The following is a 121,301-nucleotide window of genomic DNA, read 5'->3' on the forward strand; positions in this document are numbered from 1 at the left end:
GCGGTCCACCTGCCACGCGGGCTAGGGTTGCGGGGTCCCGGGCCCCCCTCCTCCCCCGCCCCTCCGCGTCTCTCCGGCAACCGGCTCCGGCCCCGCCCCTTCCCCATGACGTAAACAGGAAGTGGGCCTGCGCGCGGCGGCCGCTTCCGGCGCGGGGAGGGGCGGGAGCAATTGTGAACGGCGGAGGGGCGGAGCCAATCACGGAAAAGGACCGGGGACAAGCCAATACCGAGAGGCGGTGGGCGCGGGCGGGGGCGGATCCAGGGGCGTGGCCTGCTGGGCGGATCCAATCGCGGCGGCCCGCGGGGCGGGGCAGACGGCCGGGCGGCGGCGGAGACGGCGGACGCGTCAGAGTTGGCGGTGGGGCCGGGGCCGGGGCCGGGGCCGGGCGCGGCGATGCTGCAGCTGCGGGACTCGGTGGACTCGGCGGGCACCAGCCCCACGGCGCTGCTGGCGGCCGGGGAGGAGGTGGGGGCGGCCGGCGGCGCGAGCGGGGGCCGGCCGGGGGCGAACACGCCGCTGCGCCAGACGCTGTGGCCGCTCAGCGTCCACGACCCCACGCGCCGCGCCCGCGTCAAGGAGTACTTCGTGTTCCGGGTGAGACGGGGGCGCGGGAGGAGCTCGGGGTGGGGACCGGGGTGCGAGGGGGCTCCCGGGGCAGGGACCGGGGTGCAGGGCAGGGCCGGGGTAGCGGTTGCGGGTTCCGTAGGACGGATGGGGGAGGAGGGGCAGGGGCGGCCCCCGCGTAGAGTGACTCCTGCCCTTGCCCGCGCCCAGCCCGGCACCATCGAGCAGGCGGTGGAGGAGATACGCGTGGTGGTCCGGCCGGTGGAGGACGGCGATATCCAGGGGGTGTGGCTACTGACCGAGTAAGCCGGGGCTGCCCGCTGGTCCTCGGGTGGGGACCCGTCCCCGTGCTCTGCAGGCCAGGCCGAGCCGCGGTGGGACACCTTGCCAGGGGACTTGGGGAAGGCCTCTGCTGGCCTGTGGGAAAGCCCGAGTGCTCTACCTCGTGAGCGTCCTGGGGCTGCCACGGCCTGTTCTGGGGCTGGCCTGGGCCAGGAAGTCCGGGCCGGGGGCCGATAGCCCGAGACAGCCCAAGTCCGTCGGTGACTCCTCTTTGCTTCCAGGGTGGACCACTGGAACAATGAGAAGGAGCGGCTGGTGCTGATCACCGACATGTCGCTGCTCATCTGTAAATACGACTTCATCAGTCTTCAGTGCCAGCAGGTGGTCAGGATAGCGCTCAGCGCAGTAGACACCATCTCCTACGGAGAATTCCAGTTTCCCCCAAAGTCACTCAACAAGTAAGTCTTTTCAGAGAACCTAGTACCACTGGACTTTAGGGCCAGAGAGGACCTCATAATTCAACCCTTTTAAAAATCAGCCCCCAAGTGGTGGTCTTGTGTCTGCCCTTATGTAGAAACAAAGGCTTCAGCTTCAAAAAATCAATAGAAAGTTCCTTAAAATGGAAGCAAGTTACTTCTGAGCAGTTGAGTGCATTAAAAGGAATGTGGAGCATAAGATAGCTATTAGGCGCAGAGTGAAAATGGTTTACACAAGTTCTAGATATATTGGAGTGGAACCCAGCATGTCGCAAGTGAGCTTGGACATTCTTCAGATAAGGGCCAAAGTCTGCATTTTATCTCCAGCCAGGAAAGCACTACGTGATCATGTCAAGTCTTGCTGTGGTTAATTTTTAAAAGAAAAAAAGTAGGGTACCACTTTAATCTATAGATATAAACTTGGAAATATTTAATGGCCAACTTTCAAGACTTGATCTTGCTTTCAAGAGAATTTTTTGAAATAGGAGAAACCTAGACATTAGTGGAGGTCATTTTGGCCAGCATTTAATAAGACATTAAGGAAAAGGGAAAGTTACGAAGATGTTCATTGAGCGAGCCTGTTAATGTACTCCTGTTAACCGTTAACAATCACATAAAGTTAAGTTTAGCGTGACCTAAACAATATATTTAATTTGTCATACCAAAAGTATTTAAAGCAACTGTTAGTGGAGGCTGCAGTTCCTATTAAAGAACCACAAGTCATTTTCTGTTGTAAAGTGTCATAGGTCTTTTTTTTTAGACATGGATCTGCCTTTTAGTCTTAGACTTCTGTGAGAGTGCTGTGGCCTGCTGTGTTCAGCTTGTTTTTTCTGATCTGTCAGACGAGAAGGTTTTGGGGTTCGGATTCAGTGGGACAAGCAAAGTCGCCCTTCCTTCATGAGCAGATGGAATCCCTGGTCCAGGAACGTGCCCTACGCCACCTTCATAGAGCACCCGATGGCCGGTGCAGATGAGAAGACAGCCTCTCTGTGCCAAGTAAGACACACGTGACAGCCACTTTCCCACAGTCATGGAAACGTTCCAGATTGGCACTGTCCAGCACGGTGGCCACGTAGAGCTACTGAGCACTTGAAATGTAGCTAGGAATGATGAGAAAATAAACTTGTGATTTTTAAAGATTGTAGTTAGTTTATATGTTTGAGCAGCCTCACGTGGGCAGTGGCTGCTGGTCAGTGTAGTTCCTTGGAAAAGGGCCTAGACAGGCTGCAGGAAAAGCAGCAGACCTCAGGCTGTGCTAGCAACCACTGATGGGCCTGGCCGCTCAGCAGTGTTAGAGCCCAGAGCTGGCAGGGGTCCCCAGCCGTGTGCCTTGGCCTGCTTGCTAAACCTGCTGGGTTGTGGTAGGATTAAGTAGGTTAGTGTGGCAAAACCACTTAGACCTGTGGACAGTAAGGGCTCTGCAAATACTGGTTGTCGTTCGTCACAGAAGAGCACAGTGGTAAGATTTCGACACACCCAGAGAGCTACATTAAGGAGGTGAGTTGAGGGACCCCCAGGATGTGGCAGAGAGCAACTCATTCAAATGAGGGGACTGAAAGACTCAGCAAGGAAATAGTGGAGTTTAGAGGGATTTAGGTGTCTCAAGTGTGAAGTTTTTTCTTGTAAGGGATTATTCTTATCTTGCCTGAATGTCAAAGCTCCATGTTTTCTCTCTTTTTAAAGTTGGAAAGCTTCAAGGCTCTGTTAATCCAAACTGTCAAAAAAGCCCAAAAGGAAAATGCTTTGTCAGGACAAGCCAATGGTGTGCTGGTCTTGGAGCGCCCCCTCCTCATTGAGACCTACGTGGGATTGCTGTCCTTCATCAACAACGAGGCAAAGCTGGGCTATTCCATGACCAGAGGCAAGATAGGCTTTTAGACAGCTGCATCCTGGGAGCTCATCCCCACAAGAACGCCAAGGTGACATGAGGACTGGGGAGAGCCTGTCAGGCCTCCCGCCAGCTCCACTGCCGGCTGGAGGGATTGGGGGGTCATTTGCTTTTAGGGATTTGATTGGAATAGTAAAGTGAATTAATATATATTTAGTTGGATATTGGACATCCGCTAATGTGAGCTGCATACAAAAGCAAACAGAACCTGGCTGTCACTGTACTGCTGGTATTCCACTTTCTGCACTCCAGTTTTTGTGTTGTCCCTCGAGTCTGGCTGGCTTCTCATGGTTCTTCGCCACCCCCCGGCCACTCTGGCGTGCTTAGATCGGCACACTCCCGCTCTCACTTCCGCTGTGGAGATGGTAGATACAGGGAGTACCTGATATCTCGAGTGCCTGCAGCTGCAAATGTTTACAATGGGGTCAAATTGTGTATTTTAAAGTTAATCCATTTTCTTAAAGCTAAATACAAAATAATCCAGTAGACTGGTTACCTAAGCAAGATGTGATCTGTGCCTTGTCAGCTCCTGAATGAACAGTTGATCTTTTGTAAATAGGTATTTGACCTGAAGTCACACTTTTTCTAAAATTAATCCAAGTTGTGTTCATACTTAGGGTATCTTTCCCAGGCCCAAAAATGTTTAGAGAAAATCGTTTTAAGACAGTTTATTAATTTGAGAAAGCCATCTTGATCTTTGCACGTAATTTTGACAATTACACATATTGAGCTTGTATTGCTATATTCATATTTAAAAGGGAACCGGGTAGTTTGCTCCTTAAAGAATGCACTTTAAAGAAAGAGCTATATTAGACCTGACGTTGCTAGTGCCCTCCTCAGCACCTGCAGCTCCAGGTAGATCTGAGGCTTTGTCAGCCCCACACTAAGCATGCCTGAGCTTTGGCGTGCCTATGGAGTTTCCTCCCCTGCAGCCACACGCAGCCCACTTGTGTGGCTGGAAGCATTTGTGCATAAATTTTAAGTGCTGGCCTGCCAGTTTCCTCCTGCTTGCTTACAGCTGTTGTGGCTTTGAGCTGATTGGCCACGGACGTGGTCATGGTGCAACAGCCTGTCCAGACCAGAAGGCGGCCACAGAAGCTCACCTGAGCCTTCAGCCTTCACTTTTGGTCTTTTAGTAGACATTGAGAACCAAATGGATGTTGTTCCTGTTTTGAAATTGTTGCTATTAAAATAGGTGCAGCAATCAAGAAAGTACACTTATGTGAGTTCATTTTAAAGCTTGCACTATCTTCTGTAATGCTTTGTGCATCTGTTGGCTTGCTCTGCACCTACGGTAACAGACTGGCACATAGCTGGTACAGTTCTCTTTAAAGAGAGAGACAGGTAACAGTACACAGATGACCGAGGTTTGCCATCCTAACTCACCCACCGGTGGTGCTCAGGCTTGGCTGCAGATGCCTGAGACTCTGATGGGATTGCTCTGGGGGTGGCCTGGGTGCTTCCCACATCCATCCAGGATGGAGACTCCTGGGCATTAGTTCTCAATCCCAAGTGGACACAAGACTCCCTGTGGAAGTGACTCTAGGTCAGGGACCTGCAGTTCTCTGTTCCCTTAGGGGGACGTACCTAGGGCAGCACTACCCTCAGCTGCTCAGGGCTCCCTTCTCCGCATTCCAAAGTAGACCCTACCACAGTGTGGCTAGGTGTGCCCCACAGAAACCCCCCGTTTTCCTAAAATATTCAGTGACTGAATTGGGGGACCCAGGGCAAAACCAGGTTGTCTGTCTAAAGGGGAGACTCGCTACGTGGGGCTTGGTTATTTTAGGGTTGTCCGTCCTCCCTAACACTGAACCAGAAACTTAAACCTAGAAAACCTTCCTGTGACCTAAATCTTTCAAGAAAATAAGCATCAGCAATTTTATGAATTAGCAAATATTTATTTTAAATAATAAAAGTTACACCTTTATATACCATACGTATTTACAAAAATGCCTTGCTATAGAAAAATAAAACCAGATCGCTGGATCTGGACCATCACTGTTAGAGAGCTTCCCAGGGAAGCCCTATTCCTCCCCCACGCTGGAAACACACATAGCGGCCTGCTTCTGTGTCCGCATAGGCACAGCTTTGCGCTGATCCTACGTGTGGCCATCCAGTTGTCTGAAGGCTGTGCCAACCCCTTCCTCGGTCTCCAGAAAACAGAGACAGAAGTGATCCTTACTGAGGAGGGCCAATGAGTCCCCACTTAAATGCCAGCACAGAGAAAGCACCGGAAAGTCACCTAGAGAGAGAAAACAGGTGGCCAGGGGATTACAGCGGGAGAGGCCAGGGTTAGAAAGGGCCTGGAGTGACCCAGATGGGTAGAGCCAGGCTAGAGCCCAGACATGGCCTCAGCTTGGGCTTAAGACAGCAGGTCCCTTCTGTGTCAAGTTTGCACATGGCACTGACTGTGAGGTGTACCAAAAACTGCTGGGAGCAAGTTTCACTTCATGCTGGAGACAGCAGTTGGGTTTATAGTTTAGCCGTCAGATGCCACACTACCCTGAGTGAGGATGTCCCGTCCATACCCGCTGGCACGTACATATTTACTGCGTTCCCCGGCACACTCACCTTCTCCAGGCACCTGCACCGACACACAGCCTGCCGGGGACCACAAGTAGACCTTGCTGCCTCCCGTGCAGACGGCCAGCCGTGGCTGCTGCGGGTCCCACTGAAACGAGCGTACTGGGGAGAGCTGCTCAAGCACCACAAACAGTCTCAGCTTCTGCACATCCCAGACCCAGACAGCATTGGGGACACTGTCTAGGGAAGGAAGAGATGACAGGCACTGGAGTCATCCCTGCTCGGCTCCCCCATGTTGGCCCCTACCTCTTGGCTCTGCTTTTTACACCTGACGATGGAAGATGCGACAGCAAGCCCGGGGGCATGGGGGAGCCACCCTGTCTCTGCCTCTGTGGCCATGTCTCCCAGGAGTGTTCCAGTGCTCCTGATCTGAGCCAGTGAGGAAACCTCAGGCTTTCCCGTCATGAGGCATGTTTTTGTTTGTTTTTATACAAAATCCATTCTTAAAAACAGGCCTGGGGGCTGTGGTGTGCCAGGGACCCTGCTCTGTACCAAGTAAAAAGGCCATGGCAGGAAGGCATGGGGCACAGGGCTGGCTCACTGGCCCGCTGCTGCCGGCCAAGGCCGGGACGACTCCTCCGAGAAGCTTCTGCACGCTGACGTTCACTATCTCAGCAGAAAGACAAGGAGGTGCTGTGTAAGGAAGCAGCCACCTAGCTCTCTTCTCTAGTTGTTTCTATACCTGGTAGCAAAGGACACAGCGAGTGGGCAAAACCCAGGACCCATGGCTGCAGCACTGACCGTTCTTCGTCGCCAGAAAGTAGTTGTCAGGACTAAAAGCCAACATTCCTACGCCAATTCTAGGGTTCGCTCTGTCAGTAACAGGTTTCAGAGTCTGCAAGGAAACTGGCATGGAAGCAACTTCATCTGGAATGGCAAAAGGCAGAACAGGGCGCTGTCATCTCTGAAGGCAGCAGCATGCGTCTGAGATGCTCCCGCCTGCGCCGGGCAGCTGCTACCCAGCAGCCGGAGGGGCCAGCCTCCAGTGCCTGTGCCGAGGGAGGGAAACACCAGCTGGAACTCAAAGCGCAGAGGCAAACTTGTACTGCAGCCAGGGCTTGACAGAGGCTGGCGGCTGCAGTAAGATGCCTGCCTGAGAGTTGCCCTCAGTGAGGCCCAACCAGGGACGGGGTCACTGCTGCCTCTCAAGCCCCAGTGGCACCTGGACCAGCCAGATAGGAGAACAGACATGCTCAGGGACCACCACACCCCAGCCACGGTCTCAGCAGCTCAAACATGTTGACATCTGTTTTTCTCTCTCCACTAGCATCTTAGTTTACAACGTGCTTCAGTCTCAACTTTGAATGGAAAACAAGTGTTATAAAGCCTAGAGCAAAAGTTGTGAAATAATGACAGCTAGTGTGAGTGACGCATCCCCTGTTCTGGGCAGCTCTCCTACCCTGAGCGTCCCTGAGCCCACCATGGGCTGGATGGCATCCTCAGGCCTAGCTCTTGTCCCGCGTTTCCTCTGTCTGAAAGCTCCTTTGATGTCCCCAGTGTCCCTGTGGGGTAGCAGCCCTCACTGCACCCATTTTAGAGACGAGGAAACCAAAGCACAACAGCCTCACCCAGCCTCGCCCGGCCAGGACACAGCCCAGAGCTGCAGTGAGCCACGCTGTCGTCGCCTGACACCCCATGCTTGCCGTGTTACAACACTGCACTCGGTGCACCAGCTGTCACATGTGGATCTCGAGGGCTTATATTCAGTGGACAAGAACAGTGCCTCGGTTCTACTGAGTAAAGCAAATTCCAAACAATCTCAAGATTGACAGGTTGAGAGATGCATGGCCTATGAGGTGGCACCGGACGGGAAGAATGTATTTTAAAAAAATAAAGAACATCTGAAATTCGCCTGGACAAAGAGGAATTGTTTTCATAAGACAAAAAAGCAACAAAAAAAGGAAAGCAAACACACATCCCTGCAAGGCCCCGCTGCTTACATTTGCTCTCCATGCTAGTGGTGGGGCCGGCCCCTGCTCTGGTCCGTGGGAGGGAGAAGCGGCCCAGCTCCAGCCTCGGGCTCTTCTCTGCTTCTTTATACACAACCTGAAAGACACAACGCGGCCACCACCACCGCTGAGGAGATGATGGCATGCGCCCACGAGGGCGCACCGTAAACACCAGGTGCTGCCGTGCTGGGCGAGGTGGTGGAAGTACTGCCTGCTCTCTCCCATGTCCTCCAGGCAGGCCTGCCCTTTAAGCAGTGGTGGCACATGTGTGCGGCTGTATGCTAGCAGACAAAAGGCCGTTTCATTCAGGCAGACAGTGTCAGCACCAGAGTAGGCGCGAGCACTGCAGCTATGACAAGAGACACAGAGAAAGCTCCCACCAGGACAGGAAAGGCAAGCGGGAGCCCAGGGAGCTGCCAACACTGACCTGGGGAGGGACGCATCTGTGGCTGAAGGCCTGGCAGCAAAGGCAGGCAGCCCTGTGCCCCCGAGCAATTCCTGGATGAGGGAGTCACCTGGGCTGACTGCACTTTTAAGACATGCTGGGTGGCGGGGCGGTGAAGGGTTTGGAGACATGCCGAGACCACAGGCAGGCCTGCCAGGCCCGTGTGGTCAGCCTGCTCTGGCCCCTCCACACTGCTCACACCCCAGCCTTGGCATCTCTTCCAGTCACTGCCCACCTCAGGTCCCCTGTGCCTTCTGCACAGTCTCTCCCTAGACACCACAAGGCTCCCGGGTTCTTCCCAACAGTCTGCACTTAGGCGTCACCTCTGGGGAGCAGCCTAGCCAGTGTACCTCACTGTGCACGGCAGCCCCCACCCCTCTGCTGTCCTCTCGTCACATCTAACCATCTTTTGATTGGGTCTCTCGTTTAGGGGTGGACTCCACAGGGCTGGTATTTTGTCTTTGCTCCCTGCTGTCCCCCAGTGCTCAGATGAGTGTCTGGCATGCAGCAGCCACTCATGACCACCCACTGAGTGAACAGACGCTGCTCCTCACCACTGGCCCTTTGCACTTCCTGCTCCCTTGGCCTGGGGTGCTCCCTCCCCAGACCTCTGAGCATCTCATGTCTGCGTCAGCAACAGGCAGGTCTGTCTGCTCTTCTCTGGCTGTGGCAGATGCTCAGTGTTTGGGGGCAGGAGACCCTGGACTACTCTGCAGACAGCAGGGATCTGGACAGACCAAGAGCCAGATGCCGGGGCTGGGCTGAGGCAGTGGAGGAAGAGGTGGGCAAGGGCCGTGAGACCCTCTGGGCAGCGTGGATGGGAGGGACAAAAGCCACTGGTAGGGTCTGCCATTTGAAATACTACAGTAACAAAAGTTTATGGAGATGTAAGTAGCCAGGTGAATGGCAGAGCACAGTAAACAACACAAAGTGAAAAAACAGCTTCCTGCCCGCCTCCCCAAGTATCGCTCAAGCAGGGACACGTGCTCCAGACTTACTGCCTTGGGGTTATTAATGGTCGCAGGATGCCCAAACTCTGTGATCATTTTCCAAGTCACATGATTAAGGATGCGCACCTGGGGGAGGAAACCACACGAAGGTCAAGACACGGCTCTGGGGGGCTTGCTTGGTTCCCCACGTACCCTGCTCCAGGTCCCTGCTCTAGGTCCCACCTTTCCATCATAGCTCCCGACTGCCAGGAACTGGCTGCTGGGGCTCCAGGCCACAGACTTGATACCCAGGGACCACTCGTACGCACAGTACGCTGACAACAATCGGCCGTCCAAGGAGTACAGCAGAATCTTGTACTGCAGATGAGACATTTCAGTTGTTATGTACAAATGCATCAAATTGACCTAGAACATGTCACAGACATGGCTGCTTCAGAGAGAGACTGTGCAGACAGTATGAGCCAGCAGAAGAGGTGCACAGGAGAAACTGTCCCACCGTTGAGATCCTCAGCTAGAACTGAGGTCACAGCTAAAGAAGTAGAGCGACAGCCTGTGAGAACAAGAGGAGTCAGGATGCAAATCTCATGACTTGCTGATAAAAGTTCAACTCATCATCGAAAATGAGATGCACCTGATTGTATGGCAGCATTCAGAAAGCATCAGATACATGCAGGAAACGGCTCTGAGAACGAATCGTGTCACCTGGCCATGTTCTGTACCTCCAAGCAGGTGTCCCACACCGCCAGCACACAGCCATTCGGGGCCCACTCAATCCCTGCGAGATCCTGGGTGTCCGTATCAAAGTGCTTCCAGAGGGAAGAGGGAGAAGCAGATTAAAATTGGAAGATACTTTCTTAAATAAGTAACTGCATTTAATATAATTAAATTATAAAAATAATTGATGTTGTATACACATTCAGCATTTAATTTTCTTATATAGAAATGGACCAAAATGTCTACACCTCTGTCCCTTTAAGTACATTCAAATCCCTGCTGAAGTGAAGAGGCTGCGCACAGCTCACGGCAGTGCTGGTGCTGGCGCTGGGCAGGCAGCCCAGAGAGAGGCGGTTTGGGCTTCACCTGCCGCCGCACACACGCTCCTGCCCTTCTCACCTTTCCTTGCCTGGCGAGTCTCACTCCTTTAAGACCCAGCTCAGACAAGATCCCTTCCAGGAACACTCCCCAGAGCCCGGGTACCTAGTGCTGGATGGTGCTGAGTTGTGTTTAGAGGGCGGGGCTCTCTGTGCCTCAGCACCTGGGACAGGTCTCGCCCAGAGACCCTCAGTCAATGTTAACTTCGATTCTACCCCTCCTGATATAGCTACACATGCATGCAAATGCCTTCGCACTCACAAGGAACGGAAAAGGGCTCAAATTTGACAGCACGGTGACTTTTAAAACACAGCAAGCATACACCGTTATCACCAAGTCTTGTAAACACTTAGCCAGCGTGTATTACTTGAAGTGATTGATGCACAGCACCCCTGCCCCTTGGAAATACGAGGTTGCGCTGTTCCATATTGTACCAGAGATCCTCTGGATCTTAAAGAATACCCATTTCACCCACTACCTCCCTGGTCAGCAGGACAACTTTATTCCCAGCTGGGAGAGGAAATGCCTCACCCTCAGGAGCTGCCAGTTGCTGCAGACAAAGATGCTCACGCAGTCTCTGCAGTCCCGCCGTTCTGCCAACGCCATGTAGCGGCCATCCCTGGTGAAGGTTATTCCTACCGGAAGGAGGAAAATGCACCAAAATCAAGAAGTAGCCAAATATGAGACATGACAGTAGTGATCTTCCAGGAAGAATGAGAGAGCGAGCAGAGGTCAGAAGGAGAAACCACCCAAATGCAGAACACCATGTTTCTTCACACAAATGAGAACATTCTGTCTACAAAGGAGACACAGTAAAGAGCTGTGGTCTCATCCCCTCGCGGCATGGTGAAGACAGGGGAAGTCACGCACACACACAGAGACTACTGAATTGCAAGGAATCTGTGAATAGTACCACGTGACCTGATCCCTGAGAATCACAAAATATTACTGAAAAAATGCAGTGTGTTACAAACTAGCAAGTGTTTAGGAAGAAAACTGCAGGAAATCTAGGGGTATTTTCAGCTGGTCAAATTCAGCTTGAGGCACTGGCCGGGTGAGCTCACTTGGGAGAGCATGGTACTGATAGCAAAGGTCAAGGGTTTGGATCCCTGCACCACCCAGCCACCAAAAAATAAATAAATAAAAGCGGTTACTACATATCTTATTTTACTTTTGAATTTAATTATTTGGAAGAAGTAAATTTAGGATCAAAATTTGGAAAAACCTTGGTTCAAAAGGTTCAACTATATGTTTCAGTTCTGTGCCAGCTTAAAAAGCCCTCGGCCAAATTTCATGCTTTTTGAGTGAAAAGAACCCCTCAAATAACACATTATTTCTACCCAAGGAATGTGTGTCTCATCTGAGAGACACTAACACTCCCGCTATAAAAGTAAAACATAAGTGCACAGCTGCATTTCATTCAAATGCCACTCCAAACCATTACGGGCAACACAGAAATGCGGAAACCTCCTCCGACTGTGCAAGGCCTCACTCTGAGCACGGTGTGTGAGGTGTCACCATGGCAGCTCATGGTCATGTCCGCCCGTGCTGTGCTGCCCACGGGAGCTTCTGCAGCCACCACACACGCACCTGCTTTTCTTCCAGACGGCTCAGAGCCTCCGTCGGGAGGGGATGCTTGTCACTTATCCCTCCCCGGGGATGCCCAGATGTGGCAGGTCTCTGTCTCCCCTTCACAAAGCGTCAGCAGGAGACTCAGAGGCGTGAAGTTCTGACCTGGACTCCTGGGGCACCAGCTGGATGAGACCTAAGTACCCAGTGCTATAGCAGGGTAAAGGGGTCCCTGTACACCCATTCTTCTCTGATGTCTCCAACAACACACTCTTTAGTTATTGTGATTATGTTGTAGAAGGGGAGTCGTCTTTTAGAGATAAACATGGAACTATTTACAGGTGATGTATTAAGAGACCTAGGATACACTTTACTCCAAGAGTCAGTGAGATGGGTACAGAGAGACACAGATCGGCTCTGAGAAAATGTGTTGCTGAAGCTGTTTTTGCCTGTGTTTGAAACTTTCTTTGATAAAAAGGTCCCCAATCCAAAACAGCTACAGAGAAATGGCTTTCAAGTAGCTTTGATAGACTTACCCTGCTGACAAGCTTTAGGATATTTGATGTAAGACACAGACTTTGTGCACAAGGACCAGACGGTTATCCGCAGCTGTTGGGGAAAGGGAAAAGAGAAGACACGTGTTTAGCATCTTTTGAAAACCCACCAAATCATGAAACAGATCATTACCACCCAAGTACAAGATTTACTGAAGTGAAACTATCAGTGCCTTCCGGGTGTTCTCCCTCTTAACAGCTGTATCCAAATGCATGTTTTACTGTTATTGAGATAATTCAGTGTTCCTGGTGTTTTGTTTCCATTTTATAGCAATATTATTTGAGCGACACAAAGTTACACTTAAGTGCAGTTTAGTTAGCTATTTCAAAGTGATCACAGTTTCCGTACTATTATAAGCCTAAAAAATGTAGTCAGAAAAACATCTCTATACAGGAAAACCACAACGTTCGGTCTGCTCTGTGAGGCGGACAAGGAACTTGATGTGGTCCCTCCAGGGCTTCCAGCCATGAGCCTGTGCCACAGGCGGGGCAGGAGGGCAGCAGCTGGGCACAGAGAGGGCATGTAGCCCACTCCCCGCCTGGTGGTCTTGGTGGGCCCAGCTGATTCTGCAGAAGGGTGTTTGGAACAACCACTGTTGGCATATTTTCCAGCTTTCCTCTCCTTCCTTTACTCAGGTAGCTGAGCACTCACGAGGCTGGTACAATGAGAAGGACGATGTCACAGCATGGGCTGATGAGCCTGTGCCTGTGCAGAGACGGGCACCTGCACGGGGTGGGGGTGGGGGGCCGAAGCAAATGCTCAGGCGCAGATGCACCAACACCGGCATCTCATGCTGAAGTTCTGTGACCCCGGCCCGTGCAGCCTGCAGTGAGCAGTCTTGCTTCTGAAAACGTTCTCCATGGCCTTCCCCAGGGGGCATGGCCCTTCGCCCCAAGCCATGCACGAGGGAGTGGTGGACATTGGCTGATCTGCTGGTCCTCTGTGCGAGAGAAGATGAACCCACGAGCCACTTCTGGTCAGATAAATGTTGCGTTAGGATTCAGAGTGCTGCATTTCTGCACCAGCATGATTCCTAAAAATGCTGCCATTTCTTCAGTTTAGGAGGTTAAAAAAATGAATTAACTTTATATTCTCCACACCATCTCTTCTTATAAAAGAAAAGAGCCTGAAGTCCATAACCACACCTCTGAACACTGCCCGTGACGTCTAGGGGACAGGCTGCGGACAGGTGCTGGACATGGGAAATTGGGCTGCGGAGTTCACGGTGAGTGGGCGGGGCTGCTACATTGACCCCGGGTCCAAACCTGCCCGCATGGCCAGCCAGTCAGCTCAGCTGCTCAGAGCACAGCCTGTAACACCAAGGTCTCGGTTCGGATCCCCTAACCAGCCAGCCACCAAACAAGAAAAATAGTAATAACAAAGGCTGATGCTTTAAAAAAAACGAAACAAAAACAAAACCTGCCTGCTGTGCCGGGGGAGGCGGCACCAGCACTAAGACATGCCAGGAGGCACCTCCGGGAGCTCCGTCTGAGCAGAGTGCTACGTCCTCCAAAACCTGTCATGGAGGCCGAGGAGGGCATCAGGGTGTCAGCAAGGGAAGGGCACAGTTCCAACCCAGCAGGCGGGGACACGTCCACCCTGTGACACCGGTCAACAGCGGATCGGGTGCCCGAACCTCTAGGTATCAGAAGCCGTCCCATGAAGCAGCAGGTTTGCAGCGGCTGGACGCTGCGGCCCGCAGTGCTACCCAGCACACCAAGCCGCGAGGCCCACCCCTGAATCGCATTTTAGAAAATGACAGGAAATGCACACAGCTTAAAGGCCTGATTTTTATCCTTTATCCCTCACCAAAAAAATTTTAAAAGTCTTAAAAATGACAACTGTTTGTAACTTTAAAAAGTCCAACAAGGAAACAAAGGTAGTTAAATATATGCCTCCGTCACGACGTGGAGAACAAGCCCCCTGGCTGGACGCAGACCTCCTGCACAGATGCTCTCCAGGGACAACAGCTGATGGCTGCAGAAGGACCACACAGGACAGACTCAGTGACACGATCCATGCAACTCCATGGGTGGACTTCAAAAACAGCATGATGACAAGTAAAAGATGCCAGACCCCAAACTCTACACATCTTGTGGCTCCACTTACATGGAACGCTAAAAAAGTAATACTGTAGTGACGAGCAGTAGGTAGGCAGGCCAGTGTGCGCCTGGGGCCACCAGCGGGGAGAGGGACTGACCATGGGGGCATGAGGGGACCTTACAAGGGGTGAACATTCTCATTCACCGTGGTGGCAGTCACATGAGAAACACTTCACTGAGCTGTTATATCTAAAGCGAGTGGATTTTATTGCTTATATATTGTTTTAATTGGCTTTATTCCAATATACGAAAAAGTGCTCAGCCTGGATTTATTTTTTTAAGCTAACCATGGACTATTTACAACATACACACTAAAATTTAAGGATACAGAAAGGTTGAAAGTGAAAGGACAGAAAAAGATGTACCATGAAAACCTTAACCAAAAGAAAGACAGTAAAAGACAGTACTGCTACATCAATACCCAATAAAACAGACTTCCAAACAAAAAGAACTGTGAGACACGAAGAGGGATACTTTATCATAAAAGGTTCAAAAACCATGAAAATAGTGAAACCTGTTTCACTATGTAAACCATTTAGAGAGAGTTCTAAATTTCTGTGTACTAATCACACAGCCTTCTGGAGACTGGATTTTGACCCAGAGAATCATAAACACAAAGTCTTTGAGACAAGGCTACATGAAAAGCTCAGATTATCCTCTCTGAGAAACTCAGGCTACCTTTAAAATGTCCATGCATATAGTACAGAGAAACTAAGTAGCCCCTCATTTCCTGTCTTACCCTCTACCAGCCTATAACAACAAACATTAAAGTATGTTAAAAATCGAAACAAAGTACATGAAGCCACACAGCTGTCTGAAGCACTTAATTTAGCAATCCCTCCACAGCTGGACAGAAACTTGACTCCAGCTGGTGACAACTTGAAAAATGCTGAATGAATCCCCTAGGCCCACTCTGCATTCTCGTGTCCAGGAATAAGCACCCCCCACTCGTGTTGCTGGTGCAGAGTGCAGCCACACTTGCAGCCTGGTGCAGTCCAGACAGCCACGAACTCTCAGTGGATTCAGGCCCGAATGCTGGGTGACAGTGCCCCATCAGAAAGCGCATACTTCAAGGGATTCCTACATTTTTCCATATCTTAAAAATACACTGTGGATACCAAAGGCCTTCTACCTAAACACCTTATATATGCCTAATTTTGTAATTTGAGATATACACATACTGCCCAAATTATCTCTGATTTATTGTCAGATCTCAAACATTTGCCTTTGTACTGAGCACTACACAGTGCCTGGTGCACAGTGTCTGCAATGCCCATGGAACGAGTGTGGGTGTACTGACGTACCACCCACAGACCCACATCTTAAAGGGAAGATGTAAATTAGTTCACAATAAAGCTCATTTTCTATTGCCAAGTTAAGGGGACTGTTTATTTAAATCCTTAAAAATGTAGGGCCGAGCCCGTGGTGCACTCGGGAGAGTGCGGTGCTGGGAGCGCAGCAACGCTCCCACCATGGGTTCGGATCCTATATAGGAATGGCCGGGGCCGGTCACGAAAAGGACTAAAAAAAAAAAAAAATTGTAAATAAAGATTTTTTAATGTTTTATTTTTCTTTAAAACCAGACAAAAAGATTACATAACAATACTTATGGGCTTATAATGCTCTGACTTAAGATATACACACTACTCCAAAAATACCCTCTTCAGCACTCCCAAGCTATCTCAGGAGTAGGGGACAGGAGGGCTCACACTTACGTGGAATTCGGTTGTATTGAGAATGTGTCGCCCGTCCGGGCTCCAGCATGAGGCGACCAGCCCTGCTGAACCCTCATCTATTTTGCAGTGCCATTCTGGCTGCTCCAAAGACCAGACCTGGATCCATAAAAGAGAGAGACACACAACTGCAACCCAATCAGCACAGACAGCAAGTCCTCTCCAGGGGACAGAACACAGCTTGAAAACAGCTGAGGATCAACGGCACGGGTCAAAACACAGGGTACCTTTAAAATCTTTCATTATGAAGGACTGGCGCTTACTTCTATTCCACATGAAAGTAAGCCACACTTCTGGTGATTTTGTTTTGTTGTAATTTTAAAACGGTTTATTCACACTGCCATTCCCAAGACCTCATTCATCAGCTGTGGGGGTGTAACAAAACATCACCTCCTGATCTTGCTAAAACTCACAATGTCAGGGCCGGCCCGTGGCTCCCTTGGGAGAGCGCGGTGCTGATAACACCAAGGCCACGGGTTCAGATCCCTATATAGGGATGGCCGGTTGGCTCACTTGGGAGAGCCTGGTGCTGACAGCACCAAGTCAAGGGTTAAGATCCCCTTGCTGGTCATCTTTTAAAATAAATAAAGAAAGAAATAAAAATAAAACAATGTCCAGGCTCTAGACTGCTGTCTGTAAATACTTCCTGTTTCTGAATTATTTTTGCTTAGAGACTAAGAATATTTTAGTAGCTCTCGTTTTAAAAGTATGTAAACTATTGGAGAACATCATAATTTAAAAACAAACAAAAAACTGGCTTTGAGCTGCACTGCCTTTTATCCCCAAACTAGAAGGGTACAGAACAAAACCATTCCTTCCCAGTGACACTCTTGGGGAAGTTTCCTAGTGTCACCCATGCAGCAGCACGCACCTGCACAACCCCGCGCTTGTACATGGCACACAGGATAAAGAGAGAGTCTGCTGACCACTCCACGTGCTGGATCTGGTCCAGGCACGTGTACAGCTGAAGGACCTGAAGGGTGTTCACATCCCGGACCACTAACCGGTACTGGACACAGGAAGCCTAAAAAACATGAGAAAGAAAGCACTTATGTTCTCTGCTCTCTCAGAATGCCAGCCCTCCCCTGCATTCAGCGACCCTGTCGCCTCCTCTCCTGTCAGACATGTTTTATACCTAGACAGCTTCATGTTGGTCACCAATTACATAGCCCATTTCAAAAAATAAGTTAATAAAAAGATAAAGTTGAAATATACAAAGCAGGTTTCAAAATCGTTATACTCTAGTATAAAGCAAGGGTATTTTACAACTCTCTACTTAAAGCATTTTCTTTTTAATAAAAACGATCCCACAGCATTTCTTGTCATCTGGTAATAACACAAGCGTGATCAAAACGATAGTAACAAATGTTTTAGAACTACATTCCCAAAAAAGGACACATAAAAAAGCAAACTGTATTGCCTTCTCAACAATTTTCACTTCATTTCTCATTTCTAGTTGGACACTTTGTAGCAGAGTAATATTTTCTCCTTCTAACATGATCCAACCCAGTTGTTTTCTTGACTTTATTTTAGAATGAATCTCTTCTGCATCATCTAATACAAGGTTCATATACTCATCAAAACTAATGATACAGTCCTCCATCCGCACATTCACTTGCTCATAGAGACACACCTGAGTCAGGGATCCCTGCTGCAGGTATCTGAAGACGAAGACGAAGAGAGGCACAGGGTGGGGTGTGGGGAAGGGCGTGGAGCTTGCCTGCCCTCGCCATGTGGAAGCTCCCTACTTAAACCATTTTCTATTCCTCTCTTAACAATATGTTAAAAACTAAAGTAGGAAATGGCAATGGGAAACAGCTCTTCTGTGAACTAGTAACCAAATCCCCTCCTAGTTTTATCACTTTTAGAAAATTTCCTTAAATCTATAAAGGGTAAGAATCGAGGCCTCACAGTCGTTGGTGATAATGACCACAGGAACAGCAGACTTTTATCAGTGCCTCAGGCAGAGCCCAAAACCAGAAGGTCAATATACAGCATGTGCTTTAACTTCTGCAAATGCAAAGATGCTTCATAAATGCTCACTTATCTACATTAACTTATTTCTAACACTAAGTATGAAAAAGTTTAAATATTAACACCTTTTTCTTAAAGATAGTTTCTTCATGTCCATATTTGTTAATTATGTCCATATCTAAGCAAATAGTTTCTATGTCTGAGAACTCACCCACTGAATCTATGCTACATTACACTTTAAACATCAAGAACTTATTTTTAAATTGTTTTGACCTTTCCCTCCCCCCACTCCCCAGATAATTAGTATATTCAACATTGCACCATGTAATGATTTTGGGGGGCCCTTTACCATTTCTCACTAACACTCCCTCCCCCTCCCCCCTTCAAAGGTCAAACTAGATTACTAGTTTGTGTTTTACGAACTTTCACCAAAAAAGAAAGCCACATTAGTTTTTCATGGAAAAAAAGAGGGAGGGTGATTGAAGACTGAAACAAATATCTATGTCAAGACATATGTTTCTACATTGTAGCTTTGAAAATCGTGATCAGTTACAATGAATTCTTTATGAAATGGAATATTTTTACCATACTTGGTATAAAATATATACCAAGCGGTATAAAACCTATTGCAAGATACTGAAACTGGAAACGTGGGCCTGCTCTATCCAGTATTTAGGGCTGAGTTTTTAATAACAATGATTTCAGTAACAGATTATTAAGAAGCGTTTTCATAATATTTTGGCAAGTGTGTGCAAACCAAAAAAACACCAAAATTTGGACAAAGATAACAGGAATGTTAATAAAGGCTCAAACTGAAAAAGAACCATAAAGCATAGGTCAATTAAGAGGATGGTGAATAACTACAATGAAGTACATTTTTTTATAAAGTTTTTTTTTTTTTTCTTAATGGCTTTCCAGTGCCAATGATCTGTCCCCACCGCCAACCTCTCCGGAACTTCTGAGGATATACGCCGGTCATACTGGTATATTCCAAAACCTAAAACTATAACTCAGTGATTTAGGCACCATCCTGCCACCCACGGAAGAACAGCTCAAACCCCTGCCTTGGGGACAACGCTGCATCTCCCTGGGGATAGACTGTTCCTTACTTACACCATTTATGCAGCTTGTGTTGGAGAATGCGGACGGGAGCTAGAGAAGGCGACAAAGGAGCCGCACCACTTGCAAATTTACAGCCAACAAAATTTGCCTTTTGTGACAAAGTAACAACAAGGAGCCGACACCTCCTGCACCCTCAGATGTGGTAAGGCAGCACGGCGTCCTTCTTCGACAGGTGGAAACAGCAGCTCAGGGGAGGCTGCACCTGCCCAGGCCCCGCCCCCGCCGCGAGCACCTGCCCGGGTCCCGCCCCCTCCTGGGGCGTCTGCCCTGGCCCCGCCCCTCCGGACCCCGGAGCTGCCTCCACGCCTGGGCTTCGCCGGGCCCACCGCCCCGCCTCGCCCGACCCCGCGCCGCCGCCGCTCACCAGGTACTTTCCGTCCGGGGAGAACTTGCAGAGCAGGCTGGAGAGCTTGAACACCTCGGAGAAGTTCATGGCCCCGCCGGCCGCGGGCCCGGACCCTGCGCCTGAGAACCTGCCGGGAACCCCGGGCGCCGCCGCAGCCGCCAACCGCCGCCGCCGGAAGTCAGGGGAGGCGGAAGCGAGCCGCAGCCTATCAGGGACGCGGGAGACCGCGCGGCATTGTGGGGCTTGTAGTTCCCGTGACCCGCGCCGCCGCGCGTTAAAGGAGACGCCCTCATTTCTTCCGACCCGGGATTCCAGAACAGCACCCCAAGAGCTAAGAGGCGCGGGAGGCCCCTCCAGCTAGGGCTGCACACAAAAGGCAGGACGCACAGTTAAATTTGAACGAATCATCTTCTAGTATAAGTATGTTCCCAAACATTGCGCGGGACACACCGATACTAAAAAATCACTAGCTTACCTGAAATTCAATTTTAACTGGGTGTCCTGCGTGTGTGTGTATACACACGTACATTAATATTAATATGTAAGTGTATATTTACATGCAAACATACATTTATGCCTACGTTATTATACAGAGAATGGAAATTGGAAGTCAAACACCCCTTGTATTCCAAAATAGGGTCTCAGACATTTCGTATTTTTCATTTAAATTATTAGGAGGCTTGGAGCTATTACTTAATCTGTCTGCCAATACACTGTTTAACGTAGCACTGAATACATGATGCAAGTTGTCAATGGATGAGTGATCTGCCAGTAATTTTATTCTTCTTCAATAAAGTTGCATGAGCCATCAGTTAGCTGCCTGGGTTAATCAATATGCGAAACAATCTTTTGTAAATGCAAAGCTGTTTTTCGTATATACTGTTGGTATTTGCTCCATTACTTGGCGTCAAATGGTAAAGTTCAAAAGAGTGAATACTTTGCTGTGTTCAGGTAAAGTGCAGAGTCTGTGACAGGTGGACACATTGCTTGACCTGATTGATGCAGAACTGATCCGCTATTCAGATAGTGTGTCTTGAATATGGTGCACATGGTGCTTGCCATCCTGGAGTTCATAAATGGACTTGGGACCCAGCAGTTTTGAAACGTGTATGTGGAGTTTAAGAAATTTGTTTTCCACGTGTAGACCCCATCTGACTAAAATTTCTCTTCACTTTGTACACTTGACAACGGAAAAGACATAAGATGGGAGTAAACATGGGTCGACATTTACAAAGTAAAGTACTGTTTCGGTGTGGGGGTTGTCAGGAGGCTGTGTCGAAGTGACTTTATGCAGGATACTGAGCGTCTGTTGAAATGGATTTGTTCGGCCATTTACATTAATGAGCATTTAAATGCAACAGACGTCATTTCAGGTGACTTAACTGAAGGAATACAAATCAGTGCTGTTGGATGAGTCGTTGTTTGTCAAGTGCTATGTGCGCCACTCATTTCACTTCTGTAGTACCAAGGGCGTCACATTCCTCACCCTTCCTAATCATGACCCTGTAGTTTTACTTTTTTTCCCTACTTAGTTCGATTTGTTCATTGTTCTATTTCTTAAAGTCCTCTATTCAATGTCTAGCACTTCTGTAATTTCACCAATCTCACATTTTCACACCGCTTATGCTTACATGCGTCTCATTTCTTGTCTGCACACACATGCGGAAAGCTACAAATAGATGTTAATGCTTAATTTTTATAAACATTTTAATATGTCAAAAAAGAGAGTATGTTCCCAAACATTGCAGAGAACATACTAATGCTAAGGAATTACTCACTTATCCGTATTTCTAATTTCACTGGGCGACCTGTGCGTGTGTACACATAAATATATTTCTATTTATAAGTAAATACATATTTATACGTATATGTTTATACGCACATTTGTATATAAATACATCTACTATATAATGTCGTCCCTATTACATGTATTATGTACACACAAGTGTTTGTTTTGTTTGTTTGGGGGTCGTTTGTTTTTGCTAAGTCAGGCAACCCTACCTGCAGCGTGACCCTCGTCCCACACTCAGGTGCTCTCAGATGAAGGAGAGAACGAATCTGACGCTGACTCTGCAGAGAGAACCTGTGGACAGCCTGCGCCCGCCTGGCCCTCACACGCGCGCACCTGGGCTTGGCCCCCCGTAAGGAAGGTCCGCGGGGTCCCGCAGCCCGGTCCCAGCCGCCGTCCGCCCCGGGCACGGGTGGAAAGAGCATCGGCGCGGGCGCGGGGCTCTGGCGACCTCGCTTGCTCTCCGGGGCGTGCCTCGTCCTCTCGGCCGCTCGGGACCCCTGGTCCTCTTCCTCGGGCAGCGGCCTCCCGCACTCGCTCGCCGCCGCGGGCCGTCAGTCGTCCCCGCCAGGCCTCGCCTCTGCAGCCCGCCGCATCGCGCACACCCTGGCGCTCCGCCCGGCCTGCGTCCCGCTCGCACCTCCCGGCACCCAGACCCGGGCCTGCTCCCCGCGGACGCCTCCAACCCGCCCGAATGCACGGATGCGGGTGCGTGCACGCGTCCTGCTCGAGCAGTGCTGGCCTTTTCTGTCCCCAACCAGACCCAAACCTCTGCGTAGGATTCGTTTTTGTGTCCCCATCGCAGGCGTCTTGCAAACAGTAGGCGACCAATAAAGGCGTGTAGAAGTCAAGCAAGCGCGCCGGGTCAGGTGCAGACCCCGTGCGGCGAGAGAGCCCGATCTGCGCCCGCCCGGCTCGCTCGCGATGCCGCGAGCGACGCTGACGCGACCTTCCAAGGCTTGGGGGTCGCCACGGGCGGGGGGCATCAGTTCGGAGCTAGATGACGGGTCCCACAAGCATCAGAGGGCAGCGCCCGCGGTGCCGGTGTCCGAGATCCGCTCGGAACTCGCCCTGCGTGTCGGGTCGTCCAGCCCAGGCCCCGCGTATGGGGACGCGAGCCCTGGAAGTCCCCGCCTGCCCTGTGCGGGAGCGGGCGGGAGCGGGGTCCGTGCGCGCAGAGAGCAATTCCAGGTTCACGGACACACGTATCGTCGTGGACACCGGCGGGCACCTGCGCAAACACCGAACAGAATCCGGCGTCCGGGAACGTTCGCGTCCCCGAGTTACTCCCAGGGGACCGAGGGGCGCAACCTCCGGCTGGCGTCGGAAGAGTAGCACCGGGGGTCTCCGCGGGATCGCCTTTGCCAGGCGCGGCCACGACCTCCGCGCGGCTGGTGGCGTGGTCGGCGAGCCGTCGTCGGCTGGGAAGACCCGCCGGAGCCGACCAGACCCCAAGGGTCCCCTCCCGCACGGCCCCGGGGCCCCGTCTGCCACCCTGTCCCCCGCCGGCCGCAGCCCGTGCGGGACCCGGGGCGGCACTGCCCCGGTCCCTTGGATTGCACGCGCCCTGGTCGCGACCGGGGACACCGGGGTGTAGGGAAGACGGGGCGTCCGGGGGAGCGAGGCGTCGGGGCGCGGGGAGCGAGGCGTCGGGGCGCGGGGAGCGAGGCGTCGGGGCGCGCAGTCTGCACCTGTGCTTGGCTCCCCGCGTCCCCGCGGGCGCCCCAGGCCTGCCGGGGACCGCGCTGCCGCCTCGCCAGCTGGAGGGGCCCCCGCTTCCGCTCGGTGTCCGGCCCTGCGCAGGCGACCCCCCGGGGCTGCGCTGGGGCGACGCGCGCCAAACGGCGGCGGGAAGGCGGCGGGGCGGAGCGCGGCCGGGACCCGGACTCGGAGGCGGCCAGCTGCGGGGGCGGAGCGCCAGCGGAGACCTGGGCCCCGGCCCGGCCCCGCCGCCCGGCCGAGCCGCTCGGCGGCCTTCCCGCCCGCTTCGCCGAGAAAGGCGCTAACGCCGCGGCCGCCCCCGCCCCGGCGTCCCCTCCCCGCGCCGATATAACCCGCCGCGGCCCGCCCGCCCGCCTCTAGGCCGCGCCACCGTGCGCCCACGAAGGGGTGCGCGGCGAAGCCAGGGCCGGCGCCGGCCGGCAGGACGCGGATGCCCGGGGCTCCGACGGCTCCAGGTAGGCGGCGCTGGAACCGGCGCGCGGGGGCCGGGGCGCGGCGGGGCAGGCGCCCGAGCTCGCGGCTCTGAAGCCGGGAGCTGGGGGGTTGTGGGGAGCCCGGCACGAACTGGGACAGGGTGACACTGGGCCTCCCCCGGGACCTGGCGCCAGGGGCAGGCAGGCGGCTAGAGCCCGCGAGGAGGTGCGGGGTCCTGCCAGCAGCGCGGGCATCCTTTGGTGCCGAGAGCCGCCCGCCGGGGTTCCCCGAGGGCCTTCCTCCTGCTGACCCCGCTCCACCCCAGCTTCCGAGGCGCGGCTCGGAATGCCACGCGGGAGGAGCCTAGGTCTCGGGGTGCGGGTGTGGGTGGAAGTTGGGAGACCCGCGGGTGGCCCCCGTCTCCTCCCCGCCCTGTGCCCCCGCACGCCCTCCGCACCCACGAGGGCTGTACCAATCCCAATCCGGGGGCATTAGCTTCCCCGACACCCCGCAAGGCTGAAGGGGACCCAGGTCCTCTCCTGGATGTGGAGAACGAATGTGGCAGAGGCCTCGACCGCAAAGCCCCATGGGGTGGGTTACTAAGTAGGTCGCAAGTTTCCAGAAGGGCAAGTCCCTTCGGCTCTGAGTTTGCCGGGGGTGCCTGGCCTGACTCCCGAGTCTGTCCAGGCCCTGCATGGAGACGACGCCCCCAGCCTGTCCCTGGCCCTCCTGTCTGCAGTTACTTTCCCTTTAGCTGCTTGGACCTAGGGGAGCTATTATTACCTTCTTACTCAGATTGTATTTTTGTCTGGTCATTAAGGGATAAGCACACATAGTATGCACAAGTCTACATAAATAGATGGGTGACAGGTAGGCCATCTCCAACCAGCAAGGGTTAGGGGCAGAAAGTGTACCCCTAACTTCTGACTGGAGGTCATTTGGTTCCACATGTGTCATGGTCTGTTTATGAGTTAGGTGGACACCGGGGAACCGTTCAGGCCCCTGACACGGCGGTTTCGTTGCTGTTGTTTTGGTTTTTGTTGCCATCCTTGCCGCTTGTCTGTTTGGCCTTTATAATTAACTCGGAGGGAAAACGACTAAACAAAGTGCGCGGGCCTTCGACGTGTATGAAAGGCGAGCCTCCGTCTTTGGATTTATTCAGTCAAAGATAAGAAAAAGCCGCATTGAGAATAAAAGGAGAGAGTGCTTGGAATTTGGCAATAGGTAAATTTATGGACTATGTACGTCATTAAAAAAATAAGATCAAAAGTCAAACACCAGAAACTGCAAAGGTGCAGCTGCTCGTGGGTCAGCTGAGGGTGTGGGGGGTGGTGTCTGTCAGCGGCAGGCACTTGTGGAATGGCCAGGGGTGCCGAGCCCTGTCGTGGGTCCTTCTAGGGAAGGCTACGGGGAAGAGCAGCCCCACAAAAAGCCAGTCTGGCACAGTACGGAAGTCAGAATGCTGGGGTTCACATCTCTCTTCTCCACTTACTAGGCATGGATCCCCAGCAAGTCACTTAACCCCTCAGAGCCTCAGTTTACCCATCTGCAAAGTAGGGAAATAATAGTTCTTGCCTCAAAGGGTTGGAACAACAGTAAACAAGGTGCTGTATCTAAAGTGTTTGGAAGAGCGCCTGGCACCCACGTAGTGGCGCCGAACATAATGGCTGCTGGTCCTAGGTGGAAAGCCAGGAGCGGAGACCCAGGTCCCTGGTAGCCACTAGGTCTTCCCCGTGGGGGGAGCGATGGCAGGGCGGCAGGAATCTGCCCGTGGCCAGGGTGGAGGCTGATGGCATCTGTCAGGAGTGTGTGCTGTGGCGGGGATGCCTCAGTTTAGTACCTATTTATAGAGCGTGCCCCACCCAGGTCCAAGAATGGATTTACAACATTGGACACATGCAAAGGAGTGTTAACCCTGAGATTCCGAGCACCCAAAGGTGACATCACATACATGGTGACCCTTGGGTTTGCAAAAAATCAGAGACATTCTTCAAAACTTTACATATTTTCTTTTTCTAATGAGCTACCATTTCATGACATTCGTTTATTTTCCAGTTTGGTGAGGCTATGTCAATATTTCAAAATAATGTTATGATTCAACTTCCACTGCAAAAAACAAAAAAGAAACTGAGATGAGTAATTAAATGAATTTTAGTTGTCCTTTCACTATGACGGGGTCTTTCTTTTCCTGTCTTTTCTTTTCTTTCTTTTCTATTGGCAGCTGGCTGGTATAGAGGTCCAACCCTAGACCCTGGTGTCATCAGCACATGCTCTAACCAAATGAGCTTTCCACCAAGCCCCAAGAAACATGGTTTCTATCTGAATGTGGTGAAAGAGTTACTATCCAGCAGGCCCTGAGAAACAAGGTTTCTACCTGAATGTGAAGGACTTACAACTCTGGTCGATTTTATCCCTGGTACACCGAGTGATAACTTAACCCTACAAGTACTTTTATATGTTGCCCAGTTTTCTTTAACAAACATATAAACCACATCTGTAACCAGGGCATCCATTTGTGTGTAACCAAAGCACACAATGTCTTTTTTAAAAGTTTGCCTTCCTAAGTAGGTTACATAGAATGCCTGGAAAATCCATTCATTGAGGGTTGTGCAGGTGGTATTTTATTCTAAAAGCTCCCTCTGCTCATGGGGGTTCAAGTTAAAGATGGCTCATACTGCAGTGGGCTCAGAGAGACGTTTGCAAGTGTCCACAGACTGTCTGTTTGTCCTCCCTGCCTGTCCACTCCATGGCTGGTATTCCTTTGCAGACAAACCCTCTCTCATCAAAAGTGCTTTCTTTTCCTGGACATGCTGCCCTGCATTAGAGACCCCCAAAAGAAAAAATAATCAGCCAAACTATTGTTTATTGAACGTCTATAATTAGCATTTAGTCGGTGGTGGCTATGAGCTGGTACTTGGCTAAATAGTTTTCCTTTTTTTCCCCTGTAATCCTTACATCAGCCCATAGAGGTAGATACTATAATTATGCCCATTGACAGATGAGGAAACTAAGGCTTCATCAGGTTGCTCAACTTGCCCAAAATTACATAGCTGCAAAGTGCAGGAGCAGAGACCCCAGCTCTGACAACTAGACTGGAGGCTGGGGGCTGCTGAACATTAGCTCAGGCCCCTGGTAAACACAAGACACGGTCCCCAGACCCCTAGTACTATGGCACTGTTATGTCAGAAGGGCCCCATGGCACTGTCTAAGGGAGGGGTATAGAATTCAGGGGTGCCGTAAACTTGAATGGGGAAAAACGTCATCTTTACTCGTATTAACTTGAACGTAAGTGTCAGCATCTCCCCCAATTATGAACGTAGGTGACAGCTACCATAGCCTCCGTGGTGCCTGTGACTTTCTCACCCACTGGAGTCACTGGTGTTTTCATCATGCATGACCACTGCCAGACATCACCAAATTTTGTTTGTATTTGTCACTAAATTGAAATTATGACAGTTATTAGGCCTGCTACTAGACCTGCTCATTTAATGCATTAATGAAAAAGTAGTCTTTAATCACAAGTTTGCTTTTTAAACATTATAACTTTATCAGTTTTCTCTGGATGCTGTAACAAATGACCACAAACTGGGAGGCTGAAAACAACAGAAATTCGTTGTCTCGCAGTTCTGGAGGCCGGAAGTCTGACCTCAAGGTGGGGGCGGGGGGTGCTCTCTTGGAGGCTCTGAGGGAGAAGCGTTTCGTGCCTCTCTCCTGGATCCGGGTGGCTCTGGCAATCCCTGGTGTCCCTGGGCTTGTAAATGCATCGCTCCGATCTCTACCTCTATCTCCACACGGTCTTCCCCTCTGTCTCTCTGTGTGTCTCTCTTTTTCTGTCTCTTATAAGGACACTCGTCATTGGACTTTGGGGCCCTCCTGGATAACACAGGATGATCCCATTTTGAGACTCTTACCCTACTTACATCAGCAAAGACCCTAATTCCAAATAAAATTACATTCTGAGGTTCAGGGTAGACACATCCTTCGGAAAGGCTGCCATTCGATCCAGTAGAATAACTATATTTCAATAATATGTGATCTTAAATATTTTACTTTATGCATCTAAAATATTTTTCCAACAAGGGGTCTGCAGGTTTCCCCAGACTGCCAGAGGGGCCACAGCACAGAAGGTGAAGAACCTTGGTCTAAGCCTCACCCCTCTTTTCTGACAGAGACACCGGAAGTTGCAGGCATGGGAGTTACACTGCTCTGAGCACAGCTGAGGGTGGGAGATGATGGGCTGCGGGGAGTGCCCTGCTCTGTTTACTGTGTCCTCTGCCTGGCCCCTACCTTTACAGCCCTGCATCTTGGCAACAAGCTGTTTCCCTAAACTCCAACATCTCCTCTCCTCGGGGACTGCTTGGGCCACCACAACCCCCAGAATGAAACCAGACACACTCCAAGCAAGCAGCGCTCTGAGAGGGGTGAGACACATGATCTGGTTGTTGTGCTGTAGAGGACGCTGAGATGTCAGAGAAGTATCAGCCTGGGCTGCAGAGGTCAGAGGAGGCGCCTCGGGGGGAGTCGGGCAGACAGGAGACAGCATCTCAGGTGTGGGCTCTGTGGAGGCCTGGAGAGGCCAGGTAGCAGGAAGGGCCCAGCTGGAGACAGAGTGAGGGCACTGGAGGAGGTCTCAGGGCTGTGGAGGGGATGTAGGGGGCCTCTAGAGGGCCAGTGGCTGGGATACTTCATGGGTGTTGGAGATGGAATCAGATTCCTCAAAGAGTGGGCTGTAGGGGAGGAAAGAGTGCTTTCTTCCACCCTTCTAGGTTCTTTGGCTAGTCTATGAATTAAATCAACATAAAACAGATTAACAGGAGAAAAGAATTTTAATTACATATGTACAAATGGGAGTCCCACAAAAATATAAGATACAAGGAAGTGACAAGATGTCTGAAGCTCATATGTCATCCGGAGCTTCAGAAAGGAATGGGGGCTGGGGGCTTCGGGGTGGTGGTGGAGACAGACGATGGGAGGGTGAGGGAATGCATGTTGCATAAAGGTTGCTGTATTGTGCAGACGTAAGTCTCTCAGGGGAAAAAAGTTGTCTTGGAGCAGCTCTCTTCCTGGTACAGATACCTTTACTAATGAAAACTTCCTTTATAGATGTCAATTTCCTTTACAAAAGTGGAGTTTTATATTCTATTTTCAGTGGTTGAGAGAGAGATGAGGAACTTTTGCTGTGTTGTCCGGTTCTCAATTTCTCTTAGCTCAAAGGAATCAATGTGCCAAAGTGGCGTATTTGGGGGTGGCATGTTCTGGTTTCCTACAGTCATATTTAGTGGTGTGTCCTGAGCCCCATCATTCTCCAGTCTGAAACTTCCCCAAGAAGTTTCACAGTCCAGAAACTGAGTTGGTGTATTGTCCCATATAATCCATTGAAGGACCATTTCTATGGAAAAAGAAAAATAGAAGTGAACAGAGCAGACTAAAAACCAGTCTCTGAGTCTGGAGGGTAGCTAGTTGAGAAGATTTCTAAATGTTGGGCTCGAAGCATCTTTTGCAATTGGAATGTCTCTCGTGAGGTCTGAGTGGCCCACACAGCAGCAGGCATGAAGTGTATCATAGAGGTGTTGTGGTGGTCTCTGAAGCTAATTTCAAGTTGTCCAGCTTCAGCTTGCAGGACTTTGGTGGGGGGCAGGGAGGCAGTTGTTTTTTGTTCTTACTGATCCCAAATCAGAAGGGTGGGAGAAAATTGGAAACATTCATTTGGAGAGTTGTAGCCACATACTGGAGGAAACTAGAATTCAGGATCCAGTCCAGAGTATAGATAGATAACAAAACCTCAAAGACAGTGAACAGCACTAGAATCTAATAATGGATGCTCAATAGTTTTATGGAAACATAATTTTTCTCTCTGCAGTCATATTTATTTCTACCAAAAATAATCAAGTGTGACTAATTTGTTTGCAAAATAAGTCAAGTCTTATTAAACATGGCTTGATTATTTACGTAAGTGTAGCAAGAATGGTAAGTAAACATATAGGCTCTCCTTAAGTCTACATTGCTGGAACTTTTAATAAGGAATCTCAGATTAGATTTTTAGGAGGCTCTCTAGGCTAGAAAGACAAGAACTTGCCATCAGACTTCACCTGAAATACCTATAGATTTGGGTGAATTCCTCTTTCTCTAGGACAGTCCTTACTCAACCTGTGTAAGGCTGTGGAATCCCTTTAAGCCAGGTACCAGTCCAGTATTTTTTTTCCTCAAGGGCCTTTATTGGCTTTATAAAGTCAATCTTAGTTCCTTAAAACTGTCTGGTCATATCTGAATCTATGCACGTCACGCTCAAATATGACATTCCAGGCAAAGCCAATGTTTCCAATTGTGTTCTGTTACAAGGCAGTGGACTCTTATTGAGCTTACACAAACAACTCTGTTGCCATGAAAATAAAAATACTAATAGTTTCCAAATTCTGGAGGGATCAGGTTGGGAGAAAAAGGAATCATTTCAATTCTGTTTACAAAAGTATGATTTACCAGATTGCTGTAAGCTGTAAATAGTTTCTTCATCAGAGTTCTGGAAATTCCTACCCCTTCCAATGTTATCAGAAACCTGTAGTTTCTGTGAATCTCCTGGAAGACACAACACTTTAGGATTACAGTTACTTGCAAAAGCTTTCAGGAAAGCATCAAAGTAAAACAACTGTGTGTGGATGACAGAAGACTTAAAAGGGCCATGTTTAATGAATGATCCGATGAGAGTTCATTATAGAGCAATTGACAAGTAAGCTTGTTTTTTCTGTGCTATTTTAAGATAACTAGAATTTTGACTGATGCAAGACATATTTCCAGGAATTTCATAAAATTTCTAGAACACTTATTTTAACAACACACATCCATACAAATCTAACCAAGGGAGGTTAAACATCACCTCTTATTTGACAATGCTTCCCATGCAAATTTAACATATCAAATAAGCCTAATTAATTTAATCTCTCTCTTTTTGTAACAAGAGAGAACAGATTCTTTTGAGATATTCCTGGGGCCCATTTGGAAAACTCCAAAGGTAATTCGAAGTCAAAAAAGACTTAATTTAGAATTTGATTTTGGAAAGTTGTTAAAATGTCAAAAGGTTTAAAACACTTGATTAAATAGAATCACAGATCATTACAAAATGATACTTATCATTTAATCAAAGTAACAAATATTTCAGAAAGTTACATAGTAGAACAAGACTTAGATTGTTTAATAGAGAAAAGTCAGTTTCTTAAGTAATCAAAGACCTACTAAAGACAACATGAAGCACAGGAAATTATCTTGAGAAAACTCAAAATCTAGTTTTCCTAGGCAGACTACTCAAAAGGTAAAGAACAATCTTTCACAATCTCTTATCAAGAGCAAACTAATACTCCGAGAATACTTTATTTCTTTTTTTTTTTTCCAGATGATTTTCAGATAATCCCACTGCATTATTTTCTTTTTTTTTTTTAATTTTATTTTGTCGATATACATTGTAGCTGATTATTGCTCCCCATCACCAAAACCTCCCTCCCTTCTCCCTCCCCCCCCCAACAATGTCCTTTCTGTTTGCTTGTCGTATCAACTTCAAATAATTGTGGTTGTTATATCTTCTTCCCCCCCCCCCCGGTGTGTGTGTGTGTGTGTGTGTGTGTGTGTGTGTGAATTTATATATTAATTTTTAGCTCCCTCCAATAAGTGAGAACATCCCTCTTCAGCAAGTGGTGCTGGGATAACTGGATATCGATATGTAGGAGAATGAAACTGGGGAGAATACTTTATTGCAAAAGAGAAGACCAAATTCTAGTTTTGCACCAGCTTACTTTTGGTATTACGACTCATTTTTAAACAGTTATAGTAAATTCAGTTTTAGCCAACTGGACCACACAAGATTTTCTCTCCCCCCTCTTCCTAACTTTCAATATCGATTTAAGTTTTGTCTTTCCTTTCTTCATGCATTCTGAATCACCTTTAAATAATCTCCAAACTAGACCAAAAAAAAAAAAAGCCCTATAGCTTTCCTTACCAAAAACATATCTTACTTTCTTAGCACACAAAGTTATTTCCCTTAATATTTCTAGTAGTTTTAATTACGTATATTAATTGGAATTTTAACTCTCAGTAACCCTAATTTTCAGGGAAAAACTAGGAAGTAAGCAATTACAAACTACCACATCAATATTCTGTAGAAGGGCAAATCTGTGAATACACTATTTCATAATTTCTAGAAGCACATGCGTTCTCTTCAATGTGCCTTCGTATCAGGGAGCAGATTTTCCAGCTAACATGGAAATCAGAAGAGTCTGTGTTCAAGTTTGGAGATGCGTGTCTTTGGAATGTTCTAATACATCATTTCACAAAAGCTTGGGGTATGTTCCTTCTCTCAGAGGATACAGTTTCATTTTAGTTTAGGAAAGAAGGCCTAAGCAAATATTTGCTACTAGGTTCTGATTGTCAGCCTTCAATCTGGCCAACTTCCAACCACAGAGCTGCAAAAAAAAAAATTCTTTCAAATATCTTATTATCAGGTTTCAGCCGGACAAATAGTCAATATTCCTTGTAGGGTTGATCTCTCTCTCTCTCTCAGTTTTAAACCAAATTACCTATCAAGTGACTCAACACCAAAACTACGAAGCCTTTTATGACTTAACCATGGACAAAAGAGGCATCCTCAAAAGAGGGTGTGAAAAGATGCAGCCCCCATGACCTGAAAGTTCACTCCCAGAGGTAGCCTGAGAAAGCAGAGGCCTTCACTGCCACAGGGGGTTAAGGACAGTGTTTGTAAAAATGGTGTCTCCAGTCTCCCGTGGAGTGTGGGGTGACTCCAGTCGTAGCCCTGCTGATCTGTGACTGTCACTCAGCAAGCACTGCTGGGGTGGGACTTTGCCAGCACTAAACAAGCCGCAAAGGTGGAGGGAACAAAAGCCCCTCCTGGACTGGGACCTCTTATGAAGACAAGCTCCCCTGAGAGTGGGCACCTCTGTGTTCTTTTCTGTGTTTTTGGTACAGGATGAGTAATAACTACAACAGGAAACACTCACACGGTGTGTGGCCTGCTATCAAAGCATACTATAGCTCAGTGCTTTTCTAATCTTTCACAGATTAGTGTTTATGCTCCCCAGTTACAGATGGGGAGACTGAAACCCAGATCGAATAACGTAACTAAGAGCAGGTGCACAGGTCAGACTGCCCATGCCCCGTGGGGGAGAAAAGATTTCTCACCCGTTGCAAGGCCCATGGCTGAGGCACCTGTAATAAAAGACAGGTTAACAAGAGAAAAGCATACACAGTTATTTAATATAAGTTTTATGTGACAGGGGAGCCTTCAGAACTGAAGACCCAAAGAAACAGGGAAACCTACGTATTTTTATCCTAAGCTTGAGGAAGAGTGGACAGTCGTGCCGAGTATGATTGAAAGACAAAAGCTATGATAGTGGTAATAAACTGGGGGGACTTAGCGAGGCTACTGGCTCAGATTCTTCTCTGTGTCCCTGTGTGACACTCTTTTCCTCTGGGTACAGGGCACATGAGGGTCTTATGATCTACTTTAGAGGGAGTCTGGAGAAGTCTTTCATGGCCTGCTTCAGGGGAGAGGGGAAGGGGAGAGGGGCTTTCTACCATCTGCTGTTTTCTCAAATGCCAATGTGCCGTATTTTGAAGTGGCGTGGCCTGAACCCCATCTGAACCCTGGGAGTCATGGGCCCACCCAGCTGTCTTCAGTGCTAGGCTCTCAGGGGAGGCCGTTGCCATGTCCCTCCCGTGAGGTTGTTCTGGGTCGCCCAGGGGAGCACACCTGAGAACCGCTGAGGACAGGGATGGTGGGCACTAGGTGCCAGGAGAAGCTGCTCCATCCCCTTCTCTCCCCCACCAGCCGGGGCACAGGACACCCGAGCATGGCCCGTGCTGCCCTCCTGCCAGCCGGGGTGCAGGGCCTGGGCAGGGCACTCCACACAGCCGGGCTTTGTCACCCTGCTCAGATGGCTGCATCTGGGGAGGACCCATCCCTGATGTGTCCCCACCCCGTACCAGCTGGCAGATCACTCCCTGTGGCTCTGGGTGCCTGTGGGGAGAGGTGGGGGCCCTAATTGCTCACCTGCTGCTCCAAGGTGCCAGGCCCTGTGTGGGGGAGGTGCGCTGGGGAAGCCCTGGCTAATTGGGCAGGTGGCTTCTCCTGAGCGGCATGGTGCCTGCTTCACTGGGCTCTTCAAAGTCCACAGGAAAGCGCCCCCTCACCCCTCCCGCACCATTTCCTGGGATTGGTGACATCCTGGCTACATTTTCTCCGCTGGGCTAAAGACATGAGCAAGACCTGGAGGTTTCTCTTTTGCAGCCTCCTGGCCTCAGGGCTCACCTGGCGGTGCCACCTGCCATGTGGAGCCTGCTCCTGCTCACCCAACACCACTGCCCAGCACTTCTTGGCCGAGTGGGGCTGTGCAGGGGCCTGGCCATTGTGGGAGACAAGGACAGCAGCCTGGGTCCCGATGTGGGTCCTACCACCTGTGGGATGGTTGGGGAGTCGGGGCGGGGGGCTTGTAGAGTGTGCGGGAGGTCTCGGCAGGGCTGCAGAGAGAGGAGTCTCGCTTCTGCAGAAAAGCCAGCAGCCTGGCTGGAAGGGAAGGTGTGCGCCCTCTTTAGAAACGTGCGCTTGCTGTTAGACGCGAGGACCCAGACAAGGCGCACGACCCAGTGAGCAAATCAACTCGCCCTCCCTTCAGCAGGTGCAGTGCAGATTTGGAGTCTGCTCCCAAATTACAGAAGGCGGCTCTGCTAGTCATTATCATGTAAATCAGAGAAGCAAACTCCAAGGTGCTTGGTGAGCTGTGATCTGCAATGCTCTGTGGCTAAATACGGGTCTATCCTTTCTACTTTAGCATCTTTGCTTCCCGCTGTCAGTGACTATCAGCAAAACCCCTCATAATTAGAAGTCTCCTGCCATTTTTTTTCCTTCTGGGGTGAGGCATGCTCCGACTTGCTCCTGGCTTCTTAATTTTTGATCAGGGACGGCTTCCTGACTAATTATTTGGCAGTAATGAGGGAGGAGAAATCAGGTTGTGAAAGTTTCCCTGAGCTTTTAGGATGAAGCTGCAAATTAAAGAATGAGGTATTGGTAAACAACACGCTAATTGGATTAATCTGAAAATGATGAATTCTGATAAAAATAGAAAAGGAGACAATTGGAAGACCAAGGTCAATGTCGTTCCAAGAACGTTGCCAGATCTTTGTTGGGTCCATTTGATTTTTGAAAGAGAGTAATCGAAATATTCTGTTCTTGATGGTGACATGTATAGTTAAATAATTTATCTTGGGACAAGGAGATGCATGTAAATCATTAGTATTTTTAAAGTTTTGTGACGACCTGGCCTTTTGACCACTTCTTCTTTCTGTTTTGCTTATCTTTTTACAAATCTACCCCCAGGAGGGACCCCAGGGGTAAGTAAGGAGCAAGATCTACTTTGTCCCACCTGGACGCTTTTGTACTTTACGAATTTTGTGCCATGCACATGTATGAGCCACTGACAGAAACGTCATTGTTAGCAGGTGACAGGGGTCGTGGTGAGTGTGGAATCAGCAGAGGCTGGATCGCCTCCCTCCAGGCCTGCCACTTACTCAGGGGACCTCTGCTTTCCTAAGATGAGGGAAAATATCTCTCCCACCAGGACAGGTGTGGGGAAAGTCTTTCTTACATTTATTTTAAAAATTATCTTTACGTGTAATAATTATACGTATCTTGGGGGTATAGAGTAACATTTCAATATGTACATATGATGTGCAATGATCAAATGAGGCTGATTACCCTATCTATCACCTCGAACATTTTCATTTCTTTGTGTTGGGAACATTCAAAATCTCTTCTACCTATGTGAAACTACACAATAAATTGTCATGAACTACAGTCACTACAGTGCTACAGAACGCTAGGACTATTCCTCCTTTCCAGCTGTAGCTGTGAGTCTGTGACCAGCCTCCTGCTACCCCTCCCCCAGCCTTCCCAGCCTTTCCCGGCCTCTGTCCCGCTCTCTACTGTGAGAAGCTTTCTCAGCTTCCACACGTGCGTAAGATCACGTGGTATTTCTCTTCCGAGTCTGGCTTATTTCATGCAACGTCATGTTCTCCAGGCTCACGCGTGTTGCCACAAATGACAGGATTTCGTTCCTCTTTATGGCTGAGTGGTATTCCACTGTGTGTGTTACACTCCTCTGTGGATGGACACCTGGTTGGTTCCACATCTTGGCTGTTGTGAACAGTGCTGCAGTGAACATGGGGGTGCAGAGATCTCTTTGGTGTGCTGGTTTCCTGTCCTTTGTGTATACACCCAGTAGTGGGATTGCTGGATCACTGGTAGTTCTATTTTTAGTGGTTTGAAGAACCTCCATCCTGTTTTCCGAAGTGGCTGTACTAATTTACGTTCAGGTTATGGGTGAAGTCTTATTAGAGAGTTCACCGTGGAGAGGTCCCTGTAAGTGCTATCCAGGCGCCTCTCATCTGGGTATTCCACAGCAGGGTTCGGTTTCCACAGGGGCTTGTAAAGAACCAGATAGGGCTTTTCCAACTGGACTTGCCCTGGGCCCAGCATAACCTTATGGTAACAGTTAACCACAGGTCCACCATCCTGAATCCCAAACCCTGGGGCCCATGCATTCAGATTTTTTTAAAATGTTAATTTAGAAAAGTAACTTAGTACGTGAATCCTGTATTCTATGACACTACCAAGGGGTCTGATAAATACACCCTGCAGTCAAGCCTTTCCATATTTCTGCAGCGACACACGTGGATATTTACTCTAGATAGGCAACAGGGATGGGGACAGCCCAAGTCTACTCTCAGAGGAGTTGGCCCCAGACATGAGAACAAACCTTTGCTTTCCTGAGCTTTCTGGATTTCAAATTCAGGACAGTGATTGTGGAGCAGAATCAAGCAGTATTTCACTTAGGATTTCATTCATTCATTCATCTGTTCATTCTTCTGTCATTTGTTATCGAGCGGCTGCTGTCTCCAGGCTCTGTTCTGGGGGCTAGAGAACCAAAGCCTCCCAGGCTCGGTGCCCGCCCTCCAGTGACCCCAGCCTCAGACTGCAGTGTCCACGCTCAGAATCGGGGCTGTGTGAACTGGAGACGGTGCTTCCTGAGTACCTGGGCTAGGCTGCGAGGCCAGGCTTGGGGCACAGGAGCGAAGCTTTGCTCCTGTTGCACACAGCCGGTGGGTGGGGATGGGTCTGCACCACGGGGCGCAGGATAAGGTGTGCTTGGAACTGAGCCGTCACCACCAGAAATGGCTGGAAGTCGAGCAGGCGTCTCCTAGCAGCTACTGAGCACCGCCCTCCAAGCCCCTCCCTTCTGGCATTTGGAACCTCAGTGGTAAGAGTGGGGCTGTCCCACACGCCATGAGGGGTGCCAGAAGCGCCACGGGTCACAAGCCAGCCGACCGTGCATTCAGTTTTGAAGGACAAAATAAATGCGTCAACGAAGGGGCGTTATGAAAGGTGTGTCTGAAGCCAGAGGATTCATGAGCTCTTTATGTTCATTTTGGTCCCAGCTCTGCTGTTTACTCTGTGACGATGGGTAAATCACTTAATGTCTCTATACCTCAGTGTCCTCATCTGTAAAATGGAGATAATAGCCGTTCTTATGATGTTGATGTGATAATTAAATGGTTATGTATGTAAAATGCTAAAAACGACACCTGGTGCCTAGTGAGCAGAGTCAGGCTGGGCATGAAGTATTCGCTGCATCTACTTTTTGACATGTTTTCAGGAAGTCATGCTGCAGGAGGGGCTGCTGGTGAGCTCGAAGAGTCGGAGGGAGCGCAGGAAGGGTGGTCTGGCAGTGAAAGATAGGGGGGGTGGTCTTTAAATGCCCCCTCTGCTGGCTCTGCCCACCCCCACCTGCCCACCTCCCCTGGCCTTGGCTGTAGGCCAGGGTGACCTCTGACCTCCGAGAGGCATGTCCTGTGTCTCGTGGAGCAGGAACGGGGCCACTCTGGGAAGCCCTTCAACTCAGCAGTGAGTGAATATTGGCCCTGGGGCTTGTGCCCCACACAGAGGGCTCAGAAGACGTGAGGACACTTACAGTAGGCGGAAAAATGGCTCCCCACAGGGATCCACGTCCCAATGCCCGTAACCTGTAACAACATTATTTCATGCGGCAAAAGGGACTGTGATCAAGTTAAGATCCTGAGGTGAGACATCGTCCTGGATTATCCAGGTGGGCCTATGCAATCACAGGGTCAGAGCCAGAGAGAGGATGTGGTGACGGAAGCAGAGGGTGGGGGACGCATCTTATGGACAGAGGCAGCCGAGGCAGAAGGGCAGCCTCGAGAACCTGGAGAAAACAGAGAAGCTGGTCGTCGTGGACCTCCAGAGCTGTAAGAGCGTGTTTGTGCTGTTTCAGGCCATGACTTTGGGTCGCTTGTTGCAGCAGCCACCAGAAGCGGAGGTGCTGTGCATACCTGCGCAGTCCCCTTTGGCCCTGGCCAGGTGGAATAAACAAGGTTTGCTTACTACAGTGTCCTGGGCCTGGGGAGGGAGTGCTGTGGGGGACAGAGGGATGCAAAGCATGCATTGTGTTCCTCGTTGAGTGTCCCTCCCCCGAGGGCTTCTGGCTGCTGTCACTTTGTGTCAACTGCTCTTCAGACCTGGGAACAGACTTAGCATGGCTGTGGACTGGCCAGCTGTGATCATTGTTCCTGTCCCCGGACGAGACCCTTGGGCCATCAACACATCTTTTGTCTCCAACAAGGATGTCTAAGTCTGCACGAAAAAAAAAAAAGAGAAGGAGCAGGGTTATGCCAGCCCTGAGTGTGGGCTATGCCTCCGTCATCCCAGCCCTGAGGGCCAGGCCCCAGCCTCCCAAGCTCAGGCCTTTCCCATCTCCTTCAGTTTCTCATGGGTGGTGGGCCAGGGGGAGCATGTCTGTGCCAGGAGGTCACTGCAGCTGGGGAACCCCGGCAGGTGGGCGCATCCATCTCGGCTTGGGAATGGGCCGTGGGCAATCGTTCCAGAGGCCTGGCTGGCTGCAGTGGGGGGCCACATTCTGGAGGCCCGGTCATCGGTCTGCCAGTTGGAGCCAACAGCTGTGTGCATGCCATCACACATGTGCACGTACTGTCCATTACACACATGTGTGCCCGCCACAGCTGCCTTCCACGAGTGCACACGCGTACCACACGCACACACACATGCTGTTACACAGCACATGTCCCCAGAGGCAGTGGGAGAGGGGGAGCCACAGTGGCCATGTGGACACTTTCACCAGAAACAGCCACCAAGCTGAGAGCCACAATGCTCCCAGGTGACCTGCCGTGCTGCCACATACGTGGCACAGATGCCAGCCTTCCCTGCCTGCCCCAGGAGCCGAGCAAAGCCCCAGGCATCCCTCAGAAGTGTGTGTGTGGCACGCCACACCCTCCGGTCCCTCGGGGGATGAGCCACAAGCTGGGAGAGGGCCTCCAGCTCCGGTGATGGTGGCTCTGCCAGTTGCCTCCTTTCCTTCCGGATCTGGCCAGGGCGCCTTGTCCTGCAAGGCCCCCACACCCGCATGGTTTCTGCTCAGACTTAACGTGGCATGTGGGGCCTGTTCAGGGGTGGGGGAGGGCTCCTGGGAGACAGGGACATCATTGCAAGGGATGTTTCCCAAACTTGCGTTTTGTGGAATTTATTAGTTTCTCGTGGCTGCTGTAACAAACCACCACACATTTAGTGTCTTACAGCAACACGGATTCATTGCTTCTTTACAGTGCTGAGGGTCAGATGTCTGAAATCTGTCTCACTGGGCTAAAGTCAAGGTGTGGGCAGGGCTGCCTTCTTTCTAGAGGCTCCAGCGGACAGTCTGGGTCCTGCCTTTTCAGTTGCCAGGGGCTGCCAGCATTCCTGGGTTTGCAGCCCCTCCCTCTGTAGTCAGATCTGGCCAGCAATGGTGTGTTTCTGTCCTCCCCGACCTCTTGCCCCCTCCTGTAAGGGGCCTTGTGGTTCCAGAATGATCCCCCATCTCAAGGTCCTTAACTGAATCACATCTGCAAAGTCTCTTTTGCCACGTGTGCTCACAGCTTTCTGTGCTGCTGCCAGTGGTGCGAGAAGGACAGCGGGTAGCCAAGTGGGCAGTGACACAGATTAGTCTCCCCAAATCTGGGGTGGAGGCTCCTCAAAGTCCTTTTGACCAGTGGTTAACAACATGAGCTAGAAAATTCAGAATTCAGTATTATGTTGAATTACCTGAACATTTTGCACACGCGTGTGTGTCTGGAGACAAAAACAGTTGAATATCAGCAGTTTCATGGTTGAACTTTATATTATAAAAGATGGGTCCTTCTTCGTTAGAATCTGCTAGGAGCACATACTGACATATTACAGATGAAATGATATAAAATGTAGAATTTGCTTTAAAATGCTTCAGGAAAAAAAAAAAAAAAAAACCAGCCAGAGGACAGACTGGCATTGAGCTGGGGACAGACTCGTGGGTTCACTGTGCTGTTCTCCAGTTGTCTATGTGTTTGGGGATGTCTGTGGTGAGGAGCAGGGGAAAGGTGCACACCCACAGCTGAAGACAGCCCCAGTGCAATCCTGCTGCCCTGAGCTCGCTTCCCGGTGCAGTGGGAACCTGCTGCCGTGTCGCTGTGAGGAGGGCGGGGGTCAGGGAGCACAGGGCACCGGGCTCCTGCCACAGGGCTCCTGGCCATGCTCCGCCCCTGGCTGCCCTGCGGCTCTGGGCTGGCCACGCTGCTGCCCAGCTTTCGCGGCTCCAATGTCATCACCTAGGCAACCGGGACGCTGCTGCCACCACCCGCCTGCGGAAGCCACGAGCCTCCTGGCCACCTCTGCCGGGCCCCACCGACCCTCCTGGGGCCCAGGCTCAGCCAAGGTAGGCTTGGGCTTGGTTGCCCTCCTTGCAGGCCTGCACAGGGGTGTCCTCTCACTGCCCCCGATGCAGAGGCTCCATGGGGCCACCCTGGGGCACAGAGCTCCCTCCCACTGCCTCCTACCTGGAAGCCTGGAATGGGGTGCCCTGTGGGCAGGGATGGTGGGCAGGCAGGCAGGTGGCCAGGCCAGTCTGGGGAGGCCCTGCCTGTGGTTCTCCAAGCCACTGCTGCATGGCATTGTGGAGAGCCATGTGCCCCAAGTGGGGCAGTGGGGCTCCTTGAGTGACCCAGGCAGGGGCAGAACAGGCTGCCGGGGTGGGTGTGTGTAGAAGTTGCTCTGGTGCCATCGCCTCCACCTGTTGGACCCGCCGGGAGCTCTCTTGACTTCCTGCCAAGGAGGCACTGAGTGGCCACTCAGGCTGTGCCCAGGCTGGCGTGTCCAAGGACTTGCCCAGCTGGGGACCACCATTCCTCAGCCCCATGGGGCCTGCCCAGAACTGTGTGGTTTCCCCAGCTCCCTCACCCTCCAGTGGCCCTGAGCCTCTCCCAGCACTGCCAAGCCAAGCCCTGGCCTCTCTGGTGCTGACCCGGCTGACTCCAGGCCTGACCTTGGTGTGGACAGCAGGAAAAGGGCCCAGCAAGTCCTGCGCCCTCTGCCTGGGTCCACCCGCCACTCCTGTCCTGCTTACAAGGCTGGACTCCTCAGGTCAAGGAATCATCCAGGGTCCCATTAAACTTGAGGACAGGGGAGTGGCTGTGTAGGACATTTGCTGTGATGAGGGCCTGTGCACACGTATGTGTCTATGTGTGCTCGTGTGTGTGCACATGTATATGTATGTGCACATGTGAGCGTGTGTGTGTGTTGCTAGCGGTGGGGGGTGGACTGAGAGACCAGCTCCTCCCTGAAGTGTCACGAAACATCCCAGGGGTCAGGGTCTCCGTGTCCCCCTCCTCCTTGGCTGGCCTCCTGGTGGACATGTGGCCTAGTGAGGGAGATCTTGGGCTCTTTCTGACTTGCTCTGTTGCTTTGGGTGCATTTCCCAACCTCTCTGAGATTTTCTTTTCTCATCTCTAAAGCAGGGGTGGCAGCAGGGGTAGAGAAATGACATACGGGGACGGGCTTCCGGAATTGTCATCCCCTAGGGTTCCACAGTCGGAACTTGCTCAACAAACCCATGTTTAATCCCTTTAGAATTGGGGCAGAAGTTAAGAGATTTAACCCCAAATTGGTGCTTCCCCAGGAATCATTAGGACCCTACCCAGCTCAGACCAAACCATTTATTCTGCCATCGTTTTTCATTGAGCACCTACTGTATGCCAAGTAGGTGCTGGGGCTACAGTGGTGAGCAGCACGGGCCGAGGCCTGGTTATCTGGCATAAAATGTGTAAACACACACCTAAGTGTCCAGCCATGTGGTAGGTGTGGTGAGGGGGGAGACCTGGGAGTCCTTAGAGAGTCTGGGGGTGGGGTCTAGGGACCCTAGGGACTGAGGCCTCCCAGGGTCCAGCTGCAGGTCAGTGCAAAGTCTGGATGCGGTCAGTGGCACGGCTCCCTTCCAGCAGCTGGCGCTGCCCCAGGGCTGGGTCGGGAGGACAGGTGGGTCTGGCACCTCTCCAGGCTCCATGGGTTTCAGGCCCACAGGAATCTGCCTCAGAGGCGGCTGAGAGCAGGTGTGTCCCTGCGAGAGGGGTGGGGAGTGGGAGCAGCGACTGTCCGTCAGGAGGCAGCCCGCCCAGACCTGCAGTAGAGCCGAGGCGGGGAAAGGTGACCAGAGGCGGCTCAACTGCAGGTGGCAGGTTGTCGCAGCGGTCAGACCAGCAACCAGCCAGGAAGGTGTACAGGGAGGGACACACTAATCGCTCCCTGTTCTTACCTGTGTCCCCATCACTGTTCCCATCAGTCCATATCCCTCGACACTTACCTGCCCTCACCTGACTGAACCTGCCCTCACCTGGCCTCGCCTGACTCCACCTGACACCACCTAGCCTCCTGGCCTCCCCTGGTCTCCTCACCTGTACTCCTTACTTGGTCTCCTCACCTGGCCTCACCTGGCCTCACCTGGCCTCACCTGGCCCCACCAAGGCCTCCCTCACTGCCCGCCAGCCAGGGCTCATGAGGCCCACAATGTGCCCACCAGTATGACCTTCCCCACCCGAATCCCACTCCCTCCTGGGAGCGGAAATACCCTCCTCGCTTCTCGAAGCTTGCAGATTCAGGTCCAGAGCACTTCCGGGGCCAAAGAGACCTCCATGCAGGGCCCTGTTCACTCTCCAGCTGTGCCTCACTCTGTCTGCCTCTCCCTGACCTCAGGGCTCCCTGGTGCCTGTCTCTCAGCCAAGCTCTGACCCCTTGGTGCCCCTCTGTCAGCTTGTGAGACCCATAAAATCACAACCCCAACCTGGGCTTTGGCATTTTGGGGCCAACCCAGCCCTTGTCTGGACCCTTCAAAGCACCCTTCATGCTGGGGGCAAAAGCTGGGTCACTTGTCTGTCCTCCAGCAGTGGGGGTCTCCTAGAGGGCAGGGCTGCCTGATGGGGAAGGGACTAGGTGAAACCTCACCAGAGTTAGGATACGTCCAGCCGTGGCACTTCTGAGCTGTGCAGCCCCAGGCAAGCTGCTCATCCTCTCTGTGCCTCTACAAGAAGAACATCTGCCATTGCTGGGCTGCATGCAGACATCAGCGGGATGTAGATGAGGCCCTCGGCCTCCCACCGCCCTGGCTCAGGAGCCCAGGGCACTTCCAGCAGCAGATGACCACAACAATATCTTAGCATGTAAAAATAATAGCAGTAATAATAATGATAAAGGAATAAACTAAAAATAAAAAGAAGAACGTCTGGAAATGTACTCCTGGTTACTCTGAGGATCGGATGAGCTCTCAAATGCAGTGTTGCAGGCTGGGGCTGGCACAGAGTGAGCGCTCGGTAGGTGCTGGCGGCACTGTCAGGAGGTATCCCCCAGGGCTAGGGGATGTGGGGCAGGAGGAGGTAGATGGGAGCAGGGGCTGCTCGGTGGAATGCCGCTGGACACTTCTGGAGTGAGGGATGGATGGACAATTGCTGCGGCCACTCGGGTGAAGTCACGTCAGCCATGTGGCTGACTTCCAGGCAGGAAGGGGCATCGCTGGGCTCCAGATTGAGCATTTGAGCAGAAGCCCGAGCTGTAATGACTGGGGGTGGGGGCTGCATGAGGACTCATGGCGAGTTCAGGAGATGAACCGGTGTCTGGCAGGGTGTGTCCTCTGGGATCGCAGGGCCAGGGCGGTCAGAGGCAGGATGTGGCCACCAGCGCAGCAGGCGCCTCCTAGGCCCCTAGAGAGGAGAGGAGCCCAGAGCAAGGCGGGTGAGGGGTTTGTGCCAGGCGGGGCTGCATCAGAGTGGGGTTTTCCCTCGGAGGAATGTGGGCTGTCCAGAGGAGGTGGCTGGGTGGGGACAATCACCCAGGGCAGGGCCAGAGGAGCAGAAGTGCTTCCTGGGGTAAAGAAGGGAGATTCTGGAGGATGAACATGGCACCTCTGATGAGGGTGTGCTGGCATGTGACTCCCTGGGTCGGAAAGGGGGCCCGAGGTGGAAAGGACCGGGGTGCCTGGCAGCGTGGCAGGTGGGTGGGCTGCGTCTGGGCTGGGCGAGGCCGTGAAAGGCAGCTGCCTGCTTCATCAGCCACCTGCCCTGCTGAGGCCTGTGCTGGTCACCTGCACACACACGTGTCCACTCAGACACCCACTCTGACCCAAGCTCTTCCTCGTTCCAGCCCTGTAGCCTGCCCCTCCTCTGTCCTCGGCAGCCAGCTGTCCCAGGTCCTCTTCCTGCCCCTCCATAGTGGTCTGAACCTCCCTCACTGACACCCACCACTCCAGCTGGAGCGGCGCCTCCTCTAACACGTGGCTGGGCACCGCTGTGGAAGGCCCCCTCAGAGGCACAGGTGGACGCGTGGCATGTCACATCTCCAGGCTCAGGCCTGCCATGCCAGCCACCCTTGACCGGGCTCTGCTCTGTCCCCTCCGACTGCCAACCTAGACACCATCACCACCACCAGGGTCCTCCCCAGGGGCTGCCGCCCACACCCACCACAGGGCTGGGGTTCGAGACTTCTCTCCAGTGATCTTCCTAATACTGGCCAGGCATAAATTACTTAGCCTCCAACCAGCCAGGGTTATCTATTAACCACATCTACAGGCTTTTACTGGAACGGGGTGTTGGATCCCACTCATTTCGAAACTGCCTCATTACTCGAGAGACCTTGGATGCACTGCACTGTGCAAAAGAGAGGCTCGAGGCAGCTTTCAAAAAGGAAGTGAGGGCCGAGCCCGTGGCGCACTCGGGAGAGTGCGGCGCTGGGAGCGCAGCGACGCTCCGGCCGCGGGTTCGGATCCTATATAGGAATGGCCGGTGCACTCACTGGCTGAGTGCCGGTCACGAAAAAGACAGGAAAAAAAAAAAAAAAAAAAGGAAGTGAGATACGGGCACTGACTGTACGGGGGGCGCAGAAGGAGCCGGGGACCCACCTTCCTGCCTTGTCCACGGCAGTGCTGTCCCACCCTGCCCACCCCTTGGGACCGGGCCCGGTTTCTTCTCTGCTGCTCCCACCTGACACTAAGTAACCATGGCTCAGTTGCACCTCCATGCTGTTGACTGAGCACCAGCGTGTCCCCTGCCGAGTGCTTTGCTTTTTTATGCACCATCTTACTTCATTCCACACAGCACTTCTATGAGCAGGTCCTAACATCATCCCCATCTTATAGATGAGGAAACGGGGACACGGAAAGGGCACGAAATGGGGCACGGAAAGGGCACGACATTAGGCGGAGAGCAGCAGAGGTGGGCTGCGAGGACAGAGGGGCAAGGGAACTGGGAAGTGTTCTGGGCAGCACCGAGCTGCCGGGCAGGAAACAGTGGGGCAGGAGCCACGTGTCTCAGCATGACCCGAATAGGGGCTGGGGGCATAGAGGGATGGGAGGAAGGCCCCGGCAGGTCAGCAGAGGGTAAGATGGGCCCCTGGGATGTCCGGATGCGGGGATGTGCCGCAGAAGAAAGGGACGGGCTAGGGGCTTCCCAGGCGGGATGCGTGGTGGGCTGCGTGGGGGTGGGGGAGGCAGCTGGGGTTGCCAGCCATTTGGGGGGTTTGCGATGCCTGGGAGTTTATTTCACCTGGCTGCATATGAGTTCCTCCACCCAGGTGGCTGGTTTGCTGCAGCCCGTCTCACAGGGTGTTGGGTGTTTTTGTTTCACTGGGGAGGTTGGGTCGGCCGTGGTCTCCTCCAGAAGTGTAGGAAGCCCCCGTGGTCAGAGGGCCGCCTCCATCTCCATGTGTCATGTGGGTGCTAAGCCAACCATTAAATTCAAACAGAAACTGCCGGTGGCAACCAGGATGACGGCTGGGGAATTCCTCCAGCCTGTCCTGGAGTTGGCCTCCCCTTCCGTCCCCCTTCCCATGGCCCAGCCCAGGAGGACAGGGGGCAGCTTAATCAGGCACCTCCAGCTGTTTCACATAGTGCACCCTGTCCCGAGTGGGGAGGCTGGATTTGTCCTTCCTCGAGGCTATTTGGTTCCCTTGGACCAGAGGAGCGGCAGCAGGCAGACCCCCGAGGCCCAGTGAGGCTGGGCGCCCAGCATGATGGAAGAGCTGCCATTGCACACGAGGGCCGGCCTGCCTCACTTTGTTCTGTGTGATGGCCCCTCTGCCCCAGTAGGGGCTCTTCTGGGCACTGGGACATTCTGCACAGAGGCAATTGAAATGGGCTGAGGAGGGTGCCCTCCTGCGATGGCCTCAGGCTGATTTGTCACTTCAGATTCCAGTCCCTCTTGGTTTACTGAAATAAAAGGTGAAATGGATGACGGAAAAGGAGCCACCAGGGTAACCATCACTCAGCTAAGTGCATCGGGGTGTGTTATGTCAGGGGGGCCCCGGGCAGGCAGGGTGGAGCTGTTTGGGCTTTTCTCTACTGACTCCATAAGGGCTGGTGTTTGGGATTGCTGGGGTGGCGGGAGGGTGTGGATCTGGGCTCTGTCTCTCCCGTGCATGGGCTGATGTGGCCAGCGCTGTCTCTCTCGGAGTTCCACCCAGGGAGGGTGGGCAATAGGAGCACTGAGACCAGGGCCTTGCAGGTGGGAGGTGATCGTGGGGGTCCTGGGTCATGGGAGGTTGTTATGGAGCCCTGTTTCTCCCAGGTCTGGGCAGGAGCAGAGGGGACGGGGAAGCAAGGACAGGAGGGTCCCCTGATCCTGCCTGACCAACAAGTCTTACCACATGGGCCACGTGGTCAAAGGGGCCTCTGTGTCCCCACTTCCTGTTGGCTGATGAGGGTCAGGGAAGGAGTGTCAGAATTCAGAGTTTGTAGTCAGCAAGGAAAGTGTCTTCCTGGAGGAGGCGGGTCCTGGCCTGGCCTAGACAAAGTCTGAACACCGAGGCAGCACACAGCTAAGCATGTGGGGACAGGGAAGGGGACAGGGAGGGGACATAGGGGACAGAGAAGGGGGACAGGGAAGGAAGAGTGGAGAGTGGGGCAGGGGGTTCAGAGGCCTGTGGCTCTTGCTGGGAAGCCGTGGAAGACGAGGCTGGGTGGGATGGGCAGGGGGAGGCTATGGAAGAGCCAGAGTGCCCCTCAGGGCTGCTGATTTCCCACCCACCCCATGCAGAGGGATGTGTGTGGTGCAGCGAGGCCTGCAGCAGGCCAGGGTCTGGCTCAAGTTTGGGTTTGCCCACCCCTTGGTAGCTTCGGGCAGGGCTGGGGTGAGCCTGGGACCCTGCACAGCCCCCAGCTGGTGCCAGCTAGAAGCAGCTAGAAGCTTGTCTCCACGGGGGCCCCTGGCATCTGGGCTGGCGCATTTTCTGCCATGAGTGGCTGTCCTGTGCCCTGTCGGGTGCTGAGCAGTATCTCTGCTCTCTACCCACTGGATGCCAGCAGCACCCACCCCACCGGGTCACAGAGTGAGTGAGCTGAGTCCCCCCAGGGCGAAACACAGTGAGTCAGACTGAGAAGCCAGCGGAAGGCCTGTTTTTCAGCTCGAAGGAGCTTAGGCAGCGGGTTTCCGGAGGATGGCTCCATCCTTCCCCTCCCAACCCTGCCTGACCTCCGTGGGGCACTGCAGGGCCCCAGTGGCTGGTGCCAAGTCCCCAGTTGTGTCCCTGAGTAGCAGATGTTTGCTGGAGGTCCTTGGGGTGCAGTAGTTGCAGCAGCCCTGGAGCCAAGACCTGAGCGTGCTGAGGTCTGGGTTTGGGTTGGAAGGTACTCGGGTGGCTTGTGATCGTCCTCATTACACTGTCTGACCTAGAACTCCCATGCCCTGTCCAGCCTGGCAAGGGCTGGGGACTTGTCTGAGGCTCAGGGGTTGCTGGGGCAGGATCCCAGCACGCATTTTCTTTCTAGAGCAACTCAATCTTCATTGAAAAACCTACATTTCCAAGAAGGCATTTACATTTTACAATTTCATTATATATTCCCTTTTTAAAATGTTTTCTTAGAAATCGGTCTCTTTCCCCCTTGAAACGTGGTTTTTAAAAAGATTCGCAGAATTCGCAAAAGCAATTTTTATTTTGTCTGAGAGCCGTGTTTCCCATTTAAACACATTTCCAAATTAAAAGGCAGGTTGTTGAGTAAATTGGATTTAATTTAGAGGAAGTTGTTTTAGATTTCATCTCCTTTTCTCACCTCTGAGATCCTGCTAGTAGGGAAAGGGAATATGCTGTCCCCGCCCCAGAAGAGAGAGAAACGGGGGAGATTCCAGGTGGAGCCTGAGTCTCTGTGCCCCCAGACCTGTGGCTGTGCAAGAGGATTTCCTGATCCTCTTGTGCTGAGCTCCGGTGGGCTGGGGGTGCTCCCTGCCACCTGCAGAGACAGTCGTCATCCAGGTGCATGAGGCAGGTGTGCGGGAGCTCCTGCCCATCCAGCACAGGCAGCTACTCTGTGCCTCTGTCACTAGTGTCCTTGTGGGAGCTGGGCCCAATGCCTTCAGCTTTGGAATTTTCCAGGGAAGCTGGAAATCAGGTATTTTGTGGCTTCTTGGTTCAAGTGTCTTGGCATCCTTTAAGTAAGCTTGGGCAGGTTTCTGGATCCTTGTTTTGCTGATATGGAGCTGCATGGAGATCCCCCAGTGGAGGGGGCTGGCCACCCGCAGTGCACACAGCAGAAGGGCCATACATAGTGGTAAGGTCAGCCTTCATGATGCTGTGCCCCTCTAGGGGCTCTCCCAGAGTCATTGTGACTTGCCCCGGTTCTCGTTAAAGATGCAGATTCCTGGGCCCTGCACCAGATACCCAGAGTGAGTGGGCACTGTGGGGTATGCGTTCTGACCGGGACTTCTGGCTGGAAGCCCACTGCCCAGGCCTCAGGGTGACAGGGCTGGGGTGGGTTTGGGGGGCCCAACTTCTGGCCCAGAGGAAGCCCCTTCCTGGCCCCCAGCCCATGGTGCCAGGAGATGCTCCTGGTGGTGGCAGCAGAGCCCAAGAGGGCTGGCGGTGGGATCTGGAAGGAGCGGTGGCCCCCCCACTCTCACTGGCCCCTTTCTGTGCTAAGGCAGGGAAGGGAAAGCCGACCGGTGTCCTGCAGGTCGGGTGAGTGTGAAAGCTGGGACAAGGGCAGGTGGGGCATCCGATGAGATAGGACGCCCTTTTTGTTTGTAGGCTCAGTGGGAAGGGAGGGTGTGGCTTACGCACACAAATGAGAGTTTAAATGATGCCAATTTGAAAACACAGAAAGTGTCCATGTCCAGGCCCAGGATCAGAAATACAGTCAGCCCTCCTTATCCGCGGTTTCCACATCTGCAGATTCAACCACCCACAGATTGAAAATATTCAGGGAGAAAACCACAAAACAATAAAAAATAACACAAATAAACAATACAGTGTAACAACTACCCACATAGCATTTACATAGTATTAGGTATTAGGAGAAATCTATAGATGATTTTAAATATATGGGAGGTTGTATGGAGATTTTATGCAAATGCTACCCCATAACCTCTTCCTCCCCACCTCCCTGCCAGGCCCCTGGGACTCAGGTGCTACTTGATTTCTGGGCACTGGGCACCTGCCACCTCCCAGAGTGAGCCGACCCAGCTCCGTCCACCCATCCAGGCGGTGAGGGCTCAAGGGCTGGGGAAGCACCTCATTCGGTGCCCCGCCATCGCACTTGCTTCCCCGGGGGGCCAGCCACCTGCAATCCTGTCCCCGAGTGAAGCTGGCCTGAGGGCAATGCAGGCGTCTGAGAGGCCAGCAACTTGGGGTAAAGCAGGTGGGGTGGGGTGTGCAAGGGCGATGTGCGGCTGTGTCCCCAAGAGCGGGGCACCAGACCCCACTCCCGTCCAGGGCTCTTGCCTCCCACTGCCCATCTGTTCCAGCGGGAGGGGTCCCAGGGGCTGGAGTGTCAGGGCCTGGGGGAGTGGGTGCCTCAGCTTCCTCAGCCTGACCCAGAAGATCCCCAGTGCTAATTCCTGTCCCCCAAATGTGGGATGTCAGCAGGTAGCAAGGAGAGCTTGGATGGGACTTTGGGGGATGGATTATTTTTTTTGGCAGCTGACAGAGTAAATGTTGCTGTTCTTCCCAAGTTCTTTTCTTTTTTTTTTTAATTAAAAAATTTTTTTATATTGAGGTGAAGTTCACATAACATAAAATTAGCCATCTCAAAGAACAATTCCGAGGCCTTTAGCACATTCAGTGTTGAGCACCTCCTCGTTCTAGTTCTGGACATTTTCAGCATCCCAGAAGAAAACCCTGTCCCTGTTAGCAGTCTCCCTGTGACCTCCTGTCACCCCATCCCCTGGCCACCTCCAACGTGCCTTCTTTCCCCATGGATTTGCCTGCTCTGGACTCATGTGACACGTGGCCTTTGTGTCTGGAGTCTCTCCCTCAGCATCATGTTTCCAGGGTTCATCCCCCTTGTAGTGTGAATCAGAGCCTCGTTCCTCCTTACGGCTGAATAATATTCCGTTGTCTGTGGCTGTCTACACCACGTGGCTCATGTGCATAGCGCTGCTGTAAAGGGATGGGATTTTGCTGTCCTTCTGCTGTGTGACTTTAGCCGAGTCACTTTCCATCTCTGGGCTTGGGAGGGTTCATCTGCAAAACGGAGGGAGTGAAACCAAATGGCCTCTGGTGGCGAAACTTACCAGGCTTGTCCTCTTGGACCTCAGCAAATTCGGCCCGGCCCAGCCGGCCCCTGGCAGTCTTCCTGTCCCCCTTTGTGCGCCCCCTTGCCATCGCAGCCCACCTGTACCAAGAAGACACCCTGACTAACTGCTGCTCAGCCCAGAAGGGCCAGCTATGGGTGCGGCGAGCGTGGCTTCTGCCACTGTTGGTGGCCCTGCCATCCTCAGCTCAGCGGCTGCTACAAAACCAGCCTGCACTGCTCTGCTTCCTGTCAAGTCTGCCCTGTTCCACGTTACTGGAATGGTGAGCCCCACGCCCGATGTGGCTCCACTGGGTTTTGGCAGCTCAGCCCAGGATGGGGGACCTGCATGTGAGCACCGGCCAGCCACTTGTTAAAGCTCTTGTGGGTCATGTGGTAAAAGGGACTAAGCCAATTTCCAACTTTGAGAAAGAGCGACTCGGTCATTCATTCCTGCACTTAGGGCTGTGTGACTCGGGCAAGTCACTTAACCACTCTGAGCCTCAGTCCCCTGAGGAGTGGGTGGAGTGGTCCAAGCACAGGCTTCTCTGAGTCTGAAGGAGCATTGGCTTATGGCCAGTGCTCTCTGAACTGCTGTGCTGCTGGTCGTCACTCACAGGCCACGCCTCAGCCCTCAGGCGTCCATCTGCCCTTGCCCAGCCTGGCCCATGTTGTCGCCCTCCCAGCTTGTGTGACTTCTCCGGGGACAGCAGCCTGGCACGTGGCAGCCCCGGGAGCATGCCAGAGGCCTCCATCAGCTCCCGCCTGCTTGGGGACAAAGGTGACAGATTGTGGGCCGTGCCCTCTGCCCCCACCAGCCGTGGGCAGGTCTGGGCCTGCCTGCTCTGGCATTGCAGGGCAGTGGCTGAACTGATTCCTGTGGCTCCACCGAGGAGGACAGGGGACATTGCCTCGCCCTGGGTGGGGGACGGTGGGCAGGGCAGGCTCCAGTTTCCCTGCCCCTCTCCCTACTGTGGGACAAAGTGCCCCTGCTGTGCCCGGCTGGTCACTACCACCTCCTCCTGGGTGGCCGGGGCCACTGTGGGATGGGAGCTGGGCACAGAGGTTCTCAGGGGAGGCAATGGTGGGGTCAAAGACCAGCGGGTCCGGGCACCTCAATCCCTGGGCATCGCCTTTGGAGAAGGAACCACCACATGGGGAGCGGCTCCAGGAACAGCAGTTTTTCGGCCTCCCTTGCGGGGTCGGCTGGAAGGCCGTCGGTGCGCCACAACAGTCTGTGCACAGCAGCACTCAGACCTGGGGCTCGGCCCCCCTCTGGGGCATCCCCTACACATGCCGAACATCACCCCCAGGTCCTCGGGCATCGGGGAGCCCCCAGGCCTGGTTCAAGCCCCTTGGGCCAAATCCAGAGACACAGTTCATACCAATAAAGACCGTGCCACGTGTCCTCACACGTTTATCGTGACCCGGCCACCTGGAAGACTAAATCTCCTCTCCAGAGGGCCTGCAGCAGCCCAGGAAGGTGTGCTGCTGTCATCCCCACTTCCAAGTGGCAGCTCTGGGAAGCTTCTGCCCCCCAGACCACCCCAGCCCGTCTGAATCCAGGCCAGCCTGTCTCCAGCCCGAGCTCCCGTGCAGCCCACCTGGGCCTTGGTTTCCTGCAGGGGAATAGGCTGGATGAAACGAGAGAGGCGAGGGTATGTGGAGGGTGGGGTGGGGGCCGCCAGGCCAGTGCCTGAGGACATCCTTGCGACGTCATCGTCAGCCCCCTGCCCGCCTGCCAGGGGAAGATGGAGGCCAAGCTCTCCAAAGCACCCACGTGTCCCTCTTTCCTCCCTCCAGAGTGAGCTGCCCTCAGGGCCAGCCTGGGAGAAGATGGCCCAGTCCTCCTCCCCCTCCCCTGACGAGGGGACCACGTTCGAGCACCTCTGGAGCTCTCTGTGAGTATGTCCTCCGGCTGGCCCGAGCAGGAGGGGGCGGCCCTGGGCTGGACCTGGGCTAGCCTCATCCACCCTGGCTGGGCTGACGGGACCAGAGCAGCAGGGGTGGCCTCGCGCTGCTCTTGGACTAGCCTGGGCCACACTCATCAGCTGGCTTGGTGGCAGGGCTGGGTGAGGGAGAAGGTAAGGGGACAGCTGCCTTGGGCCTCCTCGTGGGGACACAGGATCCAGAATCCAGAATCTTTCCTTTGGGTAGCTCTCAGGAGGGGTCATGGCTAGGAGAGGTCCAAGGGAGAGAGTCCATGTGTGGCCAGGCCTCCCTGGCACTCACAGCAGCCCTGGAGGGGCAGGCAGAGGATGGGGAGGAGGTGGGAGGAAGCGGGACTGGGCCTCACCAGGAGTCGTGGGCAGCCTCAAGCTCTGGGCCTGGGAGGTTGTGGCTGGCGCCCAGGCTGGGGGTTGACAGCCTCTGTTTCCCTCTTCCTGGCCCAGGGAGCCAGACAGCACCTACTTTGACCTTCCCCAGTCAAGCCGGGGGGATAATGAAGCCATGAGCGGTGTGGAGGCCAGCATGGATGTCTTCCACCTGCAGGGCATGACCACATCTGTCATGGTGAGTTGGGGCTGCCCTCTGCAGCGGTCTGGGGGTGGGGTAGTTAACGCGGCCTGGCCTGTCTTGGGAGCCTGGCAGAACCAGAGCAGGTTCTCGAGTGTACAGCTTCTGCTGTGGGCTTGTCAGGACACTTCACATTGCAAAGTAAGAAATACATCAGCTCATGTGACTGTCAGTCCAGAGGAAGGAATGGATTCCAGCGTGGCTGCATCCAGGGGTAGGAAGGGCTTCAGGCATGGCTAGATGTAAGTGTATGAAGGGCTTCGAGTGTGGCTGGATTCAGGAGTATGACGGGCTTCAGGTGTGGCTGGATCCAGGCGTAGGAGGGGTTTCAGGCATAGTTGGATCTAAGTGCAGGAAGGACTTCAGGTACCACTGAGTCTGGAGGTAGGAAGAACTTAGGCATGGCTGGGTCCAGGTGCTCCGTAGCTACCTAGCTCCATCTCTTGTCCTGCTTTTCCCTGGGGTGCTGGTGCTCATAGGCAGCCTCTTCTGTCATGGTGAAGGGTACAAGGATCCACCAGCATCCCCCATCCCTGTGGAGAGGGGATCCCTCTTTCCACATAGCCCAGTAGGTCTGCCTCTTGTGCATCTGCATGTGCTCGTATACCCATCTCTGAGCCATCCTGTGCCTCTGAGTGGCCTAGGTCCCATGGCCCTGTCCTTTATCCACTGGACTGGAGTTGGCTCCCCCCACCACAGGGACTGAGATGTGGGGAAGGGTCCCCAAAGGAAGATTGAGATGCTATTTCCACAAGAAGGGGACTGGAAGTGGGGCAGGCAGGAGCAGTAGGGCCCCGATGCTCTGTCTTGGGGTGCTACCTCCTTCTGTGGGGGCTGGAGGAGGAGCCGGTCCTGCAGGCCGTATATCCTGGAGGGAGCCTTGTCCCTGTCTCTCTCCAGCCACCCACTGCCAGGCTCTGGTTGTGTCAGCAGGTGGATGGCAGGTGGGTAACACACACAGCAGGGCTGCAAGGTCCCCTGGCCCTGGGGGGTTGGCGAGGCCTGAAGTCCTCCGTGCCCTCCCCTGCGGTCGGTCATCTCCCTGGGAATCCCCACAGGATCACTGGGCTGCTGGGTCTGCCCATAGGCTGGTGGGCGAGGGCCCAGGGCTTCCTCGGGTGGGGACTTGTCGGAAGAACTTTGCTAAGCGCAGGAGAGAAAACAAGGCCCAAGCTGAGCAGAAGATACATATCAGAACAGAGGGCCCCGGGGCACACATGTGGGTGACCTGGCCACCTTGGGCACCTGGTGAACAGTGGGGGCCATGGGGGAGGCCCAGTGAGTGGAGTGAAGCGGGGGTGGGGGAGGAGGCAGGAGGGGCCCCTGCGTCCTCCGTTCCGTCTCTGTCTCGGATGCTGGGCTGGGGCACAGCCCACTGGCCTGTGTGGGGCTAGGAGAAGGCACCTCCTTGGGCAGCCGCAGCCCTGGGGTGTGTGCAGGTCTGGCAGGCAGTGAGACCCCGTGATGTCCATTCCTCTGAGAAACCCCTCAGACCAGATCCAAGCGATCTGACTGCCTGCCCCTGGCCTCCTGCCCCTGCTCGGGAGACTGTCCTGGTGGAAAGAGCTCACCAGCATTCAGCACCTGTTATATTCCCATTTTACAGGTGAGGAAACTGAGGCAGATGTTTAGAAGGATGGGCCTGGGATGGGGCTGGGTAGTGTCACCCTGGACCAGGGTGAGAAGGTGAAACTGTGTCCTCTCCCCTCTCCCTTCGAAACATTCCCCGTTCTGCCGACTGCTCCTTGGAAGCAAAGGTCCCAACCCCTCCCCTTGCAAGTCCCCTCCTGCACATCAGTGTCTTCCATTCTGGAGGGACAGGAGCTGGACCACTGGGCCAAGACTTGCAGGAGGTCTGTCTCCCAAGTTCCAGAAGCCACCTCCGCTACTCCCAGCTGCCCAGCCCACTCCGAAGAGAGCCTGGCATTGCGAGGGGGTCCCGGGCTTGGGGAGGCACAGGGGGCAGTTCTGAGCTCCTGTGGGTGGGATGTGTCTGCCTGCCCCCAGCCGTGGAGGATGCCCAGTGCTGAGTGTGCTGGGGCTGGGGTGCTCCTGAGCCCTCCTGCTGGGACATGCCACTCCCCAGCCATGTGGCAACGAGGGTGGGGTCTTGGACCTCATCAACAACATGACGGCCGATTCTGTCAGGTACCGACACGCCTCCTAGTAAAAGCCACGTACCAAATTCCTGGGTGCAAAGCTCAGTTCATGGAGGTGGGAATTCCCTGGAAGCAAGGCTGGCCCGGGCCTGGGGCAGGAGAGCCAGGCCTCCCCTCTGCATGCTTCATCCTGCCCCAGGGCCCGGCCCCCTCGTGATAGCAGCCTCTGGTCCACGAGCTGGCCTGCCCTACCCCACCTGACCCTCACAGCAGCCACAGGTGCGAGACAATGCGGGCAGGGAAGCTGTGCTGCTGAGGACTGGGGACCAGGACCTGGCTCTGGGGTGATGCTGGGGTGGGGGCTCCTGAGTGCCCCCATGGAAACATGTCCAGGTGCCCCCACCCACCCCACAGTGGCTCGCTCTGGCCGTCTGCCCCTCAGTACTGAAGGGCGTCTCCCTCTCATGCTCTGGGGTCACTCCCCCACTGGGTCGTGAGGCTCCTCCAGCAAAGGGGCATGGCTCAGGCTGGTGCAGTCCTTGAGTGGGTGGGACATCAGTCCTCTGTGGCGGCAGGTGCTTCCGTGTCTGGGAGCCTTGGGTCTCCTCCTATCTTGAATGGAAAGATTGGTTCCTGTCGGACACAGGGTCCTGGGTAGTGTCCGCTGGCCATAGGGGATGCCCTCAGCCACCACTCAGTGGCCACCAGGAAACAGGCAGATCTGGTAGGTTCAAGTCCTCAAGTGTCTCTGAGCCACCGTGTCTTTGTTCATGAAGCTGGGGTGATGAGGTCAGAGCAGAGAGCCCTTCTGGGGACAGTATAGCCTCCTGGGTGCCAGGTGCAAGCTCTGCCCAGTCCCTCGGGCCTCAGACCAGCCTCCTGCCACCTGGCCCCGGTGAGGAGGCTGAGTTAGGCGGTGAAAAAGAGAAAGGAGCCAGGACAGGAGTAGCTGGGGCTTCAGTTGGCCTTGGAGGAGCCCCAGGCCACAGACTTTCTTGTGGAGACCGTGAGTTCCATGTGGCCACGGCAGGAAGCAGGCTTGCAGTCACTGAGGCCACACGGTTGGGATGGCCCAAAGAGTCCAGGAGCCCGCAGCGGGTGTGGGGGCTCTGAAGCCGGATTTCCCAGGTTCAGAGCCCATGCCTGCACTTCTTAGCAGGGCAACCCTCGGAGAGTTACTTAACTCTTCCGGGCCTCCATTTCCCTGTCTGTAAAATGGAGCTGCTGAGAGGATCAAAGTCCCCCAGGGTTTCGAGGTGGTGCCCGTCCGTAGGGAGCCCCTGACAAATACTGGGTGTGAGGGACACGCAGGGAGGAGGCTGTGCTTAAGAAAGCCGTCCCCGTCCCCACAGAGACCAGGACAGGGAGCCACGGAGGGCCTGGCGCCCCCCAGCCCCAGAGCCGGCCTCGCTTCTGGCACGTGCAGCTCCTGGCCCTCCGCGGTGACCTTTGGTTCCCACCATCCCAGCAGATCCCAGCTGGCTACAGTGACCTTGCTCTAAAGCAGGTCCCCGTCTGCAGGAGAGGGGAGGACAGCCTGATGGGCCCCTGCCCTCGCAGGCGGAGGAGCCAAGGCTAAAGGCCGCGGGCAGGGGGTGACCAGGACTGGCCCAGCCCTGCCCTCCTGGGGCCCTGGCAGGTGTCCCAACAAGGGGAAGGCTTGAAGGGGCTCTGGATGGTGTTGGTCAGGGTAGGGGTCTCCCCTGGCCCCGGAGGCCCCTGCCACAGCGTGGAGAAGGTGAAGCCCTCCATGGTAAGCACAAGGAGGTGGCGGGTGGGCAGCACGACCTTGGGAGCAGGAATCCTCATTGTTGCCCTGGAGCTCCACCGTGCAAAGCGCTGGGCCTGGGCTTTGGGCACGTGCCTTCCCCCTCCCCTCTGAGTCTTAGCACCCCCTTGGACAAAATGAGGGCAGGGCGCTGGGAGCCTGAAGAACCCCCTCCCCAGCCAGCTCCACCACAAAGGGAGGGAAGACGCCGGGGGACACAGAGGAAAGAGAGGCAGGTGCTCAGGGTCCAACCCCTCCCCACCCCAAGAGCCTCCTGCAGGCCTGAGCCTGTGCCTCCCCCACCCCCCTTCCTTCCCGCCTCTCCTGGCGCCTTTCTCTGGCGACAGCTGTTGTGGGCAGGTGGGCATGGGTGGGGGAGGCGGGGCTGTAAGAGTCAGGGGCAGAGGCTGGCTGGCTGGTCCGCCCCTGGGCCCACAGGGAGCTGAGCAGCCGACAGATGCCTGGGGTTAGAACCTCCAGACACTTGGGGGCCTGAGAGCCCAGAGGTCACCCAGGACAGGTCTTCCTGGCTTTGGGGAGGGGCATTTCTCCCCAGGCCTGGGAGAAGGAAGAGTGTGGTCATGTGTGCGCCCCCGGGAGCCAGTCCCAGAGGGGGCAGGTGGGTGGAGGGGGGAAGAACACAGCTTCCTTCCAGAAGGTCTGCAGCCAGAGGAGGGTGGGCGGGAGGTCCAGCCTGGGGGGCAGGGAATGGGTTCAGCCTGCCGTGGTCAGCTCCCAGACCCCCAGCCCGCTCTCCACCACTGGTGAGCTTGCAGCCAGCCCTTCTGTAGACAGGCCTCAATGGTGACAAGGGACGTGGGGGCTGCACAGCACTGAACTCCAGCCTGCCCCAGGTCTCAAAGCCTTGCTGAAGCGCCCGTGGTCCCCACATGGGTGGAACACAGTGCCTACCCAGCCGGGACTGTGACACATGGCAGGTGCTCAGGAAATGCAGCTACCCTGTTCCTTCTGGCAAATTACCCCTCCTGTGCCTGCGGTGCTGGGGAGTCACCCATGGTTGCGGAAAAACTGACTCCCACCTTATTGCTGCTGCTGAGGGTCTGGCGGAAGTGGCCAGAGGGTGGAATCCCCAGTGAGTCAGAGGCAGAAGGGCAGGTGTCCAGGGGACGGTCTGGGAGGCCACCTAGAGAAAGCAGCCAGGGGCCACGCTGAGAGGGGACAGCCTCCCGCACCCCTTCTGCCCTCTGAATAGCCGTGACCTTGGGAGAATGCACAGGCACCGGTGCTGCCTGCTGCCGTGGGGCAGAGGCCGGTGTCTTTGGGTGTGTGCCAGCCAAAATGTGCAGCCCAAGCTGGCGGGAACCCGGGTGTCCGGCGTGGGGCGGTGCTGGTCCCCGCGGGCAGGGCTCTTGCCGTCTTTTACACCTGGAATTCTTCCTCCTTTGTGTTCCCCTTTTGGCTATTTATGAAATCAGCATGATTAGGATGACGGCCGACTTCCGTGCCGACCCTGGTGGTGCACAGGCACCTGCCTGAGTCTTACCTGAGTCTGTCCTCAATCGACTGCCTCTTTGATGGGTGAGGTCAGGGAGCTGCCGAACATCACACAATGTCTGTGGGGTCGGGGGATCACCCCGGGCCCTTCCCGCTCTCCGACCTGGCTCTGAGTGTCCCTCCATCCAGCCCGCCTCCCCAGCCTGAGAGGGGTCCCAAATTCGGAAAGCTGAAAGCACTCCCCCCCCAGTGCTCCTCCAAAGCGAAGCCAGCCACATCCCGCAGGAGCCTGTTGACAACAGGCTCTCCCTGGGGCTTGCGGGACCTCCCTGAAAGGGGGCTCTGCTCCCTCCAGAACTTCCCACCTGAGCCCCACTCCAGACCCCTGTGGGGTGTATCCCCAAAGACCTCTTTCCTGAACCTTTGTCTGACAAGCAAAGCTTTACTTTTTCAGTGGTCTTGCTGGGAGTGATGCGGACCTGCCTGCTGGGTGCCAGCAGCCGCTGCTGCACGGAGACCATGAGGGTCCAGGTGGCGGGGCTGGCCGTGCACAGCCTGTCCTCTCACGCGTGGTGCTGTCCTCTCTCCCTCGCCCTGGCTGCAGCGGGGCCGGGCGAGTCCACGGGCTGGGTGACCGTAAACCAAGCCTCCCTCTGCGCTGAGCCCGGCAGCTGCCAGCTCCTGGGGAGGCTGAAGGTGGTTTGGGATTTGGCAAGAAAGGGTTGGAAGAAAAGGGTAGTCTCTATGCTGTTTTCAGCTCCTTGCAGATTTTTAAGCTCTTGTAGTGGGGCTGAAGTTGCTGTGCTTTGAGGGCTTGGAAACCTCAGGTCCCGACATCCAGTTTCCTGGGATGGATTTGTGTGTCCTTGATGCCAGCCTGCTCCAGGGAGGTCTCAGGCCACTCCTCCACAGGCAACTTTGCACCAAGACGGTTAATATAAAATGGATTCGTATGCCCCCAGAAAGGGAGTGCTGGTAACCACCGCAAAGTCCTACGAGAAAGGCCACCACTGTGGAGACCCTGGGGGTTGCTGGGGGATCAGTGGCTGTGATAAGGGGCCGAGCAGTCCCTCTAGTCTCCTCTTTGGTGGCAGAGCCATTCCTTGTTTTCTGGAGGCTTGGCAAAAGCAGGGACGAGGTCAGTGCAGCCTGGCAGGGCTCAGCTTCTCTGACTCAACCCCCCGCGTTGGGCTGGCAGATGGCTCATCCCCGTCACCTGCTCCCTGAGGTCCAGGGACACAAGCCTCCCTGTGCAGCTCTCCTCTCCATTTGGCCCTTGGGGGTCCCCAGTGGACCACCAGGTTCCTGGGCAGGAGGGAAATTTGCTCCACCTGGGTCGCCAAGGGCAGCGGCACCATTGCTCCCCTTTGAGTGGCCCAGCCTTGCCTACCGCTCTGTGCTCAGGGGCGGAGGCTGCTTGCAGGGGCCGTGGCCCCCAGAGCCTTCCCTGGCGGCGTCTCAGAAGGAGCCCGGGGTGGGGTTTAATTGTGGAGCCAGCCCTGACCCGGCATCCCCGCCGCTCCCCGCGCAGCCTCCGTGGTGCGGTCCAACACATCCGTGGGCAAGCTGAGGCCTGCCCTGGGCTTGGATGAATAGTCATGAGGACTGGAGGGTGGGCCGGTTTGTTGTTAGATGCAGCGAGTTGACAGAACTCGGGAGATGGGAAAAGCGAAAATGCCAACAAACAGCCCACACGTTCTGGAGCACCCCTGGCTCCCGCCTCCCTAGCCACGGGGCCTCTCCCCCTCAGTCCACCCCACTGTGTGGCCGCAACTCTGCCCCTTCCCTCTCCGGCCACCCAGACACATGCCGCATCCCGCGGCACACCAGCTCCCCGGCGTGTGCAGACCCTCCGGCGCCGACCATGCTGTACGTCAGTGACCCCATGCGGCACCTCGCCACGGTAGGGGATGCGCCACCTCGCCACGGTAGGGGATGCGCCCTTCTCAGGATCTATTCGAAGGACCCGTGTCCGTCCTCCGGGGGGGGGACTTTGGTAGGGGTTTTGCCATGGTGGACAGTTCAGAGGGGCTTTCTCCTGCCTGTTTCCCTGCTTGGGCTCCTGCTGCCCATTGGACAGACCAGCGGCAGAAAGGGAGGTGTGGAGGAAGGGCAGGTTCGGGAGACGCCTGCCCATCCTGGAGTAGCTCCGAAGACCAGCGCCCACAGGCTGGACGGGGACAGAGGCAGGGCAAGGAGGCTGGATCGGTGTCTGATCACAGCTGGGTGAACAGTGCCTCTGCCTTGTGAGTTGGGGGTATCTGATGCTTCCTAGCTTTGGGGGTCAGGGTCTCTGAGCTGCTCTGCCCTGCCCCAGTTTCCAGGAGCGCGGCGTCCCCCAGAGTCGTCTTTCCTCTTGGGTCTTGTGTGTGAAGCTGCCCCGCCCTGCTCCCAGGCCCGAGAGCATCCTCACCTGGGAGCTTGCTCACTTGGCGGTGGTGGCAGGAGGTGTTTCTCGTTGCTGTGGGCTCATCTGGTGTGGGTCTGAGCTCTGGGTCAAGGACTTACCACAAGCTGGCCGCGGGCCTCCTGCTGCTCCCTCACACAGGGGTGGCTTGCCTGGCAGAGGGAAAGGAAGGGACCACAGCTTGTGCTTGGCTCCTGCAGCCTGAACCCCAGGGACCTGGGCTCATTTCCAGGCTGGCCAGATCTCCGGGGTCGGGCAGGTGCCAGGCTGCCAATCAAGCAGGTGGAAGCTGGTGCGGCTGCTCCATGCACGGCTGTCTCCCTCAGGGAGGTAGGTAGAGTGGGCTGCTGTGTGTGTGCTGTGCAGGACACCTGGCAGCAGGCAGAGTCCAGGTGTCCCCAAGCTCTGCCAGCCCAGGACAGGAGCCATAAGTGCATGGTCACAAAGACCTGGGGATTGGGGGCCTTTGGAGAGCTGCGGGCTCTGGGCAGTGTGGTCAGAGCACATGTGTTTGTTAGAGAGTCATGCGCGTTTGTGCATGCACACAGGTGTGTCTATGTGAGTGTGCATGCTAGGGTGTGCACATGCATGTGAGTGAGAATGTGTGTGCATGTGGGGGGTGGTATGGGCGTGTCTATGTGAGTGCGCGTGTCTGAGTGTGAACGTGTGTGCACACGCAGGTGAGAATACGTGTAAATATGGGTGCTGTCATGGGTGTGTGGGTGCAGGTTGCATGTACAGGTGTATGTGTGCACACGTGTATGCGTGTGGGTGCAGGCTGGGGTGGGTGCATGAGTGCCGGTGTGTTTGTGTGATATGGTATGTGGTGCATATGCGCGTAAGTGACCGTGTGTGTCTTCCTGTGCATATGGGTGTGAATGTTGGGATGTGGACATGCATGTTTGTGCCTGTGGGTGTGTGTCCCAGGCAAGCCCGTGGGAAGGGTGGCAGTGTGCGTGTGGCCCAGAGGGTGGGTAAGGGGTATGGGTGACCCATCTACACAGCCTGACCGGGCGCTGGCTCTGTGCACTCGAGTCTGGTAGCACCATGGCCTCTCCACACGCCTGTCCCGACCTTTTTCTCTGAAGCCCTTTTATCTGAAGCATGCAACCCGGTGTGGAAGACTGCTGCCGCGGGGCGGGGGTGTCCTCCCACCCCTGTCTGCCTACCACCCACTCATGCACTGACTCATTTATCTGCCAACGCGTCGTTCTTGGAAATGCACCGCAGGCCTGCGACTCCCATGGTGGTGCCTGAGCTGGGAGGGGCTGTCTCCTGGCCGCCGGGGTGTGCGGCTGTCACGCTTGGAACCCAAGGCAGAGCTGGGAGCCCCTGGTCTGGAGGCCAGTGTCCCTGCTCAGCCAGCCAAGAAGCCTGGGGATGTATGGACTCAGGCACGTCTTCCCCTTGAGAGGAGTGGGTGTCACAGTATAACTCCCTGCGGGAGGATTCGGCCGAGGTTGAAAGCAGCTACTGTGCGGGCGCCTGTCCCAGGAGGTGGGTGGGAGGCAGAGACCCACTGCCCAGGGCCATGGAGTGTCACTCCCCTCGGGGGCCACTGGTGTCCACCCTTGCTGCCGCCGCCCATGCCCTGGGGACCAGCAATGTCCAGCCACGTCATCACCCTGTTTCATTTTAGACCCAGGGTAAGTGTGGCTTGTGCTCATTCTGTCAGCGAGTGTCCACTGAGCACGTCTTATTTGTTAAGTCAAGTGCCAGGGGCAGACAGAGGCGATGCCAGAACCAGCATGGCTCCAAAGTCCCTTCCCCCTAGGGGGGAGGTGGGCTGGTCTGGGTCATCCTAATCTGGGTGAGTGACTCAATTTCCCTGTTTTTATGCTTGAGAGAGAGCATTCATGACCTTGTCCCTCTGCATGAAAATATTGCATGAGAGAAAACGGTATTTGGGGGCTGGCCGGTTAGCTCAGTGGGTTGGAGCACAGTGTTACAACCCCAAGGTCAAGGGTTCCGATCCTTGCACTGGCCGCCCTCCCCCACCCCTAAAAAGAAAGTGGTATTTGGCCCAAGGTGTCTTACGCCCAGAATGGACAGATAGGCGTGTCCTGGAGCTGACGGGTTTATCCCGCCCGCTGGCCTTTGTTGCTACTGCCAGAGTGGAAGAGCCGCAGGAGCCCGCTGGGCAGGCCTGGCCCTGGGAAGCAGCGTCTGAGGTGCAGGATGACTTTCCAGCCCTGGGCTGGCTTTCCTGCCTGCCTCATGCACCCCAGCAGGGGCCGGGCTCAATGTCTGTCTCTGGCACCAACTAGCTGTGTCTTTGGGGTGCGATGCTCCTTCCTGGGCCTCGGTTTTCCTCTCTGTAAGTGGGATGGTGCTACCCATGATGCCCGCTGCACAGGGCACCGAGCTGTGGGGACACCGTGGGAGCTGCGGCCCCGTTGCTGTCCTAGCCGAATGAGCCTGCGGACGGAGGCGCGGAGAAGCCTGGCCTTGCTGATCTCTGTTCCCATGCCTCCCTCCGCGTCAAAGACGGAATCACCCTCGTGGTGGCTTTGGCCAAATGATGCCACATTCTGAATCTGCAGCTCCCACTAACTGGAGTGGTTCAGCACCCACCCCCCGGGGGTGACACCGTGGTGGGGCTCAGTCTTCCCACCTGCAGCAGGTGACAGGCCCTGCTCATAGTGCAGGAGGAGATGACAGCCAGGCTGGTGAGGCCTGTCTGGATGATATGAGGGAGGGTGGAGACGTCGGAGCCGGGCGCTGTCCCCTAACACCTGGGACTGACTTCATGGGGCAGGAACCCCCCGATTTCCTGGGTTTCCGGTTCACAACAGCCTCCTCCCTGGGCCACTGTTTTTCAAGGCTCAGAGGCTCAGGAGAGAAACCATCCCTCCGGCATGGTGGGTGTCAGTGAATGTGTGTGTGTGAAGGTTGAGCAGCCCGCCCGCTCCATCCCTGCAGAAAGTGCAGCCTCTGGGCAGGAGGGGCCTCCAGGGCAGGTGGGAAAGCCAGTCACTGCAGCAAGAAATAGTCACCAGGAGCCTACTGTGTTGGGGGGGACAGAGGGGTGGTGGGGGATATGGGGATATGGGGCAGACAGACAGGAGCTGACGTGGGTCTAGGAGGACCCTTGGCTGCAGTGCTGGGAAGAGACCACAGGAGGGCAGGGCCGAGGCACCTGGACCAGGTGGGGGCAGGTGAGATGCGGAGACGCTGTGGGATTCTGGGCAGGATTTGCTGACGGGCTGGATGCTGGAGGTGAGGGAGAGGGGTAGGGCGACCCTGAGGTTTTTGGCCTGAGATGGGTAAAACTGTAGCAGGGGCAGGGGCGTTGGAGTGAGAACTAGCTGCTGCTGTGGCTGTGTCGTGCTCAGATGCCCGCAGGTGGCGGGGGGAGAGCTTGGAGCTGCTGCAGCCGCAGGAGGGAGGGCGGGGCGTCCAGTGCTGCTGAGGGGCCTGGGAGTGGCCACCTGAGGGCTCCGGGCTGGGGATGTCAGTGGAGGTGGTGGGAGGTGGTCAGTTGAGGGATGGAGCTTGAAGGTGACTTTCAGAGTAAAGGCAGGAAAGGATTCAAGGAAAAGATCGAGGGTTTGAGGTTTCATCTGGAGGCTGGCCCTGCATGAAAAGGCCAGAGGGGGGTCAAGATGGGAGGTGGGCGAGGAGTCAGGGCCCTGGCCTGGAGTGGCTGCTTGACAGTCAGGCACAGGCAGGAGGGAGTGCAGAGACCGCTGCATGGGTGGCGTTTAAAGTCATCCCAGGTGGGGACTGCACGGAGGGAGCACGGAGAAGCCAGGCTGAGCAGAGCTCCCTGCGCCCCAGCATCAGAGGCGGGCCTAGAGGGGACGCGGGGGAGCAGCACGGGAAGCTGGGAGAGACAGGGACGAAGAGGGTTTGGCTGTGAGGACGCTGCTGAGAGCTGGGGACCCGTCTGGGTAGGGTTCCCCAGGAGGTGGCTTGGAGAGAACAGAGCCAAATTGGGAGTGGCAGGGCAGGTGGGGCACAGGGAGGGGTTGATTGTTCCAGCCCGTGCCTGGTGCACACTGCGCCTTGGCTGGGTTTTATTTCTGTCCCCACAATTCTGTCCCCCGCCTGGGTCCCCCTGAGCCCCAGCCTGGTGGGACCTGAACTTACTAGACCCAAACTGAGCTCCCCTTGTCTCCCCGATGGGTGACGCTGCCTCCTTTCAGCTAGCGGGAGATCCACTCTTCGATTTGCTTGGGCCAAAACCCCGGAGCTGTTCTCGACACCCCCAACATCCTGTCTGCGCTGCCTCTGAGTACCCCCGGGGCCCAGTGCTCCCATCCCGTGTCTCAGACTCAACCATGGGGTCTCCTGCCACCGCTTTATCTGCATGTTCTCAACTCCAGAGCTAGAGGGGGATCCCTGTACCACCCTGGCCGTGTCCCTCCTCTGCTCAAACCCAGAGCTCTGCCCACCTTTCCCTGCTGCATTTGGGCCCTCGGCTCTTCCACTGGCCACAGGCCCTTTGCCCAGCTGGACCACAGCCTGGAACCATCACTGCCCACCCCCGGACCCCTGCCCCGTCCACCCAGTGCCTGCGGAGGATCTGTCACTTCCTGCAGGGCTGGTAGCCTCCCTTGCCTGGACACCCCCTCTTGCCCCCTTGCCTGGCTCTGTTTACCCTCAACCTCCTTTGAACCTGAGCCCCTGGGCCCAGACACACTAGCTTGCTGGTTTCTCTGCTGTTTTCAGGTGGGAGGGCAGGGACCGCATCTGTGTGTCTCCTGCTGCTCCCCAGCACCTGGAGGGTGCCTGGGATGGCGGAGCCCAAGAAAACTGTGTGGAAGCTATGAATGGCCTGTGTGGGAGCTGGTCCAGCTCACGGGGGGCTGCATCGGACCCTTTGTCCACTCTAGAGCCCACTAATTGGGAAAGGACTGCAGAGCGGGGGCTGGGCAATCCCCGAGTGGGGTACAGCTGTGTCTCTGGTTCCTGGGGCCTTTTCCTCTAGCTCTGGGTCCCAGCTCACTCATCCCCTTCTTGCTGAGGGCTGTGGGAAGTGGCACACCCGGGACCACCTCACCTTCCCCATGCCCTATGCTCATCATGACCCCCATGCTCGTCACGGCCCCCATGCTCAGCTCAGCCCTCCTTCTTGGTCTCCTCAGCGACATGTCTTCAACACCGTGCCCAAGGCTGGCACAGGCAGAGCCAGATTAGCACTTGCAGGATGGACAGACGGATGGGCAGGGCAGGCTTGGGGGAGTGTGCACGTGTGGACACCTGCATTGGGTTCTGGGCTGCAGGCAGGGGTGGCACTCCAGGCGGACAGCAGCTGGCATGAGGGGTGCCCACCTTCATTCCAGGCTCTCGGCACCTGATGGGAGGGCCTGGGCCCTTGTGGTTAAATTAAGTCTGTGCGTACTGTGGCCACCTGTCTCTCATGGGTCACACCGCAGAGCCTGGGGGGTTGGGAAATATGGCGGGCTACTTGGAGACCCCACTGGGCCCCCTCTGCAGTGCTCTGGGGTCCAGGCCATGGCCCGGCTCATCTCGGCAGCTGTGTGGAGGCGGGACGGCAGGGTGGCCTCGGGCCTCGCGGTCCTGCAGACACATGTCTGGGCAGCCAAGTGGGGCTTCTGGGGGCACGTTTCTCTGGTGCGAGGTGTGGAAAGTTCCACATGGCCCTGGCATGGGATTGGGCAAGGCTCTGCCTCCGCCGGGTGAGGCGAGAGGGTGCTGTGTGCATATTTTCAAGAGAGGGAGCCTTTCCCCCCCAAGCACAAGTCGAATCTTGTCGGCATTTCCACCCGTTTAATCACAGACTCCGGGAGATATTGTGGGAAATACCAGCGGGATGGAGGTCTTGCTCCGAGTGGGACGGGTTATCTCCACGCCGAAGCCCAGGCTGCATGTCAGTCACTAACCTCTGGGTGAGGTTGGGCCCAAGTTCAGACATGCCTGCGAGAGAAGATCAGGGAGTTTGAAAGTTTCTTACTCTTAAAAAACAGGGAAACACAACAGTCTCGTCCCTGGGAGCTGGGCGCTCAGACACCCTGCCCGGGTGGAGGGGAAGGCTGAGAGGGAGGGGCCTGACCAGGCAGACCCTGGGTCTGGAAACATCTGTCAAGTGCCACCCTGCACCGCGCCATGCCGACACTGGCAGATCAGTCAGACCGTGTCTCTGCCCCTATCTGGAGCTCCTGTCCCATTCAGGGAGCAGAATAACCCCAGGGGGTCCACAGGCTAAATGCCCAGTGGGCAGCGGGGAGTGCTGGGGCTGGGGGCCTCACACTGAGGGGGTGATATTGGAGCCAGCCCAGCGGAGACCTGGGGAGGGGACCGGCAGAGTGTCCGGGGGGTCCAGCGGCCCCTCCCTCTGTGCTTTTCAACGTCTCTCCCAGTCCCATTCGGATCCTAATCCTGGGCTGTGAGGGAGCAAGAGCTGACACTGATTGCCTGTTTTCTACAAAGATTGGAACCAGACAGCTGTGGTGACAGGGGGGCTCAGACCCCAGTCTCCCGATCCCCTGCCAAGTCCAGGGCCCGTGATGTGGTCCTGACCCTCTGGAGCTTGCCGACCAGAGAGAGAGGGAACACACCAGCCGGGGGACGGAAGGACTGATCCGCGTGCCTGGTTGTCTGGTCTCGCTCCCCGTGACCTGCCAGCCCGGGCATCTGGAGGAGGCTTCTCCAGCCTCCTTCTCTGAGCAGGAAGGAGGGCAGAACTGAGCTGGGGGCAGCCCCACCATGAGCTGAAGGCCACGGGGCATCCCCTGCGTGACCTTGTGATCCCAACTGAGGTCCCAAAGGGGAAGAGCCTGGCGGACCCTGGTGGGCCATCTCCACTGGCTGTTTCTGCAGAGTGGTCATAGTCTCCAGGTGTGACCAGGGAGATGCGGCTAACCTAGAAAGAACACCCTGAGTCAAGGGTGTGAAGCCCTGGACGCGCCCAGCCGGGGTGGCTGAGAGCTCTTTGCTAGAGGTCTTAATAAGGAGTGAACAATTATTTTGGAACTTTCACAGCCAGAGGCAAAACAAATCCCTCCCCTCCAGCAACAAAATGGAAAACAACATGAGCTTTAGTTCCTTCTGGTCTGGTGAGACCTTAAGTGCCTCTGTATGGAAGACCCCTCTCCTAGAAATGTGCAAGCTTCGCCCAGGGCCCATGCCCACCCGGGACAGGTAGGGAGAGAGGGGGAGAGCCTGGAGCATGGGTGTGTTATGAGGCTCATTACTATACCCAAGAAGTGGGAGAGGAAGCCCCAGAATATGAAGACAACTGGAGAGAGCCTGGGAGGCTTCCAGGAGGAGGTGAGCATGGGAGGCTGTCTGGGGGAAGAGATGGGCTGCCTTCCAGGAGCAGAATGGCTCGAGCAAAAGCCCTGCGGTACGGACCAGCAGCGTGCAAGGGGCGGGAAGCGTCGGCTCCCTTGGGGAACAGGAGTTCCACCTGTCACGCCTTTGTGCCCTTGTGGCAGGGACAAATGGACACTCTCTCCCCGTGCTGGGACACCCCTGGCGGGTGTCCTCTCTCCCCTCAAGTCTCCTCCACTGGATGAGTCGGCCTGAAATGTGGGCCTTTGGAGACATGACATGAGTCATTTTGGAGTTCCATTCCGGAGGGCCCTGCATCTGTCCTTTGTCACCCAGGGCAAAGTCCTAATCCTGTCTCACTCTGCTGTGTTCTCCTGTCTTCATATCCTGGATTTTGATAAAAGATTGGGAGAGAACCAGAACATGAGCTTTAGAAAAATAATTTATTTTCCATCTACATCTAAAAAAAAAAAAATCACTCGAGATGATTTACAAATTTTAAACAGTTAATGTGTCAAGTGGGAATCTTAAAACTAAAACCACAAAATCCAGCTTGGAAAAGAGGACTGAACCCATGGGCAGGAAGCTGCGATGTCATCTGTGGCTGAGACTTCCTCCTGGAGAACTGCTGGCCTCTGGGGACGGCTGATGCCCGTGAGGGGCTGGGCAGAGGAGGATGCGGGGGAAGCCCCCGGCCCTCGCAGTGTTCTGGGCAGGAGGCCTGGCCCCGGGCATTCTCCAGGCTTGGGCTCCGGCTGTCAGGGACAGGGTCAGCACACGCTGTGGCCACTTCCACCAGTGGGGCTGCCATGGCTGGAACTGCCTGTGTGAGTTTCAGAGCCTGTGTGTGTTTCAGGGTCTGTTTCATTCAACCAAGAGTTTCTGAGCATCGAGTTGAGTGTTAGGTGTGGGGGAGGTGCCAGGATGCATCAAGGAACAAGAGAGACCCCAATCCCTGCCCCAGGGAGCTGACCACCCAGGGGCAGCGGGGTCTGTCCCCGAGAGCACCCGCTCACCCCTGTGATCCCTGTGCCTGGCACTTGTGACTGTGCTCTGAGAGAGTGAATCTGGGGCCCACTCCCTGCTCCTCCATGGGGCCAGCCCAGCCTCAGTTTCCTCCTTGCTGGGTTTTTGTGCCAATGAGGGGAGATCATGTGACACTCAAGGGAGTTCCCCAGATACTGGTTTCCAGATGGTCCCCTGGCGAGGGCTATTCCCCTGATGAAAAGTCACGGGTTACAATGTTTCTTGGACCCTCTCTTGATCCCCACAGCGATCCTACAGAGTGTACATTGATTTTATCTCCCTCTGCAGATGAGAAAACCCAGGCCCAGAAGGTGGAGCCGAGGGCTGGGTCACCCGTGGGGTGGTGCCCACCCTGGTCCTGGACAGCAGAGGCCTGGCTCCTGAGGGTGTCTGAGTGGGACATGGGGATGCCGAGGACAGACCATGGTTCCACGACTAGCCGCCCTGGGCGCCGCCTGCTGCTCACCTTGTGGGGATTCCCAGCCACCACTGTCCCCAGCTTGGCCCACAGAGAGTGCCAGAGGGCTCAGATGGGGGTGTCGGTCCAGTGGGACAGGGACTGTAGGGCTCCGGCCTCTCCCAACTCCTCTCCTCTCCTCATGGGTGGGTAGGCCGAGGAGCAGGAGGGACACTTGCCTGCCATCCTGGAGGGGGCTGGGGAGCTGGCGGCCCAGTTCCCACATGGCCTCTGCTCCCTGACCCTCCTCTCTGGGGCAAGGTCACCTGCCTGCTGCCTGCCCAGAGGCATGGTGTCTTAAACAAGACCAGGTCTGGGAACCGGGCTGGAACCTGAGCCCAGCCAAGGCAAGAGAGAGGCCCCCATTTAGGACCTCCCATTGCCCGGCCCACCGCTGACCTAGAGCACACGTGCAGCCAGGAAGGCCCCGGCAGAGTGCAGGGACGAGAGATGAGGCTACCGAGGCTGGGGGATGCACAGAGCTGACCAGACGCCCCACACACGGGCCCCCCAGAAGCTGTGTCCTGCCCACTGAATCAGAACAGTGGGCAGGACACAGATCCAGGCTCTCTGGTCTGTAAACACGCAGGAGAGGCTTCGTTGTTCGGCCTCCACTCACAACACCCCCTCCAGGTGTCCCTTTCTGACCTGCTGCCCCCAGCTCCCATCACTGGTCTCTGGATCCCCCAGAACCCTATGGAGACACCCTGTTTCCAGTGCTTGAACTGGGGCAGAAATCATCAGGCCACCCTAGGCTTCCAGCCCAAGAAGCCCCCATCCCAGGGAGCAAGGCTGTCCTGCTCTGCAGAGCCAGGGCTCACAGGGCCATCCCCGGACTTCCAGTGCCCCGGGCGGCAGGTGTGACCCCCTCGGCCCCCAGCCTGCATCCCGCTGGAGGATGGCAGGGAGCTCAGGATGCCTGTTTGCGGAGCAAACTTGGAGGGGTCAGCCTGACCCAGCAGAGGCACGAGAGGCTCCCGGGGATCGCCCTGCCCCGGACAGTGTCTGGTGTGAGATGCTGTGGATCTGAGAGGGGCCGTGCTCTCCTAGTCCCCTCGAAGAGCTCCTGCCCCCGCCACAAGGCATCGGGGGCCCCCAGGATGCCTGGGGCATGAGTGGCCTGGACGCTGGAGGGAAGGCCACCCGCTGGCTCCCCAGCTCCCGCTCGCTCAGGGCCCTCCTGCGTGCACATGTAGGTACATGTGGGCTGCCGCGGGCCGGGCGTGTCCCAATTAGCCCATTATCTTGGGAGTTCTTACTGAAAGCAAAACAAACCAAAAAAGTCCTGGTTTTGCCCGGGTTCCTCCCTACTGCCAAGTGGGTCTTGCCTTGGCTTCCGGGGTCCTCTGGCTCTGTAGGACCCTGGGGCTCTGTACAGGTCTGAGTTAGGCCTCCACCGCCTCGGCCTCGGGTCCAGCCTTCCCTTTTATTGACGGCTTGATGGGAGGCGGGAGCCAGGCCCCAGGCAGAGCCCCCAACCCAAGCAAAGAAGGAAATAGGGAGAGGAGCTCATGGGCAGAGTCCTCAGAGCCGTGTGGAAGGAAAGGCCTCTTGAGATGCCCAGGGAGGCTGGTGATGCAAAATGCCACCCAGGCTTCCTCGGCAGTGCGGTTCCAGCTGCACTCAAAGCTGCAGCTGCAAAGCCTCTGCCATCTGATGGGCACTGTGACCACAGGCGGGGTGAGCGTGTGGGGGGTGTCCCTGGGGAGGCAGGAACGGAGGAGGCACAGGACAGAATGTCCTACTGGCCCTGGGGGAGGAGAGGGCTTCAGAGGCACCTGACCACAAATTGTCACTGAGCCGAGGGCTCTGCTGGGGGAGGCTGCGTGGGGCTCTGGCCCGCCGGGGGTGAGGTGCAGGGCTTGGGGCATGTTGCACGTGGAGCGGACGTTTCTCGGCGTCTCACTGGAACTGCACTGGGGCCTGCCTGCTGGAAGGCTCCGGGTTCCCTCCTGCCCTGTTGCTGCTGGGCGCAGAGATCCTATCAGCTCTCCCCTAGGTGCAGTGACTAATTCCCTGGCACCCTCCGCACATCATTAAAGAATGTGGACAAGTTAAAATATGAACCGTGTCGTCCTGTGTCTGCTCCCTGCTTCTCCCGCGCAGGGGAGGTGCGGGCTCTTGGCTCCGCTGGCCTGGGCCGTCCTCTTGTCAGGGATGGAGCAGAGAGGGACTGAGGACCCTGTCCTCGTCTGCAGGAGAGGCCATGGCTGCACCATCCTTGTTCAGGGGGCTCAGATGAGTCCAGGAGGGTCCTGCTGCCCAGGACCCCAACCCGCTTAGGGAAGACCCTTCTGGGAGGGTCACGCTGGTCACCTGAAAGAGAGAAGAGACCATTGAGACTTGGGGGTGGCAGGCTGGGACCCAGTATTGGGGGTGGCAGGCTGGGACCCGGTATTGAGGGTGGGAGGGGCCGGCTCATGTCCGATCCTCATTCCTGAGCAGCGTTGGGGGGCGTCCTGCCGCCTGTCCCGCCCCCTTCATCACTCACAGGTCTGCTAGCTCATCCGTCTGTACGTACGTAGTCCGTCTGTCCATTCGCTCAGCAGGCCTCCTGAGCAAGCCCTCCGTAATGAGAACCGGGTCGGGATGGGTCTGTCCAGCACCGTCCTATAGACTAGAATTTGAGCCTCCTGAGTATTTTGCATGTTCTGTAGCCACATTCGAAAGGGTGAGAAGAAAATGGTGGAAATAATTTAATAATTTAATTTGTCCCAAACTGTGATTGTTTCAGCATGTGATCAATTTGAAATTACAAACGAGGTGTTTCGCATTCTTACTGTGGCCCTATGTCCTTGGAATAGGGGTGTGCTCACACCCACGGCCCTATCGGGTGGACTCACAGGACAGCAGGGGACCTTGCAGGGCTCGTGGTCCAGCACAGGAGACAGGCAGGGCCCTGCCAGAGAAGGGTCACTGAGACACTCAGACCGGTGTGTGACAGCACACGTGGGGCGTGGCCAGAGCTGGCCCCTTGGAACAGTGACCTCCGAGCTGACACCAGGCTGCTGAGAAGGACTCGTGACAAGACCGGGGGCAGAGGCATCCAGGCAGGGCCGGGAGGCCGGGCTCTGCAGCCACTGGAGGCCTCTTGGGCCTTTGTGAGGAGTCTGGGGGCTTTGGGGCAGGTCCTGCACTGTTTCAGCCAGGGCTTGGCAACCCCCCCTGCCACTCCCACAGTCACCCGCCTCTGGTGTGGGCAGCCTGGGTGGAGTTGTGCCCTCTCTGCCAGGAGCCTGTTGGCAGCTCCTTGGGGCTGGGGTTGGTGGGATCTCCGCTGCCCAGAGGCCAGGAGGCGTGGGAGGCTTGTCCTTCTACATCTTTCTCTGAGGGGGACAGCTTTCACTTCCATGTGACCCCTCACAATGGCCCAAAAGCCAGGAGAGGTGAGGACCGGGCCCCTCCCTCTGCGTGTGTGTTTTGACAGCTTTATTAAGGTAGAATTCACGTACCATACAGTTCACCCCTTTAAAGTGCACAATCCAATGGTTTTTAGCATCTGCACAGTTACGTGCAACCATCCGCAGCCGATTTCAGAACATCTTCATCACCCCAGAAAGAAATCCTGCGCCCCTTTAGCTGTCTCCTCCCCCAACCTCCCCCGGCCCCGCAGCCACGAATCCGCTTTCTGTCTCTATGGATTTGCCTGTTCTGGACGTTCTGCACAAAGTGGAGTCATCCCGTCTGTGGCCTTCTGTGTCTGGCTTCTCTCTGAGCATGATGTGTTCGCGGCTCATCCACCCTGTAGTGGGTGTTGGTGCCTGTGTGGACGTATGGCAGTTTGGTTATTTATTTGCCTGTCAGTGGACACTGGTGTCCCATGTAGGTCCTGTGGAACAAGAATTTAGGAAGGTCATGGGGAGCCCAACAAAACCAGGGAAGGAGGCCTTGGCTGTGTCGGCGAGGTAGGCAGGGTCTGCCCTGCAGGGGGGTCCTGTCCCGCTGGTGGTGGCCCCCGGGGTTTACAGCCCACACAGCTTCAGCAGAAGCCAAGGCCCTCGCAGCTGAGCCCGTGTGGCGGTCCCTGCACTGAGCCCTGCTGTGGGGTATGATCCACTCTGGGTGGCAGTAGGTTGATCCCAGGCTGGAGCATTCAAGGACAGCACCTGACTGGCCTCAGGAGGCCTCGGCAGTAGTGGTGATGGCAGTGACAAGAATGAGCCACCTGTCACCCTGCCCCTCCAGCTTCACCTGGAGGAGGTTCCTCCATGCTGGGCAGCCTTCAGCAGAGGACTGTCCCCTGACTTGCCTGGCCTCTGTTTCCATCAGATGCATAGCATGGTTGTGGTCTTGGACAGCTGGAGCACCCCGAGGGCAGGGAGGTACCCCTGCTCTTGCTGCTCATCTCTGCCCCTGTCCGCCCCTTCCCCCGAGGTTTCAGTTCACAGTCTCTGTCATCCCTGGGGTTCTCGGCTCGCTGCCTGCTGACCACCAGTCTCCTGTATCACTGCCAGGGCTGCTGTATCACTGGAGCAAATCCTTTTCCCTGCTTCATGCCTCAGTTTCTTCATCTGAAAGACAGGGACAATAGCAGTGCCCACTTCGGGTCTGAAGCGGGGACTAAATGGGTTTGTGTGCATTGAACCCGGGAACGTCCCTGGCACAGAGAAAGCTCTATTTAGGCGTCTGCGATTAGACGTCCACTCTGGCCAGCCTTTGTGTATTGTCCTCCAAAACCTGCCTCGTGCTTGAAGCCTCCAGATTTGGTAGGGGGTGGTTTTCCTCGGCGGCCCTCTAGGTGAGATCTGCTCTGCCCTAGATTGCAGACACTGAAGTGTGGGACCCCATCCCCTCCCTTGGCCCAGGACTCCATGGAGGGTGACCCAGGGACACACCCACTGGAGTTCCTGCTCCTCGGGAGTGTGGTCCTGGGGAGGGGCTGGGCTGCCAGGACCCTAGAGAGGGGCCTGAGAGATTGCATCCAGCCAGAGAACTCTGCCAGCAGGAGGGCTGGGGTGCGGCTGCTGACCCCACCTGGGGCTTCTCTGGCCCCTGAGTGGGGAGCAGCCATTCTAATGGCGATGAGCTTAAAGAAGCCTTTTAAGGGCGGTGATCTGGGCCCCCGGGGACCAGTGGGGAAACGTGGCTCAGCTGCTGATGTGTACCCCGACCCTGTCCCACCACCTAGACAGCTGGACTTAGGGGCCAACTCTAGTCCCCCAGGGCCTCCCAGGCACCTCATGCACCAGGCCCGGGTGTGCCCGCCCTGTGCCCCACCCCCCTCCCCCACTGCCTGGCTCCCTGGAGCTGGGGTCTCCCCTCTTTGAGCTGTAACGGGGCTGAGGGGTAAGAAGGATGTCCAGACCTTCACGCTGCCCCTGGAGAGCTCAGCGGAGCTCGTGTGGGTGTCAAGGACTGGGAGTCCCCCACGGGACAGCTCCCCTCCAGGTGTGCAGACTTGACTCCACCTTGTCAAAGGCTGGGTGGATCCCCAGAAACCCTGGCACCCGGGGAGGCTGATGGAGAGGGAGGCGAGGTGAATATGTCAGTTTATCCCAGCACAAGTAGTGGCCTGTTGGGGTGGGGGGGGACCCGAGGAAATATTTGGGATGACTGGAGCTGGCTGGCCCTTTAAGGCTCCTGTAACAGGACACCTCCCAGAACGGGACGGGATGGGACGGGGCTGAGGCTTCCTCCCTCCAGCCCACTGTGTGTGTTTCTCCCTCCCTCCTCCCATCCGGCGCGCCAGGCCCAGTTCAATCTGCTCAGCAGCTCCATGGACCAGATGAACAGCCGCGCGGCCTCGGCCAGCCCCTACGCCCCGGAGCACGCGGCCAGCGTGCCCACCCACTCGCCTTACGCGCAACCCAGCTCCACCTTCGACGCCATGTCCCCAGCACCTGTCATCCCCTCCAACACGGACTACCCCGGCCCCCACCACTTTGAGGTCACTTTCCAACAGTCGAGCACGGCCAAGTCGGCCACCTGGACGGTAAGTTGTCCCCTGCTTGCAGAGGGCATCTGGCGGGTTGCGGGCTGGGGGGAGTGGCTGCATCCTGGGCAATTAGGGAGGGCCGAGCATGCTCTGCTGTCCACATGTGGTTCCCACCTGGCCCTGGCCGGGAGGAGCATTGGGCAGGAGGCGGGTCTTGGGGCTGGGCAGTCTGGGTGTGCCCACCCCTCAGGTGAACGGTCATAGCCGACCAGCCTCCTGCAAGCCCCCAGAGGGGACGGATGTGGCCCCGCCAGTGAGGTCCACAGGGCAGGGGCAGGCTGTCTCTGCCAAGATTCTCTGGCCAGCTTCCCTGCACTCACTTGGAAGCTCTGGTTTGAAATCCTATCCCAGGCAGGGGCAGGGCGCTGTGCTGCTGAGGCTCTTCTGAGCCTGGCCCTGGGATCCACAGAAGCCGCCTCCTCCAGGCAGCAAGGGGTGTCTGCTGGTTGGTTGATGTGGGTTTTGCCTGCACTGAGTCTGGGGTGTCATCTCTGAGCATCAGGGTGTGACAGGGAAGTCAGGAGCAGAAGCACAACTGAAGACTCAGGTACTTGATGCGGTACCCCTGGGACAGTCTAGCCTATAGTGGGGATTTTGCCAACTTTGATAACATCCCACATGCATGTGGCCACTAACTGTGCACCGGGCACTGTGCTGACTTCTGTGAGTTTAGTTAACTCTTGCAACCACCCAGCAGCCTACAAGGTCGCACCTATTATTGTTCCCATTTTACAGCCAAAGAAGCTGTGGCACAGGGAGGGAAACTAGCTCGCTCAGAGTCATGCAAGTAGTAAGTGGGATGCTGGAGTGGGAGCCCCGTGGCCAGCCCAGTCTGTGTTTCTAACCACTGAGCAGCCCTGCCCATACTTCTGCCAGAAAGGAAGGGGCTACCAAAAGGCATAGGGCAGAGGCCGTGGGGACTCTTGCCCAGGAGTATAGGGCACAGATCATGGGCAGGAAGAGCAGCTCAAGGGCCTTCCAAGGAGTGTGAGCCACCCCAGCTCCCGTGGGGGGCTGCAGGAGGTGTGCCCAGCCAGTCCCAGCACCTCGGGAGAGCCGAGCACGCCCCGCTCGGGTGGGAAGCCCAGCAGGTCTGTCCACGGGACAGCATCCCCTGCCCCCGACAGGCTCCAACTGTACTGGAAGTGGGACCCCTGGAGCAGAGAAGTCCATGCAGAGTGGCTGTGTTCCCAATCTCTGTGGAGCCCTGAACAGGGGCCCCCCCAAGGCTCCTTCCTTTCAGAACCGGGTCTCATGGTTCCCACAGCCCTTCTGGCCACAGCTGCTGTTTCCCCAGCTCCTGGGGCGGGGCGGACGGCATGGCAGAGCCTGAGGTAGCTCCGGTCGGGCTCTGCAGTGGCTGGGGATGGTCCTGCATGGCTAGTCTGCGGTCTGGGTTCCAGGCCACGGCCCCCTGCGGGTGTTTCTGGCCCTTACTCAGCGCGGGGTCCCCCGGCTGCTGGCCCAGGGCCGTGTGAAGGCTCAGCCAGGACTCCTGGGGCTCCAATGGGCAGATGACTGTGGCACCTCATCCAGGGCTCTCCACCCGAGTACCTGTGCGGTCCCCAGCACAGAGCTTAGCGCGAGGCAGGAGCCGGGCTGTTGTCTTTATTACTCTGAGGGTGGTGCTGGTGATGGGGTGCTATGGAGCCTGGTCCTCCTGAATGAGATGGTTCTGCAGGAGCTGCACCTGCTGAGGTTTTCTCTGTATCTATTACCTGTGGGGGTAGGCGACCAAGACATCCCTCCACCGCAGCTTGGGGGTCCAGCTGGGTAACCTGAAGCCAGGTCAAGAGACCCCCCCACACCAGGCGTCCTATGCCTGCACACCTACAGTGACAGGCGGCTCACTACCACTCCTCTTCCATGTTCACACTTGTCCCCTCAGTCCTTTCTTTCCCCTCTAAGGGGGCGGGAGGGTTCGGCCCCTCCCACACTGCCATTCTGTTCTCAGGATCTGCGTTGCTGGGTCTCTGGAGCAGTATTTCCTTGGAGTCCTGACAGGCAGCTGGTGGGAGCCCTGTCTCTCTTCCCCACGTGCTGGAGGGGTCTCTGCAGTGCCGGGAGGGCTTGGAGCAGCTCAGATCGTCTGAGCTGGTCCTCAGGAAGGGACAGGAGCTGCCCCCTCTGCTGGCTGCCTCCCTGTACCTGGGGACCTCCGCCACCCCTCTGCTAGGTGTGTGGCATCAGGTTTCAGGGGACACACGGTTTGGTCTCAACTGCCCTGCCCTAAGTGGCCCCATGGGGTGGTCTGCTCAGGACTCAGACAGCCCCAGCTGGCAAACCACACCAGGCGTGCTGCCTCCCTGCCGAGCCCTCTCGAAGCCCCAGCAGAGCTGAGCTGCAGAGGAGGACCCCGCGCCACGCTCCCCCTCCGAGCCCTGCCAATACAGGGGGTGGAGGTGGGACAAACATCGATAATGAGATTTTTGGCACCTTGGCCCCCTGGGAGCAGACCCCCGAGTGCTTGTCTCCTTGCCCAGGGAGGGGCGGGCAGGCGGCCGCTGGCGGTGCGGGATGGGGTGCTGGGCTGCCCAGCTGCTCTCAGCTCTTGGGGTCCGGCTGTGCGGGCGCTGCCCAGACGCGCTGCTGCGCCTCAGCACTGGCCCCCTCAGCCCCGCCACGCCAGCCGGCTGGTAACTGATAGATAATTCCTATTTGCTCAAGTACAATTCCACGCTGGCCGCTGCGTTCCTTCCCCTCCCCGATCAGGAAAAACGCCCTCTCCCGCCCCCAAGTGACCACTGCTGTTAATGGGGTCTCTGGCCTCTGCTCCACTGAGGCCCACTGTGGGTCTCCCCAGCCCCGGGTGGTCCATCTGCCCTGACCAGCTTTTCTCAGACCCCAGATCTTCTTGAGCACTGGGGGGTCTGGAGCCTTCAGCTCACAGGCTTGCTGTGCATGTCACACATAGACACAGGCACCCCCACATGTGCACACGCAAACACGTACACGTGATGCACACACACAGGTCTCTACCCAGCGTTCTGACAACCCCAGACCCCCCACAGAAAGCCAGAAGGAGGCGGCGGGTTGCGGGTAACTAAGCAGCCAGAGAAGGGATTTGTGTTTGTCTCTGAGATCGTAAACCAGTGACCAGTGACCAGGCAAGGCTGCAGGGGGTGGGTGGGACACTGCTCTGCGGGATGGCGTACAGCCGAGCCACTGAGCCACCACGCTGCTTCTCCCCCTCTCTGCCCCTCAGTGTCCCATCTTAAAGGGGAGGAAGCCTGCCAGTCGCGGTGGGGACACACCTGTTCTCAGAACAGGGCCTGGTGCCTGGGGACCACCCCGCTGACATTTGCCATTTGCAAGTCAAGTCGTCCTGGCTGAGGCTTATCACATTTCAGAACCCACTGGGGACTTGAGGAGAGATGGGCACTGCGAAAGATCACGGTTGTAAGGGAGGGCCTGGCACCTGGTGGACAGGGACAGTTGGGTGGACAGATGGAATGGGTGGACAGGTGGACAGGTGCAGCCTGTGCCAATGCTGGTGACACCTGTTGCCTTTGTCCCAGTTTTACACCCTTCCAAGGACAGTGTGGTGCTCGGAGCACCCCCAGTGCTCTCTGCAGGGCCTGATAGCCATGCCTGTACTAGGACCCCCCACTGGTTGGCAGTGGTGGGGAAAGCTGTTTCCCAAGAGTCCTTCCAAGCTGAGAGGAAGAACCAGAGTGACTTCCTTTACCCAAGACAATGGGCATCTGGACACTGTGAGGCCGTGAGGCTCAACTGCCTCCTGCCCCCAGTGTGGCCTTGCCAGTGGAGGGGGCTGTCCTCTACGTTTGGGATGTTTGGGGACAGGGCTCTGAGGTTATGCAAAAAGGCTTTGTGTGGTTAGAAGCCCGGGCCCAGTGTGGCATCTGTGGGCACCTGGAGGCAGTTGTCATGAGGCAGGATGGGGAGGGTATGTGCAGGTGCGATGGCACGGCTGCGCCAGGAGCCCTTGAACAGACAGATGGCTGGACACAGCCCCTGAGTGACCCCAGCTGCCCTCAGACTCGGTGTGTGCATGCACCCGTCCATCGGGGGGCAAGCTGGCACCACGTGCTATGCAGGCCCCTGCCCCCAGGAGGAGCATGTGGAAAGCGGGCCAAGGAGGCACAAAGGCTCTCCGAGGGATTCCTGGGGAGAACGGGGCTGAGTCAACCCTGATGGATTCGGGAGAAAACTTTCCAGCCCCTCGGAGGTTTGCAGGCAGGAGAATAACAGCGGAGGTGTCCCAACACGATCGCGGTATCACTTGCGTTATCCTAAAAGTTTATGGAATGCACACATGGAATTAATACCTTTTACTGGCTCCGGAAGCAACCATGCATAGTTAAAGCCGAGGGAAGAATTCTAACAGTGTTTGCTGTGGAGACGAGACGTGGGTCATTAGGGGAAACAGGACTTAGGGAAAAATCGCAGCAATTGCTGGTGCTGTGCGCGGCTCACAGGGGGAGCTTCCCGGGGCTACTGGATGAGAGGGGTGGTCTCTTCTCGCCAATCTACCAAGCAGCTGGAAGAGCCCCTGGCCGTGTCCCCATGAGCAGCCTTCTCCCCCAACCCTGCCCACTGCTCCCAGCTCTGTGGGGAGGATCCTGGGGGGCCCTTGGGGACACCAGGTGAACCAATAGCCAGGAGGGGCTGACCCCTTAGAGGTCCACCTGCCTGTCCCTGGGGGAGAGAGCCGGAGGGGATGCAGATTGTGACTTGGCCCCCAGTGAGCTCTTCTGTCACAGTTGGTCAGTGAGTAAAATCGTGGCCAGCTGGTGGAGAGTCCCGCCCATGGGCTTTCACTACCTGCTTTTTATTGACACATGACAATTCCTCAAGAATACTTTATAATTAGAAGGCTCAGGGCTGACCATTCTCAGAGGTCCAGTCAGGTGGGCTGGCCCTGCACACAGGCCACACATGCATTCAGCAGCCTGGCCTGGCCCTGACCCCTCCACTCCCCCAGTTGCATGAGCCCCACTTTACTGGTGGGGAAAAGAGACTGCAGGGGAGGGCCCACCCCAGGCTTCTCCTGCACCATGCCAAGATGGGGTCCTGGGTGACCTTGAGTCCTGTGGGACTCTGGGCAAGGTGAGGGTTGCAGCTGAGCAGTGAATTGGAGACTTGCTTTACAGCCTGGTGGGCTTCTGCCAGGGCCAGGGGTTGGCGGTGGGATTTTCTCAGATGCCAAACTTGGAAGCCAAGTTCAGTGCATGGATGGACGATGCCAGAATCTGCCGGCATGGCCCCGGAGGTCCAGCCCCTGCCTCCGGTGGAGAAGCCCCTCAGCCTCCTCCAGCCGTACTGTCCTGTTCTGAGGAGTCTCAGGCAGGGGAGGAGCAGACAATTTTAGGGTGTCAGAGCTAGAAAGGGAAGTGCTCACCGCACGTGGGCAGGAAGAGGCTCAGGGTGGCGCCGAGGCTGGCGATCACAAGCCCAGGGTTATGATGGGGCCACAGGGCAGTACAATGTGTTTTAGTGCAGAAGAGCCGTTTGAGAAAGTTAACAGCACTCTGGGCTGTGGTGAAGAAGCTCAGAGGTCTATCAGGATAACCGCTCAGTGGCCCAAAGCCCAGGGTCACCCCAGGGATGGCAGAGCTGCCGCCTCCACTCCAGCAGCGCCACCTGGAGCAAGGCAGCCCATCTCCTTGTGCCTGGAGTTGGGGAGGCACCTCTCTCTGCAGGGGGCAGTGAGATATTCAGACACCCAAACTCTCCCAGCCCCAGACACTTCACTGGGTATTTACAAGGTTCAGTGAAAACTTAGATCCCAGCCGACTATTGCCTTAAAAGCTAAGAAATGGCCACCCGCACGTGTCCACAGCCCGCCTCCTCCTCCCAGCTCCTCCCAGCCGCCTCCAGCGGGTGCTGGTTCCACTCCAGGCCCTGGCCCTGAGGGGCAGAGCTGGCTCCTCTGTGCCTGGTGCGCCAGACCAGCGTCAGTGTCCAGAGTGGCATGCCACAGCTGGGGGCTCCCCGGAGTGTCCTGGGTGCAGAAGATGCACGCTGCCCCAGGCGCCCTTCCATTTGCCGTGGCTGGCAGGGCCAGCCCTAAAGGCCTTGATTCATCCTGGCTTCCTGTCGCAGCCACAGGTCAGGGTGTGTGTGGGAGGGGGCTTCTCCCTCCGGCAGCCAAGGAGCCCTGTCTGTGGTGAGCAGAGTGGGCCATTGCCAGCCTCCTGGCTCTGCCCGGGCCGGGCAGTTAGTGGCCTGGCCCCCAGACCTGCCCACTGGGTCATCACCAGAGCACTTTCTCCATGAGACCAGAGGCCGGAGGAGAGCCCTGCTGTGGGGGCTGCCCACTGCAGGCGTCCTTCTCTGGGCATCCAGGGAAGACAGGCACAAGCTGTCCAGCTGGCAGAGTCAGACACCAAGCTGGTGGGCAGAGGAGCCATGTCTGGACCCGGCTGGGAGGCAGAGGCTGGAGGCTGGAGTCCCCCACCCAGACCAGCTGCCCCCTGGCCAGCTGCTTGGAAGCCCTCGATCACAAGATGGCCTGTCCCCCTGCCTGTTGGTCCCCTTGCCCCTGAGGGGCCTGAGCCCACCCCAGTGGGCAGAAGCATGTGTCCCTCCTGGCACCCGTGTCTTGCTTTGTCCACCTGAATGCCTCTGTGCTACACGGTCTTTATGGAACCCAGAGATTTAAGGCCAGTATGTCGGGACCCTGATCTCGGGTCCCAGGCGCCAAATCAAGCCTGGTGGTGGCAAAAGGCAGGAGATAGAGCTTTGGAGGTCAGCCAGCCAGGTGCTGGTCCACTCTGGCTTAGCTGGGAGCTTTTGGAAACAAAGCTCTGGTTCACTAAAACAGGGTAGCAGGCCCTGGGGGGGCCATGTGAGGGCCGGCACAGAGCAGGTGCCAGTGAGTGATGGCTGCAAGGGTGGAGCCGGGAGCGCTGTTGAGAAGGCAGCATAACTGCACCCCTTCAGGGGGGTGGCTTCTGTCTCCCCAGGTCTCCATGCCAGCAGAGGCAGATCCCTTAGCCAAACATTGCCTCCTGGCTTCCCCCGGACCCACCAGGCCTGCTCCCTCTCCTTAGCGTGGCCCTTGTCTCCCGCTGGCCAGGCTTCTGGTGTGGGCCTCAGCTGCAGACCCAGAGGGCCATTGGGCCTTCACTCTGCACAGGGAACTCTGCCTCGCTCAGCACACACCTGCTTCCCTCCCCACCCCCGATCTGGGCCCAGGACAGAAGCCACAGGAGGTAGCCACACATGGGACACAGGACCAAGCAGACTCAGGCCTTGTGGTCTGGGGGCCCCCTGGCTCCTGGGCCTCTCCCGAAGAGGGTGCATTCAGCGTCTCCCAGGGTGAGGCACTTCCAGGCCCTGAGAGTCCCCCATATGGCTCCTGCTCACCTGCTTGGGACCTGGCTCAAGGTCATGGTGAGGCAGGCTGCCTGGCTCACGAGGGGTCTCCCACCTAGCCCCAGGCCCGCCTCTCCCTCGTGGGCAGTTTCTTGTCCACAGCCTCTGGGACTCTCTGAGCCAGTGGTGAGGGCTGAGGATCACTTAGCATCTGCAAAGTGTGTTTGTGCCTCTGGTTTTTCATCCTCTGGGCGCCTAGTCAGGGCTATCCCGATCCCCCAGCCAAGAGCTGTCGAGGCATCACAGCAGCCTCCCTTATTATGCACTCTGCTGGCTGGGCACAGCGAGACCCCAGCGCTCCCCAGGGCCTCCCACCACCTGGCCTGTGGCTGTGGGTATCCTCGTTCGTGGACCTTCACTGCCTTTTGGCCATGGAAGCTGCAGCTTGACACTAGGTGCTCTGAACAGGTTGAGGTGATTGTCACATGTGCCCCCTACCCCCTCCAGGCTGGTGGCTTCCCTGGGGCAGGGACCAGCCCTCCTGGTATCCTACAGGCCTCCCTGACGCCTGTCAGAGCCCACCCCATGACCCCCGCAGCACTCTGCTGCACGATGAATGGGTGAGGACAGCAGTGAAATTGTGCACAAGACAGGCTGCGAGGCCCCTGTGAAGGGGATTCTGCCAGAGTGGGCCCTAGGACTCATGTCATGCAAGGAGACCCCTCCTCACCTGGAAGGAGAAAGTGACGGGGGGTCCACAACCCAGGGGCTGTTGGCCTGGGCTCCTGTGTGAGTTTCAGGGGATCGAGTCCATCAATTTCATGCCAAGTGTTCTTTTCCAGGGGGAGAGAGGGTCTGTGGCCTTGGAGGGTGGGGAGCTCAAATGGGTCTGTACCCAAGTAAGGAGAGAAATGTGACTCTAAACACACATGCACACACACGCTCACATGCACACGCATGCATGGAAAGTGGATAAAAGTGGGCTATAAAAAAAATCATTTGAAAAATAAAAGCCCCCACTGCAGGCCCCATCTTCCAGAATCTGTTGTAACAGATTCACCCAAGCTGGTTAACGGTATTTGCGGTTTGCAAGATGCTACACGTCCCAGGAAAATGACAGACAAGTTATTATCACCTCTCCACTGTCCTCCTGCCCAAACCTGCCCGTGCCGGGCACCCAGCTGCCGGGAGCGGGCGCAGGAAATTAACAGCCCCGTGCCGCGCCCACCCCCCACCCGCCCTCTCACCCATCACCCCCATGCCAGCCCTGTCAGGCCCTGGGCTCCCAGCCAGGCCGGGTCCAGCTTGGACTGGGGTGGAGGAGGAGGGGTCGGAGGAGAGCAGCCGGGTGGTGGGAGGCACAGGCGCACACCAGTGTTTGGGCAAAGCGTTTCCTGCAAGCACGCCGGAATACACGCACCCGCGCGGGCAAGTCTGGACGGCCCTGTGTCAACAGCCGAAGATAAATAAGATTTTATCAGCTCGGAATCTGTTGAAACACATCCATCTAGCGGTTCCAGGGAAGGCGAGGCAGGAGGGAGGGAGGCGGGAGAGGGGAGCATCTCCATGTGACCTTTTCTGTAGAGTCCCCCTCCTCCCGCCCAGGTGTCCTCAGTGCCAAATCCATGGCGAGGCCTGGAGCCCAGGTCTTTCAGAGGAGGACGAGGGGTAGGAGCTGGGGGGAGCGCTCACGCCCTCCTGGGCTCAGGCGCAGGAAGGACGGGAAGGACTTGGATCTTCCAGGGCTCCTTCCCCTCTTGTGGCCACCTGTGTCACACCTGATGCTACGAGGTGTGGGGAAGCCACAGGCATCCCTCCCCAAGGTTGTCCGACTCAGACCAGGGTGGGGGGGTGGCAGGTGTATGTGTCCTGAAGGCCACATGAGCACTGTTAGGGACACCCCTGTCCTAACAGCGTGGGGCCAGGCCCAGAGTCCAGAGGGGAGGAGGGGCGCTCGTGTCGCCCTAGGGCCGTGGTCCCCTCGCTGTCCGCCCTGGGGCCTGGGCCTCCCTCCGCAGCTCACTGCCGTGTGGGCGTCCGGGCCGCCGCCGCCCGCGCCGGTACCAGGGACAGCTCCCGGCGCGCGCGAGCTCCTCCCCCGGGCGTGTCGTTCCCTGCGCGCCCCCCGCCCAGGCCCCGCCGCCCGCCCGGGCCGCCTGCCCTTCGCTTTCCGCGGGACCTCCTGGGGACCCGGGAGTGCAGACGCGACGGTGGACACGCGCTGGGCGCCCACCCCCTCCCGGGGCCGCGGGGGCTGCGTCCGCCTCGCTCCCCAGCCCGGGGACGCGCCTCTGCACGGCTTCCAGAGGGGGCCTGGGCCTCGGTCGGGCGCTGTCCTGAGGCCTCGGTCTGCCAGTCTGTGGAATGGGCGCGCGGCTAATGCTGCGGCCCTGGCAGGTGGGAGCTGAGGGGTCCGGAGACCGGCGGCCAGTGGGGCTGGGCTGGGGCGGGACCCCACAGTGAAGGACCACAGTGATCGATCGGGCAGAGGGCCTTGAAGCCGCGTGGCACTGTTGGGGGCTGTCAGGGAGCGCGGGGGCTGCCTCCAGCTGCACACGTCCAATGCTGCACGTGACCAATGAGAGAAGAGGGGGCTGGAGCCGGTCCTCCACCTTCCTCCAGGTACCTGGATTCCAGGGGGACGTGTGTTCTGCACACAGAAGGCGCTCCATAAGAGCCCAGCAAGGGTAGCTCACCACGCAGGCTGTCACGGGCCTCAGAGAAGCCTGGAAACCTCCTTTCCAACTGCTGGCCCCGTGCCCCTCTCACCTGCCCAGGGCACTGGCACAGAGAGGAGCCTGCCACCACCTGGCCCACCTGGCCCCTCCTCCTTCTGTCCCCAGCCAGCACAGACGGAGACCGTACTGTAGTGCGCCTGCTTGAGGCAGGGCCTTTATCCAAGAAACCAGAGCCCAGACACAGGCCACTCAGAGGTCAGGTGAAGAGCCGCACCCGAGTCTCCTGGGGTTCTGAATCTCTGAGGATTCAAGCTGTGTACAGTTCCCACATGCCCCAGGGGCAGGGTGACCAGCTTATCCCGCAAAGTGATGCTTTGGGGAGTGAAGGGGCAGCATTTATGATGATAGAGACCGTGCACACTCGCAGCCACCCTCAGGGAAGTAAGACTGAACCCCACAACAGAAAGGAGACTGTTGTCCTCCCCAGGTGGCCCTGAGCCTGTCCCTGCAGTCACCAAGGGCGGTGACCACAGGGGTGTTTTCTGCTTTTCTGCATAGTGCCTAGTCCACCTGCAGGGCTGTGCATGACAATTCTCTCATGCATTTTCACAGGACCGGGGGCTTGCTGCCTCACCTGAGTGCTGTGCCCACGTGGGGGTGGCACGCAGCGCTGGCGTCCCTCCCTGCCTTCTCCCTTCCTCTCTCTCTGAGTGCTGGCCCCTGCAGAGGGTGCATGCAGTTCTTGCAAACCCACTGAGGGGGGACCTCACATTGGCCGGGGTCAGGGTGTCAGGGCACCCACCTTCCTTGGCAAAGGAAAGGCTCTGGATGGGTGGACTGAGACCTGCTCCTTCCCTGGTTCTGCCAGCACCTTCCTGCCTTGGGACTCAGTTTCCCGGGCTGGACCATGGTGGAGTGTGATGGGGCGTTTTCCAGGCACTTGTGGCTGGGGTAACTAATGAGTTGTTGGGGACTGGTGGAGGGCACAGGGGACATGGGGGACAGGAATTGTCTTCTGATTCTGAGACTGGGAAATGTTCCTCAGTGTCCCTGGGGCAAGAGGGCGTGAGGAGTCCCCAGCTGTTCCCCAGGAGCCAGATGCTGGGGGAATCAGCCAGCTTGGGGACAGTGGATGCTTCTGTGATGTCCTCCGCTGGGTCACTTTTAGGACTCGTGAGAGAGCTGGTGTGGATCCTCAGATAAGCAACCGGGAGCACGCTGGAGGTCCCTGCAGGTGGTCATCTGGAAGGGTGTGATCCGATCCTCTCTGGGGCAGGATCTACCTCTGCCCTGGGTGGACCTCTTGTCCCCTTAGGTTCTGGGCTGATGATACTGGGGCTGTGTGGTCACAGGCACCCCCCCTAACCCACAGTGGCCCAGACCAAACCGCAGAGCTTGGCTGCTCAAATTCAATGGCTCTAGTTGGGGAAAGGGTGTCAGAGTCCCCAGGGTTGCCCAGGCCAGCATGCGAGGCCTTCGCACCGATCCAGGGAGTTCACCACTGACGCTTGAATGTGCAAGGGCACTGGGCCCATCTGCAAATTATACAGTTCCTCTGTCCAAATTCCAGAAAAGCCTAACTCTGGGCTTTTAGAAACAGACTTGATGCCACAAACCCACCTCTTCAAGCCACTGCAGCTGGGGGTCCTAGGGTTCACATGGGAAAGCAGGCATGACTCAGGCAGACCCAGCTCCCAGCCCCCATCCCTGTCCCCACTCCCCAGCAGCTCCTTCCTGCTTTCCTGGCCTCTACTGTCCTCATCCATAAAATGTACTCAATGGCCGCGTCCTCTGCAGTGAGCACAGAAACAGTGTCTCTGCCTGGCTGCCACAGGCACTCTAACAGCGCCTGCCACTGAGCCCACATCGCCCAGGTGGTTGCCAAACAGGTGCCAGGTCAGATGTGCCTGCACCCATGCTCTGACAGAAGGAAGCCTGAGGAATTCAGCAGACGGGGTGCACGTGGGTGGTCCTCATTACTCGGCTTGAGGAAGGGGCTCCCATGGGGAGGACGGCAGTCTCAGCAGGGGTGCAGCGTGGGCGAGGTCTTAGCCTGGCTCCCCATCCCCTCCAGTACTCCCCGCTGTTGAAGAAACTCTACTGCCAAATCGCCAAGACATGCCCCATCCAGATCAAGGTGTCCACACCGCCACCTCCAGGCACCGCTATCCGGGCCATGCCTGTCTACAAGAAGGCAGAGCACGTGACCGACATTGTGAAGCGCTGCCCCAACCATGAGCTCGGAAGGGACTTCAACGAAGGTGAGGGCCCCACCAGCCCCCCAGGCCATGGTGGCACCATGCTCAGCTGCCTGGGTGCCACAGTGGGACAGGGAGAGCTGGCTTGGGCTGTGAGTGGGGGCTGCTAGCGTGGCCTCAGCCATCCCCTCCCCAGGGTGCTCCCTCGGGGCCTCATTTCCTGCCACCTCTGACTGGGGCCATGGGGGCCGATGCTGCAGGGCAGGGCACGTGGTCTGGGAGGAGTCCGAGGGGCCAGATGGCTTTCGGGGGCCCAGGGAGCCTCTCTCCAGTGTGCGTGGCAAGGTCTATGGGCCACCCTGGGGTGTAAGCAGGAGAGTAAGGAAGCAGAGCCATTGGTCCATGCACCCCGGGGGGCACAAAGGCTGCCCGCCAGCCTGAGCCTCAATGGGGAGGCCGTGGGGCCAGGCATGTGATCCCCAGTCTGCTGCGATGCGCCTGCCCAGGGGTGGCTGGACTGAGGCTGGGCACCTCCCTGAAGCAGTGACCCCTCCGGCAGGACAGTCTGCCCCAGCCAGCCACCTCATCCGTGTGGAAGGCAACAACCTCTCCCAGTACGTGGATGACCCCGTCACTGGCAGACAGAGCGTCGTGGTGCCCTATGAGCCCCCGCAGGTAGGCCAGGGGCCAGGCCGGGGCACGGGGCCCCTGGAGTCAGCTGCACAGCTGGGGTACCTGGGGTAGAGCCCCCCGTCTCACTTCCCGGTGTCTCTCCAGGGGTTTCTTGCTCTGAGTTAAGTCCAGGTCCGTGGGCCTCCTTCCCCACCCACACGGGCCCTTCCCCTCCCACTTGCTGGCATCTGGTTCATGACCACCTACTGTGTGCACCACTGGCTCTGTAGTGGGGGCTCTTCAGCCCTGCCCTCCTCTGAGAGTCTCCTCCACCCACCTATCCATTCCCAACACTGGTCCCAACCTAGGGCTTCCGGATCCCGAGGCTGAGCAAGCCAGGAGGTCCCTGCCCCCTTAGGCTCTGTGGACTGGCTGAGACAGGTGGGAACTTCTATGCTGGGGACTGTGGGATCTGGAAGGGGCCCCAGGCCAGGCCGGGGTCCAGTCAGGGTCCTGCAGGAGGCTGAGCCCTGGACTCAGCAGGGAGGAGAAGGAGGCCTGGGGAGAGGAGAGAATCGCAGCGGGGCGCCCATGCAGGGGTCTGGAGGAGGGGCTGCCGGAGAGGCTGTGGGGACTGACCTTTGACCGGAAGGCAGCAGAAGGTTCTGGGGCTGACGTGGGTTCCGACTGAGGTGAAAGTCTGGCTGAAAGGGAGCAGAGGGTTTGAGAGACGTGGCAGGGCATGGGGGACGGGGTCAAGGACAGGAAGGGAGTAGGCACCAGGCTTCCCAGGGTCAGTAGGTGGGTGGCAGAAAGCCCCCCCTTTTCCTGCGCCCACTTTTGTGAGCAGGACCCCAGGCCCCCACCCCACAGTCCTCTGAGAGCAGCCTTTTACATCAGCAGGGCCAGGGCCCGGGAGGGTGTGCCCGCCCGTCTCTCCCCAGGGCTTCCCCCAACTGTCCCCGCCCCCGCCTGCCAGGGAAGCAGGCTCTCTCGCCCCCTGGTGGCGGCTGCGTGCCAGCAGTTCTGAGAAAGGCCAAGGTTTTCCCAAACCAGTGGCTGTCTTCTGTATCCTGACCCAGGGAGATCATGAAAACTGCCCATTCTGTGGTACCTGGACAGCCAGTGGTTGGTGGTGGTCAAGCGTCCTGGGTTCACATCTTGGCTGTGCCACAAACTTCCTGGGAAGAGGGAGTGTGCTGTGGGGTGGGCATGCACTGGGGACAGCCCTGGTTCCTCCCTCTGCCAGAGCAGAACCTCAAGCCCTTCTGCACAGACAAGCTCACAGCAGGCAACACACACATGTGCCACAGAGGCCTGTGCACACGTGCAGTCACATGCAGCCTCTGGGATCAACCTCCAACCTGTGTCCGGGGAAATGGTCAGGGCAGCCAGACCACAGGAGTCTGTGCTTCCTGAGAGCAGAGATCAGGGTTGAGCCCTCTCAAAACCCAGAGCCGACAGAGTGGTTGGCCCTCAGTGTACTGTATAAACAGACGACAGTTGGGTGGATGGGTGGGCCGGTGGGCGGGTGGGCGGATGGGTGGGCGGGCAGGCGGATGGGTGGGCGGGTGGATGTCAGAGAACCACAGAGCAGGGAACCTCTGTGCCTGTGCAGAGCCAGAGCCAGGCGTGGGGGCCGGGGCCTTCCACCGCAGTGGTCTGGGGCCTGTGTGCCGATGCCAAGCGCTCTCCCTGCCTCCGCTGTGTGCAGGTGGGGACCGAGTTCACCACCATCCTGTACAACTTCATGTGCAACAGCAGCTGTGTGGGGGGCATGAACCGGCGGCCTATACTCATCATCATCACCCTGGAGACCCGGGAGTGAGTCTGTGGGGCAGGTGGGGGTGAAGATGGCACAGGGACGTGGGCCAGTGCTGCTGGCAGCTTGTTGTAGAAACAGGAGGCAACGGCCAGTGACTGGCACCAGTTCCTGGGGGCAAGTTCGGGGAGGGAGCTGTGCAGGCTGTGCCGCTGGGAGGGAGGGAGCCGCTCCCCCGGGCTGCAGGGGCTGCTGGGGCAGGCTCCGGGCTTGGGAGGGAGGCAGGGGCTCCTGGGCTGGTATCTCAGAACAGCTCACCGCTAGGGGCCTGGGGCTCCCTCTGGTCCAAACACGTATGGGGCTCTCAGCCCCTGCTTCCTCGGCCCCTCAAGGCCAGTCCTGTAGGGTCCATGGTATGGGGGGGAGGGAGGGCCCCAAAGCTCACGGCTTTGGCTGTGCCCACCTGACAGTGGACAGGTATTGGGCCGCCGGTCCTTCGAGGGCCGCATCTGTGCCTGTCCCGGACGCGACCGCAAAGCTGACGAGGACCACTACCGTGAGCAGCAAGCCCTGAGCGAGAGCACCGCGAAGAATGGGGCTGCCAGCAAGCGTGGTGAGCGGGGCTTGGGCACGGGGCACGGGCGGGCAACCCCAGCCACATCACAGGACAGAGCTGGATGTGCCACCAGGGGTAGGGCGACGTGTCCCAGGGACTGAGCAGGCCTCTGAACAGCTCCTGGCCCAGAGGCCTCCCTGGCGGAGCTGGGCGAGCACAGTCCCCCTCATCCCTGAGCCTCAGGCCAAGGGCACCCAGAGGCACCGGCCCATGTGGCAGCCCTGGTTTGCCCATCGGGTGGGTTCCTCGCCCTCTGTGTGTGGCCTGCTCCTCCAGCCGGTTCATTGGCCTTCCGTGCCTGGCCTTCCAGCATTCAAGCAGAGTCCCCCTGCCATCCCTGCCCTGGGCGCCAACGTAAAGAAGAGGCGGCACGGGGACGAGGACGTGTACTACATGCATGTGAGTGTGTGCTCTCGGTGAGGCCCACGATGGCCACACCCGCCTGGTCTGCAGGGAGGAAACCCAGAGGCCACCAGGGGCAGGTGGGGGTGGCTGCAGCACTTCCTGAGAGCTGAGACCCTTGGCCGTGCTCCCTGAGAGCCAGACCAGATGGGGCCCAACCGCAGGAGGTCCCCAAATAGTGCCATTTACAATGAAGTCTCAGTGTAGACACAACATTTGGCATGGCACAGAGTCCCCCCAGGGTGGAAATGCAGTGAAAATCCTATAATCATGCAGGGGGTCAACAGGGTGGTTTAGGCCTCCCTCCCCTGGAAGGTCCTTATGTGAGCACAGCTGTGCGCGTTCTTGATGCTGTGAGTCTGGCAGGCTGTGTCACTGCAGCCCGAGTTTATATGACTGTCACGTGCATGACCACGCTAGCTGGTGAATTACATAACCCACATTTGTGATCTGATTCTCCTTCCATGATGTGAGCTTTTAATTTTCTGAGTTCTTCAATAATGAGTCCCTCATTTAAAAAAAAAAAAAAAGTGTATCTGTTGGTGGGGGAGGAAGAGGGAGCCACAGCTCAGGGGCAGGAAGGCGTGGACAGGAGACCCGCCCACCAGGTCAGGAACTCTGGTCTCACCTGCTCCTGGGGAGGAGGAAAGAAAGCCCGCGGATCCTGAGCCTTTGGGGTGCCAGGGAACCCCGAGAAAGGAGAGATGCTTTGCTGCAAGCCCAGGGCCCCCGAGGCTGTGGCTGCCCCTCCCACGGGTGTCTGGGGCCAGGCAGAGCCCCGCATGCAACAGGCAGAGTCTCTGCCTCTCGTGTTCAGGTGCGAGGCCGGCAGAACTTCGAGATCCTGATGAAGCTCAAGGAGGGTCTGGAGCTGATGGAGCTGGTACCGCAGCCGCTGGTCGACTCCTACCGGCAGCAGCAGCAGCAGCTCCTGCAGAGGCCGTGAGTCACCCTGCCCACCGCGGGCCACCTCAGGCCCCGTGTCACGCCTCAGTGCCTGGGCAGGAAGGGTGGGACAGTGTGCAGCCCGGCAGGCAGGATCCAGGTGCACAGTGCCCCTCCGGAAAGTATCACCTGCCGGGACGAGCACAGAGGGCCAGGGAAGCTCAGAGGGAAGCTTCCAGAACCTCGGGCCACCTGGAAACCCAGGGCATCACCTCCACGATGCCTCTCCCACCAACGGGCCCCATAAACGTCTGCTGAGCAGGAAGGGGAGGACGGGATGGTTGGAGTGACACCAACCCACCAAGACCAGAAGCCGAGTCCAGTGGGAGGGGCTGCCCCTGCTCCCCCAGCCCATCTGCTCCCCTGGGGAGCAGGCCCAGGGGCTATGCTTGGCCAGAGTCGTGGCCGGAGAGCCGGGTGAGGGTAAAAGCCGCTCTCAGACGTCTCTGGGAGGGGTCAGGGTCTCCGTCCGTTCCTGGCGCAGGGGCATTCTGGGCGTCTGTGGAGGGGGCCAGGTGGGGACAAGGCTGCCATCTTCCTACTCATGTGAGTCTTCATTCGCTGTCTGAGCAGGAGCCACCTGCAGCCTCCGTCCTATGGGCCCGTCCTCTCGCCCCTCAACAAGGCGCATGGGGGTGTCAGCAAGCTGCCTTCAGTCAACCAGCTGGTGGGCCAGCCTCCCCCCCACAGCTCGGCCACCGGGCCCAACCTGGGGCCCATGGGTGAGTCTGGGCAGTGGGGGCCCATGGGTGGGTCAGGGAGGTGCAAAGGGTGGGCCTGGCTCCAGACACTTGGCCACGCTCTGGACCCGCCAGCAGGAAGCTCGGCCAGGGATGGTCCACTCTGCCCATTCCTGATCCTAGGAGGATCCGTGGCTTGTGGGAGGCAGGTGGCGTGGCCAAGAACATGGACCCCACACCCCTACACCGCCTCTTGGCAGCTAAGGGAGTGTGGGGAAGGTCTTACCCTTAGAGCCTCAGTTTCCCCATCAGCAAAATGGCAATAGGAGTGCCACTCGCTCATTGTGAGGATTAAACGATGCGAGACCTCATCAGGGGCCCAGGACACCCAGGCAGCTCAACGGGGTGGAGTGTGGGTCTCCCTCCCCTGGAAGGTCCTTACGTGGGTGCAGCCGGGCATGTTCCAGATGCTGCGAGCACCACGCCCCCCCGGGTACCCTGAGTCCCCAGTGTCACAGCCCCTGGGACGCGGTGCGCGCTCAGTGCAGGCTGCGCTCACACTCAGTACCTCGGTGCCTCGTACTTGCTGTCGCCCCCTTGCCCACTGTGTGGAGCGAGAAGACGAGCCGGGCGGGCATCATGACACCAGGCTCGGGGATGGCCGGCTGTCTCTGACAGGCGACCTGCCCTCTTGCCCAGGCCCCGGGATGCTCAACAGCCACGGCCACGGCGTGCCGGCCAGCGGCGAGATGAACGGTGGCCACAGCTCCCAGTCCATGGTCTCGGGGTCGCACTGCACTCCACCGCCCCCCTACCATGCCGACCCCAGCCTTGTCAGGTACGGGGGCTGCCGCTGGACGCAGGCGTGTGCTGTCACCCTGTCTTGAACCTTGGCCTGTGTGTGGCTCCTGCCCTCGGGAGCAGTGTCTGCATGCTGCCCTGTCCTGTCCTGTGTGTTAACCTCTGTGCTACCCCGAGAACAGAGGCAGAGAGGCCTCGTGCCAGGGCTGCTGGACAGATGCTCAGGGAAACGGTTCTCTTAGAAAGCCAGGGGTCTTGGCTCACCCACCCCAGCTGAGCACATCCCTGTCTCTGAGGGAGCCACAGGTGTGCACACGCTGCGGCAGCCGGTGGGCAGTCGAGTGACCAGGAGCCGCCCCTTAGGAGGCCATTGTCACCCCAGCCAGGCCACTCCCAGCGAGGCGTGATCACACGGCCCCCGCACTCAGAAGTTAATGCTGCTTTATTTCTCAAATTCTCTCTGCAGTTTTTTAACAGGATTGGGGTGTCCAAACTGCATCGAGTATTTCACCTCCCAAGGGTTACAGAACATTTACCACCTGCAGAACCTCACGATCGAGGTAAACGCCCCGGGCGGCCCCTCCCCACGCTGGGCAGGTGCAGTCCTGAGCCCCTGCCCCACAGAGGCAGCGGTAGAGGGGCCCTGTCTGGAAGGCAAAGAGCTTTCTCTTCCTCTGGGGCGGTCACTCCTGTGGCTGGGAAATTTGGAGAATCTTCCCATGGGCAAGCAGACTTGACATCCTCAGCATCTGACTCCTGTTCTGAATCAGCTCTGAAGAGCACATCCAGCTGAGCGAGCGGTGGGCCGGCTCCGTGCCATTTACTTGGGGGAAACTGAGGCCCAGGGAAGGCGAGTGGCTGGCCCATAGCCACACAGCTCATTGTACACAAACAGCAACTGAACGTTCTGTGTCCAGAGTGCGTGGGGCTGGAAGGATCTGGGAACTGTGGCTTGTCTTTGGGTTAAAGGAGACAATGAGTGGACTAGCCCCAAGGACGTGCTTGTAGCCTGGGATGGCCTGGAACCAGTGTCCTATGAGCCATGGAAAGAGCAAGGCTTGAGAGGGCCAAGGGACACAGCAGTCAGCCCGTGATCCTGTGGGGGCTCCAGCCAGGGCCTCGGACCCCTCTGCAGTCCCTGTTGTCCAGCCAGCCAGTTAGGCCCGGTCAGAGGCCCAACCAAGCTTGTCCCCAGCCCAGGGCCGTAGGCCAGAGACAGGGTTTGTCAGAGGGAGTGGGCCAGCTGCTCAACCCACTGTCCCCGAGGTGTCCCAGCTCACTCAGGCGTGGCCAAGTCTGTGTGTTCACTAACTGCCCACCCGCACCCTGTCCCCAGTGACATGTTAACCCTCACCTCACCAGTGTGGTGCGTGTGCTTAGCATGATGCCGGGAGGGTGCTGGGTGCTTGGGGATGAGCTGGGGGTCAGCTCTCAACCAACAGGGGGACCAAGCAGCGGCCCTGCCCTGAGGCTGAGCGGCAGGAGGTCCTCCAGGCCTGTGTGGACGCCCAGGGGTTCCATCTGTCTCTGACTGTGGTCAGGGCCCAGGCCCCTTGCAGTCCTGGGAGTGGCCTCCGTGGCCTCTGTCCTCCAACGCTTCCCCCCATGTCACTTCTCAGCTCTCCTGCCACCTGACAGGGGCCCCAGGACTCTTGTGGCCAGACCACCTCATGCAGCGTGGGCCCGACCCTGCCTCTCCTTCCAGGCCCCTCCATCTGCTATGCCCACCATGCTGTCGCCTTCCAGGGTGGCACTGCCCACTGGGGCAGGGGGTTCTTGGCCTCCCTCCTGGCCCTTAGCATCATTCACGGCCCTGCCCATGGGCAGGGTGGGCCCGTAGGCCAGATGTCCCTGGGGGAGGGCAGCGGGCTCACCTCTCCTGCCCCTAACGGGTGGCTGGCGGCATGCTCTTGCAGGACCTCGGGGCCCTGAAGATCCCCGACCAGTACCGCATGACCATCTGGAGGGGCCTGCAGGACCTGAAGCAGGGCCACGACTGTGGCGCCCAGCAGCTGCTGCGCTCCAGCAGCAGCGTGGCCATCGGCGGCGCGGGGGAGCTGCCGCGACAGCGTGTCATGGAGGCCGTGCACTTCCGCGTGCGCCACACCATCACCATCCCTGGCCGCGGTGGCCAGGGCGCCGGCCCCGACGAGTGGGCGGACTTCGGCTTCGACCTGCCCGACTGCAAGGCCCGCAAGCAGCCCATCAAGGAGGAGCTCACGGACGGCGAGATCCACTGAGGCCCGCCCGGAGGAGCCTGGGCCGTGCTTCCTCTCCTCCTGCGTGTCATCGGGAGGCGGGAGCTCTGGCCTGTGTCCAGGGACAGGCCAGGTCTGGTCATCCTTCCACCTGCACCCGGTGCTACTTCCAAGGGGACGTCGCTGGCCTTCTCAGGCCCTAGGAGATGCCCTGTCTCTGGAGCCACCATAGACAGCCTGAATCACCTGTAGGAAGCTTCTGGAGCTGCCCTGCGGTGTGCTTGCCAGGACCAGGCCCGGCCGGATGCTGAGCTGAGGCTGGCCTGCACTCTCTGCCTTGTCACTGTCCCGCATGGGCTGGGAGCGGCAGGTGCAGGGGACAGCAGCCTCATTTTCCTTAGGGACTCTGCTGTGTCCCCACCGAGCAAGATCCTTCTGAATAAAAGGATTGTCTTTGCTGACAGACTGCCAAAAAGTATTTCCCAATGTGTTTTGGTTTGGGGTGGCAGTGAGCAGCCAGGTGACTGTGTCTAAAACACATTTATTTTCAGTTTAATGTCCCAAACTGTGTCCTCGCCCAAGGCGGGGGCCGGGGCTCCCTCTGCTGGACTTGAGGACCCGTCTGTGTCCCTAGCACACTCCACTCTGCAGGGACTGCCTCTTTTCTGCCCAAGACAAAGTTACGAGTTTTGCTGAATTTGAGAAGATGGGGCAGGAGGCTGGGCCCCTCCTGGAACGTGCAGAAGCTTCTGGTATTAGCCTCGGCCAATGCCCGAGAGCACCACTGGCTGCAGTCGCCTCCCTTCGGTGACCTTAGGGACAGCATGTTCCTTAGACTACTGGAAATTGTCAATACTTGATAAAACCATACCCTTTTCTACATGGCGGGTCAGGTTTGTTTTTTTTTTTAACTTTCATTCTCAACATTCCCTTCAAAGTTCAACCAAGTGTCAAAAAGCAGGGCTAAGACAAAGCTGAGTGGCAAACTGTCCCTTGTCCCCAGGATGGCTGGATGGGGAAGGAATCCAGAGAGAGCCGCCGCGGTGGAAGGCAGGGCGAGCCCATGCCACACCCAGGGCTCAGGCATGTGGTGAAGTCACAAGTCCTACTCTGCTCCCTGCAGCTACTTTTGCAAGGCAGGGGGTGAGCCGGTGGTTTTGTCTCTCAGTGGAGGCAGCAGTTGGCAGGAACATATACCCCTCAGGGCTCAGGGGCCGGGTTCTGTGCTGGCAGCAGCGCTCCCATCCTGGCAGGGACCACACTGAAGCAGGTGCAGGGGTCCAGGCCTTCATGAAGCACCCCAAGGCAGTTAGTGGGCTTGGGGAGATGACTTCTGCACGGGCCCACCTGGTAAGGCTGTTTCCATCTGCCAGGAACCCCACCAAGCCTCTCTGAGCCTTTGCAGCTGGAGCATCTACAGTCCCCGAGCACAGCCCCAAGGCAGGGAATAGGAGCCCAGCACGTGTGGACTGAAGCAAGCCCGTGTTCCAGGCAGGCAGGGTGATGAACCCGGATCAACACGGAAGCGGACACAGGCTTGGGTGCAGTTGCCTGGCCCTGGCCCCCTCAGCCTGGGGTATGTGTGGTGCTAGTTCCTCACGTCTCGCTGTCCTCTCGCCAGTGTCACCCACAGAAGCAGTTAAGACCTTCAACAACATACCAAATCAGGATCGGCTCAGGACCAGGACTTCATCTTGGAGAGAGGCGAGCATAAACGTCCTGTCTCTACTTACTGATAAGCAGCAATTTGTGTCCACGCAGGTGCCTGTGTCTGCGATAACGCAGCCACCCTCTGCTCTCTGGACTCGCCCCTGGGTGCCTTTGAGGACACGTAGATGCCTGGGTGCACCTCTGGGGTGGGGGCAGGCGTCAGGGGCTGTCAGAGCTCCTGGAAGGTTCCAGCTGCCAGCCAGGGCCAAGACCCCATGGGATCCTTCTTACCAGCTCCTCCTAACTGTGGGGCAGGCGCTGGCTGTGCAGCTTCTGGGCAGTCCTGTCTCCCCAGAAATGCACACCAGTGCCCAGTGGTTGGTCACAGCCATGGTGGCAGCTGACTCAGGGTGACCTGGCATTCTGCCAGCCCAGCTCCCCCTCACACAGCCCCAGGGTCAGTGTACTCCTGCCAGCTCCCAGATGGGGAAACCAAGGCCAGAAAGGCTAAGTCCCGGCAAGCAGCGTGCCCAGCGTGGGGGTGGGGTGGGAGCACTGCGCTGCAGCCTGGGCACTTGCTCCTGAGGCCACATGCTGGAGCCCCCTGGTGCTGCCCCCTTGTTCCAGCTCAGGAGCTGTGGAGGCCCATCCTTGCCTCCATGGGGTCCGGGAACCTGGCTGAGATGCGCTTCAAGTCCAGAGTCTCACGTGGATTCACGTTTTAGGCACATTTACTGTCAGTCCTGAGTCCAGTAGGGGCTGTCCCAAGGGTCCCCACCGTGTGTTCCTGGGAAGGGTTAGTGAGGTGGTTGGCATAGAGCGGGGAGAGGCCCCAAGAGGGTGGCTGTCACTGGAACCCCAGCTAGGCATCCAAAGGAGGCCCAGAGAATGTGCTGGAGAAGCGATCTCCCAGGGGGACTCCAGGCTGCACACCCTCCGCAGACCCTGCAAACCTGTCCGATGGGCCTGCCTTGTTCTCCTTCCACTGATGAGGGACGCCTTTGGAGAGAAGCAGCTGTTAGAGCAAACTGAGCAGAAACTTTGCCATGGTTAGCAGAAGACGGAGATTGCCAGGAACAAGAATCCTTTTAGGTTTAAAACTCTTTCATAAAACTCAAAAATCAAGAGAAAACAAATCTTTAGGGCCAAGGACTGCCCAGCAGCGCTGAGGCGGGAGGGCGGTGGGTGGACTGCTCTGCTCTGCTGCAGCCTGAGGGCCGGTGAGGCTGGGGGCTTGTGCTGGGCGAGGACGGAGACGGGCGCCAGCACACAGGCAGCTGGTCTAGGGCAGTGGGTAGGAATCGGGGACTCGAACTAATCCTTCCCATGCCCCTCCCACCCTTATGCGTTCCACGAAGGACTCTGGCCTGGGCCGCGGGTCCCCCTGCTGAGCCGGCACAGACCCAGTGCCTCACACGTCCACGTTGCACGCCCGCTAACAGCCACCGCTCTGTTGGTCTTGGTTAAAGCACTTTGACGCTTTGAGGTTTAAAAACAATACCATCCATGTTTTTAATGTAATATAGTGCTTCTTCAAGCAGTATTAATGGACCTATTCCAACGATATTAACTTTTTTTGGTAATGTAATCTTGGGAAAACGTGTTATTTTTTTAGCTGTGTTTTGGTGGGAACTTTTGTTTTTGTAACACAATAAAGCACATGTTCCAATGACTGGCTCTCATGGCTAAGCCGTCCTGCACAGGCTGGGAATGAGTAGATCCCGAGGTGCCTGGACACAGCTGCCGATACGAACGGGTAGTTCCTTGCGGGCAGGAGGCACACAGCCCTCCGCGTCTGGCCCAGGTGGCACCAGCTGAGTCTGTCTGCATCATCACTAAGTCTGATGGGCCCCGGGGGTGGTCCCTTTGCCCAGTGCCTCAGAGGACCACCTCTGGACAAAGCCTGCCAACCTCACGGTACTGACTAGGCTGTGCCCCAGCCCCCTCAGGCCTCTGGAGGGGCAGGCCCCAGACCTCTCATCCAGCCCCATGAGGCCTGGGTTCCCTGACTTTAGAACACACAAGGTGCAGCTGTGTCACACACAGCTGTCCTCAGTTGAGCACATTCACATTTCTCAGCAAAGATGACAGAGAACCTCATGTCAGCTTGCATCAGGCTTTGCGGCCATGCAGGCTTCACCGTGGTTCTCTTGGTTCTCAGTATCAGCATTGTGGATAAGGGTTGGTGACCTATCACAGTGAAAATAAGGCTCTAGAAACCTGTTCCACCTTGGAGTGTTACCAAACCAGACTTGGTTCCGCTCACCCAAGCACAGCTGAGCCACGACATGGACACGGGGCTGCAGCGAGGGAAGCGAGGCCTTAATTGAAGGCCAAGACATGGAGGTGGGGCAGCTGAGCTGAGAAAATGCCAGTCTCCCGGAGAACCCACAGGCAGGGGTCTCTGGAGGGAAACGCCGGGGGTGGGGCAGGGGCTGCCAGGCGGCCAGCGGATGCCTCTCACTGGCGAAGTCTCCGGCACCGGCAGCACCTGTCAGCCTCTGCTTACCACTCACCTGCCTCCTGTCAGTCTGGGTTCCTGGCAGTCCGCCTCTCATCAGCACATTCCAGGGGCTGTGAAAGTTCTGGGGCGTTTGTCCTTGTAAAGACACCTCCAGAATATGTGTGAAGATAATGTCCTGTATCCCGGGAACTCAGTGACTGTTTCATGGCCCTTATCATCACTTGGTGCCATTCCATCCTGCCCAGCGGCCTCCTCCGAGCCCCTTCCTCACTGCCAGTTGTAAATCCAAGCTCTAAGGAAGAGTCTGGTTCCCAAAGCCTAAAACGCTGCTAGCCTGAGGGACCAAGGCCACGGCTCACTGACACAAAACCTCTGGGGGAGCTTCATATGGAGAGGGTACCCACTTGGTTTCAGGAGGCCTGAGTCTTTTTAAAAGTCAGACTGAACCAATGTAGACAAGATGAAAGGGCTAAGGTGAGACGGAGCGATGCCCACTCTGCCACAGGCACTGGGGTGCTGCTCACGGCCCACACTGCACTCTGCTGGGGTCCCCACGCCAGCCGCCAGGCCCACGAGGCTGGGTGCAACCCAGGTGAGGCCAGGTGCGACCAGGTGAGGCGTAGTTCTCTGACCCCAGCCAGGCCCTTGCAGTCTGCGCCTGCTCACACACATACTCTTGCACAAGAAAGTGCCCATCCTTCCCCAGACTCCATCCCCAGGGCCCGCCGTGGAGGGTGAATGCAATACGTGTCCTATCAGAACTCTGGGTAGCAAAGGTTCCATGCCTCAGAACTGGATGGGAGAGGAGGATTCGGGATGCTTCATTAGAAGGATGTTGCCATATACAATGCAGAAACAGGGACTTCTAAAACGCCGTTTAAGGAATAAACACAGAAATGCTAATGCTTTCAGCATGAGGGTGAGTTTTAATATCTTTGTTAAAAAACTTAGTTTTTTTAAAAAAAATAGGGTATGAGAAGTACAATTATTTTCAAATATATAAAAACATCCCCTCCCCTCCCCCCCCCAAAATCTCTGCTATGTCTGATGTGTAATTTTAAGACAAGCTGGATTCAAGCAGATCTGCACTCTGCAAGGCACTGTCCTGCACAGGGTCATCCCATTAGTGACTCCTAAAAAGAAAACAGAAGGCCTATTTTCCCTTGGGGGGAAAACAATCAGTTCATTCCCCCACTGACACCAAAAGAGAAAGTGTCTATATTGAGGCAAGAAGAATAAAGTGGATTTTTTTTTTTTTTAATCCTTTTTGTGACCGGTAAGGGGATCGCAACCCTTGTCTTGGTGTCGTCCACACCACGCTCAGCCAGTGAGTGCACCGGCCATGCCTATATAGGATCCGAACCTGCGGACTCGGTGCTCCCAGCGCCGCACTCTCCCGAGTGAGCCACGGGGTCAGCCCATAAAGTGGATTTTTAATATCATATACAAATATTTCATCACATTTCTTAGGAATGGTGCTGCATATAACTGTGCACAAAATCACAGATTCTTCAAGAAAATTGTTTGCTTTTTAATACTGCTATAATTGCCAAAAAAGAGGCCCAAAAACCTGCAGCCTGCTTCACGCACGTGAGACTCAGTCTACTGGAGAACCAGCCTCCACTCGGCTCCCGCGTGGAAAAGCTGACACTGCAGGTTTCCAGATGCATTTACACGGTCCACCTCCTGACCCGCATTCTTCCTAAGCAACTCAACCAGCAGGACTCCGAGGACTCTGCCAAGGTAACTGCAACCACGAAGGCATCCCTCACATACCAGGCCTGAGCTCAAAACAAAACAGAAAAGCAACAGCAACTTCTGTCCCCGCGTCTGAGGTCCCATCCTGAAACAATCCAGTTACTCCAGTAATGAAACGCAATTTCCACATGCCTTCCCTTCTTAGTTTCCAGTGGCAGCAATGCCACCGGAAGGTTCTGTCTCTCTTGGTAACAGGCAGAGGTGGAACAGGAGACCAGATCTCAGGCAGGACACTGGCTTGAGCCACGAGGCCATTCACGGGGCTTCCGTCTTGACCACGGAGGCCTCTGCCACCTCACTCGGCAGGTTCACGGCTGCCCGGCTGCGCCAGGACTGCGCTGCAGTGGCAGCCACCTGAATGGCTCTCAGGAGCTGCTCTTTGGTGACTTGAGGAGGTTCTGTCCCTGGACAGAGAGCATGTTTGCACAGATTTAGGTCAAAACCAACACACTGGAGCCAAAGACATTCCTTCTCCTGCTGGGTGATGTGAAGAGGCCACAGTCCCAAGGGGGCCGCTTGAGGAAAGAAAACTGGTTCTTAGGGAGGCCCATTGCCCCTCAGGAGCCCAACCCCCCATCCAGAACTACTGCACCCCCTCCCTGGCTCCCAGTCACTTCCCAGGACCAACTGAAGGTGTCCTGTCTTCCAGGACACACGATGTTCACCAGATGCCAGGAGCTTGCGAGCAGCTATCATTTTACAAAGCTCAGAGCTCAAGAACACTTCCCCCAATACATCAGGCAGCAACGTGGCACATTCACATAAGCCCACGGGGCGCCTGTTAGGCACCATCTAGAACATGTACAGCGCAACGACTGCTCAGACAGCAGCTCCATGTCTGACCCTGGTATCTGGAAGGCAACTCTCCACCTGCAGGTAGCAGAACCGCTGCATTGACTACAAGTACTTTCACAAGTCAGCACATTCCAAGTTCTTCCTGAGGACCTTGCCCACCTTTAAGCGTTCTGACAAAGTGTCTGAAGAGCTCTCGATATGCGTCCTGATAGCGTCCGGCCTGGGTCTGGGGGCAGAGCGACAGGGAAGGGCCGTGTCCAGTGATGCCCAAGGAGTTCTGATTCTCCATGCGCAGTGTGCCTTGAGACCCACGCACCTGGAACCATCAGATGAGAGTGAAATGTGCAAAGGACTAGAACTGGGAAGGGTGCACTTTTTAATCTGTGTGGCGATGTGTCATTGGGGGTGGGAGGTTTTTTTGTAGGGGAGGGGGTGGGAGGACAGGTGACACCTGTTTTCCAAAACAGTTACAACTGTGTACTACGGAACACTGTGATACATGAGAAGTATGAGCTTCACATGTGTCAACTGGAGAACCACAGGTTTCTTTGAAAAAACAGTCAATTTTGTAAAGGAAAATCACTTTCACCAAAACAACTCCTTAAGGCATTAAGGCTAAAGAATGAATCTACTATCAAAACAGGGAAAATCTGGCTCTTAGCAGAAAAGTTTAAAATTAACTTTTTTTAAATGAAGACAAACATTTGCAGACAGACATACTGAGCACCAAGTGTACACTAATTACCTTTCTAATGACGCACCTACCGCATGAACTCTGACTAAGGCACGGCCAGATTATAACTTCTGTCTAACCCGCAAGAATCAAACTATTTTTCATAACGACAATCGGCTGGGGCTGGGATGGGGCGAGGAGTCACCTCCAGTCTCTGATCGCAGCTGTCCGTACAGTGCTGGCTGACGTCCAGGCTAACGAGAGCCCCACCGGGAAATTTCATGCTGATCACAACAGTATCTGCTTCTTCTAAGGAGGCCATATCTAGGTTGAAGAAAATTTTAGATACAAAAGTTAATTTAGGCAAATTAGAAATTTATGATACCCCCCCCCCAAAATGCAAGTTTTCTTTAAAAACATGGTGTACAGACTTTATAACAAACAGCAAAATGGAGAGAAAACAGGGGTTCCTGCTGATGAATCAGTCAATCCAAAATGGATTCTTGGCCACATATGAGGTGACTTCACAAAGTTTGTGGAAAAATGGAATTAAAAGATAGAGATTAAAAATATAAACTCTCTCACTATAAGCGCCATCAGGTTCAAGACACTTTTGAAAGTGATGATAGCAGCCATTTAGTCCATCGCTAAAGAATGGAGGGTCCTGGGAATTTAACCCTGTCAAGGCAGTCATTTCTACAATATTAACTGAAGAAAAATGGGTGCCCTTTAAAGTTTTTTTAAGATTAGGAAACAAAAAGAAGTCAGAAGCAGCCACATCAGCACTGTTAGGTGGATGCCTAGTGATTTCCCACTGAAACTCTTGCAGAATTGCCCTTGTCTGATGAGAGGAGTGAGAGGAGTGCTGCTGTGGTGGAGCAGGACTCTCTGGAGAAGCTTTCCCAGGCATTTTTCTGCTAAAGGTTCGGTTAACTTTCTCAGAACACTCTCAAATAAGCAGATGTTATTGTTCTTTGGCCGCCCAGAAATTCAACAAGCAGAATGCCTTGAGCATCCCAGAAAACTGTCACCATGACCTTTGTCCCTGACCTGTCTGCTTTTGCTTTGACTGGACCTCTTCCACTTCTTGGTAGCCATGGCTTTGATCGTGCTTTGTTTTCAGGATTGTACTGGTAAAACCACATGTCATCTCCTGTTACAGTTCTTCAAAGAAATGATTCAGGACCTTGATCTCACTTGTTCAAAATTTCCATTACCAGCCAGCCATCAAAAACCAACCAACAAGCAGAAAAACACACCCACATAAAGTTTCCATTGAAAGCCCTGCCCTTGCATGCAGCTGATCTGAGCACAAGTTTCAGCACCCAGTGAACAGAGTTTGCTCAACTGTCTTAGTCAGAATCGTGTAGGCTGACCCAGTGCGATGTCTGTGGTGCTGGCTGTTGCTTCTGTTGTTAACTGTCAGTCCTCTTTAATCAGGGCACGAACAAGACTAATTTTTTCCTCACAAATTGATATGGCTGGTCTGTCACTGCAGGTTTCATCTTCAACACCATTTCTTCCCTCTTTTAAAATGAGTTATCCATTTGTAAACTGCTGATATCTTGGCGCACTGTCTCCAAAAACTTTTTGTAAAGCAGTGACATCAGTGATGTCACCATTCCTCCACCTGAGCCTCACTGTAAACTTGATGCTTGTTCGTTCTTGCTTCAATTTTTGCAGAATTCATGTTGCTCTGATAGGGGCTCTTCTCAAACTGATGTGTCATCCTTCTCAGTGCCTCAGACTAGATTCTGTGCAGACATGTTGTAACAAGTTAGTAGGATTTTATTTTGGTGCAAAAAAATTTTACACTCCCTGCACAGTTTTTTCACAATACACGTTTTCCATGAACTTTCTGAAGATCCCTCTTATCTACACACAGTTCTAAGACATGGCTCCTGCCCCAGGGGGTTACCATCTAGCAGGAGCTCCTGACAATGGACAACACAAAAGTCTACACCACATGGGCGCAAACCCCAAGCGCGGGAAAGACCCAAGAGTTTTCCATAGCTGGATTCTAGAGGCAATTTCAAAACTGCCTGATGATAAATACGGGCTGACGTTGGACATGTGCATGTGCGCAGTGCGTGACAGCTGAGGCAGCCTGTGGTGTGAGTGTCCTGGCCTTGCCATCCTCCCGGGCAGGCCAGCATGTGGACCAGTGGTTTTAATGACACACTTTTCTCTGAACAATCAATTTTCAAATCTTTCTAAAGCAGCAGCAGAAACCCAATCAATACCAACAGGTAATACTGGTGCCCTCTGGTTGAAGAGAGTGGGGGCAGGGCGGGGTTGGTGAGCCAGAGCCCCCTGGTGAATTCTCCAACCTGCTCCCATCAAATGTGGCCTGAGAAACCCCTTAATCTCAGCAGTGGGTCTTTTTTGGGGGGGAAAAAAAGGTAGACATCGGACTTTCTCGGTCCTCTAGTTTGCTAAAGTGTTTTCCAGTGTAACGTAAGCCATCCTTTCTACGGACACAGCCACCTGCAGCTCCCTGCCCACCACGCAGCACCTCCAGCCTAAGAAGCTGGGCGCCCACTTCCACTCCTCGTCCCACACACCCACTCCACACCCAAGACACGCGGTTTCACCTACTAACACTGCTCTAAGGGCCGCGCTCTTACTTCCTGTTGGAGCACAGACATGGCCCACGAGTCACAGGATGCCCACCCCCTCACTCTGCCCAGACTCTCCTTTTTTTTTTATTTATTTTTATTTTTATTTTATTTATTTATTTATTTATTTTTTAAAATTTTTATGTTGTCGATATACCCAGACTCTCCTTCTGCCTGGCTCCTCTCACCCTGCCCTCCCTCTGCTCTTCCCTGGGTCTGACCAGCTCTTCCTGTGCAGGTCGGTCCCCTGGTAACTCCCGGTGACCTCTGCCTCTGGCAGTCACACCCCTGTGCAGTCCCTGCCCTTGGATCGGGGTGGGAGGGGACTTGTCCCAACCCACAGACTGCGGTGAACATGGTGCTGCACCAGTGCTGGGTTGAGCCAAAGAAGCCTGGGCACTCCCACTGTGGTGCTCTTGGGGACCCAGAGGTCCCATCGGAAGTGTGGCCACAATGGGGGAGAGGCCCAGAGACCACAGGGAAGAGAAACCAAGTGACAGGAAGACCCAGCCTGTGACCCTGGCTGAGCCATCCCAGGCAGGCCACCGGCCAGCTGACTGTAGTCACATGAATGACCACTGGCAACACCAGCAGGAGGACCCTGGCCCAGCCCAGCTGGCAAAATCATGAGCTCCTAAGTGGCTGCTGTTCTGAGCCATTATGTGGGAGAAGCATGTCGTGCAGCTGCAGGTAGCTCGTCCACTTCATCAGCCCTTGAGGGGCTGGAGCCTGGGAGCTGCGCATCCCCACCCCGAGGCCCTCCACCTGTGAACTTCCCCAACCCAGCCGTGACTCCTTCCAGATGGGGGCTTCGTCCAGTTCTTCTCTGCAAGTTCAGAAACTGCAGGGCCTGTCACATGGTAGGTGCCAGGAAAACATTTATTAAAATAGTGACTCTCAGAGATCACCAAACATGAAATACTTCTTGCATGGCACTTTCTGACCACTGGGAATGCCCGAGGAACTCGGGGACATGATCATTGGTAAATCTTTTTTATACATATGTCTCACGTTACTTTATCTGCTCCTCGAAGCTCAGGTTGGGGGTAAGAGTCCTGAAAAGGGTCCCAAGCCCACACTATCGTTTCAAACAGCCTCGGAGGATGAAAGAGAGCCTTGGAAAAGGACACCACGCTCTTCTTACCTGAGCAGAAGGCGTGGCCCAAAGCAAACACAGCGTCTGGAGCAGATTCCCCCAGCAACATGCTGATGACGTCCACGTCATGCACAGCAGCATTGTAGAAAATCCCACCTGGACACAAAGGACAGCAAGCTCTGGCTTCTGCTCTCGAGGGCGGCTACTGGGAGAATCACTGGAGGTCCTCTGTTCATAGGGGAGCCAGGTGACAGTCACACGCAGACACAGACGCCACGACATGGTGCAATCACAATGCGATGCCTACCTGCCCTCTTCAGGAAAGCCGGAGAAGCCGCCGGGTACAGGCGGCTGACGGCGGCGATCCTGTGGATCCGCCCCAGAGCGTGTTCCTCGCGGACCTGCCTGTACAAGAACTGGAAAGCCGGGTCAAAACGCCTGGAAGAGAGGACAGGAAACGAGGCAGGCCTGGCCCACGCCCCCTGAGAAGCGCAGGAACAGGCCAGCTGGGCTCCTGAAGCCACATCTTACACCACAGTCTCTTCTGGGCCATGCCCCTCAAAACCCTTTCAGAAGCACTTGAGTTGGGATGCTCGTGACAGCTGCCCATGGCAGAGAGAGGCAGGTGCGTATGGCCCTCGCTGATGTCTCAGTCCCTCCTCCGTCTACTCAGAGCACTGCGAACACCAGCCGGCTCTGTACTGAAGTATGTGTCCATCCACTAGTCTCTCGTCTGGCCTGCTCTCCAGACTGCAAGCTTCCTGCAGGCAGAGGCCACTCTGGCTCGTGGGCAGACAATGCCTGGCACGGGTGCCTGGCAACTAGGAGCCACTTAGACTCTGTTCAATAACCAGCAGTGTGACCCACTTTGTGGGTCCATCCGCAGCTGCAGCCTGCAGATGACAAAATGGCTCAGAGAGTTCTCTAACAGGTCCCAGTCACCACACTGGCACCTGGCACAGACAGAACTGAGCACCTAGGCGGACCAGCCCCAAAGTCTGAACCCTTCTGCACACACCAACGACTACAGGGCCTCCTCAGAGCAAAAGCATCGCGAGAAGGAGCCAGTGAGGACCCCCGTTTGTCACCTCTGCAAATGAGAACTGGAGTTAGAGACTGCGGGCTAGTTTCTAAAAAAAAGTACCCTGGGTATTTTGCGTAATTTTATTTAAAAATTAAGAAAAAAATCCATGAGAAAACTGTTCTTACTTGTAAAATCCACAGACCAAAGGCTTCCCACACCTCTCAGCTTCATCAAAGCAGGCCTCAGCAGTCTGCCTGTCCAAGCTGGGCGGCCTCTCGCAGAACACCCCCTTCCCTGAAAATTGGAGGAAGGAAGTCAGGAGGTCACAGACCGGGAACCTGCACCTTGCTCTCCTCCACGACCAGACTGCCCCTGATCCTGGCAGCTGTCACCACTGTGACCCTGCAGACAAAGGAGTCAGGTAAACTGCTCTAATAGGATGGCACGAGGCAGGAACAATACACTCATCTCAAAATTTATAAATGAAGATGTAATTTCTACCAGTATTTCTCAAAATTGAATAACATATGGTGTGTTTTAACGGGGAAAAAGATCTCATGCATCCCCAGTGCTGACTTAATCATTTTGAACACAATGCTACTTAAATAGGTATGAACGTAAAACCAGGCACCAGTCCTCTTCTGTAACTATTAAAAACTAATTTATGAATTAAATGTAAAATTGCAAAACCAACTAAATCCAGATCAACACTTCTTGGCATACAGATGGCTCTCTGCTACAATAACTGGCCCCAGCGAGCCACCATCCACGCAGGTTTTTCATGTGATGTGTTCCATGACTGTGGCCTGACCGAGGCCTCCGATTCCCTGTCTCTCTTCTTGTTCCAATTGCTACAGATGCTTCACCGGCTCGGGGGCAGCCCTTACAATATAATCCAAAGACCATTACAGCCTGTTCCCTGACACCAGTGTGTCAGCAGACACCACTCTGGTCATGGAGTTATGTGGCACTGGTGGCTGTAAAGGGGTCATCACTGACAGGAGCAGTGACGAGAGCTGGCGTCTGTAACTGAGCACTCCCTATGAACAGGGTTCTGTTAACACAGGCACTTGCTCCCTTTTCTGTAACACAGGGATGAGGTGGAGGTGAGCGATGTGCCCCAGGTCACTCAGCTTGCAGGTGGCTGAGCCAGGGAAGGACCCCAGCAGAGCAGCGCTAGTCTAGAGGGCCCCTTACAAATGACCAACATAGGGACCTACTTTTTTTTTTTTAGATCACTAAAATGTAAATGCTGAACTGTAACATGTTTGTTGAGATGTCACAGATCTCGAAGGACACCACCAAAGTCTCGGGTGCTGTCAACAACAGTCTGAGAAACTCTGTGTCCTTTTCTGTGTTTAAGCCCTCCTAACCAGCCAAGAAATTGGTGACTAGGCATGGTGGCACTTCTTCCAGGAGAAGCAATTTCAAGTAATTTCCATACTTGTGCAACATAGACCTATCTGTGGACTTGGGGAAAGATCCCAAGGCACTCCTAAAAATTCTTTCCCACAAGTAACTGTCATCCTACAGCTCCTAACTAGGTTAGGACTTCAGAGCCTCAGCTAAGCCCCTTTTGTGGAAAACTGAAATATTTTGCTTAAGATAAAGATAAGCTGCAATGACCCAAGCTTCTGGCTCAAGAAACTAGACCAAGGGTCGGCAGGCTACAGCGAGTCTGTGCCCATCCTGGGGAGCTAAGGATGGCTTTCACATTTCTAAGAAGTAGTACCTGTTCTATACAAACAGTTCCAGAAAACTGAAGGGGGTAGAGGGGACACTTACCAACCCAGTCTATGAGGCAAGAATCGCTTTGAAACCAAAACCAGATCAAGACATGACAAAAACAGAAAACTATAGCCAATATCCTTCATGAACACAGACACAAAAATTCTCAAAAATTCAGCAGATCAAATCCAGCCATGTATGAAAAGGATAATACAATGTGGTCAAGTGGAGATCATCCCAGGAATGTGAGGCCTGTATCACACCAGAACATGAACATCACCTCAACAGATGCCAAAAACGCATGACAAAATTCAACATCCATTCATGATAAAAACTTTCTGCAAATTAGGAGTAGAAGGTGATTTCTCAACCTAATAGAACTTATGCTAAATTCACAGTTGTGCTAAGAGACTGAATGCTCCACCCTAAGATTGAGCAAGACAAGGCTCTTACAACTCTTATTTAACATCATACGGCAGGTCCTGGCCAGTGCAATTTGGTAAGAAAAAGAAAGGCATACTAGAAAGAAAGAAAGAAAGGAAGGAAGGAAGGAATGTTAGGAGGGAGGGAAGGAAACGGGGACAGAGAAAGAGAGAGGAAGAGACAGAGGAAAAGAAGAGAGGAGAGAGAGACTGAGAGAGACAGAGAAAGCCGCCTCTATTCAGACATGATTGTCAACACAGAAAATTATAGAAGGTCTACAACAAAGCTGGTCTAACTAATGAGTGAGCTCAGGGAGGTCACAGAATACAAGGTCAGTGTACAAAATTCAATCACATTTCCATATACAGCAGCAGCAAAGAACCATTGAAAATAGAAAGGTAAAACGGTATGCCACTTACAAAAGCACCAAAATACCTGACAAAACATGTGCAAGATACGGACGCCAAAAAACACAAAACACTGGTGAGAGAAGCCAGAGTGAACCTCAGTAGCGCAGTGACACATTGCGCCTCTACTGTGAAGACATCGATCCTCCCCAGTCAGATCTACAGATCAACCGAACTCCAGTGAAAGCCTAGCAGGAAATCTGTTGTAGAAACCAACAGGGTGACCCTAAAATGTACACGGAAAGGCAAAGGATTGCAAAGAGCCAAAACAGTTTTGAAAACGAACAAGTTGGAAGACTCACGCAACCTCATCTCAAGACTTAGGAGAGCGTGACGCTGTGCTGATGGGGAGAGAGCAGGCAGCCGCTCAGAGGAACAGAAGAGACTGATTTCTGGCAAAAGTGCAAAGGCAGGTCCGGGGAGAGAGGGGTCACCGGCACAGCATCCCAGCGTCCGGCTGTCAGCATCCCGTCAGGTGGTTGAGTCGTCCTGGCCCCCAGAATGGTGGCTCTCAACCCCAATAGTCCCAGTGGCAGCCCTGCTCCCTGCCTTCCTAGATGAGGCAGAGGAGCACTCTGAGGCCTCCTGGCCTAGAGCCCCCGTCCTCAGTCCTTCCAGTGATGGCTCTCCACAGCAAGCCTCCTGCTGGACAAGTGCCTTGATGGCTTCTGCTTCCCATATTAACCCCCGACTGACACAAAGGTCAAATAGGATTGGCAATATCCAAAAGATGTTTGTACCCCCACATTCACAGCAGCATTATCCACAAAAGCCAAGACACGGAAGCAGCCCAAGTGTCCACTGGCAGAAGAATGGACAAGCAAAATGTGCTCTATGCACAGAACACAATGACTCGGCCTTAAAAAGGGAGGAAGTCCTGACACCTGCTACAACAGGGGTGAGCCTCGGGTACATCACGCTCAGTGAAATAAGCCAGTCACAGAGGGCAGATACCATGTGATTCCATTTTCATGAGGTTCCTGGAGTAGCCAAAATCAGAGAGAAGGAAGTAGAACGGTGGGTGCCAGGGTTGAGGGAGGGGATGGGAGGGTCAGTGTTTAATGGGGGTGGGACTTCAGTTCAGAAAGATGAAGAGTTCTGGAGGTGATGGTTGTGATGAATACACAACAATGTGAATGTGCTTAACGCCACTGAACGGCGCACTTAAAAATGGTTTAAATGGCAAATTTTAGGTGTTGTGTATTTTAGCACAATTAAAACAAAGTAACACACGCACAAAGTGACTGGGAGATGCTAGATTCTCAGTGTACACGAACACGTAAAGTTGGAGAGGCCACATTAGTTAATTACCTTGTCTACCTAATTACCTTGTTTTTCCCCAAATGTACCGAAGAACAAAAACCTTCCCTCCCCCAGTACAACACCAATTATCATTCCAATGAACCAGGATCTAAAAGAATATGTTTTGGGAAATGCTAACTATACCTCTTGGACCCTCCTTGATTTTCAAGTGGTTTTTTGTTTTCATGTAAACCCACTGGACACTGCTCCCCACCCACATGTCAGTGGACAGGCACTGCCTACTGGAAAACACAGCGTGTGACCACAGGAGTGGGCGAAATGAGCCGCGGCCCTTACCTGCTCGGAGGGCGTCTATCACTATTTCAGAAGCTGCCTCTGGTGGGGAACAGACCACAACTCCAGAGACACTGTGGGAATAAAACAGAACCTTAGGAGAGATCTTCAATTTCAGAGCCAGAACGTTCCGGAATCCATGCTGTTAACACCATTCCATACCCCATCTCAGGCACATGAGAGTAACTGAAGGAAAAGGCTCAGCGGAGTGAACTGCGAAGGCACGTCCAGTAAGCATGACTTGCTTCTGAATTTAACTTGTAAATTCAGATCACAGACCCTGGTGAGTGAACAGTAACTAGTAAGATTCTCAGAATGATGTCTATCCTTGCTTGGACCTCCTCCTCGGCTGGCAGGGATCAGCCTTGGGTGCAGACTGGCAGGGAGCCTGGGGCTCTGGGGCTGGCTGGGGTCACATGGGTTTGCTCAGTTTGCAAAAACGCCCAAGGTGGCCGCTCGACTGCACGTTAGCTCCTCTTGGTACGCTGTGTGTGAGCACATGTGTGCGTTCTACACATGTGGCACTTCAGTTAAAAGTGTGAAAACTTTCCTAAGTCAAGAGTGGAGTCCTAAGATAATGTCACATGTACAACTTTCCAAAAACATGCAGATTTAAATGTTCATGAACATGCTTCAGTGATAACCATGAGGCTTTACTATCATACAACACCGTCCAGCTGAATATTTTCAGAACACTATACGTGCATTAACAAGGTAGAATTAAACTTTCCCCTTGATATATTATAAAGCTTATGTTTAATATTAAGAGTAGTTAAAAATATGGGAGAGCTGGAGCTGGGGTGGGAGCTATGAACACCAGAGTGAACTTGGAGAGCCCAAAAGTGGACGAGGCCTGATCTTCAGGCGGCACCAGCCCGCTCTGTGACAGAGACACTGGGGGTGCCGAGTCCAGCTCTTGATACCATGGCTGCAACTGACACTGTGCTGGGCTGCTGCTGGGTGAGCAAAGTCAGCTGCTGTCATACCAAATGGTGTTGGCAACAAGTGTAGACGCCACTCCCAGTGTTATACTCAGCTCTGGAGATACTGCTACCCAGGCTGGGTGGCTTATGTCAGGCTCAGCTGTGCGAGTTAAGGAAGGAAGCCAGCACCAATCTCGAAGGCTCTACATTCAAAATATCCCAAACCCAGCCACAGTGCCACCTGGTCCAGGCCCATCACGCTCCCCTAAATTACTGAAATGTCCCTCTCTGGTCTCCCTGCCTCCCCGCCACTTCAGCCCCTAGAGCGTGGTGTCCCGCGGCAATGGAGGACCTGTAGGAGCAATGCTGTCATCCTGAAGCCAGCCCGCCAGCGCTGCCCAAGCCCCAGAAGCTTCCCAACACTCTATGAACAGCACCCAAAACCTCCGAGTGGCCCCCAGGCTCCTTATGTGTGGCACCTCACTGTCTAGCCCTCACCCCAAGCTCACTGCACTCCTGCCACATGGCCATGCTGCCGTTCCCAAATGACCCAGGTGCGCCTGCATCAGAGCCTCAGGAGGACCCTCTCTGCCCAAAGTGCCATCTCCAGACCTGCACAGCCAACTGACTCACCCGTTCAGGTCTCTGCTCCAATATCCCCCCTCCCGGCCATCTCATCTAAAACAGCACTCCTATCAGCCGCCCCTTGCCTCCCTCACCCTGAGTGGCACAAAGGTGGGGACTTTGCTGCACTAGGAGCCGTGCCTCCAGCCCTACAACAGTGCCCGGCACATGGCAGGTGTTCAATACACCTCTGTAGCCGACTGAAACCTACCGCTGGTCGTTGAGGACAATGTCTGCATCCTGTTCTCGAATCACCCTCGTGTGGGCCAAATGCTCTGCTCTGAAGGCCCGCTGCACTTCACACAGCTGATCCTCGACGACGTAAAGCAGGAAGCAGCTGTTCTCCTCTGTAAGACTCTGCAACAGCGCTGCGCTACCGTACCCTACCCCAAAGACAGCCAGGCCAAGGCGGCTGGACGCCCCAGCTCCGCTCTTGTTAAGCCACCTCACGCCACCTCTGGACACAGCACTGCTGGAGCCCTCTGAAACCAGTCTGTGGTTGGTCTGCCTTGAGAGCACCGAGGGCCTCTTCATTAGGATGGCAGGAAACGCTGAAAGGTGGCTGGTGGAGGTAGATGGCATTTGGTCCTCCTGGGCAGACGCATCGCTGGTGGTGGAGCTGACGGCAGTCAGGGGGACAGGGAGGAGAGATGTGTGGCCTGCAGGAGGAGGGGGCACCATGCAGGTGCTGGTGATGCTGGGATCGCCTGCGAGCAGGCGTGGGGGCTGGGGGAGTAGAGACGAGTGACCCAGGTGCACGGGAAGGCCGGCTACGGCAAGGTCCGAGGCCGCTGAGCTGGACAGAAGAGAAATCCGTTTTAACAGAGAGTGGGGGGACTCAGTATCCGGCCCACCAATCATCCCGGACGGTTAACAGTGGGGAATCCTTCAGTGAAGCGTTGTCACAGCCGGGCACGGCTCACCAGAACGGACCACGCGTGCAATTCCAAGACATCACAGGATCTGCACCCTACACGGACAAGCCACCTGCAGGGTATGGCAACGAAGGCACAGTCCGGCGGCGTGTCCGCGTAACGAGCAGTCCTCTGCAGCACGCCCCGCCACCCCCCGCGGCTCGCACGCGCCTCTGCCGTGCAGGGCCGAGGGTGACACTCACAGGAGGACGGGCGTCCGCGCTCCGTGCTGCCTGACGAGCCTGCGGTTCCGGTAGTGCCTGCCCGAGGACAGGTGCTCCAGGATGCGGTCCCTCCGCACCCGCATGGGGAGCTCGCACGCCCTGCAGCAGAGGGTCTCCACCACAGAGGTGTCGCCGGAGTCGCCGTGCTCAACCAGGCGCTGCTTCACCACCAGGTCCGTGAACTCCGCCGCGTAGTCCTGCAGCGTCTTCTTCTTGCGGCCCATGGTCGGGTCGCCAGGGCCCCGGGGCGGCCGTCGGAGCAGGGCGGAGGGGAGGCCTGCCTCCGGGACCGGAAGAGGCGGGCCCCTCGGCACGCGGCCCAGGGCGACCCCGCCCGGAGGTGACCGAGGCCGGGGCTTCTCAGGGGACGGGCAGGAGCGGCCCGGGCGGGCGCGGGACGAGGGGCTGCGCGGCTACGGGAGCCCAGGCCCAGCCCCGGCCGCCCCGGGCTGCCGCGGGTTAAAGTCCTTGCGACCCTGCAACGACCCGGATCCGGAAGGGCGGGGGCCCGAGGTGGGCGGGGCCCTGACCCTGGGGGCGAGGCTCTGGGTGCTGGGGGGCAGGGCCGGTGCTGGGGGCGGGGTTGGGACTGGCCGGGGCTGGCCGGGGCGGGGCGGGGCCCTGGCCCTGGGGGCGTGGCTCTGGGCGCTGGGGGCGGGGCCGGTGCTGGCCGGGCTGGGGCGTGGCTCCACTGCTGGGGGCGGGGCCGGTGCTGGGGGCGGGGTCGGGACTGGCCGGGGCGGGGCGGGGCGGGGCGCTGGCTCTGGGGGCGTGGCTCAGGGTGCCAGGGGCGGGGCCGGGGCTGGGCTCTGTCAGTTCCAGCTGCACCTGCCTCTGGGTACTGGACGCCCGCACCTTCGGGTGTTTCTCTGAGCCTGTTATCACTGGGTTCCACTGGGAACCTCCCCATCACAGGATTTCCCTTACCGGCGAGGGGGCTTTTTTTTCTTTTTAAATTAATTTCTATCTTTGCAAAAATTGACTTTGCAATTAAAAACTTTAAAAAATATAACAAAAATCATAGGCTCTTTAGCTTCTGACTTTCCACTCGGGTTTCATTAACGAAGGCCCTGAAATCCCCAGCGTGCTCTTCCGTGAGCACAAGGACAGTGACATCTGCGCAAGACACCTGCGCGAGGTGTGGGACGCAGGTGAGGGACACAGAGCTCACCCTGGACCTGGCTGCGGTCAGATAGACGCAGGTGTGCCTTTTACACACCCACCGAGGATGTGGGCGCCCTCATTTCACGCTAGCCGGCCCTCGCCTTGCTCTGGGGAATTAGGCTGCAGCAGGAGAAACTTGCAGCTAAGACCCTGTCCTTGCCCCCATGATGCAGTTAACACCCCGGTGGTTTGTTACAGCAGCTCCAGGAAACCAATAGTAATAGATTCCGGGCGTATCCCAGGATCTTTCCCCCTTCCTAATGATCTTTCCCCATCACCAGCAGGACAGGCCCCAAGCACAGGCTTCCTCCACACCTGTCCTCTGCCGCTCTTGGAACTAGCCAAGCCCACTCCCACCTCCAGCCTGAACTTGCTTCCTCTGCTCCAGATGCTCTTCTCCCTGATTTTCCCACTGCTGAATGCTTGGCATTCAGTCCTGACCCAAGTGTCACCACAGAAAGCCCATCCTCATCCTCTGTCTGAAGTATCCCTATCTCTCTGTCCCATGCCCCCAGTGTATTTCCTTCAGGGCACTTACTAGGAGCCAAAATGCTTCCTGTGTCTGTTACCTTGTCTTTTGTCTGGTTCCTTCCTCTGCTAGAATATATGAAGCTGAGAGAGAGGGCTCCATCCCTTGCCTAGACTGGCCTCTGCAGCACACGAGATGCTCAAACCTTGTGTGGCCTGTGAGGACCTGCAGGAGGCATGGTGGAGCTGCATGCCAGTCTCTTAAAAGGTGCGAATTGAGAGCCCGTTCTACTTCCATGTGGCCTGGGACAGCCACCATTTTTACCATCTCTCTCTATGAATTTGACTACTCTAGGGACCTCACACAAGTGGAATCATACAGCCTTTTTTTTGTGTGACTGGCTTATTTCACTTAGCATAATGTCCTCAAGGTTCATCCATGAGTCAGAATTTCATTCCCTTTTTTTTTGACCGGAAAGGGGTCCACACCACACTCAGCCAGTGAGCACACCGGCTATCCCTATACAGGATCCGAACCCGCGGCCTTGGCACTACCAGTGCCGCACTCTCCCGAGTGAGACATGGGGCCGGCCCAGAATTTCATTCCCTTTTAAGGCTGAATAATATTGCATTGTGTGGACAGACCACGTGTTGTTTATCCAGTCATCTATCAATGTACCGTTGGGCTGCTTCCACCTTTTGGCCCTTGTAAATAATGCTGCTATGAACGTGTGTGTGAAAATACCTTCTATACATTTTTAATCCCCACCCACAAAGTGATCACAATTATATTTAGAACTCTACATTATCAGAGAACCAATCCTTTCATCCATACTTTCGTACAATCTCTGGACTGTGGGCTCTGTGAGAAGAGGAACCCGGCGGATCTCATTTTTCGTTGTATCCCAGCCAGGAGCACTGAACCTGGCACGTGGGAGGCACATGTGTGTGTCAAGGGTGAGGAAGAATGAAAAAAACTGGTCGAGGGCTCACACAGATGAGGAAAAATATATGCGCTTGACCGGTCTTGCATATTTTATTGGTGAATTTTTGTATGAATCTGTAAAAATGAAGTTGTTTATTCGTGCGTCATATGAAAATGTCTCCATGGATTCTCATCAAATTCAAAGGTTATGTCTAGGATAAATTGCCTAGAAATATAGGCCAGGCAGCATGGTTGGATTACATTTCTTGAGGCACCTGGAGAGCACTTAGAAGACACAGGCGGTCCTTATTTTGAGAGACTAAAGCAGGTACAGGAGGTGCAGATTGCTGCCAGTTTGGCGCGGTCCACGCCATGGCAGGATCCTAAAGGAGTCAGCTTGGGCTGCCCTCTCCGAGTTGGCAGGACCGCTGGAGGGAGAGCTGTTGGCAAGGCCGCAGCTACGAGCACTTGCTACAACCATAAGGGTTTCTGCCTCGGCTTCGTGGTACTGCTTTTGCTTTCTCTTTCGATATTTTGATTAGCGTGGCAGTTCTCTGAACTCCCAAAAGATTATAAAAATAACACAAATGATTATGCCATCATTGAACTAAACATTCCCACAGAGGATCCGGGTAAATTGGACAATTTAAAATTATCCCCTTGTGATAAATTGACCACACCAACATATGTTCCAAAAGCACCGCTCATGACTAAATATGAGCTGCAGCCTAATGTAAGGTGGCAAACATCATTTACTGGAGATTATATTAATGGCAAGAGAATGGTTGGCATTAATGAGAAATTATATGATTGGGACAAATTAAGTATATGGGAATGAAACTGTAGAACCCCCTTTACTTGGTGGTGTCCAGTTTTAATAAATCATTAAAAATCAGGTATTGGGATAAAAATATATGCTGTAAAATTATTAAACCTGCAAAATTAGATCTTAGAAGAATAAGAGGGTACACCTAGTTTTGTGAGGGATGGTGCTGTGCACAAGGACACTTTAACATTTAGATCAAGATTACAGGGCCACAGCCAATGCATATCCTTAAAATGTGCATGATAATGCTACTTAAATATCCACTGTTCTTTTTCCATATGAACAGTAGGTTCATTCCATTAGAACATAAAATCATTAGACCCCCCCCATTAGAATTTAAATGTTAACATTTTTCCTTTTGGCAAAGTTGTATTTAACCAAAATAGCTGCCACCCTGTTAATAGGATGGATATTAACCACAGCTTGCTAACAGAAAAAGGTCACAAGATGACTTCAAGACAATGAAGGAATGGCCGATCTGATAACCTGATTCCAGGAAAAAGAAGCATGAGTTGATCACCTAAGACGTGCTGACCTCTAAAAAAGTTTCCTCCCTGCTTTTTGGACTATTGATTTAAGCTTGCTGATACAATAAAAATAGTACCCAAGACCCCCCTGCAGAGAAAAATCTAAATAAAAGGCATTGTCTCATGCTCTCCTGGGCTCCAGCTGCAACACGCTGCCAGCCCGCAGAGAGAGAACGTGCATATTGATGCATTGAGGTCTCCGTCTGTGTTTGTTATTTTCACCGGCTTCTTCATCCCTCCTTCAAGGACCGCCAAACTCAACTGGAGCTGGTCTCCGGCACCAGTTTGTAAAAGTGAGGCTTCGTGCAACAGTGTGGGCTGGATGGCTGCCCCTGGAGGAATCAAGAAGACAGGACCTGCCACCTTCATGTAGATGTCGGGGCAGAGAGAAAGCCACGATTCACAAAGCAGAAAGCAGGAATCCAGCAGAAGCATGGAAATAACAGAAGCCACCTGAGAGCAGGAATCCCCTGGACGTTCCCAGAGTCTTGGGAAGGCGTTGCCTTTCCCAGGGATTCGAGCCCCTTTGATCTAGACAGGGAAGTGTCGGGTGACCAGCTGGCCTCTGCGTATGCATATTAGCACCCTGGGGTTGCTGTTAAAAAGTACCACAAACAGGGTGACTTCAAACACCAGGAATTTATTCTCTCAGTTCTGGAGGCTAAAGTCCAAAATCCAGCTGTGGCAGGGTCATGCTCCCTCCGGGGCACCCTCTTCCAGTCTCTGGTGATTGCTGGCAATCCTGCATCAGTCCAGTGTCTGCCTCTGCTGTCACCTGACCTGCATCCCTGTGTGTCTGTGTCTGTGTCCAAATGTTCCTCTTATTATAAAGACACCAGTCATTGCATTAGAGCCTGTCCTAATCCACTGACCTCATCCTAACTGATCACACCTGCAAAGACCCTGTTTCTGGGTCACACGCACAGGCACCATGAATTAAGACTTCAACATATCTCTTGGGAGTAATGCCTGTAGCTCATCATCTCCAAATTCCCACCATCTTGCTTACTTCTGGGCACCATTGCCTGTTGCCTGGATTATCCCACTGGTCATTCTACTGGCCCCTTGCTCCAACCTTCATACTGACCTAGAGTGGGTTCTCCAAAATCCAAGCATGGTCACCGCAGCTCTCTGCTTAAGACCCTTTGCTGGTCCCACTGCATTTAAGATAATGAGCTCACAAGCCCCTTATTGGGCTGGTCCCTCCTTATCTCCCTACCCATGCACGCTGCCTACACTTCCTGGCTGCTCCCTCAAAGTGTAGTCCAGGCATCAGCAGCAAGGGCACCATCTAGGCGTGGGCATTTTTTTTTTTCCTGCACATGCAGCTTGCCCATACGGGAATTTGAATCCTTGATGTGGGTGTTACAGCACGGCATTCTAACCAACTGAGCTGACAAGCCAGCTATGTGGGCATTTCTGACCTGGGCCCTACCCCAGGCCTGGAGAATCAGCATCAGCATTTTCACAAGCTCCCCAGGCAACTCCAGTGCACGTGCTCGTTAGAGTTTGCAAAGCTGTGGCACCGCTCATCCTGACCTCCTAGCACATTGAGTGGCCCATTTTCACCTGCGGGGCTTTCACTGCTGCTGTCTGAAAAACTCACCTGCCCACGTGCACCTGGCCCAAGTCCACCAATCCTTGGACTCACCTCAGGTGAGCTTTTCAGGGTCCTCCTCACCCCACTCTGCAGCATAACATTTACAATGTCCAGGATACAATTTAGAATTACTCAACAAGGAAAATGTGACCCATTCTGAAGGGAAAACACTATCAACAGAGGCCAGACTCAGGAGGTGAAATGAAGGATCTTGAGATGAGGAGGTCATTCTGCACTATCCAGGTGGAGCCGACATCCAGTGACAAGTGTCTTTATATGAGAAAAGTAGAGGGATATTGTAGAGAAGACACATACAGAAGAGAAGGACAGAGACAGAGATCGGAGTGATGTGGCCACAAGCCCAGGAGCCTGCAGAAGCTGGAGGAGGCAGGACAGATCTTTCTCTAGAGCCTTCAGGGGGAAAGTGGCCCTGAGGACGTCTTGATCTCAAACTTCTAGACTTCAGAATGGTAAGAGAATAATTTTCTATTGCTTTAAGCCACAGTTTGTAGTACTTTATTATAGTAGCTGCAGCAGGAAACTCATTACATATACATTCAAAAAATTTGATCCTAAACAATTCTTTTTTTTTTTTTAAGACGACCGTTAAGGGGATCTTAACCCTTGACTTGGTGTTGTCAGCACCACGCTCACCCAAGTGAGCGAACCGGCCATCCCTATACGGGATCCGAACCCGTGGCCGTGGTGTTATCAGAACCACACTCTCCTGAGTGAGCCACGGGCCGGCCCTGACCCTAAACAGTTCTTGAGGTGGGGCTTTTCTTGTGTTTGGTGGGCAAGGTAAGGCCATTAACAGCTGCACTTTAGAGATGAAGAAGGAGGTCCAAGGAGCTCTGGGACTTGCCCAAGGCCACACTTCCCGGCTAAATGCAGGGCCCGGCGCCCACACCGGCGTTTCATCCGCTGCCCTCCGGGACCACACGCAGGCCCCTGCCAGCTCTCATGGTCTCTGATTCCAAGAGGGGCCCTTTCCTTCTGGACTCCAAAGTTCAGAGTGAGGACTGAGCGGAAACCAAGATTTTTGGTCCAAACTTTAGTGAAATGCAGGAGCAGGTTGAGAACTTCATGACTAGAAGGAGAAAAAGTAGTGGCATGACAGTACAAGAGGCCAGCGACCTCAAATCAGAATGACACCCGAACTGTCTCTGAAACTCTGAGCTGGCCCAGACCAGCTCGTGGTGGTGGGAGAGAAGAGCAAGCAGGAGAGGGCACCCCTGGGTCACAGAGGACTCACCTGGGTGGTCCCGAAGGGTCTGGAGGCAACTTCAAAACCAACCAGGTTCTACACGCTGCTTTAGGGGCTGGCG

The 121,301-nt window shown here is 55.5% G+C and overlaps 4 protein-coding genes across 7 annotated transcripts; 2 read left to right on the forward strand and 2 right to left on the reverse strand.

The window, feature by feature from the left end:
* Positions 1-334: 334 nt before the first annotated feature.
* TPRG1L (tumor protein p63 regulated 1 like) lies at positions 335-5,147 on the forward strand. The gene is made up of 5 exons (XM_063105993.1): positions 335-597; positions 778-869; positions 1,131-1,307; positions 2,168-2,321; positions 3,009-5,147. The coding sequence occupies exons 1-5, from the start codon at positions 397-399 to the stop codon at positions 3,201-3,203; spliced, it is 819 nt and encodes a 272-aa protein (XP_062962063.1). The 5' UTR covers positions 335-396; the 3' UTR covers positions 3,204-5,147.
* On the reverse strand, positions 5,091-19,793 carry WRAP73 (WD repeat containing, antisense to TP73). The gene is made up of 12 exons (XM_063105992.1): positions 19,652-19,793; positions 17,063-17,215; positions 16,174-16,290; positions 12,338-12,410; positions 10,764-10,867; positions 9,860-9,946; positions 9,363-9,497; positions 9,189-9,266; positions 7,737-7,842; positions 6,538-6,663; positions 5,785-5,976; positions 5,091-5,455 (listed from the first exon to the last, which is right to left on the reverse strand). The coding sequence occupies exons 1-12, from the start codon at positions 19,718-19,720 to the stop codon at positions 5,313-5,315; spliced, it is 1,383 nt and encodes a 460-aa protein (XP_062962062.1). The 5' UTR covers positions 19,721-19,793; the 3' UTR covers positions 5,091-5,312.
* A 3,674-nt stretch (positions 19,794-23,467) lies between these two features.
* TP73 (tumor protein p73) lies at positions 23,468-98,868 on the forward strand. 3 transcript variants are annotated; one of them, XM_063104710.1, is made up of 14 exons: positions 23,470-23,599; positions 52,274-52,371; positions 52,864-52,984; positions 75,128-75,370; positions 87,407-87,593; positions 88,072-88,205; positions 89,857-89,966; positions 90,375-90,517; positions 90,831-90,919; positions 91,740-91,864; positions 92,441-92,589; positions 93,247-93,385; positions 93,815-93,908; positions 95,265-98,868. In XM_063104710.1, exons 2-14 carry the CDS (start codon positions 52,307-52,309, stop codon positions 95,586-95,588), a joined length of 1,923 nt encoding a protein of 640 aa, XP_062960780.1. In that variant the 5' UTR covers positions 23,470-23,599; positions 52,274-52,306; the 3' UTR covers positions 95,589-98,868. The 3 variants fall into 3 exon arrangements, with proteins under 3 accessions (XP_062960782.1, XP_062960780.1, XP_062960781.1); XM_063104711.1 differs by having other exon boundaries at positions 23,472-23,599; positions 88,090-88,205; XM_063104712.1 differs by lacking the exon at positions 75,128-75,370 and having other exon boundaries at positions 23,468-23,599.
* Positions 98,869-100,692: 1,824 nt separating this feature from the next.
* Positions 100,693-114,945, reverse strand: LOC134384041 (myo-inositol 2-dehydrogenase-like). 2 transcript variants are annotated; one of them, XM_063105667.1, is made up of 9 exons: positions 114,443-114,945; positions 113,537-114,121; positions 111,782-111,852; positions 107,810-107,918; positions 106,908-107,038; positions 106,649-106,756; positions 103,092-103,210; positions 102,373-102,529; positions 100,693-101,822 (listed from the first exon to the last, which is right to left on the reverse strand). In XM_063105667.1, the coding sequence occupies exons 1-9, from the start codon at positions 114,685-114,687 to the stop codon at positions 101,674-101,676; spliced, it is 1,674 nt and encodes a 557-aa protein (XP_062961737.1). In that variant the 5' UTR covers positions 114,688-114,945; the 3' UTR covers positions 100,693-101,673. The 2 variants fall into 2 exon arrangements, with proteins under 2 accessions (XP_062961737.1, XP_062961736.1); XM_063105666.1 differs by having other exon boundaries at positions 100,693-101,933.
* Positions 114,946-121,301: the final 6,356 nt, after the last annotated feature.

The sequence above is a fragment of the Cynocephalus volans genome, chromosome 8 (assembly GCF_027409185.1).
Source record: "Cynocephalus volans isolate mCynVol1 chromosome 8, mCynVol1.pri, whole genome shotgun sequence".
Taxonomy (NCBI): Eukaryota; Metazoa; Chordata; class Mammalia; order Dermoptera; family Cynocephalidae; genus Cynocephalus; species Cynocephalus volans.

What these genes read in the sequence shown, in the direction of transcription:
- TPRG1L (XM_063105993.1), top strand. Translation starts at nt 397, where the DNA reads ATGCTGCAGCTGCGGGACTCGGTGGACTCGGCGGGCACCAGCCCCACG. An exon ending in AGGAGTACTTCGTGTTCCGG is followed by an intron (nt 598 to 777) that starts GTGAGACGGGGG and finishes GCCCGCGCCCAG; the next exon opens with CCCGGCACCATCGAGCAGGC. An exon ending in CCCCCAAAGTCACTCAACAA is followed by an intron (nt 1,308 to 2,167) that starts GTAAGTCTTTTC and finishes CTGATCTGTCAG; the next exon opens with ACGAGAAGGTTTTGGGGTTC.
- WRAP73 (XM_063105992.1), bottom strand. Translation starts at nt 19,720, where the DNA reads ATGAACTTCTCCGAGGTGTTCAAGCTCTCCAGCCTGCTCTGCAAGTTC. An exon ending in CCCCGGACGGAAAGTACCTG is followed by an intron (nt 17,216 to 19,651) that starts GTGAGCGGCGGC and finishes CATGTTTTTTAG; the next exon opens with GCTTCCTGTGTCCAGTACCG. An exon ending in TCCTAAAGCTTGTCAGCAGG is followed by an intron (nt 10,868 to 12,337) that starts GTAAGTCTATCA and finishes TCCTTCCGGTAG; the next exon opens with GAATAACCTTCACCAGGGAT.
- TP73 (XM_063104710.1), top strand. Translation starts at nt 52,307, where the DNA reads ATGGCCCAGTCCTCCTCCCCCTCCCCTGACGAGGGGACCACGTTCGAG. An exon ending in GAGCACCTCTGGAGCTCTCT is followed by an intron (nt 52,372 to 52,863) that starts GTGAGTATGTCC and finishes TTCCTGGCCCAG; the next exon opens with GGAGCCAGACAGCACCTACT. An exon ending in GCATGACCACATCTGTCATG is followed by an intron (nt 52,985 to 75,127) that starts GTGAGTTGGGGC and finishes CCGGCGCGCCAG; the next exon opens with GCCCAGTTCAATCTGCTCAG.
- LOC134384041 (XM_063105666.1), bottom strand. Translation starts at nt 114,687, where the DNA reads ATGGGCCGCAAGAAGAAGACGCTGCAGGACTACGCGGCGGAGTTCACG. An exon ending in GGCTTTCCTGAAGAGGGCAG is followed by an intron (nt 106,757 to 106,907) that starts GTAGGCATCGCA and finishes CTTTGTGTCCAG; the next exon opens with GTGGGATTTTCTACAATGCT. An exon ending in GCTGCGATCAGAGACTGGAG is followed by an intron (nt 102,530 to 103,091) that starts GTGACTCCTCGC and finishes TGATGGTTCCAG; the next exon opens with GTGCGTGGGTCTCAAGGCAC.